Source organism: Leptodactylus fuscus, chromosome 3 (assembly GCF_031893055.1).
Source record: "Leptodactylus fuscus isolate aLepFus1 chromosome 3, aLepFus1.hap2, whole genome shotgun sequence".
Lineage (NCBI taxonomy): Eukaryota > Metazoa > Chordata > Amphibia > Anura > Leptodactylidae > Leptodactylus > Leptodactylus fuscus.
This window is the reverse complement of record NC_134267.1, coordinates 47,131,172-47,239,353: the sequence shown is the minus strand read 5'-3', so window position 1 is coordinate 47,239,353 and position 108,182 is coordinate 47,131,172. Positions and strand designations below refer to the sequence as shown.

Genomic DNA, 108,182 nt, shown 5'->3' with positions numbered 1-108,182 from the left:
TGAGTGACTATAGCTGGCCAAATTCAAAGACTAAGTTGCTAGTGATGAAATCCCACACCACACGAGAAAAGTTGGTATAAGAATTTCTTTCTTAAGGCCCCTCACGGGGCCTCCTCCGTCCCTCCCTTTCGGAATTTTACACGCTACCGGTCTCCCCCCCCCCCCCCTACCCGAGCCACAGGCCCTCCTTTCTGAGTAAATGGGAAATGGATCTCAATTTGTCCTTGTCTGACGAGGACTGTGCTGGGATCTTGGAGCTCGCTCACAAAAGCTCATTAACTTGTAAGTACCAGGAGGCGGGCTACAAGATCCTCACTAGATGGTACCATGTCCCATCCCAGTTGCACAGGTTCTTCCCATCCTCCTCTCCACTCTGTTGACGCTGTGGCTCAGAGACGGGGACGCTTCTTCATGCGTTCTGGAGCTGTTCGGCGCTGAGAGACTTTTGGGACGGTGTCCACTGCCTAATATCCCAAATCTTCCACACTACCCTTCCCAACACACCGGCCTTCTTCTTGCTTCACCTCTGGGGCATCCCCCTCTGTGCCTACCGTAAATCGGCAACAAGGTACATGGTTAATGCAGCGAGGGCTTGCATACCAGCTCTTTGGAAATCTACTAATCCTCCCTCTCTCCTCGCCACTGGCTCCACAAGGTGGAGGATATCCAATCCATGGAGGACATCACGGCGTCTCTCCGGGACACTAATGAGGCCTTCATGAAGGCCTGGACTCTCTGGATCCTGTTCCAGGGATCTCAGCAGTACAGGGACATCATGGGCTGAGGTTATACCCTGGCTCGGAGTCCGTCTGTGGTATGGACCTGGGGTTCCTCCTCCTTGCCTCTCTTCTCGTTCCCTCCCTTCCTTCTCTCTCCCCCCGCTTTCTTCCATACCTTTCTCCCCCTCTCCCTTACTTGTTCAGGGTAGTACTGGAGCCTCCCCCAGCTTGTTTTTCCACGGGAGGCTCCGTTTCAGTTCTATTTGTTTCACCTTGTTATGTATTTGACCCATTGTTGTGATTTTGGGCCCTTTTGTTCTGATTCCAAATGGAGGGTTGTTACGCTGTTTCTCTTTTTGTTTATTTTGTATTCATAAATAAAGAATTTATTAAAAAAAAAAAAAAGCATTTCTTTCTTAGCCTGAGCAGTGCACACAGAGACCTTTATTACAGAATGGGCAGGTTTTTATATCCACATGCAGGAAGTAAACAACAGCAAACTGGAGACTGCTCAAGTCAGCTGGGGGAGGACTACTGTCTCCAAAGACAATAGATTACAAGACGCGTATCTAATTATCTGGCATGTGGTACTGTGTGCAGAGGCATGTATCTAATCCTCCAAAGTGTGGTACTGTGTGAAGAGGCGCGTATCTAATCCTATGGCGTGTGGAACTGTGTGTAGACACGCGTATCTAATCCTACAGCATGTGGTACTGTATGCAGACGCATGTATCTAATCCTATAGCGTGTACAACTGTGTGAAGATGTGCGTATCTCATCGTCTGGCATGTGAAACTGTAAGCAGACGCGTGTATCTAATCCTACGGCATGTAGTACTGTGTGCAGACGTGCTTATCTAATCCTCTGGTGTGTGGAACTGTGTGCAGATGTGCGTATCTAATCCTCCCTTGTGTGGTATTGTGTGAAAAGGCGCGTATCTAACCCTACGGCGTGTGTAACTGTGTGTAGACGCGTGTATCTAATCCTACGGCATGTAGTACTGTGTGCAGATGCGCGTATCTAATCCTCTGGCGTGTGGTACTGAGTGCTGAGACGCGTATCTAATTCTCTGGCTTGTGGTACTGTGTGCAGAGGCATATATCTAATCCTCCAAAGTGTGGTACTGTGTGCAGACACACGTATCTAATCCTCCCCTGTGTGGTATTGTGTGAAGAGGCACATATCTAATCCTGAGGCATGTGGTACTGTGTGCAGACGCGCGTATCTAATCCTCCCCGTGTTGTACTGTGTGCTTAGACACGTATCTAATTCTCTGGCTTGTGGTACTGTGTGCAGACACACGTATCTAATCCTCACCTGTGTGGTATTGTGTTAAGAGGCACGTATCTAATCCTGCGGCATGTGGAACTGTGTGTAGACGCGCGTATCTAATCCTACGGCATGTGTTACTGTGTGCAGACGCGTATATCTAATCCTCTCGCGTGGGGTACTGTGTGCAGACGCACGTATCTAATCCTCCCTGTGTGGTACTGTGTGCTGAGACGCGTATCTAAATCTCTGGCTTGTGGTACTGTGTGCAGAGGCATGTACAGTCCTATGAAAAAGTTTGGGCACCCCTATTAATCTTAATCATTTTTAGTTCTAAATATTTTGGTGTTTGCAACAGCCATTTCAGTTTGATATATCTAATAACTGATGGACACAGTAATATTTCAGGATTGAAATGAGGTTTATTGTACTAACAGAAAATGTGCAATATGCATTAAACCAAAATTTGACCGGTGCAAAAGTATGGGCACCTCAACAGAAAAGTGACATTAATATTTAGTAGATCCTCCTTTTGCAAAGATAACAGCCTCTAGTCGCTTCCTGTAGCTTTTAATCAGTTCCTGGATCCTGGATAAAGGTATTTTGGACAAACAATTCAAGTTCAGTTAAGTTAGATGGTCGCCGAGCATGGACAGCCCGCTTCAAATCATCCCACAGATGTTCAATGATATCCAGGTCTTGGGACTGGGATGGCCATTCCAGAACATTGTAATTGTTCCTCTGCATGAATGCCTGAGGATTTGGAGCGGTGTTTTGGATCATTGTCTTGCTGAAATATCCATCCCCGGCGTAACTTCAACTTCGTCACTGATTCTTGAACATTATTCTCAAGAATCTGCTGATACTGAGTGGAATCCATGCGACTCTCAACTTTAACAAGATTCCCGATGCCGGCATTGGCCACACAGCCCCAAAGCATGATGGAACCTCCACCAAATTTTACAGTGGGTAGCATGTGTTTTTCTTGGAATGCTGTTTCTTTTTGGACGCCATGCATAACGCCTTTTTTTTATAACCAAACAACTCAATTTTTGTTTCCAAAATGAAGCTGCCTTGTCCAAATGTGCTTTTTCATACCTCAGGCAACTCTATTTGTGGCGTACGTGCAGAAACGGCTTCTTTCTCATCACTCTCCCATACAGCTTCTATTTGTGCAAAGTGCGCTGTATAGTTGACCGATGCACAGTGACACCATCTGCAGCAAGATGATGCTGCAGCTCTTTGGAGGTGGTCTGTGGATTGTCCTTGACTGTTCTCACCATTCTTCTTCTCTGTCTTTCTGATATTTTTCTTGGCCTGCCACTTCTGGGCTTAACAAGAACTGTCCCTGTGGTCTTCCATTTCCTTACTATGTTCCTCACAGTGGAAACTGACAGGTTAAATCTCTGAGACAACGTTTTGTATCCTTCCCCTGAACAACTATGTTGAACAATCTTTGTTTTCAGATCATTTGAGAGTTGTTTTGAGTAGCCCATGATGCCACTCTTCAGAGGAGATTCAAATAGGAGATCAACTTGCAATTGGCCACCTTAAATACCTTTTCTTATGATTGGATACATCTGGCTATGAAGTTCAAAGCTCACTGAGGTTACAAAACCAATTTTGTGCTTCAGTAAGTCAGTAAAAAGTAGTTAGGGGAATTCAAATCAATAAAATGATAAGGGTGCCCATACTTTTGCACCGGTCAAATTTTGGTTTAATGCATATTGCACATTTTCTGTTAGTACAATAAACCTCATTTCAATCCTGAAATATTACTGTGTCCATCAGTTATTAAATATATCAAACTGAAATGGCTGTTGCAAACACCAAAATATTTAGAACAAAAAATGATTAAGATTAATAGGGGTGCCCAAACTTTTTCATAGGACTGTATCTAATCCTCCAAAGTGTGGTACTGTGTGCACACACACGTATCTAATCCTCCCCTGTGTGGTATTGTGTGAAGAGGCGCGTATTTAATCCTACGGCGTGAGGAACTTTGTGTAGACACACATATCTAATCCTGCGGCATGTGGTACTGTGTGCAGATGTGCATATCTTATGCTCTGGTGTGTGGAACTGTGTGTAGACACGTGTATCTAATCCTATGGCGTGTACAACTGTCTGCAGACGCGCGTATCTAATCCTCTGGAGTGTGGAACTGTGTGTAGACTTGCGTATCTAATCCGACGACATGTGGTACTGTGTGCAGACGTGCAAATCTTATGCTCTGGTGCGTGGAACTGTGTGCAGATGCGTGTATCCAATCCTTTAGCATGTGGTACTGTGTGCAGACGCATGTATCCAATCCCCCGGGGTGTGGTACTTTGTGCAGACGCGTGTATCTAATCCTTCGGCATGTGGAACTGTGTGCAGACGCACGTATCAAATCCTTCAGTGTGTGGAACTGTGTGCAGAAGCGTGTATGTAATCCTCTGGTTTGTGGGACTGTGTGCAGACGCATGTATCCAATCCCCCGGGGTGTGGTACTTTGTGCAGGCGCGTGTATCTAATCCTTCGGCATGTGGAACTGTGTGCAGACGCACGTATCAAATCCTTCAGTGTGTGGAACTGTGTGCAGAAGTGCGTATTTAATCCTCTGGTTTGTGGGACTGTGTGCAGACGCGTGTATCTAATCTTCTGGAGTGTGATACTGTGTGCTGATCTGTGTATCTAATCCTCTGATGCGTGTATCTCAGTTTGGATATCAGTGTTGTATTGTGCATGTGGAGTGACCGTGTGTATTGCAGTTGGAATATGAGTGAAAGACTTGCAGGTTTGTATTGGCTAAGGGGGGGGGGGCACTGTGTTTGGAATGCTGTATCTCAGCAACGGTACGTCCGAGTGAGTTGGAGTCTCATCTTAAACCTTCCCGGATACCTGAAGTATCTCTGTACCAAATTTGGTGAAGATCGGTCCAGTCGATTGGTTCGCATTAGAGCACAGACAGACAGAAATTCATTTTTATAATACAGTATAGGGAGATATATATATATACTAGAGGGAGGACCCGGCTTCGCACGGGTATATTACAATTTATGTTTGTGTACTGGCCCCATAAGAATTGTCCAATTTTGCACTGGTGTATTTTGTATGTGGTTTGTGTGTATGTCCATAAGCGTCATGTGATTATGTGTATCTCATTTTGGATGTCAAAAATGTCAAAACCTGTGATCAGTTGTTATGGATACCTGGAGTAAAGCTGTATCTAATCCTTCCCCGTGTAGTACTGTGTTTAGATGCAAGTGTCTAATTCTTGTTGGTGTGGTACTTTGTGCAGATGCACATATCTAATCCTCCCCATGTGATATTGTGTGAAGAGGCGCGTATCTAATCCTCCAGTAAGTGAAACTGTGTGCAGACGCGCGTATCTAATGACTCTGGCGTGTGGTACTGTGTGCAGATGCGCATATCTAATCCTCCCCCTTGTGGAACTGTGTGCTGAGACGCGTATCTAATTCTCTGGCATGTGGTACTGTATGCAGAGGCCTGTATCTAATCCTCCCATGTGGTACTGTGTTCAGATGCACGTATCTAATCCTCCCCTGTGTGGTATTGTGTGAAGAGGCGCGTATCTAATCCTCCCCCTTGTGATACTGTGTGCTGAGACGCGTATCTAATTCTCTGGCTTGTGGTACTGTGTGCAGAGGCATGTATCTAATCCTCCAAAGTGTGATACTGTGTGCACACACGTATCTAATCCTCCCCTGTGTGGTACTGTGTGAAGAGTCGCGTATCTAATCCTACTGCATGTGCTACTGTGTGCAGACGCGTGTATCTAATCCTATGGCGTGTACAACTGTGTGAAGACACGTGTATCTAATCCTCCCCTGTGTGGTATTGTGTGAAGAGGTGCGTATCTAATCCTACAGTGTGTGGAACTGTGTGTAGAAGCATGTATCCAATCCCCCGGCATGTGGTACTGTGTGCAGACGCGTGTATCTAATCCTATGGCGTGTACAACTGTGTGAAGACACGTGTATCTAATCCTCCCCTGTGTGGTATTGTGTGAAGAGGTGCGTATCTAATCCTACAGTGTGTGGAACTGTGTGTAGAAGCATGTATCCAATCCCCCGGCATGTGGTACTGTGTGCAGACGTGCGTATATAATCCTATGGCATGTGTTACTGTGTGTAGACGCGCGTATCTAATCCTCCCCCATGTGGTACTGTGTGTTGAGACGCGTATCTAATTCTCTGGCTTGTGGTACTGTGTGCAGAGGCATGTATCTAATCCTCCAAAGTGTGGTACTGTGTACCACACACACGTATCTAATCTTTCCCTGTGTGGTATTGTGTGAAGAGGCGCGTATCTAATCCTTCGGCGTGTGGAACTGTGTGTAGACGCACGTATCTAATCCTACTGCATGTGGTACTGTGTGAAGACGCGTGTATCTAATCCTATGGCGTGTACAACTGTTTGCAGACGCGCGTATCTAATCCTCTGGAGTATGGAACTGTGTGTAGACACGTGTATCTAATCCTAAGGCATGTGGTACTCTGTGCAGATGCGTGTATCTAATCCTATGGCGTGTACAAATGTGTGCAGACGCGCGTATCTAATCCTCTGGAGTGTGGAACTGTGTGTAGACGCCTGTATCTAATCCTTCGGTATGTGGAACCGTGTGCAGATGTACGTATCAAATCCTTCAGTATGTGGAACTGTGTGCAGAAGTGCGTATTTAATTCTCTGGTTTGTGGGACTGTGTGCAGACCCGTGTATCTAATCCTCTGGTGTGTGATACTGTGTGCTGATCTGTGTATCTAATCCTCTGATGCGTGTATCTCAGTTTGGATATCAGTGTTGTATTGTGCATGTGGAGTGACCGTGTGTATTGCAGTTGGAATATGAGTGAAAGTCTTGCAGGTTTGTATTGGATAAGGGGGGGGGCACTGTGTTTGAAATGCTGTATCTCAGCAACGGTACGTCCGAGCGAGTTGGAGTCTCGTCTTAAACCTTCCCGGATATCTGAAGTATCTCTGTACCAAATTTGGTGAAGATCGGTCCAGTCGTTTGGTTCGCATTAGAGCACAGACAGACAGACAGACAGACAGACAGAAATTCATTTTTATAATATAGGGAGACTAGAGGGATGACCCAGCTTTGCACGGGTATATTACATTTTATGTTTGTGTAGTGGCCTCATAAGAATTGTCCAATTTTGTACTGATTTATTTTGTATGTGGTTTGTGTGTATGTCCATAAGCGTCATGTGATTATGTGTATCTCATTTTGGATATCAGTGAAAAACCTGTGATCAGTTGTTATGGATACCTTGAGTAAAGCTGTATCTAATCCTTCCCCATGCAGTACTGTGTTTAGACGCAAGTATCTAATCCTTGTTGGTGTGGTACTGTGTACAGATGTGTGTATCTAATCCTCCCCCGTGTGGCATTGTGTGAAGAGGCACGTATCTAATCCTCCGGTAAATGAAACTGTGTGCAGACGTGCATATCTAATCTTACAGCATGTGGTACTATGTGCAGATGCATGTATCTAATCCTCTGGCGTGTGGTACTGTGTGCAGACAGGTGTATCTAATCCCTGGCGTGAGGTACTGTGTGAAGATGCGCATATCTAATCCTCCCCGTGTGGCACTGTGTGCTGAGATGCGTATCTAATTATCTGGCATGTGGTACTGTGTGCAGATGCATGTATCTAATCCTCCAAAGTGTGGTACTGTATTCAGACGCATGTATCTAATCCTCCCCTGTGTGGTATTGTGTGAAGAGGCGCATATCTAATCCTTTGGCATGTGGAACTGTGTGTAGACGCGCGTATCTAATCCTACAGCATGTGGTACTGTGTGCAGATGTGTGTATCTAATCTTATGGCGTGTATAACTGTGTGCAGACGTGCGTATGTAATCCTCTGGGGTGTGGAACTGTATGTAGATGCGTGTATCTAATCCTACGGCATGTGGGACTCTGTGAAGACGTGTGTATCTAATCCTATGGCGTGTACAACTGTGTGAAGACACGTGTATCTAATCCTCCCCTGTGTGGTATTGTGTGAAGAGGTGCGTATCTAATTCTATGGCGTGTGGAACAGTGTGTAGACGCGCGTATCCAATCCCCCGGCATGTGGTACTGTGTGCAGACGCGCGTATCTAATCCTATGCATGTGGTACTGTGTGTAGACGCGCGTATCCAATCCCCCGGCATGTGGTACTGTGTGTAGACGTGCGTATCTAATTCTCCCCCGTGTGGTACTGTGTGCAGACACGCGTATCTAATCCTCCCCCGTATGATACTGTGTGCGGAAACGCGTATCTAATCCTCCCTTGTGTGGTATTGTGTGAAGAGGCGCATATCTAATCCTTCGGTGTGTGGAACTATGTGTAGACGCGTGTATCTAATCCTATGGCATGTGGTACTGTGTGTAGACGCGCGTATCTAATCCTCCCCCGTGTGATACTGTGTGCTGAGACGCGTATGTAATTCTCTGGCTTGTGGTACTGTGTGCAGAGGCATGCATCTAATCCTCCAAAGTGTGGTACTGTGTTCACATACACGTATCTAATCCTCCCCTGTGTGGTATTGTGTGAAGAGGCGCGTATCTAATCCTTCCGCTTGTGGAACTATGTGTAGACGCGCGTATCTAATCCTACTGCATGTGGTACTGTGTGCAGACGCGTGTATCTAATCCTATGGCGTGTACAACTGTGTGCAGACGCGCGTATCTAATCCTCTGGAGTGTGGAACTGTATGTAAACGCGTGTATCTAATCTTACGGCATGTGGTACTCTGTGCAGACGTGTGTATCTAATCCTATGGCGTGTACAAATGTGTGCAGATGCGCGTATCTAATCCTCTGGAGTGTGGAACTGTTTGTAGATGTGCGTATCTAATCCTACGGCAAGTGGTACTGTGTGCAGACACGTGTATCTAATCCTACGGCATGTGTTACTGTGTGCAGACGCGTGTATCTAATCCTATGGCGTGTACAACTGTATGAAGACACGTCTAATCCTCCCCTGTGTGGTATTGTGTGAAGAGGCGCGTATCTAATCCTATGGCGTGTGGAACTGTGTGTAGACGCGCATATCCAATCCCCCGGCATGTGGTACTGTGTGCAGACGCGCGTATCTAATCCTCCCCCGGCATGTGGTATTGTGTGCAGACGTGTGTATCTAATCCTATGGCGTGTACAAATGTGTGCAGATGCGCGTATCTAATCCTCTGGAGTGTGGAACTGTGTGTAGATGTGCGTATCTAATCCTACGGCAAGTGGTACTGTGTGCAGATGCTTGTATCTAATCCTATGGTGTGTACAACTGTGTGAAGACACGTGTATCTAATCCTCCTCTGTGTGGTATTGTGTGCAGACGCGTGTATCTAATCCTCCCCCGTGTGGTACTGTGTGCAGACGCGTGTATCTAATCTTCCCCCGTGTGATACTGTGTGCAGAGACGCGTATCTAATTCTCTGGTTTGTGGTACTGTGTGCAGAGGCATGTATCTAATCCTCCAAAGTGTGGTACTGTGTGCACACACACGTATCTAATCCTCCCTTGTGTGGTATTGTGTGAAGAGGCGCGTATCTAATCCTTCGGCGTGTGGAACTATGTGTAGACGCGTGTATTTAATCCTACTGCATGTGGTACTGTGTGCAGACACGTGTATCTAATCATATGGTGTGTACAACTGTGTGCAGATGTGCGTATCTAATCCTCTGGAGTGTGGAACTATGTGTAGATGTGTGTATCTAATCCTACGGCATGTGGTACTCTGTGCAGACGCGTGTATCTAATCCTATGGTGTGTACAAATGTGTGCAGATGCGCGTATCTAATCCTCTGGAGTGTGGAACTGTGTGTAGACGCCTGTATCTAATCCTTCGGCATGTGGAACCGTGTGCAGATGCACGTATCAAATCCTTCAGTGTGTGGAACTGTGTGCAGAAGTGCGTATTTAATCCTCTGGTGTGTGGGACTGTGTGCAGACGTGTGTATCTAATCCTCTGGAGTGTGACACCGTGTGCTGATCTGTGTATCTAATCCTCTGATGCGTGTATCTCAGTTTGGATATCAGTGTTGTATTGTGCATGTGGAGTGACCGTGTGTATTGCAGTTGGAATATGAGTGAAAGTCTTGCAGGTTTGTATTGGCTAAGGGGGGGGGGGGCACTGTGTTTGGAATGCTGTATCTCAGCAACGGTGCGTCCGAGCGAGTTGGAGTCTCGTCTTAAACCTTCCCGGATACCTGAAGTATCTCTGTACCAAATTTGGTGAAGATCGGTCCAGTCGTTTGGTTCGCATTAGAGCACAGACAGACAGACAGACAGAAATTCATTTTTATAATATAAGGAGATATATATATATATATATATATATATATATATATATATATATATATACACACGTGTATATATGACATTTTCATGTATACATAACAAACTAGTGTTAGTTTGATATACATATATATATACACAGAGGGCAAGGTGTTCTTTGTATCATATGTATATACAGTATATATAGATATAGATACATGCACAAGGGCAGCTTTACAGCACTCATTCCAAGTTTCGAGTTCCCATGGATCACGTGACTTGCACGCAGCCTTGGAAATTCCGGCATAACATTATTGCGATACTGACAGAATGTCCGCCTATTAGGAGCCATTTTCTTGACGATCATCTTTTACTAAGACTAGTCAATGCTCTTCATAAACATGGCCGCTTGCTGATCGTCTACCCGCAGAAGTGGAGACAATTTCCTTCAGCACAGCGGACGGTAACCTATGGTCAAATATTACATAGACAAAAAAAGAAACAATGAAATGACGCAGAGAAAATAGATCTGGAAAGGCTGGGCAGAGACTCTGCAATGGGCGGTTCGTGGACCTTCTACTCGTGACTGGCTGCTGCTGTACTCGGAAGCTGCGAGCACTTACCTGGCAGAAGTGACGGCTGAGGGGTCAGTATTGTGCCATGTGATCTCTGTGTCTGCTATTGTATTATGGGTAATGGGCTTCATCTGTATAGTGACTAGACTGAGTGTCATGGCTAGGTAAGTGTAAATAAAGCTGGTTCATGAATAGCTGCATACTGGTTATTGATGTGTATATGGCAGTATACAGCACTAGTACTATGACTACATTATAACATTGGGTTTGCACCTGGCCAAGGTGGTCAAAAACTAAACCAAAACATTCTAGCCCTGCTGTATTTTGAGCAGTGACCGATGTGAGAGCAGGAAGTCATTGACAGGTCTATGAATACACCAGACAGCTACTCCTCTGCTTCAGGGCTGAGGTAGGAGACTGAAGAAGGGAGAGAGTTAGAGATTCCCCCATATATATATATATATATATATATATATATATATATATGACTGTCGCAGCAGATGGGGCATGTCCGCTGCCGCTCCTAGCATTCTCTATGGGACTACTGTAGATCCGGCACGCAACTGGCTTTCTTGGTCCTCTAGAGATGAATAGAGCTGCTGTGCACACGCTCAAGCTAAAGTTACATTCATATGGGGGAAACGCTAACTTCTGACCATGTTACCTAAGTTTCCCCCTATTTTACAAACCATACGCAGATTATCTTCATGCTGATGACACCCAGCTATATACCTCCCAATGTGACATCACCATGGATCACTACAGAACACTAGTGACTGTATCTGACATCAGGTCTTTCATCTGTTTGCAACTTAATTTTTCAAAAACTGAACTCCAGCTGTTTCCATCATCTACAACCAGATCTAACCCTGGCGTTTCCATTTCAGGCTGTGGTTTTACCACAACAACAAGGCGGTATGCCCTCTGTTATGGGGTTGTGTTTGAAGATAGGGAAAGGTCTGAGTCAATTACTTGCATGATCATGCCACCAGCACCCCAAAAACATATCCAGAATCTACGCTGGTCTTACCATGGAAACATTAAAAAAAACTTCTGCATTTCCTACTATTCTGTCTTCTCCTCGCTAGATTCTTTCCTCAACAATCTATATCTATGAATGCCGCCTGAGCGCTGCACCGATGCCTCCAGTCTATGCCAGTCACTGCAATGGTTTCCTGTCCAGTATAGAATACAATATAAACGTATTACCCTCATCCAGTCCACAGTGCTGCACCTCCTTACATATCCTCCCTTATGTCTGTCTACCACAACATCTGTGCTCTGCATCCTGCCAATGGGCTGAGACTAACATCCTTGTCATGTATAGACCGTTCTAGCATGTGACATAGGTGTGGCTGTCAGGGGTAAATGCACTCCATTCACTCAATCTTGCACTCAGAATGCAAATTGAGTGTAATTCACACCCAGTCACCCCAAGTACACGCAGCGGCCAGCTATTGCATTCATAACCAATAGGAATACCAGCAGTCAGATGGAAAATGCACTTGAAAAAAGTAATAGGTTCATGGAGAGAACACAAAGTGCCGTTAAATTGGATGATTTAATAACCAAGTAGCTTTTAAATTAAAAGTGACAGAAAATCCTGATAACTTAGACTCTTTTTGTTGCCGTATCTTAGAGGATCACTCACATGGGTTGGGCACCCCCAGCTTGTTTGCTGGCTTCCAAGGTGTTACAAAGTTCCGAGGCATTCACAGTTTTTTGTAATTGAGAGCTGTTGACTGGTGCAGACACACCACCGGCCATAGTGCGCCCCTCCTACCCCTTTCCTCATCTTGGGAAGCTGGGAAATGAGTTGTCCCATCTTGGAAAGCTGTGCCTGCCATCTGTGCCCAGTGACTGAGGTCACTATTTAGTCACAGCCTTCACTCTCTTATGCCTAGCTGACTTTCAATAGTGGCAACTAGTTGTAAAGCAATAAACCTGGCTTGGCATGATTATACTTTATTGGTCTTGTGATCACAGGGATAGAAAAGTCTCACCTCTGACCCTTATAATACACATGCCAATGTAATATACAGATGTCACATTAATAATATAGTCACTGATGATACATACACAAGAGGGCTTCTTTCATCACCATCCTCTATACTGAGAACCTCCTACTCCTGTTCCCAAGTGCGCCCTAAAAACAACTCTTTATACAGACCCATCACATTTCACATTAACCTAACACTTTTACGCTTACTCGCCTCAAACTAACTCTTCTCTGTTCATTCCTCTCCTCTACATTATACTACAGGACAAGATGCTCTTATCTAGAGAGTAACCCTGCATGCAATCTGTACATACAAAAATACTTGCTTTAGATTGTAAGCTCTTGGAAGCAGGGCTCTCACTCCTGTTGGGTGACTTGATGATTTATTATGCTGTAATGTCTTGTTTTGCCTGTATATAAAACCTATGATTTGTTAAGTGCTACTGATTTATAAATCATATATATGTATTATTACGACAAGGCCTGTGTCCCATCATACATCAAGCGCATCCTCCACTGGTACAAGGCATGTCAATACGGCATTAAATAAATCTGCCCTGGTATTGTTGATAAGTGCCCATTGAATTACTCACGTCAATTATTTTGCAACCTGACAGCGGAGAAGATGTTCACTGACAGAAAACTCAAGTTCCGGTATTATATAATAGGCCCATATACAGTATGTACAAATGCATCAATTATTTTTTTTGAAACTGCCAGAAGAGAGATCGAAAATGATTCATTGGACAATTAGAATGTGCAAAGCTGTTATAATAATCTGCTTTTATTGTTTTCTATTTTATAGTTCTAATTAACAGAACGACATGTCTGACGATGGACTTCATCGGACCATATTGGATCCGGTAATGACTGCTTTGGAATCCATACAATAATACTTTCCTGTGTAACATGACCATCCCTGCAGAGCTAAAGGGGTTGTTGTGCTAGAACCTCTCCATCTGAAACCTTCGGGGATCAGCTATAGAAATGGATAGCTGAATGGGAAATGTAATATTACATGGCAGAAGTGGACTGGGATTGTCTTCATAGGAGACTCTGTGTTTACAATGTATATCTTGTAGAGGTTCAGCTCACATAGTAGGGCCGGCAATGACAGAGTTCACATAGCAGGTTTCAGACTACAAGGGTTCTTTATTTTTATGCTTCAGCACTAAGCAGCATGCAAACAAAGTAAACCTAAGCCTGTCCGGCTCTAACCATACAGCAGGATGCCTCACTATCCCAGTGCAGGCCTAATACCTGACACCAAACTCAGTAGCAAAACTGTCCACAACTGCCCCAGGGGTGCTTTCTCTCTCAAGCTACAAGCCCCACCTGAGAACACCTGGGACTAGGGAAATACCCGTAGTGGACTAGGGGTGCGGACTGGGAGACTCCCGCTACCAACCTGTCCTCCAGTCCAGGAAATCCAGCCCATGTAACTTAAACAAAGGGCTCTAAAGCAACATGTATCCTTCTGGAATTCCGCTACCCTGCCTGCCAGAGGAAACCGGGTGAGATATACACCCCATCCACAACTTTACCATACACTTCACCACAATCTGAAATGAAGTTACCCATCTGTAAGCAATAAGATTAAAAACCGCAACGGTTTTGGAAATTGCAGCCTGTCCTCGCTGCGGTTTTAAATGCAATGTGGGCATGGGATTCTCATGAATCCCATCCACTTTGCAGTTACTGTATAACACCGCATTTTTTTCCACGGCGTTTCCGGCCTGTGAGGCCCCGGCCTTATAGGGTTTTTTTTGCCTGCAATAGATATTTATGGCATATTCCTTGTAATTGCATTCTCTTAATGTTAGTGCATCTCATTGACTATTTTTTTTCTCAAATAATGTGTAATTGTAGATCATCCCATATGTTGGCTCAATCCTTGGAAGTTTGGAGCCAGGAGCCATGATAGTGATTCATGGTTCTGTAGCACATAATGCAGACAGGTATGTGCAGACATCTTTCTTTATCGTATTTGGATTTGTAAATATATAGTTCCTGACAGAAGGTTTCACGCAATGTATTTGTGCCATAATTATACATAGAGGTTTATCCTCTAAATACCTTTATGGCATATTCCTATAGTATGTAATAATTGTCTGATAGGTAGGGGTTGCACTTCTGTGACTGCAACTTATTATGAGAACTTTCTCAACTCTCAACTGTCCTGCAAAGACTATAAAGGGAGAGAGCAAAGGACATATGTGGCCATCTATCTACTCCGTCTCACCACATAGATCTTAAGCACTCAAGTCACTGATGGTTGAGCTGCATGGAGGCAATTTTTTGGCCAGAATTCTAGTTCATGCCTCTTATTTAATTTGCCCCTATTAAAGGTATCCTTTCATTCGGATAGCATTTTTTGTGCCTAACACATCGGAATAGCCTTAAGAAAAGCTATTCGTCTCCTACCTTTAGATGTTTTCTCTGCGTCGCCATACCGTAGAAATACCGGTTTTCGCCAGTATGCAAATGAGTTCTCTAGCAGCACTGGGGGTGGGCCCCAGCGCTCAAACAGCACTATGAGCGTCCCCAATGCTGCGAGAAAACTCTCCAGCGACGCCTCCATCTTCTTCTGGAACGAGGTCTTCCTGTGTCTTCTTCTGGCAGAGGCGTTGAAACTTGTAGGCCTCGGGCATAGTAAGTAAGCGGCCATTTTCTTGTGCCCTGTGGGCTAAGACCTGTGTGGTGAGATGGAGTAGATAGATGGCCACATATGTCCTTTGCTCTCTCCCGTTATAGCCTTTGCGGGACAGTTTTTTTTTTTTTTTTTTGGGGGGGGGGGGTTTGCATTAAATTTTCACACATTATTAAACTCTCATTTCTCATTTTTTCCACATCCTCCAGTTGTATTAACTTTTCACTCAAATGATAAGTGTTTTCTTTGTAGGTTTCAGATTGACTTCCAGTGCGGCAGCAGTACGAAACCCCGTTCTGATGTGGCTTTTCATTTTAACCCTCGGTTTAAAGGCTCAGGAGTCTTGGTCTGCAACACTTTACAAAATGAAAAATGGGGTTGGGAAGAGAAAACCTATGAGATGCCTTTCAAGAAAGGCAAGCCATTTGAAGTCATATTTCTTGTTTTGCCAAATAAATTCCAGGTAAGTTTCTTTTTGTGCTTATTTCAGTATAGCTAACCATGGTGTGTTCTGAAGTTATATTAGGTGTTGGTTTGTAGAACTTCACATAATTGCTCAAATGAGAATAAGTATTTACTGTAGGTGAACTGAACACTAGTAAGAACCCCACTAATCTGAACTGTGTCCTGTCTGATTGTGTCATTTGTTCTTTGTGTTTAGTTATTTGTTCTGATTTCTTCTAGGTGTCTTCAGGTGGGAAACACTTATTAACTTACAAACATAGGATCAACTTGGAAAGAATTGATACTCTCGGTATATCGGGAATGGTGCAAATAAGTACAATAGGATTTGCCTATCACGCGGTAATATTTTCATATTCACTTTAGTATATTCTGTATCTCTCTGTGTAGTGATGTTCCACTGTTATGGAAATGTATGAATAAATGGACAACTGCCTGTTGTCATTACCATTATCCGTATCAACATGCCACATTAAGGCTAAGGCCCCATGGGCTTTATCCATAGCACTAAAGCGCTGCGGGAAGAACCGCTGCATGAACGCGTTGCGTTTTTTTCCGCAGCGCTTTTCAGAGAAAGTTCACAGAGTTTTCCTCTGCGGACTTTCTCTTAACATTATATCTATGGGAAAGCCGCTGGCGTTTTCATAGAAATAATTGACATCCTGCGATTTGCAAAGCCGTTGCGGCTAACAATACTTATTTCTCCTTGCAAAAGCAGTCTGTCATCCTCCACAATTGTGTTACAAATCTGCTACAAACCTTTTTATTAATGGGATGAGGACTTCCATAATAAAAGATTCTGTAGCATTTCGCTGTGAATTATAAGGATATATGTCCAACCTTCAGAACCAAATTCTAAAGCATGTTAGACGTGGAGTTCAGTAACCATGTGTCTTCAGCTTTTATATGGTCATTGAACTCCCTGGAAACTTCAGATATTCTTATGATGTATATAGGCAGTTATCACATCTCATGGGTCTGTTTTGGGTTTTTTTGTAATAAAACATGCTTTTATTGTATATTTGAACTTATCTTTGCGTAAATGTTGATAAATAGTGTAAAAAATAAAATATATCTTCTTAATTCATCATACTTTTTTTTTTTTTTTCTCCTGGCACAGTTGGCCTCTCAATCGACATCTCTTGCACTTAGTGCGATGAATTCCTCACTTAGTTCGATGAATTCCTCTCAGGTATGTTTATTATTATTATTATTATTATTATTATTATTATTATTATTATTCTGCTCATTAAACAATGCTACAAATTATTTAGCAGATAAACTAAAGTAGTTTTTTTTTTTTTCTCCTTTTACAATACTTTATTACCAGGCTTCAAATGAGAGCTTGAACTTTGTGAGTATTCTTTATTGTAGTTTCCGTTTTGAAAACAAATATACACTGGATTGTAAATAGATGGACATGGGATGTAGTTTCATGTGCACCTGAGCTCCCCAATATGTTTTAGTTATCGGGTACCTCAATGAGTTGTTTTTGGGAGGAAATTGGTCTTGTCAAATGTGACATTCACTGAACATGTTGTATTCTCCTACAATACGCCTGGGAGCTGCCCAGTGCCACATAGTATAGATAATAGTTATTAATGTAATATGTGAACAGCAAACTGCTTTTTAATTTTGTTACCATTAATGTAAAGGACAAGTTGTCACTATCTCCGCCAAGGTTAGCTCTTTTGCAAAATAAAATAGGTGCTGTTCTACCAATTCTGGCACATTTGGAATTTTTCCTCTAGCCTCCACCCTTCCTGAGCAGTCACTTCTGCTAGTCATGGTGACATATGCTCTTTATGTCCGGTTCACACATGCTAATGTATTCCGTCCGGAAGGAGTCCGCATGAGGCACCCCCAGACGGAACACAAGCGCAACTGCAAGCACTGTGCAGTTCAAGCGCACGGACCCCTTAGACTATAATGGCGTCCGTGTGCTTGCTGCACACTGCTCACATAAATTATTCTTGTGTTCGGTCCGGGGGGGTTCTCATGTGGACTCCTTCCAGATGGAACACATCAGCATGTGTGAACTAGCCCTTAGGCTCTGTACTGTCAGAACCCCACCTCTTTGTCTGCACATGCTCGACACCACCCACCTCGGTGCGTAGCATTTCAAGCTCCAAAACTAACTGCATTGATTGGTCGGGAATGGTGGGAACTAGAGAATGAATTGCAACTGTACTGGAATCAGTAGAGCGGCGCCTATTATCTTATCCTAATGCCTGACCCAGAGAGCGCCTCTGCTGGTGTGACAGCGGCTCTCTGTGTGCCAGGGCTCCAACAACAATCAACTGTTACTGATGCTGCTTTTGTGTGTGGATCTGCACCCCTCTGCCATTTTCTTCTGGGACTCCTGTTCTGCTCAAACCCTACCCCTTCCCAGCAACACCCTAATTCTATGAATGGTGGTCAGGCTGAGACTGTTGTTGGGGGTTATGATGTGTAACAGTGTTTTGTCGGTATAAGCAAGTTTCTCTGTCTTTTTTAGGAAATTCCTTACACCAGTATCCTTCCCAAAGCTCTGAGCCCAGGAACAACAGTCGTCGTGAAGGGTGAAATATGCAAGAATGCTAAAAGGTGAATTATCAACTTATTATCTGGCCTTGTAGTTAAATTAAATTAGGGAACTGCATTCTCAGCGTTTGCATAAATGCTAAGGTTGCATTCACATGATGCATTGATAATGCGTTTTTTTGCGGCTGGTGTCTCAGTAATTGAAGCAGAGCTGCAAAATGACTGTAACATGTGAAAACACACTATGGTAGGGCTGTCACAGTTCCAAGAAAACCAGACTACATATACCAATAATGCCAACAGCATCATTATGTAATACACCATTGACCAATTACAGGCTGCTGTATTCTGCTTATGTGTCTGGTGGAAATCTGAAGTATTTATATGCAAATCTCTCTTGTTTCTCGCAGGGGGTGATTCCAGTATTGTAATTTGTTAACAACTACTGCGCTCCGTTTTCACACTGGGCATTAAGGGACTTTATTATTTGGCGCTATAAACACACTGTTCGTCAATACAATGGGTGCACAATTTTCACAGTCTAAACTTCTAGAAGAGATGTGTGTATTTTGTTTTTTCTTTCTAATATTTCTGTCTTGATCTCTATGTACACAGTGCTGAGTGAGTCATAAGTATATGCTACAGATACGGGCAGTTTGTTTCATCAATAGCACAATGTAGCTGCCATGTAACCAAGCTCCTGTGTGTAACCAGACTAAGCACTGCTCTGACTGTGCTATTTATTACCTTTCAAGACACATAAAAGTGAAGATGAGACACTTTGTAATATATTTTATGAGAGAAAAATTGGTGATTTCCCCACATATCTGACTTTTTCCTCCCCTTCTACTAAATTGACTTGCACTCTGATATCTCTGCTAAATCAATATTGCTAGAATAAGACAGATCTGCAGCTGACAGAGTTATCAGATTACAGCTCACCATAAAAATATATGAAGAGAGGAGGAGTGAGCAGATGCTGATTGAGAGAGAGGAAAGACAGGAATAGTTAGAGGCTAAGGGAGCCTTCACACGGAGTTACGCTCCATGCTTTTCGTCCATTTTACACGTGTAAAGTAAAAATACACGTGTAAAATGTAGTTAGCCATTGAGTTCAGGGGCTTTTTTTTAACGCACGTCTTTTTGCGCGCGCAAAAAGACGCGCGTTATACTAAAAAACATTGAACTCAATGGCTTACTACATTTTACACGTGTATTTTTACACGTGTAAAATGTAGCAAAGTGCACCCTAAGGGTGCATGCACACTGAGTAACGCCGGGCGTGAATGAGAGCCGTACACGCCGGCATTACAGCAGACTGCCGAACACTTCCCATTCACTTCAATGGGAGCGCTCGTAACAGCGGCGTTTACGAGCGCTCCCATTGAAGTGAATGGGAAGTGTTCGGCAGTCTGCTGTAATGCCGGCGTGTACGGCTCTCATACACGCCCGGCGTTACTCAGTGTGCATGCACCCTAAGGGTGCTCGTAAACGCCGCTGTTACGAGTGCTCCCATTGAAGTGAATGGCGTTACTCCGTGTGAATGCCCCCTAATACAGATAAATAGGAAGTCTGTCTCACTCCAATTTTCATATTCGCATCAGTAGAGGTAAGTACTTTAACCTGTAGTACTATAGTGCACTATATGATCCAGCTAAGTTAGGAAGAGTAAGTCAGATGAGACGGTCCTCCTTTTCTTTCTCTTTACAGTTTATAGTAAGCAGAAAGCAGCTTTTTCCACCCAACATTTCAGGAAGAACGTAAAATTAGGGACACAAGAACAAAACGCTAAAAATTGCCAAGGACAAGCCATATAATGGCCAGAAATGCTGATACTTGGTGTTACTCAATGCAGACAAATATATAAATGTTCAGAACCGCCGTCACTAGTCCCAGCAGATTTGACAGGCAGAATAAAGCTACGTGCAGCACTATTCTTCCCATAAAAACAAAGGATTCTAACAGATCCCAAGGTGTGTCAGTAGATCCCAGTGCATTACCTGAAGCTTTATTCTAGCTATTTCCTGGAGTCTGGAGCTCTGACACAGATGCCTACAGACTGGCCTGGTTCTGCAGTACTACACGACATTAGTGGTGTGCTTGTTACTGCATATTATTTATTAACATTTTTCTTTGTTATTATGTATTAATTCTTTGTTACCTAATTTTCATGTTACTTTGTTTCTTTTGTTGACAGCTTTGCCATTAATCTTAAACCCAGCGGCTCTAGGGACATTGCATTGCACTTGAACCCACGTATGAAGTCGAAGGTGTTTGTAAGGAACACATACTTATACGATAGTTGGGGAGAGGAAGAACGGCAACTGCGTGAATTCCCCTTCTTTTCTGATATGTATTTTGAGGTTTGTTGAGATTTCTTTTGCAATATGGATATATCTATTAATATTGCACCAAGTATCGCCATGAAATTAAAACATAAACTAAGGGCCATTTTACACTAACTACTTTTCAATGGAGCTGCTCACACATATGTGCACGGACTGAGAGGCACTGAGAGAAAACAGTGACCTGCACTATTCTTTTTTTTTTTTTTTTTCTCTCTTTTATCTACTCTTGTTGGCCATGCTTATGAGCCCATGAGAAAAACAGACTGCACACTAAAGTCATGTGCTGTTTTTTTTTCTACAGACAAAAAAGAAGAAAGAATACGTTTTCTTTTGGGGGGGGGTTGTGACTACACAGATAGCACATGGATGGCAAACTGTAATACACTAAGATGTGCAATGTCCATGGTTTTGTTGTTCGCAAAATGGATAGCTGTTCTGAAAGAAGCCTAAAATTTATAAGCTGAGTATATAATTCCATGTTAAGGATATGGAGATGGTACATGTAAATGTTAAGTATCTTCTAGTCCCAGAAGTTATATTTTAAACATTTTGATTTTCAATAGTCAGGAAACTATGTAAGTACAAGATATGTTGGTGAATGGAACTATTCTGATTGGTTGATATACAGAGATGGAAACTGCTGTGGACTTAGTCCTACTTAAAGTTAAGAGGAACACAGTGGCGGGGCCCCGTGGTGAACTTTTGACATACACCCCCCCCCCCCCCCCGACTGACACAGACGCTGAAGACCTTGACCGACCCCCTCCTACGCATTCCTGCGCGCTCTATTATGCCCAATAGTGGTCCTTGCACACAGTATTATGTCCCTTAGTGGCCCCTGCACACAGTATTATTCCCCATAGTGGCCCCTCCACACAGTATTATTCCCCATAGTGGCCCCTGTACACAGTATTATCCCCCATAGTGGCCCCTGCACACAGTATTATCCCCCATAGTGGCCCCTGTACACAATATTATGCCCCATAGTGGCCCATCCACACAGTATTGTACCCCGTAGTGGCCCTTGCACACAGTATTATGTCCCACTGTGGACACCATAAACAATTATTATACTCTGGGGTCTTTACAGATATATATATATATTTTAAATGTAGATTGTGAGCCCCATATAGGGATCACAATGTACAACCCGCCCCCCCCCCCATATCAGTATGTCTGTGTAGTATGGGAGGAAATCCATGCAAACACGGGGAGAACATATATACTCCTTGCAGATGTTGTTCCTGGCAGGATTCGAACCCAGGACTCCAGTGCTGCAATGCTGCAGTGGTCTGATATTGATTTTGATGACACCCTTAGTTGCGCTTCTTTACTGCTTCCCAAGCTCGGCAAAGTACACTGTATATCAGTTGTGCTTTTATGTTGCAGCTCCCTCCATTTGTTGAAACATGAATGAGCTGTAAACTGGCCATGTCAATAAGTTTGTTTATTTTTTTCTTTTGTAAATGGATGACTTTTCTTTTTACATTTTTATTATTTATGTATTATTTATAAATCATTTTTAACTTTCTTTTCTTTTCTGTCCCACAAGGGGTTTGAATCTGGGGTCTCTTGATCCCCTGTACTATATACTGCATTACTTCTATATTTGCAGTACATGGTACATAGCCTCCCTCGATGTAATATGGAAAAGGCATGTCAGGAGGCTCTGGATTGGCTGTCATGGCAGCCCCACAAGGGACCCAAGGGTGTGAAAGGGGCACTGTTGCCCTATAACCACCCATGCGGTATGATCAGTATTGATCGGGGCATCTGAGGAGTTATGCTGGTCCTGGGTCTCAGCTGTATAATACAGCTGGGGCCCGTAAGCCATGGAGCAGTCACAGCTCCTACGTTCAGTGTGACCTAATAGTATGGCACAGAGTGGGTAAGGGTTAAGCTTTTCACTTTCTATATACTAGGCCCAGCATGGGATTGTTTGTATACTTCCAGTCTGCAGAATGGTTTTAATACAGGTCTGAACAAGTATGTTAATAGTCATTTTTGTTCACACTATATTTTTACTTTGTAGATCCTCATCTATTGTGAAGCTCACCAGTATAAGGTTGCTGTTAATGGACAGCATCTTCTGGAGTACAAGCACCGATTCAAAGACCTGGCCAAAATCAACGAGATTTCTGTTCACGGAGACGTTCAGCTACATGATGTCAGGTCCTGGTAGACAACAATATGGGAATTGGCAACCAATGACCAATAATATCGCCATAGATTGGATATTTTCCTTGGATACACTGTATAATATGGAGGAATTATATTGATTAAAATGGTTTCCTTTACTTTTCAATGGACATAACCTAATCCTAATTTACAACAACTGTGATCGCTACATTACTTGATACAGCAGTCCCTAAAGAACTATATGAACTGGTTCCAAGACGACCATTATTGAAAGTATTGTAACTGGACAACACAACTCTATGGAAAAGAAAGCTAGTAATTGGTTCTGAACCCTACAATGTCACAAAAATCATCACATAACTTATATAGCTATGGCAAATCCTTACACACACACTAGTCATACAGAGCTGCTGCAAGCTGGAAATCACTCTCTGACGGTTACAGGTCCTGTACAGTGCAGGGTGTACTAAACAAATAGCACAGAGCTGCTCTCACCTGATGGCCAAAGGAGCAGCTCATCCAGGTACAGAGAAGTACAGGACATGTAGTACAGCATTGTCATGAAGAGAGGCGCTACTAGTCTGCTTGTCCTGCACTAATACTGGGATTTTACCCGTGAAATGACCATGTCGATTGGTTGGACCCTCCAGCCAGCAGCCATTGTATGTTGAGTCTGGTTTCATGTTACACTAGTCCGGACAAGACCATTATATGTAGAAAACATTATATCATTGTATCCTCAGGCCATTGAGGGACCACTGTACTGAAATACTTTAGGCAGAAAATTTCTTTTTCAGCAATCTGAAGCTGATTTTTTTCCGCTTGACAAAATTGACGCTAAATTTGATGCAGAATTTGGAGAAGATTGCTGCTATATTTTGCCTTTATTAGACAGGGCCAAATTCCGACGAACTGATTTTCTCTGGAAATTTTGCAAATTCCGCTTCCAATTCTGTGTCAAATTCTGTGTTGATGTAAAAGTTGATTTTCCGCCTCCTATTCATTCTGTTGGGGTTCTCAGGCGTTATCTGCCTGAAGAATGAACAGGACACTTATTTTTTTTTCCTCTAGGTGAAAAAAATCAGCTACTGCCTACCAGATTCTGCTTCAAATTCAGCAGCAAATTTCTATTGGTCTCATCTTATAGCACAATAGGGATCAAATCTGGTTGTTACATCCAAAATGTGGACAGTTAAACAAAAGGGTGTAATATACCTGTCTGAATGAAGCCTTAAAATTGTAGAGCCATTTTCGCTTACACTGGGTTCACACCAGCGCCTGAACTCTGTTTTCAGGTTTCCGTCTTCTGCATGCAGAAGACGGAAACCTGTCATGCCGAGTCCGGCCGCGAGCACCGGTGAGCGTTTTATGCGCTCTGCGGTGAAACCTTTTTTCTTAAACCAGACACAGAGTCCTGCAAGTCCGACTCTGTGTCCGGTTAAAAAAAACCAGTTTCGCCGCGAAGAGCATAAAACGCTCACCAGCGCTCACGGCCGGAGACTTTTCAAGTAAATTCAAATTAATGGGATTGAAACATGCCGGCAGGTTTCTGTCTCCTGCCCCTGTTTTGTACAGGAAACGGAAACCTGCAGAACGGAGTGCGGGCGCAGATGTGAACGAGCCCTTAGTCACAGGATATCCTATAAATTTCCGATAGATGATCTGAGAGATAAGTGGTTGTCCATACTGGCTAACTGCTTTAAACGCATTCAGTGGGGACAAAATTTGAAGAAATGTGATGTTACCATTGCTGTTTTCCTAAAATTTTTGTTTTTATGTAAAAGTTGTGCCAAATAGCACACAATAATGCTATATAGTACTATAACATAGTCATGTTATAACTTATATAGTCAGTGTGACAAATTTACTACTCCTAATACTTAGTCAGTCTAATCATAGAGTCAGAATTCTGCTGCATTTAGCATTGGAGATCTTCCCTAGTCTGTTGATATTAAATGATGAATGTCTGTAAAAACTATATACTGATTGATATTATATCCTGAAAGATTGAGCACTTCAGATCACTTTTATTGTACATAATGTTTCTAATATTTCTTTAACACGTTTACATTATATTAACGTTTTGTCTTTTTCATGTATTTACTTGTGTTTGGCCTGTAAATCTTCTAGAAAGACTCTATGTATACCAAAAATTGCACAGTTGATAATGCAGTAGTGAACATAACTTCATTTTAGGTTAATATAACCTAGTGGATGCAGTATACCCAAGTCCAGCAGCAGATATTCTATAAGGCTAAAGTCCCATGTTGCTTTTTTTTTTGTTGCAGAATTTGTTGTTTTTTTGAGCCAAAGACAGGAGTGGATTGAGAAGAAGGGAGAAGTATAAGAACTTCCTGTATACTTCCCATTCCATTTATAGCCATGCTTGGCTTTGGCTCAAAAAACTGCAACAAAATCTGCAACAAAAAGGCTGCATGTCTGCAATGTGGTGCCTCAGCCTAAGGTAGGTGCAGACTACTGTTAATTCATGTCAGTTACTCTAATCCATTATAAGACATTAAAGGGATTGTTTTGGGCGGGGCTAACTATGGCTGCTCTGTTTTTTGGGGGTTTTGGGTTTTGCTTTTTTAATAGGCCATTACCTGCTGGAATAACCCAAGCAGGTAACTGGCCCTATTTACTTACCATCCCCACTTCTGCCATGGCCGCCTTCACTTCCACGGGGCCCCAGCCTTCCAATATTACATCGCTAACAGTGACATGATATGGCACGCATGAGTCCCCCTGAAGGGCTGAAATGGAAGCGAAGGTGGCTGTGGCCAGGAGCGGGGATTGGTAAGTAGGGCCCGTGGCAAGGTTATTCGTTGGGTGAACTCTGCGAGATTCACATGGTAGTTCCATTCGGACCACATACATCAGTACCGAAACTGCTATAATTATTTATACTCGTGGGTAGGGGAGGGTCTCTTTAGATCCTAGACTATAATGATCGGTGGTTCCAGGGAGGTGAGAAAACATAAAAATCAGTGTTACTTACCTTTCCTGGGTTCCAATGGGGCTCCCTGCTGCCTTTGGTCCTCTTTAGTGACAGTCACAGATGTCTCGTTGGTAAGGCTGGCATCAAGACGCATAATAACGGTGATTAATCGACATCAGTGATGTCATTGAAGAGGGTTGAAGGGTGAGCAGGGAGTTGCGAAATTGTAAGTAGCACTGGTTTATATGTTTGATCACCTCCCCTGGGCCTCCAATCTTGGAGCATGGACTGGGGATGTGTATTGCGATAAGGCAGTGCTTCGCAGATCCCTGTGAGTGTTTTATATTTCTCACAAAGCAGGGGCTCTAAAGCAGAATATGCATGTATAATGACCAGCTTGGCGCTATCAGTGCAGCCCCACTAGCTGGAAAGGACCTATGATGACATCATCACCAAAAGTCATCACGTTATTTGCCCAGGGGCAGTTCAGCCGAAACCTTCAGACACTAATCTGGAGGAAGAGGCATCGTACACTGCTACTGAGGGCGGAAGGCTCTTTCCTTATCTCTGCTCTCTGTTGTGGGAATTCAGGAAAGATTTCCTGCAAATATGGAAGGTTTTTTTGGAGGGAGACTGCTTCTGTGATTTGGTGAGAGGAAGGTTGGGGGCAGTGCTGTCACCAGTATTGTGCAGTAGCGTGCAAATGTTGTCTAGGGACACCTACCCCATCCCTACAGCATATTCTTGATGGTGTTTATAGATGCAACAGCAGAAACTTTAAAGGGATACAACTGTAGTGTAGTTTGTTATTTTTACTCACCTCCTCTGGGACTCCACTTATATATACTCTGGGACAGAGATTCCCAAGCAGGGTTCTGCCAAGACCCCCTAGGACAACTGTGACAACCCAGAAGGAGAATGGCCACATGTCCTTTCTTAACTACTGGGGAGCTTTAATACTTGATTGGGGGCCATTGAAGAACATTACTGCTTGTCCAGGGACACTGGGGAGCATTACTACTTATCTGGGGGCCACTGGGGGGCATTGTAATTGTTTGAGGAACACTGTGTTGGGACTCAATGGAGCATGGTACTATGTGGGGGCCACTTTGGGATGTTCTAGGTGGGAAGTATAGGATGGTGTTCTCTGTATGTGTTAGTATATGATAAAGATTTATCCCATCCTTGTACATATTGTATGCATTTGCTAAGCACAGCTTTTATGTAGTTAACATTGTATGTTATGAGGGGATACACAATGCAATTGGTTTGATAGACTACAACCTCTGCACCTTTCTTACTATGTGCCCTTTAACCATTTCACTTCTTCTTATCTATATATTTTACGACGAATGTTAAATAAAGATCTACATTTTTATAATGGATTTTGTGTGTCATTTTTTGTTTACACAGAAATATTATTTGACACGTTCACAAATTCCTAAAATATCACCAACCTTTTTTTTCCGCTAGCTGATTTTTTCCTAGACCATGCCTATAATTGTTTCTCTCTTTGGGTCCTGGCTCTTGCCTTGAACTAGAAGCCTCTTAGCCCTGTAATTCAGAGATATGTGCTCACATAGCAGCAGACCTCAGAAAGCAGCAAGATGATTGTGGCCCCTGTGATGTGACTGAGAAGATGGTGCCCATGAAGGAAGGATACTGGTTGGTTCTAATATGTACCTAGATGTCATCTGAGCCTCCCAATGTGTCCACAATGTGTCTTTTAGAATTTAGCTATATTTTTAAAAAGGGGGAACAGTGGTACATATGTCATCGTCGATATAAAATAAAAAATAGGATCTGCCCTTTGTATGCTGCTTTGGTTATCTATTCATAGGATGATCCAATGATGGCCCATCGGTGCCCTCCGTCTGCTTGGTCTTAAACCAGCAAGGCTCTGCTATGCATCCTGTAAATTAAGATAAGATAAAATGAACCATAAATAATCCCACCATGGGGAAATTCATTGTGTTACAGCAGAATAGATAATACAATAATAGTACAAGAAACAAAAACACATACAAAGCTCAGAATAGAAGATAAAAAAAAATACTAGGAGTCATTAAAAAAAAAAGAAAAAAACTTCAGTTCTCTGTACGGAGTGATCTTCGCTTAGTCTGATGTTGATTATACAGCCTGACTGCGGTTGGGAAGAAGGATCTCCGATAGCGCTCCTTCTCACACTTGGGATGAAGCAGTCGGTCGCTGACAGTACTGCCCAGTGCTATCACAGTCTCATGCATGGAATGCAAGTTGTTCTCCAGCATGGAACTCACCATGGACAGTATCCTTCTGTCACCTACCACCGGTACTGGGTCCAGGGGGATCCCCAGGACAGAGCTGGTCCTTCTGATCAACCTGTCAAGTCTATTTCTGTCCCTGGTTGATATACTGCTCCCCCAGTGGGCCACACCGAAAAAGATAGCTGAAGCAACCACAGAGTTGAAAAGGCCCTAAGAAGTGGCCCTTGGACTCCAAAGGCCCTCAGCCTCCTGAGCAGGTAGAACCTGCTGTGACCCTTTCTGTGCAGCGTATTCAGGTGATCAGCCCAGTCCAGCTTATTATTGAGGAGCACACCCAGATACTTATAGGTCTTGACTATCTTAATGACTGTCCCCTGGATCTCCACCAGATTCGGAGCACTTCTCCGCTTACTAAAGTCCACCACCATCTCCTTGGTCTTCACAGCATTAATCCTGAGGTGGTTCTGCTGGCACCATTCAACAAAATCCCGGTTTAAATCCCTGTACTCCTTGTCGTCTTTGTCTGTGATGAGACCTACTATTGCAGAGTCATCGGAGTACTTCTGTAAGTAACAGTTGGATGAGTTGCACCTAAAGTCAGCAGTGTACAGTGTGCAGAGAAATGGGGCAAGAACTGTACCTTGTGGTGCCCCCGTATAAAGATCACAGTGTCAGACACACAGCCCCGGGCTCTCACATACTGAGGTCGGTTTGTTAGGTAGTCTAGAATCCAGTTGGAGAGGTGATGGTCCACTCCAACAAGGTCCAGCTTCTCCCTCAGTAGCCCTGGCTGTATGGTGTTAAAGGAACTTAAGAAATCAAAGAACATTATTTACACAGTGTTCTCTGGTTTCTACAGGTGAGAAAGAGCTCTGTGAAGAAGGTGGATGATGGCATCATCAACCCCAATGCCCAGCCGATAGGCAAACTGGAGAGGGCCCATAGCAGAGGTCACTAGAGGTTGGAAATGTGTCAGAACCAGTCTCCCCAGAACCTTCATCATGTGGGATGTCAGTGCTACAGGTCTGTAACTGTTAAGGTCCATCAGAAGAGGTGTCTTTGGAATTGGTACCACACAATATGTTTTCCACAGTTGTATTACCACTCCCAGCTTCAGGTCTATATGGTACATACACTACCGTTCAAAAGTTCAGGGTCACTTAGAAATGTCCTTATTTTTTAAAGAAAAGCACAGTTTTTTTTAAAACCACTACTCGGTCATAAATATCTATATGAGAAATATAATTACTCAAGCCGCAAAGTCGCCCCTTAGATGAATTGCAGATCATGGATACGTATTAAGGCATGTGCATCGGGGCGACTTAGGGGGTACATAAAGCTACTTACTGACCACGTGGCTGCAGAACTCTTATTTTGTATTTTTATAATTCATTGGATCTGATGAAGGGGTACGTTCTAAGGAGTGTGTAATTGCCCGAAACACGTTATCCTATATCAATAAATTCTACGTTGTATAAAGTACCGTGAGCGTATCTACAATTGTGTTTTTGTGTGAGAAGCGCAAATCCTGGTGTTTTTGGGGAATTGTTCCCACCACGTATCCATAGTAATATAGCGCACTGCTTTTTTAGACATGCCCCAGACACGTCTGTGTGACTTTATAGCTGGATAGGCACATGCTCCTAATACGTGATATGAGAGATGTATCATGTACATGTTCGTTCTAAGCGCCGCGCCACACCTAACTATACAGTCCTACGCTACGATGTCATACTGTATAGTCCGCGCCACCTAGCTCAAAAGTGGAAAGTTAGTGTTTTTGCAATAAGCACCGTATAATAGAATGGAATGCTAGTTTTGATTTGGGGTGGGGAATTAAACCTAATTATATGATATGATCAAACTGAGCCTTGGCTACTGAGGGGGGAGGAATGGCTTATGCAGCACCACATTCTAAAGACAATCACATTCTTGAGCCTTTGGTATGTCTGTGTGGAGGGGGGTTAGTGTGAGGGGACATCAGATTCTTGAGTCTTCAGTATATGTGCGTGGACGGGTATGTGGGGGGTGTGAGAGGGGACTTGTCCAGACATGCCTGGGACATCTGCTAGGGGTGGATGGGGGTGTTGGAGGGGCACGTGAGAGGTTTGGAGGAGGGCGGGGAACTGTCACAATACAAAGGGAAAGGGCGTGTTGAGGTGTGTTGACAAAAAGTGTTTTGGCAGCTAAGGGGTGGGGTTTCAACAAGGGGGAATTGTACCTGTTACTTTAACTAAAAGATATAGTTAATTTTTTATTGTATTTATGTATTAAGCTTATGGTTCATATTCTATGTTTATAGAAGTAACATATAACACTTGTATACTATTTCTTGCTTGCCATTGTTGGCAAGGATTGAAAGATAAGGTTCTTAGTCATCTTAAAAGTCTCACTGCATAACATCTGTTGGTAACTTGTCCATTGCTGTACTTTGTTGTATTTACCGGTTGTCATGTTCTCCTTTCTTGTCATTCAATAAATACCTTTGAAACTAAAGATTAAAAACAGGAGAAAATGTGACAAATGTACATTCCATTACATGAGTGAGCAAAAGTAAATAATATAACACAACCAGATATATGGGTGCCCCAGTGTGGACATAACACCACCCTAAGACGCTCACATCGAGGGCTCCAGACAGCCAAGGACAACTGGACAATTTCTTATGTAACCTACCCAGTATCAAACTAAGACATATTCTGGTTGAGGTGTTGTATGATGAGTATCTGGATGAAGTACACTGAGTTTATTGCGCCATGTCAGGGTGAGTTGGGGGCCCATCTGGTTCAGGGGCCAAGCGGGGGATTCCCTGTTCACTTGTGGACAAGTCCAAACTTGTCTGTGATGGAGGTTCCTGTTTCCATAGACCATTAATACATCTTGGGAGACAGATTTGCATATTCTTCCCATGTTCCCTTGCAGTGGAGCAACTATGGCTGTATAAGTCTCCACACCCATGAAAAGGTGGTCTCTCCTTAAGGATGGACGTTATCCCCATAATCTGGTCTCTCAGCCTCTCACTTCTACCAAATCAATTCTCTCTAGGCTGCGCTGATGAAGTCCAAAGAGACAGAAACGGTGCCGTCCGTAGCTGAGAAATTGATTTGGTTATAACCCCACATCATGCAGTAAAGACTTCTGGGAAAGTCGGGCATAATATTCAGAGTGCTTCCCATATAGGGCAGCATAACAGAGACACTGTCTCCCTATTTACATCTTAGTATAAGGAAAATGTGTGTTTATTTACATCTTGGGAGACAGATTTGCATATTCCTCCCATAGACCATTAATAAGCATTAAATCTGTCCGGACATTTACTGTATGTATTACGCAGTGCTGCTCCTATATGTCAGGCATTTCGTATCTTCAATATCAAAGCTGTTGTCTTCTGTTACTATGTTATTCAGTAAAACATGATCTGCTTCTGGCTCTTTCCACAGTCTGAATAGGAGAAACGAAACTGAATCCTCATTTCAAGGGGCAAGTCAGTGAACAGATGACATATGAGGCTAGTCTCACCCAACTCACGCCCTATAAGTGGGCGTCACACTCCGAATTAACCCATACAGGACTGAAAACTATACTTAGACTGCTGATTCACTCTTACAGACAGGCAAGGAAAGAGTGCGAGGGGATGTGTCCTTCTTTCCCTCATTAGAAAGCTCTTGTCCTGAAACTTAAACAGTCTGCGGAGAGCACAGGAAGCAGGTAAGACTGTACTGGGGCTGCTTATGGGTATAATATATATTATAACTATAACAATAACTATGTATCGTGCAGACGTATGCTATGATACAACATAAAGATCAGTATCAATAGAAAATAATATAGAAGGTAAAAGTCCACAGCTGTCCTTCTTGTAACATATTATAGATATTCAATAGAAAGGAAAAATTTTCTATGACCTGAGTACTGGAACGGACAGCAACGTCGTCTGACTACATGGACAGAGACGGACACCGCTGCTGTCTGTCCTCTTACATCCTGCATTCATTATTCCAAAGAAACATAGTGTTGTCAGAACAGAGCGACAGTGCAGTGGTGACATTCAGTACTGCACAAAAGTTTTAGGCAGGTTTAAAAAAAATGTTGCCTAAAATAGAGGGGCTCAATTATTTTTGTCAATTAAAAAAATTAAGCGAATGAAGAAAAAAAGAAATCTAATACTTGTTGTGACCACCAATTGCCTTCATAACAGTATCAATTCTTCTAGGTAGGAACATCTGCAGACAGTTCTTGAGGGAACTCTGTAAAGACAAACTCCTTCCAGATATCTTGGAGGACTGTGCACAGATCTTCTGTGGATGGAGACTTACTCAAATCCTTCTATCTCTTCATATAAGCCCAGGCAGACTGGATGATGATGAGATCAGGGCTCTGTGGAGGCCTTATCATCACTTCCAGGACTCCAAAGGGTGGTCACATTACATATAGATATGATGTAGATTTTTCTTTTGTTCATTCACTTAATTTAGTTAATTGATAAACTATTAACATTAATTAGGTTCACACGAGCACCCTTCCCTCATAGATTGTAAGCCCTCGCGGGCAGGGCCCTCTACCTCACTGTGCCAGACGGTCATTGTTAGTATTGTATCCACCTGTATATTTTGTGTATCGCATGTAAACCCCAAATGTAAAGCACCATGGAATTAATGATGCTATATAAATAAAGGACTTGGGAGCTGATGAATTGTTTAGTTGTATAACCAATAACCTTCTTCCCCTCTTCCCCCCTCCCTCCCAGAATCCTAACCCTGTGTGTCCCTCTGTACATAAATATGCATCCTTCAGAAATTGTTATTAGATATACCTGAAGAAGAAGCCGAGAACTTCGAAACGTTGTAATCTGTCATCATTATGAGTTAGCCATTAAAAAAGGTATCAACTACTGAAGACTCTCAAGTAGGGTTGAGCGATCGTGTTCGGAAAAAATTGGATTCCGATCGGCGATCGAGAAAATTTCACGATCGCGATCGGAATTCCGAACACGATCTTTTTAGGTGGGATCGAGATCGGTAGTATTTTTCACAATGCCTTCACACTGAGTATATAGTGTATACTCAGTGTGAAGGCTCCGCTGCAGTTCCATAGGAATGAATGGAAGCAGCCGTCACACAGCCTTAACCCCCTGCACGCCGGCTGCCTCCATTCATTGGAATGGGAGGCTAAACTAACATCTCTAGCAGCTACTTACCTCTAGAGATGGCTGCTCCGGTGCCCTCCTTCTTCTTGCCTCACTGCCGCCGCCTCCCAGGTTAGTGGTTAAAGCGCTAGGTAGGCAGGGCTTGTGGCTTAGGAGAGTGTGGGCGGGTACAGGGCGGGGAGACGTGACGTCTCCCCTCCCAGTACCCGCCCACACTCTCCTAACCCGCCCACACTCTCCTAACCTGGCAGGGAGCAGCAGTGAAGCAAAGAAGAAGGAAGGACCGGGCACCGGACCAGCCATCTCTGGAGGTAAGTGGACACCAGGGGGGGACAAAGTAGCTAGAGGATTAAAAAAAAAATCCTTTGGCTACTTAGTAATTCACTACACAGCGTGGATTCTAACAATTCTTAGATTCCATGCTGTATAGTGAATAGGATTGCTTTTAAAATCCGATCTCCGATTAATTAAAAAATCCCATTGACTTGTATTGGGATCGGAATTGGGATCGAGATCAGGTTCGAATGAAAAATGATCGGAAATCGGATTTTAAAATCGATCCTGAAAAGTCAAGATCGGCTCAACCCTAGTCTCAAGTTTTTTATTTTTATATTTCCTACGCACTGGCTAACACGGTACAAAAACAAACATTTTCCTTATCCCCCTATTAGTCATATTTTATATTTTGTGCTTATACAAAACATTTCTTCTTTTTTCTAAATTGCTGATTGTGAAATGTTTTTTTTCAGACTTTTCATAAACTTACCATAGCAATGGAGGAGAAGAACTGCAAAGGCCTCCTAATAGAGTTCTGTCTAAAAAATAACAGATCACTACCTAGGTTTGACATACCTGAAGCAACAGGACCACCGCATGACCGTGTGTAAGGTTTAGTCCAAATTCTCTTCTAAATGCTATTACTTAAGGGAATATCCACATGATCAATGGTGGGCGAGGGTGTACATAATATTTAACATGTAACTGAAGGGGTGGAGATTTTTTAGAAGGTGAGATCAGACAGAGAGTTTTTGTGTCCCCTTTATTATTGGGATTATATAGGATGATTATAGTTCGAGCATCTCCTTATGTAACTTTGGATGTTGTCTTCCCTCTTTTAGTACGATTTATTAATTATTTATAAGCATTTGTGGTTTTAAATCAAGTATGAACTTTTATGATTATATTGTGTTCTGTGTGAGTTTTGGTATTTCATTCTGAAAGGAAATCAAAAGACATCAAATATGTAAAAGCAAATTTTTAAAATTGCATCAATTGGTGTATTGTTAGGTTTTGTGTATGATAACAAAGAAATCAATCAATATTAGACCTGTGGGGGTCCTGGGTATCTCCAATGCTGAGAGCGTTGTCCCATTGAAGTCAATAGGATAGGCCATCAATTGTAGAAAATAGATAACCCCTTTAAGGTTTTATGTCAGATTAAATGAACACATATTTTGTACATTTTTCTCCTCAAGCTTTCATTGCCAAGTTTTTATTGATGATGTGATGGTTGGAGAAGCCAAAGATAAAAAGAAGAAAGCTGCAGAAAACAATGCGGCCAAAATAGCGTTGCAAGCCCTTGAAAATCGAGAAATTACAGTGAGTATTCAGTTTTTCTTCTATTATTTGCATAAAATTATGACAAAAGACAATGGACTCAATGGAAGGGGAAAAGTAACCCTCATCTAGATAATAAGCTGTGCAAGTAGTATATGGTATAAATGTTACCAAGTTCTATGATAGCTTCAAGTATTAGATATACGTAAGTTTGTCATTTATGGAAACTATACAACTGTAAAATGACTTTCACAATACTGTTTTACAGTCCATTGTATTAATCCTTCAAAGGATCAGAACAATGGCCTGTAAGGTAAAGTTGACACAGAGGAATTTGCTGTGGTTTTGGGGTCGGATTCCACACCTAAATTCGTGGCAGATTCTGCCTCCCATTGTTTTCAACGAGATTCATCTGAGCCTAATTAATCAGCAATGAAAAGCTGTGATGGAATGTCGATGCCCGGGATTAGTCTTCATTTTCTGCCATGTGAACTTACCCTAAGGGGGCATTCACACGATGTAATGCGGCACTGATTCTTGCACAATAACTCGAGTAAGAATCAGCGCTGCAAAACAGAATCATTGACTTCAATGGGTTCCGTTTAACGCGCATAACACATTGAAATCAAAGGGAGGCTTTTAAACCCCTTGATTTCAATGTGTTATGCACGTTAAACAAAACCCATTGAAGTCAATGGGATTCTGTTTTGCAGCGCTGATTGTTATACGAGTTATCGGGCAAGAATCAGCGCCGCGTTACATCGTGTGAATGCCCCCTAAGGCTCCATTCCCACGGAGTAACGCGCTGCTCATTCTGACACGTAAACACGTGTCAGAGTGTGGCACTTCAATGGGTGCCGGCTTACGCGAGCTACCCATTGAACTCAATGGGAGGCTTTTTTACCTATTGCTTTCAATGTGATATGCGCGTATCACATTGTTTACGTGTTTATGTGTCGAAATGAGTGGTTACAGTATCCTGTCTGTCAGAAGGTGAACAAACCATACATCAGCCCCATTATTTCTACCACCACTGCACTTCTGTACTTTACTATTTGGAGGGATGATGGGGGGATTGTTTTTGCTTTGGGTCCAATGATTTCTATGAATGTAGAATTGCACCATAGCTACATCTGAATTATTGTATGGTTTATTCTATGTGTTTACGAGCAATCTTTTTACTACTTTATTTTTTTTTTGTGCAGGGTCAACTGGATTATATTGCACTACTGAATCAATTGTCCCAGAAGAAGAAGCAAGATTTTCGCTTTGACCTAGTGTCTTCTAGCGGACCTGCTCATAATCTGGAGTAAGTATGTATGTAACTATTCAGACCACTAGGCGTTTTATAAAATATAGTGTCCCATATGGATGCATTATATTCTCAGTACAATGGCTGTAGTATCATCTGTTTTATCTATAACATAGCAAATTAATGTAAAGAACTAATACTCACAATAAGCAAGTCTGACCCTTGCTCAATATTACATTGTCATGAGTCTGGGCTATAGTAATTCACTTTTAGCTGAAAGATAGAAAATTATACATAGAAGAGCAAGAAACGTGAAAGATGAAAGCGTTAGGTGGCATAAAGCCTTTGTCTGAGAAGATAACACTTTTATCACCCTCTGATGCTGGACATTAGATCTTTGTCTTCTCCAATGTAAATGGGTAAATGGCACCAGAAGATCATCTTGTAGATGTTTATGCCCTATACTTCTCTTATTGAAACAGGAAAAAGTTTGAAGTCAAGGCAAGGAATTCTAACATGTTGTACATTGTATGTAGTTTGGTGAAAGAGAGCACATTCTCAGGCTTTTAATTAAAATCTGTAAATGAGTTGTGTACACACGTTCTAACAGTGACTGTTGTCTGTAGGTTTATTTACAGTGCCCGGTTTGGTGATACAGTCTTTCGTCCATCAAGTGCTAAAAGAAGTAAAAAACTAGCCCAAAAGGAGGCAGCTTATCTTGCTCTACAAGGTCTCCGACAACAGTTTCCAAATGAGATTCCGGTAACATATTTTAATATTTACTTCTAAAATATTGGGGTTTTTTATTGCTAGAGACCTGGGCAAGGAATGATTAAAGGGGTGAGTACAGGGGCTTTTGTATAATACAGATCCGCTGTTTGAAGAGGCCGACGGGTTCAGATGATCACTGTGGTCTCTTCATTGAATACCAAGCACAGCAACCAACATTGCATAGAAACTGTACTTGGTATTCCAGCTCAACCCCATTCTCTCGATTCGGACTGACTGGATAGGTCACCAACAATTAATCCTAGAAAACCCCTTCAAGGATTAAAATATATTTTTATACTAATCTTTAGAAAATGTCTACTTTCTATATAGATATAAATATACATTTTAAAAGCAAAGGTTAAAAGCTATGGGGTATTGTAAAGAAATCTTCAGGTGAGGTGTAAGCAAAAACCACCGACTAGTGTCCCATACTCACAGCATCATTTTAGTACAGGACAGTAGACCCACGACTGGGCACAAATCACTATGATGCCGCGAGTTCAGTCATTGTTGGCCCAGGAAATATGGTTGTCTCTTGGACTCTGTTCCCAAATTGAACATAGCCGTCTCCATTGACCCTTACTGTGCTAAATTTTACTTTGTGGGTATCAGGTGTTATACTGCATGGGAACTTATATTATACTACCGTGTTTCCCCGAAAATAAGACAGTCTTATATTAAATTGTCACTCTAAATATAGGACCTGTCTTATTTTCGGGGGGTGCCTTATTACAACTGGCAGTCATGCCGGCACTTCCTTAGTGGAGCGTCAGCATGACTGCCAGTTGTAGGTAGTGTAGGGGAGGGGGGAAGTTATCATACTTACCTTTCCCTTCTTCCTAGCAGCGCTGGTGCTGCTGTTCGTCCTGGAAGTGGTGAGCGGGGCTTAGCTAGGCTTCAGGGGGCGGGGCTTAGCAAGGTTTCAGGGGCAGGGCTTAGCGGAGCTTTGCAAGCTCCACTTCACTGACACAGCAGCCGTGCTCTGTGCTCCGTGTGCACAGGAAAGCCGGCTGCTGCCTCTTCTGTATGGCAGCTGCTGTCTCTGCCTCTGGGATGAGCTGGGAGAGCTCATCCTACAACAGCAGAGGCAGCAGCCGGCTTTGCTGTGCACACGGAGCACAGAGCACGGCTGCTGTGTCAGTGAAGTGGAGCTCGCTAAGCCCCGCCACTAAAGCTCCGCTAAGCCCCGCCCCCCGAAACCCCGCACACCACTGCCGGGCATGCCTTTTTTTCGGGGGATGCCTTATATTAGGCAATTCAACAGAAACCCCCGCATGCCTTACTTTCAGGGGGCGTCTTACTTTCGGGGAAACACGGTATGTAGGTGCTGGGGGAATAATAATAATAATACATTTTATTTATATAGCGCCAACATATTCCACAGCACTGTACAATTTGTAGAGTTGAAGAACAGACCAAACAAGATACATTACAAAGAAATAGTCACTTCACACAATGGAACTGAGGGTCCAATCTACGAGGTAGAGGGGGTGACACAAGAGGTAGCAGGAGCAGCATCGGAGGTAGCATTGCTTATACAGGAGTCAGAGAATTTTGTAATAGAGGTTACTGTCATTACACAAACATAAAACTGTATGAGCCGTCACCAGTCATGTCCTTCAATGTGCAGATGGTAACTGGACATATAATGTTAGCCTGAAACGACATCATATCCTGTGGAGTATGGTGGGAGCCTGAACAGAGGAGAGTTCATTTTAGGGATTCTAATTACAGTATGGAAGGGTTTACATTAGGAATTGTGATAGGCCTGTCTGAAAAGATGTGTCTAGTTTGCGCTTGAAGCTGTAGAAATTGGGTGTTAATCTGATTGTCTGGGGTAGAGTATTCCAGAGAAGTGGTGCAACTCAGGAGGAGTAGGGGAATGATATTATGTGGGGGTTGGGCCATTATACTGTATGGCAGCCACTGATACATTATAATATGTAGGAACACTTAAGGGACAGTATATACTTTGAGGGGCATTATACTGTGCTTGGTCACTAATAGGGCATTATACTGTGTTTGGTCACTAATAGGGCATTATACTGTGTGTGGGGAGCTCCGCAACTGAATTCCTTCCCCAAGTGAATATTCCCCTCTGCAAAATCCAATGGACGTCCCTGAATATGCTGAGTATGTCAGCAAAGACTGTAAATTATAATGCTGTGTACTATATGGGTTTACCACATGAAGTCATTATTTTTTATAGGAGTTGCCAGAAATTTTCATTGATGAATCTGGTTCACATAATTCTTCTCTATCTGGAAGGTATGATATTGTGTAATTGTTCAGCTATGCTATGTTCACAAGGCATTTCCTTCACTTCTATTTCGATGAAAAATAATGTCTCCTGCTACATCTCTGTTTTAAGCTTCACCTTCTGTGTTGCAATTTCAGTGCCCAAACCATGGCATGGGGCCACACGTAGATTTGTCCCATTGAATGAGGCTCATCAGTATGCAGACTCTTGCCAGGTCAAACCTGCAAAACAAGGCAAAACCCAAGGCTCAGCTTTTCCTATTTGTTGTTGGCTCCACGGTTAAAATACACCATGGAGCCAACAAATTGGATTTCTTAGATATATATTTTCACTGTGTAAACATATCCTTATTAGGGTTGAGCCGATCTTGACTTTTCAGGATCGATTTTAAAATCCAATTTCCGATCATTTTTCATTCGAACCCAATCTCGATCCCAATTCCGATCCCAATGCAAGTCAATGGGATTTTTTATTAATCGGAGATCGGATTTTAAAAGCAATCCTATTCACTATACAGCATGGAATCTAACAATTGTAAGAATCCACACTGTGTAGTGAATCACTAAGTAGCCAGAGGATTTTTTTTAATCCTCTGGCTACTTAGTCCCCCCTGGTGTCCACTTACCTCCAGAGATGGCTGGTCTGCTGCTCCGCTGCTGTTCGCCTTGCTGCCGCTCCAGCTGCAGTCTTCTTCTCCCTTCGCTCCCTTCTTCCCACGTCTCCCCGCCCTGTACCCTCCCACACTCTCCTAAGCCACAAGCCCTCCCTTCCTAGCTCTTTAAACACTAAGGAGGCGGGGCAGCGAGAAGACCAGCGTGGAGCGGCAGCAAGAGGCAGAAGGAGAACACACCGGGCACCGGAGCAGCCATCTCTAGAGGTAAGTAGCTACTACAGATGTTTAGTTTAGTCTCCCATTAGAATGAATGGAGGCAGCCGGCATGCAGGGGGTTAAGGCTGTGTGTCGGCTGCTTCCATTCATTCCTATGGACCTGCAGCGGAGCCTTCACACTGAGTATACAGCGTATACTCAGTGTGAAGGCTAAGCAAAGAATTGTGGGAAAAGATCACCGATCTCGATCCCACCTAAAAAGATCACGATCGCTCAACCCTAATCCTTATACATTGCACTGAAAAGAACCTAATTACCACATGGAGAAGCTAAAGGGACTAAATGAAAGGCTTAAGGGTAAGTTCACACAGAGTTTTTTGGTCAGGGTTTTGAGGCCGTATCCACCTAAAAACCATGACCAAAAAGACGGCTCCCATTGAAATCAATTGCAGCCACTCAGGTCTTTTTTCCGGGAGCCGTTTCTTCTGGCTCCCGGAAAAAAGAATCGAGGTGTTCATCCTTCAGGCCAAGTTGCCTCGCAATTCGGCTTGAAGTAACACAGAGTGTGCGACTGGATACCGGCTTTCAGTTGCAGCTACCCGGTTTTTGGATCGGAATCTGAGGCGGCCTCCGCCTCAGGTTCCGTTCCAAAAAACCCCGTGTGAACTTACCCTAAGGGGACTTACAGTCCTATGAAAAAGTTTGGGCACCCCTATTAATCTTAATCATTTTTTGTTCTAAATATTTTGGTGTTTGCAACAGCCATTTCAGTTTGATATATCTAATAACTGATGGACACAGTAATATTTCAGGATTGAAATGAGGTTTATTGTACTAACAGAAAATGTGCAATATGAATTAAACCAAAATTTGACCGGTGCAAAAGTATGGGCACCCTTATCATTTTATTGATTTGAATTCCCCTAACTACTTTTTACTGACTTACTGAAGCACAAAATTGGTTTTGTAACCTCAGTGAGCTTTGAACTTCATAGCCAGATGTATCCAATCATAAGAAAAGGTATTTAAGGTGGCCAATTGCAAGTTGATCTCCTATTTGAATCTCCTCTGAAGAGTGGCATCATGGGCTACTCAAAACAACTCTCAAATGATCTGAAAACAAAGATTGTTCAACATAGTTGTTCAGGGGAAGGATACAAAAAGTTGTCTCAGAGATTTAACCTGTCAGTTTCCACTGTGAGGAACATAGTAAGGAAATGGAAGAGCACAGGGACAGTTCTTGTTAAGCCCAGAAGTGGCAGGCCAAGAAAAATATCAGAAAGGCAGAGAAGAAGAATGGTGAGAACAGTCAAGGACAATCCACAGACCACCTCCAAAGAGCTGCAGCATCATCTTGCTGCAGATGGTGTCACTGTGCATCGGTCAACTATACAGCGCACTTTGCACAAATAGAAGCTGTATGGGAGAGTGATGAGAAAGAAGCCGTTTCTGCACGTACGCCACAAATAGAGTTGCCTGAGGTATGAAAAAGCACATTTGGACAAGGCAGCTTCATTTTGGAAACAAAAATTGAGTTGTTTGGTTATAAAAAAAGGCGTTATGCATGGCGTCCAAAAAGAAACAGCATTCCAAGAAAAACACATGCTACCCACTGTAAAATTTGGTGGAGGTTCCATCATGCTTTGGGGTTGTGTGGCCAATGCCGGCATCGGGAATCTTGTTAAAGTTGAGGGTCGCATGGATTCCACTCAGTATCAGCAGATTCTTGAGAATAATGTTCAAGAATCAGTGACGAAGTTGAAGTTACGCCGGGGATGGATATTTCAGCAAGACAATGATCCAAAACACCGCTCCAAATCCTCAGGCATTCATGCAGAGGAACAATTACAATGTTCTGGAATGGCCATCCCAGTCCCCAGACCTGAATATCATTGAACATCTGTGGGATGATTTGAAGCGGGCTGTCCATGCTCGGCGACCATCTAACTTAACTGAACTTGAATTGTTTGTCCAAAATACCTTTATCCAGGATCCAGGAACTGATTAAAAGCTACAGGAAGCGACTAGAGGCTGTTATCTTTGCAAAAGGAGGATGTACTAAATATTAATGTCACTTTTCTGTTGAGGTGCCCATACTTTTGCACCGGTCAAATTTTGGTTTAATGCATATTGCACATTTTCTGTTAGTACAATAAACCTCATTTCAATCCTGAAATATTACTGTGTCCATCAGTTATTAGATATATCAAACTGAAATGGCTGTTGCAAATACCAAAATATTTAGAACTAAAAATGATTAAGATTAATAGGGGTGCCCAAACTTTTTCATAGGACTGTACATATAGGAAGTAAATATTTATACTGTGTTTGCAGTATACATTTGGCATTTCCATTGGGGACGGTCCCAACCCATTAAAGGTATCCTATCAAAGAAATTAATATGGGGTCATATGATTTTTTTTTTAACAGTAGAGCCAGTAGACAGCATATACATGTGAATGGACTATTTTCTCTGCCAGTGCAGGGGTTATCAAGACTGGTGTAAAAACCGACGCACCAACTTATGGGCACGCTGGCTGGAGCTAACTGAGACTGCTACCTGATTGGTCTTGCTCTTGGGATCCAGGATGGGGGGAAAGCAGTGTGTATGAATTGCGGATGACTGGTAGTGTGTGTGACTCAGTGGCGTGAATGGCTTCTATCTACATTTCTGACGTCTTGTGTTAATGCATTGCGCTGTAGCTAGAACCTTTCTGATGTCTACTCTTGGCTTTGGCTTCAAAAACTGCATTTGATACCATGAACGTGTAAACAAACTCTTAGTAATATACATTAATATTTCTTTTTTAGTACTGGAGGTGACATAATATGTAACAGAAGTCTTCCCGAAAATGAGTTCTCTGATTCAGCATCCACAACTCCTGAGGTATGTCTGAGCTAATGAACAAAAAAACTTAGTCATATCTGTAGTAATGTGATCTCCCTTGCAAAGCCTCCCTTGAATTTACCAATACCTCTTCATTGTCAGAAGGGTGTTTCTGACAGTCTAGCTCGGAACGCCCTTCCTGACAGTACTGGGTGTAGCGCTATACTGTCAGAGGGGTCGTTCCTTACTGCCCAGCCATGACGCTGAGTGGTAAGGAACGCCTCCCAGTACTCCCGTCTATGGATGAGTACTGTCAGGAGGGGGGGTGTTCCTTACAGCTTAGCGTCATGGCTAGGCAGTAAGGAATGACCCCTCTGACAGAACAGTGCTACAGACACTACTGTCAGTGAGGTTCCTCACAGCTCAGCTAGACGCACTTCTGACAGTAAAGAGGTATCGGTAAATGCACAGATATCTCTTGCTCTGGGGCACATAAAAGGAAAGACGACAGTGCGCTGAATTCAGCGCACTGTCAGCTTTCTAGCGGTTTATAAAACCGCATGTACCCCACGACATGAAAGGTTTTATAACCATTATTTGTCCTAAAATCAGGGCTGCTTTAACCATAGGTGGCTGCACCAGGCCCTATGGTGGCAGGGGCCCCTGAGCCACCTCGGACTCCCACATTTCAGGTGATGTCCCGCTTTTCCAGGTGGCAGGCAGTGATTTCACCTCTCCGTGTCTGTAGGGTACAGATAGAGGTTATATACTATAGTGGATCATGCAACTATTAGCTCCATGCTCCATTATTCAGCCTTCGGTTGATAATGTCTGCAGCAGGAAAGCGCAATGAGCTCCGAGCCGCAGACATTACTGTCACAGCCTGGGGGGGGGGGGGGGTAATTGGGGAGACCCACTTTCAAAAAGTTTGCACAGGGTGTCCCAATACATTAAAATGGCACTGCCTAAAATATTAGGGTATTTTTGCAATTGCATGTAAAATAAGGGAACGTCTTTTTAGTTAGGGGGCATTGTTCTGGTCTGCTATATAAAAGATTATAATTGAGACTTTGATATTGTTACTAGTGTTTTCAGGATCCTGTCGCATTACTTAATGGCTTCTGCCAGAAGCAAAAATGGACGGTTATATATATGGATTGTAAACAAGATGGACCAGCACATAATTGTCAGTAAGTTAATCACTCAATAATACTAATCATTTAGAATAAAAACTGAGACCTCTTTGGTGTCTCAAGCTGCAGCTCTGTTTCTACGGATAGACTGTTGTGTGTGAATAGAAGTGTGAATGTTATACCCCAAACCACCCACCCCACCCCCTCATATAGTGGTCACCAACTAAGAGGAAGATGAGACTCCACGGACTGTTATACCCCAAACCACCCGCCCCACCCCCTCATATAGTGGTCACCAACTAAGAGGAAGATGAGACTCCATGGACTGTTATACCCCAAATCAACCCCCCCCCCATACCCACCACTCACCCCCCAACTCCAATTCCCCCCCCCTTTACTAGCTTTTGCAATGCCAAATATCTATTCAGACGTGCCATTTAAGCTTATTTGATTTGATTTGATTTGATTTGAAGCCCGGCAGAAGCTTACCAGGAAGTTAGTGTATGTAATGATGGTTTTCACTACAGCAGGTATAGGATCATTCTAAACACAACATATATACTACAGATAGTCATACACCTGTTCATAGATGCTCATTCAGCCAGTAACCATTACTCGCAACTCTACTCATACCCATGCATGCGTGGTTTGGCTGAGTGTTCTCAGTGGGATAAGATGGTGGTAGCTAATCTCCACAAAGGATCAGGCATGTAAAAACTCAACATGCTCAATCTTTTTCACAGATATTGAATAAACATCTAATACATGTTAGTTGGTCAGCCAGTCCCCTCTTACTTTAGTCTAATGTGTAACATTGACGGCTCATCCTTAGCGGCAGGTACTGCAGCGTTGTCCCATTAAAATCTATAGGGCAAAGCTGCAGTTCCTAAACTCACTACTACACTTTGTATGACAAGTGAGCGGGGCAGCTCCCTGCATGTAGACATTAGTGGGAGCCACATTGCCTTGCTACAGTTGGTCTACGGGACCACTGCAGATCTAATCCTATCCTATCAGTATTAGAACCTGGATAACCCATTTAAGGTAAATAAGTTAATAATAATATAAAAAGACAAATTTAGCCACAACGTTACGTTAAAAGCAGACGTTCTGTACAGACAAACTAGCAAAATAAAAGCACATGACTTTCCAGCTAGGAGCAAAGGTTTTCTTTTTGTGGATTTAGATGAACCACAGACAGATTTCACATGATATGGAAGTCTTCGAGTTTTTGATATGGAACCAGTATCTTCAACCCCAGAGAACAGTACAATGTAGTAAAATTTGCAGAAATCCTGACCCCCTTAACAAAATGGCATAATAAACGGGACTGGTGTTTTCAGCAGAAGATCCCGAGATTACATGCTAATGTTTTTCTAATGTCATGGAGGCTACTGTATAATATAAAATCTGCACATAGTGATAATCCTGGAGATATAACAACCCTTTTCTTTAATTCCTTAAACAATATGAATATTTAGGTTTTCTTGCATAGCCAAGATTGGATCCAGAAGCTTTCCAGAAAGTAATATGAAAAACACAAAGAAACTAGCAAAAAAGGAGGCTGCTTTTCTTGCTCTGAAGGACCTTAAAAACGAGTACCCACATGATATCCCGGTATGATGCTTCTTTATATACAGTATTTTGAGTATTTTAGAGCAATACCTACTGGACCAAAGCGGAAAAAAGCAACACACTTGCAAGGGCACTGCAGACCCCATGAAACAGAGGCATAGAGGAAAAGTGCAAGAGTTAGCTCCATCCTATTCCGCAGCGCTTTGCAGACATTGTCAGTCTCTGTCCCATATAGGGCTCACAATCTACATTCCCTATCAGTATGTCTTTGGAATGTGGGAGGAAATCCAAGAATTGAGTTTTTGCTTTGTTTTCTTCTTCCCCTATTTCAATATATTGGGAAATTGTTCACAATTCTGCAGCTAAAATTAACACAAGCGTTTTTGAAAACATGGCATTTCTGCAGCTTTTTTTTTTTTACTCTGTGTATACATGAGATAAAAGTTTTTATTTTTTGCTGTGTTTCTGCTACATGGTGCTTTACGGGGTTAACTGTATATGTAAACCTACCATTTTGTAGTGCTTTTGCTATACTATACCATATAAGTTCCACTGCATTAGTAGGCCATGAAGGTTTGTTAAAGGGGTTATGCAGGGAAATTACTAGGACATTCACTGAACTGGATATGCTTACATACTAATATATATGCAGGTCACTTGTCACCCTCATTCTTAGTTTCCATCTAGTCCAGCTGCTTGTACAAAAGGTAGAGCTGGGTCGGTCACATGACTAAGCGTGGGAGCATGGGTAGAGGCTGTAGTGGAATTAGACTTCCAGGTCCCCTCTTTGGTTTGCAATCTGCAATTGGTTTATCGGCTGCAACATGAAATCTTAAATCAACAAGAACGTGGTACAAATGGGAACTAGGAAAAAACCTCAAAGACAAGTGTATTCCACAAGGGTAAAGGCTCCATTATCAAGCCATGCTTCAAAAACCAAAATAAGACAAAAACAGACAAAGAAATTGGGAGAAGCAGTCAATATAAGCAAATAAGGTAAAAAAAAAGTAACGAAATGTATTAGTAATATAAAAAAAGACACAAAGTAGATAAAACGTCAAGGACAAAGACATGGACAAAATACAAATATGCTCCCCATAGGTATGAGTCAATCTATATATGAACATGTATACACGTACAAATTACAGTGGATCAGATGCCTGTTAGTATACGGATGACAAGATGTGTGCAAAAGCAAATCTTATACCCCATTGTGTTCAATAACAAACATAAGAGACATTGCCATCAAGCACAGCATCAACCATAAAAGCCAACAAGGACTTCTAACATACAATATAGCACAACAGTTAACTCACATACCATACCACAAGAGAAACATATAGATAAGAGAAGGGAACATACCCATCTATGCTCATATAAGAGTTCACGGCTCTGTCCCCTGACGCCCCCCTAGACGTGAAATCTTATCACAGAAGAGAACAAACTGAAAAAAATTCAATGGAGAAATATGTTTCAATAACTTTGCATTGGTTTTTGTTGTGTTATGTGATATGGTTTTATTATGCGGCAGTTTAACCAATTGCAGAAGTTCAGATTAACCCTGCTATATCAAAAAGGAAGAGAAGAATCGGCGACCCTGCTATATGTATACATTATTACCCAGTGCAGGAAATGCACTGATAAGATTTTCTTTCCCTGTATAACTCCATTAGGTTAAGGCCCCAAGTAGCGTGACGCAGTAAAAAAAAAAAAAAAAAGCTACATAAAAAAAACAAAAGTTTTCCTCTACCTGCAGACATTCTGCCCCTATTGTATCTATACGGAAAACGCCAGCACGCACACACTTTGATTTTCAAAAACGCTTGCAGATTTTTTTCCTGCAAACTGAGGATGGGATTAGCTAGAATCTTTTCAGCTACTAGAAAATGAAGCATTTTTTGGAATGTAGTCCAGTCATAGTGTAAAATCTATAAATAAGACTTGAGATGTAGACTATGGGGTTTACAGTATGTCCAAATACATTTTAGGACATTCATTTGAAATTGCAATTGGAACGGTTCATACCTTCAAGATTAATAGAGATGAGCGAACACTAAAATGTTCGAGGTTCGAAATTCGATTCGAACAGCCGCTCAATGTTCGTGTGTTCGAACGGGTTTCGAACCCCATTATAGTCTATGGGGAACAGATACTCGTTAAGGGGGAAACCCAAATCCGTGTCTGGAGGGTCACCAAGTCCACTATGACACCCCAGGAAATGATGCCAACACCTCTGGAATGACACTGGGACAGCAGGGGAAGCATGTCTGGGGGCATCTAACACACCAAAGACCCTCTATTACCCCAACATCACAGCCTAACAACTACACACTTTACACACTCAATACCACCTCTCTGACAGTAGGAAAACACCTTGAAACATGTGTATTTGGCACTTGCAGTGAGGAGAGCTTGTCACCAGCAGTGAATTTGGCCCTTGTAGTAAGTTGAGGTTGGCACCAACATTTGTTTTGAAAATCAGGGTGGATTGAGCCTCTAACCAGCAGAGTTTGGGCAAATTCATGGTGGAGGGAGCCTCTAAAAACCCCAGTTTGGACCAATTCATGGTGGAGGGAGCCTCTAACCAGCCCAGTTTGGGCAAATTCATGGTGGAGGGAGCCTCTAAAAAACCCAGTTTGGACCAATTCATGGTGGAGGGAGCCTCTAACCAGCCCAGTTTGGGCAAATTCATGGTGGAGGGAGCCTCTAACCAGCCCAGTTTGGACCAATTAATGGTGGAGGGAGCCTCTAACCAGCCCAGTTTGGACCAATTAATGGTGGAGGGAGCCTCTAACCACCCCAGTTTGGACCAATTCATGGTGGAGGGAGCCTCTAAACAGCCCAGTTTGGGCAAATTCATGGTGGAGGGAGCCTCTAAAAAACCCAGTTTGGACCAATTCATGGTGGAGGGAGCCTCTAACCAGCCCAGTTTGGACCAATTAATGGTGGAGGGAGCCTCTAAACAGCCAAGTTTGGACCAATTCATGGTGGAGGGAGCCTCTAAAAACCCCAGTTTGGACCAATTCATGGTGGAGGGAGCCTCTAACCAGCCCAGTTTGGGCAAATTCATGGTGGAGGGAGCCTCTAAACAGCCCAGTTTGGGCAAATTCATGGTGGAGGGAGCCTCTAACCAGCCCAGTTTGGACCAATTAATGGTGGAGGGAGCCTCTAACCAGCCCAGTTTGGACCAATTAATGGTGGAGGGAGCCTCTAACCAGCCCAGTTTGGACCAATTAATGGTGGAGGGAGCCTCTAACCACCCCAGTTTGGACCAATTCATGGTGGAGGGAGCCTCTAACCAGCCCAGTTTGGACCAATTCATGGTGGAGGGAGCCTCTAAAAAACCCAGTTTGGACCAATTCATGGTGGAGGGAGCCTCTAAACAGCCCAGTTTGGGCAAATTCATGGTGGAGGGAGCCTCTAAACAGCCCAGTTTGGGCAAATTCATGGTGGAGGGAGCCTCTAACCAGCCCAGTTTGGACCAATTAATGGTGGAGGGAGCCTCTAACCAGCCCAGTTTGGACCAATTAATGGTGGAGGGAGCCTCTAACCACCCCAGTTTGGACCAATTCATGGTGGAGGGAGCCTCTAAACAGCCAAGTTTGGACCAATTCATGGTGGAGGGAGCCTCTAAAAACCCCAGTTTGGACCAATTCATGGTGGAGGGAGCCTCTAACCAGCCCAGTGTGGGCAAATTCATGGTGGAGGGAGCCTCTAAACAGCCCAGTTTGGGCAAATTCATGGTGGAGGGAGCCTCTAAAAAACCCAGTTTGGACCAATTCATGGTGGAGGGAGCCTCTAAACAGCCAAGTTTGGACCAATTCATGGTGGAGGGAGCCTCTAAACAGCCAAGTTTGGACCAATTCATGGTGAAGGGAGCCTCTAAAAACCCGTTTGGACCAATTCATGGTGGAGGGAGCCTCTAACCAGCCCAGTTTGGGCAAATTCATGGTGGAGGGAGCCTCTAAACAGCCCAGTTTGGGCAAATTCATGGTGGAGGGAGCCTCTAACCAGCCCAGTTTGGACCAATTAATGGTGGAGGGAGCCTCTAACCAGCCCAGTTTGGACCAATTAATGGTGGAGGGAGCCTCTAACCAGCCCAGTTTGGACCAATTAATGGTGGAGGGAGCCTCTAACCACCCCAGTTTGGACCAATTCATGGTGGAGGGAGCCTCTAACCAGCCCAGTTTGGACCAATTCATGGTGGAGGGAGCCTCTAAAAAACCCAGTTTGGACCAATTCATGGTGGAGGGAGCCTCTAAACAGCCCAGTTTGGGCAAATTCATGGTGGAGGGAGCCTCTAAACAGCCCAGTTTGGGCAAATTCATGGTGGAGGGAGCCTCTAACCAGCCCAGTTTGGACCAATTAATGGTGGAGGGAGCCTCTAACCAGCCCAGTTTGGACCAATTAATGGTGGAGGGAGCCTCTAACCACCCCAGTTTGGACCAATTCATGGTGGAGGGAGCCTCTAAACAGCCAAGTTTGGACCAATTCATGGTGGAGGGAGCCTCTAAAAACCCCAGTTTGGACCAATTCATGGTGGAGGGAGCCTCTAACCAGCCCAGTTTGGGCAAATTCATGGTGGAGGGAGCCTCTAAACAGCCCAGTTTGGGCAAATTCATGGTGGAGGGAGCCTCTAAAAAACCCAGTTTGGACCAATTCATGGTGGAGGGAGCCTCTAAACAGCCAAGTTTGGACCAATTCATGGTGGAGGGAGCCTCTAAACAGCCAAGTTTGGACCAATTCATGGTGAAGGGAGCCTCTAAAAACCCGTTTGGACCAATTCATGGTGGAGGGAGCCTCTAACCAGCCCAGTTTGGGCAAATTCATGGTGGAGGGAGCCTCTAAACAGCCCAGTTTGGGCAAATTCATGGTGGAGGGAGCCTCTAACCAGCCCAGTTTGGACCAATTAATGGTGGAGGGAGCCTCTAACCACCCCAGTTTGGACCAATTCATGGTGGAGGGAGCCTCTAAACAGCCAAGTTTGGACCAATTCATGGTGGAGGGAGCCTCTAAAAACCCCAGTTTGGACCAATTCATGGTGGAGGGAGCCTCTAACCAGCCCAGTTTGGGCAAATTCATGGTGGAGGGAGCCTCTAAACAGCCCAGTTTGGGCAAATTCATGGTGGAGGGAGCCTCTAAAAAACCCAGTTTGGACCAATTCATGGTGGAGGGAGCCTCTAAACAGCCAAGTTTGGACCAATTCATGGTGGAGGGAGCCTCTAAACAGCCAAGTTTGGACCAATTCATGGTGAAGGGAGCCTCTAAAAACCCGTTTGGACCAATTCATGGTGGAGGGAGCCTCTAACCAGCCCAGTTTGGGCAAATTCATGGTGGAGGGAGCCTCTAAACAGCCCAGTTTGGGCAAATTCATGGTGGAGGGAGCCTCTAACCAGCCCAGTTTGGACCAATTAATGGTGGAGGGAGCCTCTAACCAGCCCAGTTTGGACCAATTAATGGTGGAGGGAGCCTCTAACCAGCCCAGTTTGGACCAATTAATGGTGGAGGGAGCCTCTAACCACCCCAGTTTGGACCAATTCATGGTGGAGGGAGCCTCTAAACAGCCAAGTTTGGACCAATTCATGGTGGAGGGAGCCTCTAAAAACCCCAGTTTGGACCAATTCATGGTGGAGGGAGCCTCTAACCAGCCCAGTTTGGGCAAATTCATGGTGGAGGGAGCCTCTAAACAGCCCAGTTTGGGCAAATTCATGGTGGAGGGAGCCTCTAACCAGCCCAGTTTGGACCAATTAATGGTGGAGGGAGCCTCTAACCAGCCCAGTTTGGACCAATTAATGGTGGAGGGAGCCTCTAACCACCCCAGTTTGGACCAATTCATGGTGGAGGGAGCCTCTAACCAGCCCAGTTTGGACCAATTCATGGTGGAGGGAGCCTCTAAAAAACCCAGTTTGGACCAATTCATGGTGGAGGGAGCCTCTAAACAGCCCAGTTTGGGCAAATTCATGGTGGAGGGAGCCTCTAAACAGCCCAGTTTGGGCAAATTCATGGTGGAGGGAGCCTCTAACCAGCCCAGTTTGGACCAATTAATGGTGGAGGGAGCCTCTAACCAGCCCAGTTTGGACCAATTAATGGTGGAGGGAGCCTCTAACCACCCCAGTTTGGACCAATTCATGGTGGAGGGAGCCTCTAAACAGCCAAGTTTGGACCAATTCATGGTGAAGGGAGCCTCTAAAAACCCGTTTGGACCAATTCATGGTGGAGGGAGCCTCTAACCAGCCCAGTTTGGACCAATTAATGGTGGAGGGAGCCTCTAACCACCCCAGTTTGGACCAATTCATGGTGGAGGGAGCCTCTAACCAGCCCAGTTTGGACCAATTCATGGTGGAGGGAGCCTCTAAAAAACCCAGTTTGGACCAATTCATGGTGGAGGGAGCCTCTAAACAGCCCAGTTTGGGCAAATTCATGGTGGAGGGAGCCTCTAAACAGCCCAGTTTGGGCAAATTCATGGTGGAGGGAGCCTCTAACCAGCCCAGTTTGGACCAATTAATGGTGGAGGGAGCCTCTAACCAGCCCAGTTTGGACCAATTAATGGTGGAGGGAGCCTCTAACCAGCCCAGTTTGGACCAATTAATGGTGGAGGGAGCCTCTAAACAGCCAAGTTTGGACCAATTCATGGTGGAGGGAGCCTCTAAAAACCCCAGTTTGGACCAATTCATGGTGGAGGGAGCCTCTAACCAGCCCAGTTTGGACCAATTAATGGTGGAGGGAGCCTCTAACCAGCCAAGTTTGGACCAATTCATGGTGAAGGGAGCCTCTAAAAACCCGTTTGGACCAATTCATGGTGGAGGGAGCCTCTAACCAGCCCAGTTTGGGCAAATTCATGGTGGAGGGAGCCTCTAAACAGCCCAGTTTGGGCAAATTCATGGTGGAAGGAGCCTCTAACCAGCAGAGTTGTGGGAAAGCAGGGTGGAGGGAGCCTCTAACCAGCAGAGTTGGTGGAAATCAGGGTGGAGGGAGCCTCTAACCAGCAGAGTTGGGGGAAATCATGTTGGAGGGAGCCTAGTATTAGCAGAATTGTGCAACGCTTATGGTGGATGAGTATGAGGATGCGGAGGAATTGGAGAGGTTGAGTACAGACATGGAGTTTCATGTTGGGGTGCTTTACACAGGTGGGCACAAAAATGACGGCTCTACCCAGTGGTGGTTCATTTTTATCAAAGTGAGCCGGTCGGCACTCTCAGCTGACAGACGGGTGCGCTTGTCAGTGATGATGCCACCGGCTGCACTGAACACCCTCTCAGATAGGACGCTGGCGGCAGGACAGGACAGCACCTCCAAGGCATATAGGGCAAGTTCAAGCCACAGGTCCAACTTCGACACCCAATACGTGTAGGGCGCAGAGGGGTCGGAGAGGACAGGGCTGTGGTCGGAAAGGTATTCCCGCAACATGCGCCTATACTTCTCACGCCTGGTGACACTAGGACCCTCCGTGGCGGCACTTTGGCGAGGGGGTGCCATCAAGGTGTCCCAGACCTTAGACAGTGTGCCCCTCGTTTGTGTGGACCGGTGAGAACTTGGTTGCCTACTGGAGGAACTGCCCTCCCTGCCGCCAACGTCACATGCTGGAAACATCTCCATCATATTCTGCACCAATTGCCTGTGGCAAGCATTGATGCGATTGGCCCTCCCCTCTACCGGAATAAAAGACGAGATGTTGTTTTTATACCGGGGGTCAAGGATAGCAAAGATCCAGTACTGGTTGTCCTCCATGATTTTGACAATACGCTTGTCGGTTGTAAAGCACCCCAACATGAACTCAGCCATGTCTGCCACAGTGTTAGTTGGCATGACTCCTCTGGCCCCACCGGAAAGTTCAATCTCCATTTCCTCCTCATCCTCCATGTCTACCCATCCGCGCTGCAACAATGGGACGATTCGAAGTTGCCCGGAAGCCTCCTGTATCACCATCACATCATCGGACAACTCTTCTTCCTCCTCCTCCTCCTCCTCCTCCTCCATTAAACGCAGTGAAGCGGACAGATGTGTGGACCTACTCTCCAGCTGTGACGGATCGGATGCTATCCCTAACTCCTCTGTGTGATCTGAGTTATCCCTGATGTCAATCAGGGATTCTCTCAGAACACACAAGAGCGGGATTGTAAGGCTCACCATCGCATCCTCAGAGCTCACCCTCCTTGTGGACTCCTCAAAGACCCGTAGGATGTCACAAAGGTCTCTCATCCATGGCCACTCATGGATGTGAAACTGAGGCAGCTGACTTTGTGGCACCCTAGGGTTTTGTAGCTGGTATTCCATCAAAGGTCTCTGCTGCTCAACCACTCTATTCAACATCTGAAACGTTGAGTTCCAGCGTGTGGGGACGTCGCACAAAAGCCGGTGTTGTGGCACATGCAGGCGTTGCTGGAGAGATTTTAAGCTAGCAGCGGCTACTGTCGACTTGCGAAAGTGGGCGCACATGCGCCGCACTTTCACCAGTAGCTCTGGAACATTGGGGTAGCTCTTTAGGAAACGTTGCACCACTAGGTTGAAGACGTGGGCCAGGCATGGAACATGTTGGAGTCCGGCAAGCTCCAGAGCTGCTACCAGGTTCCGGCCGTTATCACAAACGACCATGCCTGGGCCCAGGTGCAGCGGCTCAAACCATATTGCCGTCTCATCGAGGAGGGCATCCCTCACCTCGGAGGCAGTGTGCTGTCTGTCCCCCAAGCTGATCAGCTTCAGCACAGCCTGCTGACGTCTACCAACGCCAGTGCTGCAACGTTTCCAACTCGTAGCTGGGGTCAATCTAACAGCGGAGGAGGAGGCGGTGGCGGAGGAGGAGGCGGTGGCGGAGGAGGAGGCGGTAGAGGAGGAGGAGGAGGGGGGTGTTCTTCTCGTGTCCCTGCCAGGAATGTTAGGCGGGGAGACGAGGTACACCGGGCCAGTTTGGGAAGCAGTCCCAGCCTCAACTACATTCACCCAGTGTGCCGTCAGTGAAATGTAGCATCCCTGTCCGCATGCACTTGTCCACGCATCGGTGGTCAAGTGGACCTTTGTGCAAAGCGCGGAACTAAGGGCCCGCCTGATGTTGAGTGACACGTGCTGGTGCAAGGCGGGGACGGCACACCGGGAGAAGTAGTGACGGCTAGGGACGGCATAGCGAGGTGCCGCAGTTGCCATCAGGTCCAGGAAGGCGGGAGTTTCAACAAGCCGGAACGCCAACATCTCCTGGGCCAGCAGTTTAGCGATGTTGGCGTTCAAGGCTTGCGCGTGTGGGTGGTTAGCAGTGTATTTCTGCCGCCGCTCCAATGTCTGAGAGATGGTGGGTTGTTGTAAAGAAACGCCTGATGGTGCCTTTGATGGTGCAGGAGAAGGAGATAAGACAGGACCAGGGGAGGATGAGGTAGAAGTCAACAAAGTGGCGGAGGCAGATGAAGTGGTGTCCTGGCTCGTCCTCTGGAGTGCATCGCCAGCACAGTCAGCAGTGGCAGTGGCAGAGGCAGTGGCAGAGGCAGTGGCAGTGGCGTGAACGGCAGGCGGCCTTTGTCCTGCCGTTGCTGCCTGCCACTGATTCCAGTGCTTGGATTCCAAATGACGGCGCATTGAAGTGGTGGACAGGTTGCTCTTCTCAGAGCCCCTAATCAATTTCGAGAGGCAAATTGTGCAGACAACACTATATCTGTCCTCGGCGCATTCCTTGAAAAAACTCCACACCTTCGAGAAACGTGCCCTCGAGGTGGGAGTTTTTCGGGGCTGGGTACGAACTGGAACATCTTGGGAGATTCCGGGTGTGGCCTGGCTTCGCCTAAGCTGCTGACCTCTGCCTCTGCCTCTAGCTACCCTTTTTGGTGCTGCACCTGCCTCAACATCCACACTACTTTCCCCGCTTGACATCCCCCCTGTCCAGGTCGGGTCAGTGTCCTCATCATCCACCACTTCCTCTTCCAACTCCTGTCTCATCTCCTCCTCCCGCACAATGCGCCGGTCAACTGGATGCCCTGACGGCAACTGCGTCACATCATCGTCGATGAGGGTGGGTTGCTGGTCATCCACCACCAAATCGAACGGAGATGGAGGAGACTCTAGTGTTTGAGCATCTGGACACAGATGCTCCTCTGTTAGGTTCGTGGAATCGTGACGTGGAGAGGCAGGTTGAGGGACAATGAAAGGAGCGGAGAACAGCTCTGGGGAGCAGGGACAGTTTGGGTTATTGTTCTGTAAAGCTTCGGAATTTTGGGAGGAAGGAAGACAAGACTGTTGGGTAATAGGAGGAGAGGAGGCAGAGTCTGACTGGCTGCTGGACAATGTGCTGTAAGCGTTCTCTGACAGCCATTGCAAGACCTGTTCCTGGTTCTCGGGCCTACTAAGGTTTGTACCCTGCAGTTTAGTTAATGTGGCAAGCAACCCTGGCACTGTGGAGTGGCGCAATGCTTGCTGCCCCACAGGAGTAGGCACGGGACGCCCTGTGGCTTCACTGCTACCTTGCTCCCCAGAACCATTCCCCCGACCTCGCCCACGGCCTCGTCCACGTCCCTTTCCGGGAGCCTTGCGCATTTTGAATTCCTAGTTAGAAATTGGCACTGTATACCAGTAGTAAAAATTGTGGGTGCACGTAACCCCAATATATTCTTTGAATTCCCAGTCAGACACTGGCACTATATGGCAGTAGCAAGAAATGAGGGTATTTGTATTCCCAATATACTCTTTGAATTCCCAGTCAGACAATGGCACTGTATACCAGTAGTAAAAATTGTGGGTGCACGTAACCCCAATATATTCTTTGAATTACCAGTCAGAAACTGGCACTATATGGCAGTAGCAAGAAATGAGGGTATTTATAACCCCAATATATTCTTTGAATTCCCAGTCAGACAATGGCACTGTATACCAGTAGTAAAAATTGTGGGTGCACGTAACCCCAATATATTCTTTGAATTACCAGTCAGAAACTGGCACTATATGGCAGTAGCAAGAAATGAGGGTATTTGTATTCCCAATATACTCTTTGAATTCCCAGTCAGACAATGGCACTGTATACCAGTAGTAAAAATTGTGGGTGCACGTAACCCCAATATATTCTTTGAATTACCAGTCAGAAACTGGCACTATATGGCAGTAGCAAGAAATGAGGGTATTTATAACCCCAATATATTCTTTGAATTCCCAGTCAGACAATGGCACTGTATACCAGTAGTAAAAATTGTGGGTGCACGTAACCCCAATATATTCTTTGAATTCCCAGTCAGAAACTGGCACTATATGGCAGTAGCAAGAAATGAGGGTATTTGTATTCCCAATATACTCTTTGAATTCCCAGTCAGACAATGGCACTGTATACCAGTAGTAAAAATTGTGGGTGCACGTAACCCCAATATATTCTTTGAATTACCAGTCAGAAACTGGCACTATATGGCAGTAGCAAGAAATGAGGGTATTTGTATTCCCAATATACTCTTTGAATTCCCAGTCAGACAATGGCACTGTATACCAGTAGTAAAAATTGTGGGTGCACGTAACCCCAATATATTCTTTGAATTACCAGTCAGAAACTGGCACTATATGGCAGTAGCAAGAAATGAGGGTATTTATAACCCCAATATATTCTTTGAATTCCCAGTCAGACAATGGCACTGTATACCAGTAGTAAAAATTGTGGGTGCACGTAACCCCAATATATTCTTTGAATTCCCAGTCAGAAACTGGCACTATATGGCAGTAGCAAGAAATGAGGGTATTTGTATTCCCAATATACTCTTTGAATTCCCAGTCAGACAATGGCACTGTATACCAGTAGTAAAAATTGTGGGTGCACGTAACCCCAATATATTCTTTGAATTACCAGTCAGAAACTGGCACTATATGGCAGTAGCAAGAAATGAGGGTATTTGTATTCCCAATATACTCTTTGAATTCCCAGTCAGACAATGGCACTGTATACCAGTAGTAAAAATTGTGGGTGCACGTAACCCCAATATATTCTTTGAATTCCCAGTCAGACACTGGCACTATATGGCAGTAGCAAGAAATGAGGGTATTTGTATTCCCAATATATTCTTTGAATTCCCAGTCAGACAATGGCACTGTATACCAGTAGTAAAAATTGTGGGTGCACGTAACCCCAATATATTCTTTGAATTACCAGTCAGAAACTGGCACTATATGGCAGTAGCAAGAAATGAGGGTATTTATAACCCCAATATATTCTTTGAATTCCCAGTCAGACAATGGCACTGTATACCAATAGTAAAAATTGTGGGTGCACGTAACCCCAATATATTCTTTGAATTCCCAGTCAGAAACTGGCACTATATGGCAGTAGCAAGAAATGAGGGTATTTGTATTCCCAATATACTCTTTGAATTCCCAGTCAGACAATGGCACTGTATACCAGTAGTAAAAATTGTGGGTGCACGTAACCCCAATATATTCTTTGAATTACCAGTCAGAAACTGGCACTATATGGCAGTAGCAAGAAATGAGGGTATTTGTATTCCCAATATACTCTTTGAATTCCCAGTCAGACAATGGCACTGTATACCAGTAGTAAAAATTGTGGGTGCACGTAACCCCAATATATTCTTTGAATTCCCAGTCAGACACTGGCACTATATGGCAGTAGCAAGAAATGAGGGTATTTGTATTCCCAATATATTCTTTGAATTCCCAGTCAGACAATGGCACTGTATACCAGTAGTAAAAATTGTGGGTGCACGTAACCCCAATATATTCTTTGAATTACCAGTCAGACACTGGCACTATATGGCAGTAGCAAGAAATGAGGGTATTTGTATTCCCAATATATTCTTTGAATTCCCAGTCAGACAATGGCACTGTATACCAGTAGTAAAAATTGTGGGTGCACGTAACCCCAATATATTCTTTGAATTCCCAGTCAGACACTGGCACTATATGGCAGTAGCAAAAAATGAGGGTATTTGTATTCCCAATATATTCTTTGAATTCCCAGTCAGACAATGGCACTGTATACCAGTAGTAAAAATTGTGGGTGCACGTAACCCCAATATATTCTTTGAATTCCCAGTCAGACACTGGCACTATATGGCAGTAGCAAGAAATGAGGGTATTTGTATTCCCAATATATTCTTTGAATTCCCAGTCAGACAATGGCACTGTATACCAGTAGTAAAAATTGTGGGTGCACGTAACCCCAATATATTCTTTGAATTACCAGTCAGAAACTGGCACTATATGGCAGTAGCAAGAAATGAGGGTATTTGTATTCCCAATATATTCTTTGAATTCCCAGTCAGACAATGGCACTGTATACCAGTAGTAAAAATTGTGGGTGTATATAGCCCCAATTCTATTGCTAGGGGACTTGCAGGGTATTTCTGGGGTGAAGGTGGGGGGGCACACCGTTGGAACGGGTATCGGGGTATATATCGGGTATACGGGAATACACTGACAGTGTATTCCATTCAGGATCCTGGGAAAGCTGGGTTGCGGCGATTGAGCCCGTCAGTGCCACGTTACACTGACAAGCTTCTCCCTGGAATTTAGCTCTTACAAGAGCTGTTGGTTGTCTTCTCCTTCCTATCCTAGCCTGTCCCTGCCTACCCAGAATCTAAGACCTAGCTAACTGGACGGAAACCTCCGTCCTCGGTGAATTGCAAGCTCAGAATGACGCGAACCTGGGCGGCGCTGTTCTTTTAAATTAGAGGTCACATGTTTTCGGCAGCCAATGGGTTTTGCCTACTTTTTTCAACGTCACCGGTGTCGTAGTTCCTGTCCCACCTACCCTGCGCTGTTATTGGAGCAAAAAAGGCGCCAGGGAAGGTGGGAGGGGAATCGAGTAATGGCGCACTTTACCACGCGGTGTTCGATTCGATTCGAACATGCCGAACAGCCTAATATCCGATCGAACATGAGTTCGATAGAACACTGTTCGCTCATCTCTAAAGATTAATAATCATTTCTGTGCAGAATCCACACTGACATTTACATCAAATCTGCTATAAATTCATCACATCTGAACATATCCTAACAGCAGAACAGAGCTGCATTGTCTTCTGTTTTGTCATTAGTTACTTGTACTAAAACATACAATGGAATTGAGTTCTTTAACGGTATTGAATTCATTTTAGAACTTGCCAAAAGATTTGCCGGACGATTCAGTAACAGGACAGTCTTCTGTCTCAAGGTAAAAAGCATCAAATAGAAGTTGTGGTTGGGCAAAAAAACATTTTATTAAGTTCATATTATATACAGTGAAGGAAATAATTTTTGATCCCTTGATGATTTTGTAAGTTTGCCCACTGACAAAGACTATAATTTTAAGGGTAGGTTAAGTTTAACAGTGAGAGATAGAATATTAAAAATAAAATCCAGAAAATCACATTGTATCAATTTTATAAAATTATTTGCATTTTTTCAAGGATATCAACTGTGATTTTTTTTTTTTTTTTCACAGTCCTGCTGTCACCAATGGCCACATTAAACCATCGTCAGAAAGCGGATTTCCAAGCACAGGAACCTCTAATTCTGAGGTAACAAGCTTTTCTGATACAGATCTTTATTGCTTTATATTTAGCAGATTGCCTTTGGCTAGCCTTTTTGGAATATATGTATCTCTAGGTTTTTGGTTTTTTTTAAATGTACATGTACAAATATTACTGGAGAATCCATCCTAGTTCTCAATGAAGAGATGGCTTTACGTAGGCGATTTTAGAACTCACTGGAAATGACAAGAACGGAATACCGAATGCAACTGTAAGCGCTGTGCAGTGAAAGCACACAGACCCCATAGATTATAATGGGGTCCATGTGCTGGCTGTGCACTGTCCGCACGAATCATGCAGGCAGGAAAGTAGATTGCGAGCTACTTTTCTGTCCGCATGATCCCTGCGGAGATCTGGCGGCAAGCACACAGTCCCCATTATAGTCTATGGGGTCTGTGTGCTTTCACTGCGCAGCGCTTACAGTTGCGTTTGGTATTCCGTCCAGGAGGGTCCTCATGCGGACTCCCCTGGACAGAATACGACTGCTGATGTGAACGAGGCCTTAACTCCTGTAATGCCACTGACAAGCTGTGGAAAAAACTAAACAGAACAACTTGTTCTAAAAAATTTTTTTTTAAAAAAGCTGAAAATTTTGTAAAAACAGGTATCTATACATACTTACACATGGTTAGTAAGAAAGTAACAGCAATCCTAAATCAATTTATCTACTTGTTCTTAGAGAGATTTTTTTTCATCTTCAACTACATCAAGTGGTGATTCAAGCAAAATAAAAAGGTATTGTTGCAATTGTTTTCTATCTAATATAGTCAAAGATATTTTATGAGTTATGATAACAATTACAATGCACAGTGTGTAAGTCCTGCTTTGTCTTTTAATATGAATTCTCTTATTGGAAGGAGAGAGATAGGCCCATATTAGTACCATTCACATTTAGGCTAAGGCTAAGGACCCACATTGCAGAAACGCAGCTCTTTTTGATGCAGATTTTGCTGCGGTTTGTTTTAGCCAAACCCAGGAGTGAATTGAGCAGAAGGGAGAAGTATAAGAACTCCCCCATTCCTTTTGTAACCATTCGTGTTGCAACAAAATCTGCAACAAAAAAAGCTGCATTTCCACAACGAGGGGCCTCAGTCTAAGGGTCCATTCACACAGAGGAAAGTGGCGCGGATTCTGGCACGATATCTCACGTAAGAATCAGCGTTGAAAATAAGACTCCCAATTACTTCAATGGGTTCCGGTTTCCATGCAGAACCCATTGAAATCAATGGGAGGCTTTTGTCCCATTGATTTCAATGGGTTCTGCATGGAAAACGGAACCCATTGAAGTCAATGGGAGTCTTTTTTTTAGCGCTGATTCTTACGTGAGTTATCGTGCCAGAATCAGCGCCACTTTCCTCCTTGTGAATGGACCCTAAAAGTGATCTTGTCCCATGACTTTGGCAACTTTGCTGTTCAATGTCATTCTATTATTGAGTCTGTCAATCAGCTTGTTGTTGTTTTTTTAAGTTTAATAGGTATCAAAACACAATAAGACAATGGGCTATAATAAGTACAGCACTCGGCTATAGTCAATGGTTCTGTTGAATTGTATGGAGCAGTGTGTGGGCTGTCCCAACTACCGCTGCACTGGATAGGGGGATAACTTTTTAAGATAGGAATACCCCTTTAAGAACATTTTCAAAATGGAATCCATTGTGACCATTTGTAACCAAGAAGTATTTGATGCTTATATTTTTAGTAGCTCTGGTCCGATGGCAGGTTTTGACAACATTTCCAAACTTGGTAAAGGATCCTATGGTCATGTGGTACAAGCAAGGAAAATACTCGAGGACAAGTTCTATGCTGTGAAAAAAGTGAATTTGCGGAACAGGTAAATATCTTACGATATAATAAATATCAACTTGAAATCTTAAGTGAAAATATGTATAGATGGGAATAACGTGAATCCACCTCTACAAGAAAGCCTCCCCTTTATCTAGTCCAGACAGATTTTCAGTTCCCTTAAAGGGGCTCTATCAGCAAAATCATGCTGACAGAGCCGCACATATGTGTGAATAGCCTTTAAAAAGGCTATTCAGGCACCGTAAATGTTATATTAAACTACCCCCCCCCCCCCATTTTAAAATAAAACCCTAAAACAGAATGTGATAAACTTACCGAACGTGCACGCTGGGCGGGCATTCAGGGTGCGCCGTCTTCTTCATCCACGCCTCCTCTTCCTCCGATGTCCTCGGGTCCCGTCCTCCTCCGGCGCTTGCGAACTGACATTGCTTAAAAAAATGGCCTGGGCGCATGCGCAGTAGCCGTAGTAGAAGCCGCGTGCTACTGTGCATGCGCCCAGGCCATTTTTTTTAAGCAATGTCAGTTCGCGAGCGCCAGAGGAGGACGGGACCCGAGGACATCGCAGGAAGAAGAGGCGTGGATGAAGAAGACGGCGAACCCTGAATGCCCGCCCAGATTGCACGTTCGGTAAGTAGATAACATTCTTTTTTAGGGTTTTATTTTAAAACGGGGGGGGGGGGGGGGGGGGTAGTTTAATATAACATTTACGGTGCCTGAATAGCCTTTTTAAAGGCTATTCATGCATATGTGGGACTCTATCAGCATGATTTTGCTGATAGAGCCCCTTTAAATTATATATACATACTCATTTAACATTGTTCCATATGCATTTTGTTGTACAATAACACGATAAATCTGTATTTATTTTAATAAAGTAAGGACCAAGAAGAAGTAAAAGCCTTAGCGCGCCTTGAAAATCAACATATTGTACGTTACTTCTATTCCTGGTTGGGACAGGATGAGTTTCCTGACAGCAGTGACAGCAGTAGTAGTTCAAGGTAATTATTTGGTAAAAGATGTTTGGTTTGTTTGTTTTTTCTGCCAGAAAAGTAATTTTTTACTTTATTTACTCCAATATTTATATGCCATACAATAGTATTCCAGTACACAGGGGAGAAGTTACAGGGTCTGAGAGCTGCGGCCTCTATCACTAACAAGAATGAGGGTCTCTTAAACTCGTGTATTAATGTATAGGTCCATTCATTTCCAATGCATTTCCCATAATCCCAAAGAGAAGAATGCATGCTTGACCTGCCGCTTCATTCGGATTGGGTAATGGACCTGTTATCATAATTGGTGAGGGTCCTGTGGATCATATTTATCATGATGTTTCCCTGTGATTTGTGATAAACTCACATTATTACTATAACTTGCATACAAATGCAAAGTTGTGCATGATTTTACCACAACTTGTTGTCATTATTCCTTCACCTTTAGTATCTGGAACCAAAGTTTCAGCAAAAACATAAAATATAAATTATACACAGAGCCGGAGAGATGCCAGTACGGAGCACCAGAGGGTCAGGCAAAAGAGCGGTCAGGTACAGGTATAAGGTCTGGGACTGGCAGCAAGTGTGCAAGGTCATCAACAGGCAAAGGTCAGGATAGGCAGTGCATCTTTCAAGGTCAGAGACAGGCCAGGATCATACAAAGAAGGTCAGCAGAACAAGGTCAGGATTGGCAAGGTCTAGTCATGTGGTGAATCAGTCAGGATGCAGTAACAGAATAGATTACCAGGAACGAGCATGCTTGGTATATATATATTACTCAGGCACTATGTCAGGGGCTGAGCAGACTTATTTAGAAAAAGACAGGCACAGATCAACCTGGGATTCTTTCGAGAGCACCTTTCACCACCTCCAGTTCTTAGCCTCTGTTAATAGGTTCTACACCATTGATCCCAGTGCAGTTGGAATCTTTTCTCTGGACCCTTTCACTGGACTTGTTGTAGGTGATGAAAGGTCCTCTTTAAGTGCACCCTTAAAGGGGTATTCCCACCTCACATACTCAGCAGTCTTCACTCTTGTAAAATCTTCTTTCTTCCTGGTTTCTTGCATCATTTGGTGGAGGGGGTTTCACAGGCAACCTGCTGTTTAGCTCCGCCCACCCACATTGGACTATGAAGTACAGGCAGCAGCAACTCCATTCTGTGTTACATACAGAGACTGCCTGTCTCTGCCATAATGAGCACAATTGTATTAGCTAGCCTGATAACTGGGAGAACAGAAGAAATGAAAGCAGCTCCTCTCCCCTATCTGATAGCAGGAACCTAGGTCACGTGGTGTAGACACAGGAATAGCTAGATACACAGGCTCGCTCCCTGCACTTAGCCCCTCCTCCCTCCCCCTGAGAGCAGCAGATACATCATTTGACTCAGGAGCAGCTAGGTCAGGGCTGTGGCCACAAAGAATTGAATAAAGTAAGATAGTGGACAAACAAAGCAGTTTTGCTGAAGCAGTGTATTTAGGAAAAGTCTTACATTCACATTAACCAGCAGTATAGATAGGATCCTTGAGATGGGACAACCCCTTTAAGTCTGGCCCTAACAAAGAAGCTATACAGAGGGACCAGAACGACCAGAACGAGACGGGATGCCTATGCTAACGGGTGGTTTGAACCACAAATGACTGTTGCAAACAGTAATGTGTTGAGCTATAGGGAAACCACGAGCACTGTACTATGTACTATGACTGTTTACCTGCTTCCTGATCTTGGATCTGTTTCTCATACCTGATCCTGTGCCGCCTGCCCTGAACTCTGCATGTTTATCACAGTTTCTGACTTCTGCTTAGATTACTGTTACAAAAGAGCTATGTCCTTCCTGACCTTGGTTTATCCCATTGAAAACTCTCTTGCCTGATCCTTCAGGGCTATACACCGGCCTGGGGCAGCTTCACCTGTACCACGACTATCCCTAGAGGTAGCAGCCTGGTGGTTCTAAGTAGCAAAGACAAGATCCTTGTACAGGGGTTAAAGGGTTAAAACTAGTGGATCACTTAGGCTATGCCCTCAATAGCCCAAAGACAAACAGGTTTGTGAGACAGTGGGTCCACACCAGCTGCATGTCCCATAGTCTAAAGACTAGTAACATATACTTACAATATACTCTCATATGGAAAACAAAAGCTCGCGTTCCACCTTCATCTACACAAACAGAATTCTTTATGGTGTGTTGCAGTGGCTTTAGTAGAAGAACTGGGATTTACCTTTATATTCTAATGGAACTGTGCGAAAAAGGGAGCTTGAAAAAATGGATCACAGAGAGGAACTTTGGAAAAAACCCTAAAGTTAACAAACCAGAGAGTTTGGAGATCTTTCGGCAGATTATTGAAGGAGTAAGATACCTCCATTCCCAAAGATTTATCCACAGAGATTTGAAGGTAAATCAGATTAATTTAGCCATATTACAATGTATTTTTCATACATATTGTTATAATTATATGAAAATACAAGCATGATATTAAAATAAGGACGTTCTACAGTGAACATCACGTCAAGGTTGTCAGAAAGGGTTTTTTTTTTTTTGTTAACATGTCTGCTGTTTTGTTACCATGTAGATCCATAGCTCTGCAAAGAACCTGTAAAAACAGTGGCATACTTCTAATGTGGGTAGACCACGTGGTAACTATGGGTCCTATGCAGAAGGAGGGCATGGCCATAGCTGAATCATCCCGCCAACAATCATATGGGGCATGCTATCCAGGACTGCAGGACTTACATCAGCACCTGGAATTAACTGATTTCCTCCAATGTATACAGGAGTCTTCTGCACTGAGTGTTCACTTTCCTGTTAGTTAAGATCCTTTCTGTACCGGGCCAATTTCCCTGATTCAGGGCGGACAGCATTTCGTCTTTTTTTTTGTAATTGCAGTTTTGCACTGTCCTTGCCTTCTCTGTAGGAGCTCCGGCTGTAGTTACAGTTGGCTCCCCCATTCTGCAGCATGTCCTTGCAGAGAGTGGACCGTCCTAGATGTGTATAGTCTATGGGTCCAGAACGTAACCAGAGGTTATTTGTCAAGACCTTGATCCGTTTTATGTCTTTGATTTTATACTCTACAATTTTGAGTATGTGCAAAAAGATGCTGTGTAAGTGCTTCTCTGACTCTCTATATGACACTATATGACAATGTTTATGTACAAACATTGCACAGTAGGACTTCTTTTATATGGACACAGTATTATGCCCCCTTATTGTAGCCTCTACATTATAATATCCTCCTTAGTATGACCTCTACTCCATAATGTTCCCTCATTTTGGGCCCCAGAGTAAAATTCCCCCCCCCCCTCCTTATGGTCCTTACACCATAATGCCCCCCTTATTGTCACCCCCACAGCATACTGCCCCCTTATTGTGGCTTGTATACTGTAATGTTTCCCTCCATGTTGCCCCTACAGTATAATGTTCCCCTTATTGCAACCTCTACAGTATAATGTGCCCCTCATAGGGCCTCTCACAGTTTAATGTGTAGGGGCTCCTCATTGGAGCCCCTACAGTATAATATCACCACAGATCTAATATCCTAAGGATAGGCCATCGACTGTAGAAAGTGGATAGCCCCTTTCATTTTAGATGTTTTGAGACAATAGAAAAATTGTTGAATATGTGGGCATATCCTTTAAATATGTTTAACATTCTAAGTCACTAAATACATTGGTGAGGTGTGATGAACATGGGCATGATATATGGGTATATATATATATGATATATGGGTCAGATCCATTTCCCTAGTACCTAAACCCATTAGCTCCCGCTCAGAGACTTGAATATATCTTTCACAACATATCATATATAATATACTAGAGAGGATTATATTTCCAAAAATACTAATAAGTACAAATAATAAAAATATGAATGATTTTCAGTTTGGCTTCTTTTTGATCTTGATTAGAGATAAGCGGGTACTGTTCGGATCAGCCGATCCGAACAGCACGCTCGCATAGAAATGAATGGACGTAGCCGGCACGCGGGGGGTTAAGCGGCCGGCTGCCGTCAAAGCGGAAGTACCAGGTGCATCCACTCATTTCTATGGATCGTGCTGTTCGGATCGGCTGATCCGAACAGTACTCGCTCATCTCTAATCTTGATCCATAGCCTTAGAAATGTGTCCATTGTGCTAGTACATGCCAGTTACACTCACTCACAAGACAACCTGCATGGATTGCATGAGGATCTCACTTCAATCCAGTGCTATTACCGAGTTATTGTTCCATGTATAACTGGTGTCATTGAGCACGGAGCAGGTACATCTGTTGTGTTATGATCTTAGCATTGTTTAACACATGTAAGACATGATAAGGTCCCTTCCAAAGTAATAAATATCCTTATGTTACAGCCTGCAAATATATTATTTACTAAAGACATGGTAGTGAAAATAGGAGATTTTGGCCTGGTGACTCATATAACTAGTGAAGAAGAGAGTCAAGCAGTTGAGCGAACCCGTGGAACTGGTACACCGTCCTACATGGCTCCAGAACAGGTGATTATTCTCTATGTACCATCAAATGATCGTTCTGCTTATTTGGGATTCACTTGTACGTCAGTGTTATTCTAATTTTTTTAATATACTAGAGAGGGTGAGTTTAGCCATATTATTAATTTATGGTTTTATTATCCATTGTCATAATCTGTCCTTTGTTATAGGGCCCACATACTCACAGTCCTGTGTAGTAGAATTAGGCTGGGTTCACACTACCGTTGATGTCCGCCCCAGAGTTTTCAGCATAAACCCCGGGGAAACTGGACAGGGGACGGCTTGCCGATGGTCATCTCTAAAACCTAATCATTTGAATAGGTTTTTAAAGGTGACCGCTGGGGTCCATATGTGACCTCTCTGTTTTTTTTGCATGGACACAAGGACTGGGCGGACAGCAACGGAAGTGTGAACCCAGCCTTACAGTAATTGAAGGGAACCCTAAACCTCATGCTACTGGAGTTTAAGATCCCAGTCCTGTCCGTGGCTCTGTTCAGGAGTATTTTACGTTTACTATGCATGTGAGGTGAAGTATAGGTGTATTGTCTTTGGCTTTAGCTGCACACCTTGTTAATATGTAGGAAGCTGAGAACATTGGTAATTTCCAGTAGAAATGGTTGTAAAACGACAAGATTGAAAGCTTATTCACACGACCACAAAAAATGGCCATGTAATGGTCGTCTTATCAATGTCCGTCACACATCCATTTTGAGAACACATTGTATTTATTATCTTTATTCACATTGTTCATGGCAGTCAAAAAAACTGATATGTACTATCTTTGTCTATGTAAACGGACATAGTCGCATGTGAATAGACCCATTGAAATTCATGTGTTCGATGGACATTATTTAGTGCCATAGGAATAATGGCTGTCCATTCTCTTGCACCGACACACACAGCCATTTGTGACAGACATTATGTCCATGAAAAACGGCACTGCTGTGTGCAAGAGGCCTAAGAAAATTAGGATGTGGTGAGAAACTATAAAACATGACCTGTAGATCTTCATACGTTTACCATTCAGGCACAGAATACGTTTGTATATCTGGTCACATTGTTAATTACTATTTGATGTTTTGTTTTTCCACAGGAATATAACAAGTATGAGAATGAAGTTGACATTTACGCATTAGGATTAATACTATTTGAACTTTTATGGATATTTTACTCGGAACATGAGAAAGATAAAGTAGGTGTTGATTTGTTATTCCAAGTGTTGGGATCTTTGTCCTAATATAAGTCTTAGTGCTTGGTTGAAAGCACCTGCCCTTCCTTCAGGTGGATTCTGCAGCTGATTCAGCCACGGACGTCCGCCTCGCGACACCTCCCTCCCAACTAGGCCCATTCATTTGGGCCTAATCCGGAGCGGAATCCCGCGACTGGATGCCGGTGCACTGCTAGCCGTTTTTTGGACCGGAATCTGAGGCAATCTCTGCATCAAATTCCAGTCCAAAAAACTCCTGTGTGAACTTACCCTAAAAAGACAGATTCGGTATCCGCTGTGTAACCGCTTGGAATCCTTTTTGTACCAAACCATTTTTTATTTTGAAACGGTTTGCAAATGGAAAGATACCAGACGCGAGTGTGAACGAAGCATAAGGCAGCTTTATTCCAAAAGAGACCTTGAATTACCACTATTAAATTATGTTTTATTGGTTCTATGAGAAGTTTATTCAGTTAGTTCTGACAATGTTTTTCTTCCTTTTCTGTTCTTAAGCATTGGAAATCTGTTCGGAAATGTGAATTTCCCAGTGGGTTTGAAGAGCTGCATCCATTGGAGGTAAATAGTTATTAGACTATAGTCACACATGGAAATCTACAAGACACTGTATGTGAATATTGAAATCAACAGCACTTTCTATCTAATGCAGATTTCACTCTGCAGTGCGTTTCACCTCTATACCTTTGTATCTTTATTTTTTGTCATTTCTCACCTTTTTTTTGGTCAATTTTGTTTTTTTTCACAGAAATATGAGATCTGCAAAATGTTGTCACGAGATCCTAAGAAACGGCCAACCGCTGAAGACTTATCCAAATCTTTTCAGAAGATTGAAACACTTGATTCTCAAACCCACTAAGCATACTGTTACATCAAAGCATTCATCGGAACTGTATTGTATATCAGCTTAGTATGTTACCATATGTAATGGCAACATATTTCAGCTACACGTCTGTACTCCTACAGTAGTGCTCCATGTGGCCAATAAGAGCAATGAACCATACGTCAGACTCATGTACACATCTCACATTTATGTAAATAGCAAAACACAAGCTGGGGGACATTGCTCTGATATCCAGTTAATAAAGTATTTTTAAATGTAAATTTTTATTTCAATGGGTGCTTCAATTGTGAATGCATTGGTGATGGGCAGGAATGCTCCTAATCGGCAGGGACTCCCAAGCCATGGAACCCGCTGCAAATTCCTACATGTGAACGTAACCTCACAGTTTCATCCCATCCACATGCTACGTAAGAAATTGCAGCTCTCTTTGCACTGCAGGCTTTAAATCCTTAGCATGTCAATTATTACTACAGGTTTCACCTATGGATTTCAATGCAATGCAAAGATTGAAAGCAACAGACGGACAGCAGGGGAAGTGTCCAAACAGTGTTCACACTGTGCGTGTATTCTGACCTCAACGCGGTCTCATGTGGCTCACCCTAAACTGTTAATACTATCTGTAATACAACCTAAGTAACGTGTAGAGCGACGCTGGACGGGGCTGGAAGAGGTAGACGCTCAGCCCATGCTTCCCCCTGGGCCCAAGGGGTAGAGCGTCGCCAGACAGGGCTGGAGAAATCAAGCGCCCTTCCCCAGCACTCCCTTTGCCCAAGTGGTAGAGCGACGCCGGACGGTGCTGTAGGAGGCATGCGCCCGGCCCTGGCTCACCCCTGGGTCCAAGGGGTAGAGCGACTCTGGACGGGGCTGGAGGAGGAAACCGCTCGGCCCCAGTTCACCCATAGACCCGAGGGGTAGAGTGATTCTGGATGGGGCTAGAGATGGCAGGCACCCGGCCACGACTCCCCACCTGGCCCAAGGGGTAGAGAGACTCTGGATGGGGCTGGAGAAGGCAGGCACCTGGCTTCCCCTTGGGCCAAGGGGTAGAGCGACGCCAGATGGGGCTGATGTCGGCACTGCCTAAATGCTTCGATCAGGAACTGTATCTTGTCAATTCCTATGCCCCCAATGAGCCCCTGCTTGCCTTTTTGCATGAGTTGAGTGATTTGCTAGAATGGTTAGCTTCTTCTACGATAATTTAGGGTGGAGATTTTAATTTCACTTTTAATGCAGTACTGGACCGCTCTTGCCCCTTTGTTGATAAACTCTTCTCTATGGCCAAGGCCTATATGGAGATCCCTTTGGTTCCTCAATATTGCAGATGCTTGTGGTGAATTTAACCCTTTCATGTCTCTGTCAATTTTTGCATTTCCATTTTTCTCTCTCCCCATTCGAAGAGACATAATTTTTCTTTTTTCGGTTCACATGACGGCTTATTGTTTGCAGGAGAAATACTTTGTAATGACACCATTCAATATCCTGTACAATGCATCTGCGCCAATCTCTTAGGGGTTTAATTTGCATGGCATTCACTATGTGGTAAAAATGATGTTACTTGTTTTCTGTAGGTCAGTGCGATCACGGCAATACCAAAATGTAATATACCTGTGCAAAGCCGGGCCCTCCTGCTAGTAAAGATAGATAGATAGATAGATAGATAGATAGATAGATAGATAGATAGATAGATAGATAGATAGATAGATTTATTTTATTCTTTTAAAAATTTTGTTTTATTTTTTACTTTACACCCCCTAGGCGGTCTGATCGCTCACACTGTTCACTGCAATACTAATATATTGCAGTGAATAGTAAAATACATTGCCTTCTATTACTCACTGCCTCTGTAACACATGTAATATAAGGGATATAATGACAAGCCTAGGAGCTATTAGCTGCAGGTCCTGGCTGTATTGGAGCTGATTGTGAGGTGGATTCCACCACAAAATCCACTCATTGAGCACAGTTCTGACAAGTGAGTTGATACTTCTGGTGCGGATCTTTAAATGACAAAATTCTTGGACTACATGTTCATGTATTACTGACTTCAGTTATAAACGTGAGGTTCTTAGCGCACAATTTGGGTATTGTGCGAGCCCATCTGCCACGTCACGGCGACCTCATTCAGATGGGTCCCTACACTAAGACTTTATTTGTAAAATAAATGCTACCACCCAATCTATAGACTAGACCCCAGAGATCAAATTCTTAAAAACTACACTGTAACAGTGAATCTTTAAGACGTTTATCTCTTGCCCTATATGTAAAGTGTTAGTGTAGGGACCCATCCTAATAAGACCACTAAGGTGGTTGATGGGCTGAAACATGTCATGCAAAAAATTTACTATTACATGACAATGGCTAATACATAATAATATACTATAGTATACTAGTAATATAACATGCTATGATGGATATATATTTTAATATATTGAAATAAAAGTGTTTAAATGGCTAAATTGATACATAATTGGCACAACTTAAAGATAAAAGCTCTAAATATACAGTATTTCATGATATTAAATGTATAAATAAGGTACACACCTTACTGAATCTGAATATGGACAAACAATATGGAACGGGAAGCAGCACTCCAAGGAATTATTAATAATAGAGATGAGCGAGTACTGTTAAGATCAGCCGATCCAAACAGCACGCACGCATTGAAATGAGTGGACGTAGCCGGCACGCGGGAGGTTAAGTGGCCGGCGTCAAAGCGGAAGTACCAGGTAATTCCATTCATTTCTATGGTGCGTGCTGTTCGGATCGGCTGATCCAAACAGTACTCGCTCATCTCTAATTAATAAGTCTATAGTAGGTTCATTTTCCCATTATCTGTTGCCACTTTTTTTCATCTATAGATATTCATATATATATATATATATATATATATATATATATATACACATCATTGTAAAGATTTTATTTTGTCTATATATACTACTTTTCTGTAAATATATATGCCTATTACAGAAGTGGACAATATATATATAGAGAACAAATACCTGACACATATTGTATATTAATATAAATGAAATAAGTTTAACTATGGACATGTTATATATAGTTAGCTCAAAAAACTATATATACCATTTACATGGATATTACTAGGTATTATAGTATTAAAGTCATATTACCCCATCTCTCCTTTTGCACCTCCTTTCCTGTCTTTTTACCATTACTCTTCTCTCCAATTACCACTCCTCTCTTGCTCCTTTACTCTTCTCTCATCTCCTCCTATCTCTCTTCTCCACTCCTCCCCTATTCCTACATCTCCTCTCCTCTTCCCCTCCTCTCCTCCTACACCTCTTACCCCTCCTCTGCTCCTGTTATCTTTTCCTATCTCTGCTGCCTTCCTTAGCTCCTCTCCGCCTACTCATCTTTTATCCTCCTTCCCCTCACCTCTCCAGACCTTTCTCTGATCTACCTCTCCTACTGCTTCTTCTCCTCATACTACACCTTGTCAACTAGCCCTCCTCTGCACCACATTTTCCTCTTTTCCTACCACTGCTCTCTACTCCTCCTACCTATCGTCTCTGAATACTTATCTCCTCTCGCACATCCTATCCTCACACCTCCTCTCCTTACCTATGCTTACTGTCCTTAAACCTCTCTTTTCCTCATTCCACTCCTCTCGTTTTTTTTCCATTGCTCCTTATCCTGCTCTTCTCCTTCTGCTCTTCTCCTCTCATCTCTTCCTACTTCTCCATTTCTCCTATACCTCCTCTTCTCCTACCCCTACTTTCCTCCAACTTCTTATTTTCTATCCTTTTACCCTTTCTCTCCTACTATAGCTACTTTCCTTTTCTGATACCCCAACTATCCTCTCTTTTTTCTCATCCCTCCTCTCTTTTACTACCCCTTTTTCTCCTCTCCTTTTCTCTAAAACATCAACTCCTTTCTTCCTACGCCTCCTCTCCTCTTACCCCTCCATGACACTTCTCTTTCCCCCCTCTCTCCTTACCTCTCATCTAAACCCACTCCTCCAACTTCTTTTCTTCACCCATTTTCTAGAATAGCTTTTCTCCGATCCTCACCACACTGCTCCTCACAGCTTCTTCCCCTCTCCTTTTCTCTCTATTCATCCTTCCCCATCTCACTTCTGTTCTCCCATCCATCCTTTTCTTTCCATTCCTAACCTCCTACCCCTCCTCTTCTCTTTCCATTGACTTCTCCATGCCTTTCTCCACTCTTGTCCTTCCACTTCCTCTCCTGATACCACACCTATTAAACTAGCTCTCCTCTCCTCCTACTCCTTCTCTCCTCTCCTCATACCTCTCCTCCAGAATTACCAACCATCTATCTAAGCAAACACTATACTCATAAATACTATCTGTATAGATACAAAGTTTAACTATAGACATGTTATGTAAAGTTAACTCAAAAACCTGTATATACTGTTTACATGGATATTACTAGGTATTATAGTATTAAAGTCATATTACCCCATCTCTCCTTTTGCACCTCCTTTCCTGTCTTTTTACCATTACTCTTCTCTCCAATCACCACTCCTCTCTTGCACCATTACTTTTACTCTCATCTCCTCCTATCTCTCCTCTTCACTCCTCCCCTATTCCTACATTTCCTCTTCTCTTCCCCTCCTCTCCTCCTACACCTCTTACCCCTCCTCTGCTCCTGTCATCTTTTCCTCTCTGCTCGCCTTCCTTAGCTCCTCTCCGCCTACCCATCTTTTATCCTGCTTCCCCTCACCTCTCCAGACCTTTCTCTGATCTACCTCTCCTACTGCTTCTTCTCCTCATACTACACCTTGTCAACTAGCTCTCCTCCACACCACATTTTCCTCTTTTCCTACCACTGTTCTCCACTCCTCCTACCTATCTTCTCTGAATACTTATCTCCTCTCACACATCCAATCCTCACACCTCCTCTCCTTACCTATGCTTACTCTCCTTAAACTTCTCTTTTCCTCATTCCACTCCTCTCGTTTTTTTCCATTGCTACTTATCCTGCTCTTCTCCTCTCATCTCTTCCTACTTCTCCATTTCTCATATACCTCCTCTTCTCCTACCTCTACTTTCCTCCAACTTCTCATTTTCTATCCTTTTACCCTTTCTCTCCTACTATAGCTACTTTCCTTTTCTGCTACCCCAACTATCCTCTCTTTTTTCTCATCCCTCCTCTCTTTTACTACCCCTTTTTTCTCCTCTCCTTTTCTCTAAAACATCAACTCCTTTCTTCCTACGCCTCCTCTCCTCTTACCCCTCCATGACACTTCTCTCCCCCCCTCTCTCGTTACCTCTCATCAAAACCCACTCCTCCAACTTCTTTTCTTCACCCATTTTCTAGAATAGCTTCTCTCCGATCCTCACCACACTGCTCCTTACAGCTTCTTCCCCTCTCCTTTTCTCTCTATTCATCCTTCCCCACCTCACTTCTGTTCTCCCATCCATCCTTTTCTTTCCATTCCTGACCTCCTACCCCTCCTCTTCTCTTTCCATTGACGTCTCTATGCCTTTCTCCACTCTTCTTGTCCTACCACTTCCTTTCCTGATACCACACCTCTTAAACTAGCTCTCCTCTCCTCCTGCTCCTTCTCTCCTCACACCTCTCCTCCAGAATTACTAACCATCTATCTAAGCAAACATTATACTCATAAATACTATCTGTATAGATACAAAGTTAACTTTTCTAAGATCCAAACAACTAAACCAAACAAAACTATCAGTGTCTGACATATAGTGACAATATTGCAAAATCTGATAGCTACCTAAATTGGTTTGCTACGTCCCTAAGTCTGAACTTGAGGATAGTCTGCAGTACCATACAGGGCAAATATGTCAATTCTCCAATAACTGAATTAAAATACAAATTATATACACATATGCATGCTGCTGTTTATAGAGAGAATCATAGTTGGCACTTTGTCAATTCTGCAATATAAGTATAAATATATGCAATCACAGGTGGCTTGCACTAGCACAATCCACCTGCAGTGCTGTACCTCACTACTCTGTTCCCTCCTGCCCTACTACTGCTCCCTCTGGTGCCAAATTCAAATGGGCAAAATCACAGAATTATTCACGGCTTGAACAGGGCCAATTATATAGTGATATATTATTCCTCCTCTGTGGCACCAAGATTTTTTTGTCTTTTTGCCTATAGGCAGAAGAAAATGAGTCGTAGTGCAGGAGAGAGGCAGACACAGCCTGGCAATTCATTTGCATTGAGAGGCAGCTTATGCTAAGGTTTCTGGCATATTGCTGGCGAAATATTGTGCCAGACTTAATTTTAAAAACTGAATCTATAACTACATTTACACTTACACATACTGACAACAGAGATACTTAAGTGATACAACATGAAAATATTTATAAATATATATATAGCTTACATTAGTACTAAATTTATCTTGCGATTATTTGCCAGGTTCACCAAGCAGTTTCAGTCGATAGCACAGCTGCAGTTATTATACTCTGGGGTCTGAAGAGACCCCAGAATATAAAAAGGTAAGGTCCAGAGGAGGTGCATAAACATAGCAAACAGTGTGACTCACCTTTCCTGGGCTTAGAGGAGATGTATAAACTTATTACTCACCTCTCTTGGTCTCTCACTGTGCTCCGGACACCGTCATGGAGCCCACAAGAGATTGAATGAGACTGTTAGTTATATTTACACACCTCACCTGGACCTTTGCCTATTATTCTCTGAGGACAGAATAGACCACAGAGTATAATAATAGTATGTGGGTGAAGATCTCCCAAAATTAAAATTTTTGGAAGCTCAACAATGAACTCATGCCATTTCAAATAGCTTGGTAATCCCTAATGTGTGTATATATATATATATATATATATATATATATATGTATTCAAATATAACATATACACCTTACACATGATATAGATAGACATACCTGCTATGATCACGGACATCATCCACACAGACATACATGGTACCTTAAATTCCTCCAACAAATTCGTTTTCCTTTGTCGTGCAGAGAAACAAGGATAAAACCATGTCAGCTACAAACAAGGTATGATAGGAGTAATATATAACATACATACATTGTGTATCGACAGAGGTTGAACATTCACAATAATTTCCTCTGCTAGACTCAGGGACCTCACCCCTTCACTATACTTCATTATTGGCAAAATAAAAAGTAATATAATAAGTTATTTATAAAATGACCATTTATATTAGGGACAGGTGTATCAGGTACCAGGTATGATCAATTATTTGTACCAAACAGAAGATTTTCTGCACAATATAAGTCACTAGCCCAATAGCTATATACATTGCTGCTTTTGTATTAGATCAGAAGGGTATTAACCAAGTGTACACAGTGCTAATAGTGGTAAGCGCCTGTTCACATTACTCATGTGGCATCTGTATCACTTACATGTCTGTAAATACTGCTGCCATGTTTCTCCAAAAATAAGATCTACCCCAAAAATAAGCCCTAGTATGATTGTTCAGGAGTGTTGGAGCAATCCTGAAATATAAGCCCTACTCCGAAAATAAGCCCTAGCTTCAGTTCATTAAAAAAAAACATACAGTAGACCCTTCATCAATGGAAGCAGACACACCAAAAATAATTGCACCCCCAATAGAATCAAACATTAACTTAAGGGAGCTATCTGCACAAGCTGGCACTAGTGAGACAGTTCTCCACCACAATAAGGGCTAGTTCACACATAGGCAAAGCGGCGGATTTTGACAGCGGATTTCGCTTCAAAATCCGCCCCTTTACAATGGTGGTCTATGTAGACCACCGGGCGTTTTTTTTTCCGCTAGCGGCGGGCTGCCGCTAGCGGAGAAAAGAAACGACATGCCCTTTCTTCAGGCAGAAGCCGCGCGGCTTCCGCCCCCGGCAGCTCCCTCCTATGTCGGCTCATTCATTTGAGCCGACAGCGGAGGGGAAAGCCGCGACCGCGATGGTCGCGGCAGGCGGGTTTTGACAAGAGAGAGACGCGGCTCGCCGCGTCTCTCTCGGTGTCAAAACCCGCGCGGGCAGTTCACGTGTGAACTGACCCTAAGGGTTGATCTAGGTAGTGCTCGTTTCTGACACACAGATTGGGCATGACTACATTGTGGCTGCCTCCTGTCACTAGGGGGAGCCAGCTGCTACACTTGGTTGCAGTAGAACACTGCTGCAATGGCAAAGGAGCTGAGACAGGAGTGACACAGATCTGTGTGTGAGAGCCCATCCACCATTAGCACTTGCCAACTCTAAATTGTTTTGGGTCTAAGGGGTCTGGTGATTGTTGTTCATGGAAAAAATAACACATCCCCTGAAATTAAGCTTTAACCCACCTCTCAGAGAAAAAAATTAATAATATAAGACCCTGTGTTATTTTCGGAGAAACATGGTAATATATACATCTAGCAGCTAGTGCATGTAACTTCATGCCTGACACGTGCATATATCACCCATAGGCCACCGTGGTAGAAATAAACATTACACAGTGTACATATTACCTGCACTTCCCACACAGTGAAAATAATCCTAGTGTCTGTAAACTGACTACAAGTATACGGCAGCCATGCTCTTGGTATCTGTCAGCCTGCAGATCTATTTTGCTTATGTGCTGGGAATGATTTTTACTCTGTGTATTCAATGGAGAGAAATGGATGAGAATAGACAACAGGACGGACGTCGTTGGTTTCTCACTGTTATAACTATGTAGTATAGCAGAGCTGACTGCGCTCTTCTGTCTGCCCCATAACACCCCAACCCTGACTGAGCGGAGAGAACTGAGGACAACTGAAGCCATCGGACACAGGAAGAAATCTTATTATAAATGATTAGAGACATTAATGGAAATGTTTCCTATTTGTTATATAAATGATGGGGCAGAATAGAGAGAAGCTCATGTGAACAGAGACTAATACTGGTCCTTTACATAACAGTCGCCCCCTAGCTGTTACCTGTAATACAGTCCGTGTAATGATCGGTCTTAAGATCTTCAGTATTAGGATTAGATCCCGGTCACTTACCAAACACATCGCCACAAAGTCCATGGCGGCTGCAGAGAGGAATCATAGACCGGCGTCTTCTCTCATCCGCCAACTGACTGCAGCCAACTGATTTTTCAAATTCCTATCCAGCAATCCTATTGGTTGTAAGAGGATGCAGTTGCCATGGCGACAAATACAGCTAATTTAACCCCTTAAGTACCAATACTGTTTTAGCATTAAGGCCTGTTTTTCTATAGCATTGCTGTGTATGGACTTATTGTTATTGGTCTCACTGCTTTGGTAACATAATAGCACATCTCATAAAAAATTGTTTTTTAGATCAGTAAATTCTAAGAGCCATATGTTTTTTTTTCTTTGCCATTGATGTAGCCATATCAAGGCTTGTTATGGTCAGACAAGTTATATTATTTAAGATAACTATTTAGAGGTAGATGTAAAATATATCATTAATTAGCTTTTATTTAGGGGGGTGAAGAGAGGGGGAGTTTAGCAATTTCTCTATTTTCTGAAAATGTGCATATAACATATTAACTTTCTTATTTTGTTCGTGATGAGGATAGATTTATTTTTTACCAAAGCCGCTACCTCTCCATTTACATTGGACATAGCACCAGGCAGGATGGGTTGGGGTTGCAGGACCCTATTTGAGAGAAAATTGATTTTCTTTCCTGCTACAACATTAAAGGGGTATTCCCATGACGCTTGTTCACTAACCTGCAAGCTGTTGTGCTCTCTTCACTTCCTGCTTTTCTCAGCACATAGGTGGGCGGGGTTTCACTTGCACGGGATTGGTTGTAAATGAATTACCACAGTGTGAAGCTGATGTAGCAGAGCTGGATTTGAGTCAGTTTGCATTACATACAGAGGTAACGGACTCCCTATCTCAGCCCTTATCAGCCAAATTCAATTAAACCGACTGATAAGAGCTCAGAAATCCCAGAGCTCTCACCTCCCCTATCTGAGATGCTCTGCCACTTATCAGACACAAACAGCTCAGAGCTGCTCCCAGCCCCTCCCTCCCCCCTGAGAGCAGGCAGATACATCACTTGACAAATGAAACGGAATGTAAACAATTAAGTGAATAAATTAAGATAGCGGCCAAACAAAGCAGTTTTGATAAAGCAATGTATTTAGGAAAAGTCTTAAATCCACATAAACCAGCAGTATAGATAGGATCCTTGTGATGGGACAACTCCTTTAAGATGCCATGTCTCTTTGCAGTCCACTTTCCGGGCTTATTGTTGGGGGAGGCGTGGTCTATTCTTAAGTCGTTTTCTATTGGCTGAACTTATTTTCTATTGTTAGATGGAGTTTTCTTTCAGGTCCGCTTCTATGGGCGTGTCTATTAAGGGTTTACTTGTCTCTAATTGGTAGACATTTTTCCTTATACATCTTATGCTCGGAGATGTGTTCTTAGTTGAAGGGTATATAAAGTCATTTCAGATGCATATGTACTACCCTTTTAATCCCATTCGGCACTACATCTAAGAATTAAGATTGTCATAACGTCATATTTTTTTGTAGTCAACCTTCTAGGATGTCTTGGGGGAGACGAGGTTTATCTCCCTTGTTGCTTCCCATTGGCTGGACGTAGTTTCTGCATTGAGATTGAGTTCTCTTTCAGGTCCGCTTTTGTAGGCGTGGCTACAGAAAATCTGACTGTGTCAGATAGGCGGATAGTTCCCCCGATATGTTTTAGATAACCATATATAGAGATCTGCAGTTATTTTTCAGGTCCAGATTCAGAGCTGGCGGAGACTCGATTCATCAGAGTGTTCTTCACTGACGATAGGATTATTGCTACGTTCATCGGAAGACTCCCATCAAAATGTTTCAACAGGGCTTTGTTAGCATATAGAATGTAATTTTTGTGTAGCATTATAGTTACTATTTTTCATGCAATTAATTAGTCATAATTCTCCTTTTGTGAGTGTAAAAGAGCTACACTTTAAAAGGAACCTATCATTAAAACACATTTTTTTCTCCCTACCACGTAGGAATAGCCTTAAGAAAGGCTATTCTTCTCCTACCTTTAGATGTGTTTTCTGCGCCGCCGTTCCGTAGAAATCACAGTTTGCGTCAGTATGCAAATGGGTTCTTTCACAGCACTGAGGGTGGGCCCCAGTGCTTAAACAGCATTAGGAGCGTCCCCAATGCTGCTAGAGAACTCTCCAGCGACTCCTCCATCTTCTTCAGGAATGTCCTCTTCACGCGTCTTCTTCTTCAAACTTGTGAGAGGGGGCATTGCTTACCATCCAGTGATAACGCTGAGCAGTGAGGAACGCCCCCCCCCAGTACTCGTCTATAGACAAGCCCTATCAGAAGTGGAGGGAGGCGTTCCTCTCTGCTCTCAAAGGTGTTCCTGACTGACCGTGAGAAACGCCCTTCTGACAGTGAAGAGCTACGGTACTGGCACCGATATCTCTTCACCGGCGGCACAGAATATGAAAGCCGATAGTGCACCGAATTCAGCGCACTGTTTGCTTTCTAGCGGTGTATAAAAGCACATGTGCCCCAGGAGGTGAAAGGTCCTCTTTAAGCTCTGTAATGTCAGGTGAGCGGTTTCAGGCAGGAGGTGTGATACTGAGCTCCAATCAGAGGCAGGCAGTGTCATAGCTCAGAGTCACACCTCTTGTCTGCTCCTTTCTGATACCGCCCTTCTGACAGTGCAGAGACTAAATAGCATATCAGGCACCAAAACTAACAGCATTGTTTGCTCTGGAATGCTAGGGACTACAGAAAAAATTTCAACTGTGTCTTGGAATCAGTGGAGCAGCAGCTATTAAATAATGCAAAGAGTTGGACTTGTTGGAGATGGTGAAAGGTCCTCATGCGCTTTGTGAATGATCCGTCAGGACATTTTTTACCATTTTCAAGGATCACTGAATAGAGACAAGTTCATAAGGAATTCATAAAAACAAGTGGCTGGTGGATGAGAATCGGCTGCTTGATACTGTTTCACCCATTTATCATGGCCCATTTTAATGACTATCATCCATCAGGGTTGGAGAACACTGTATTATATTCTACTCCACTGTAGCAAAGCATTTTATTTCCTCAATAACTAAAAAATACTGTCAGTCATGACTAAGGCGATCCTTACGCCAGCCTTCATTCATTCCCCACATGGCGCATGACTCACACCAGTCATGAGAAGATTTCTCAAGAAACAGCATCATCAGCTCATAGATAGCGGTCTCTAGGCCAAGAAGGGGTGCAAGGAGTGTCTGCATATACCCTGGCCCTATGGCAATAACCAAATACACTCCAGCAGATATATAAATTTATGAGACAGAACTGCTTGGCCAACACCTATCTAAAGGGCATGAATAGTCTATAATGTGGCCATGTACATGAGACTAATGTCACCCCAAGCGACCGCCCATCTCATGTGTATCAGGACCTCCTGGGCTCTTACATTCCATCATGACCAATTCTATTATGTTCCCAGGGAAGAGAAGCCTTATATAATAATATAATAAATAAAAGGTATTAATAACTCTGGGGCCACATATTGAGTTACAGCATATCCCTGGATACGGTATAGGGGGCGCTATACCTCTCAGTAATGAAGACTAAAGGGCAGCTTACAGTAGCAGAGGGGGCAGCGGTGAGCCTCACAAATGCCAGTAGGTGATATGTGTGTCCATGTGATGACCTATTGGCACAGGTGACTGGCGGGGGCGCTGCAGTCCGCTGTATTTTTGTAAATTACATAACCTACAATATGGAGACTGTGGCAGCCAGGAATCTCAGAATGGAGGTCAGACATGATTCTTCTTTTATGTGAGTCCATGAGGTGAGATCTGCACCTATCAGACATTTACCCAATATCCTGTACGTATGCTAAAATTTTTGGGTTGGGAAGTGACAGCAAAACCAAAAACTGTTCCTAAAGACTTTGGAGGCCATTAAAGGGTAAAAATAATTGTATGTTGATGTCACAAGGCACATTGGTCATTTCTGAGAATACAGAGTTGTGATGTCACATGATGACATAAAAACATTTAGAAGTCAATCCATTGGATCTGTCACTATATTGGAAACAACTAGAAGAAGACCCAAGGAGTAGACACAGAATAGAGGTTACCATGAGATCTCATGAGACACAGCACCATGGCTGCCGGCTGTGGAAGAATTCCAGCTATGTGAGGAAACCAACTATCGTAACAACGAGATGTTACAGAGTGTCCATATAGGTGATAGAATCCAGTATATACATGTACACTATATAAAAGTCATACAATATCCATATAAATAACATCATGCAGTCAGGATTATGAGTCATACAGCACAGCGCCATAAATGGTGTCATACAGTGCTCATAATAATAGTATCATACAGTGCCCATATACATAGTGTTACACAGAGCCCATGTGATGCTACCATACAGTGCCATACTAATACTGCCATAAAGAGCCATACTAATACTGCCATACAGTACCATAAGAAAACTGTCATTCAGTGCCATACTAATACTGCCATACAGTGGCATACTAATACTGTCATCACAAAAAACCTCCCAAATCTAAAACTTAACCTTTATTAGACTGAATAAAAGATGGCATGCAGCCAACTAATAGAAAACAATGCGTTATGTTCAGGCAGAACTAGTGCAACACCCAAACATCTCCACCCTCACCCTTGACACACTGATTGAAGTGTCCCAAATACCGGGGTATCAGATGTTGGAAGCTACAAGCGGACTACATGGATAAGAAAAATATTCTCCTCACCCCTCTATTGACAGAGGCAGTATATATGAACCTACCAGCTTACACAGGAGGCTATTATTATTATTATTATTGTTTATTTATATAGCACCATTAATTCCATGGTGCTTTACATTTGGGGGTTACATACAATTCACAAAATATACAGGTACATATCATACTAACAGTGATCGGCTGGCACAGTGGGGTAGAGGGCCCTGCCCGCGAGGGTTTACAATCTATGTACAGACTATACCACAAAATGGAAGACACCACTAATTACAACGTGCTGAAGCTCCTTGCACTGGTTTAATAATTAATAATTATCTGAGGCTACAGTATATACCATAAATTGAAATCCAAGCACCATGGAATTAATGGCATACCTCCCAACCGTCCCGATTTCCGCGGGACATTCACGATTTGGGTGACATGTCCCGCAGTCCCGGTTGGAGGGAGGTATGTCCCAACTTCAACTCAGATCTGTGTCCAGAGGACGCAGATCTGAGTTGAACACATATGCGGCTGAAGCAAGGAGCTGACACAGGTCAGCTCCTTGCTTCGCCGCTGCCCGCCTCTCTCGCTGACACATGCGGCTGAAGCGAGGAGCTGACCTGTGTCAGCTCCTCGCTTCGCCGCTGCCGCTGCTACTGGCTTGTAGACGCAATGTGACACATCGATGTGGGGACAGAGGGGCAGAGATGTGGGGACATGAATCTGGGGGCAGAGATGTGGAGACATGAATCTGGGGGCAGAGATGGGGGACATGAATCTGGGGGCAGAGATGGGGGACATGAATCTGGGGGGCAGAGATGGAGAGGACATGAATCTGGGGGCAGAGATGTGGAGACATGAATCTGGGGGCAGAGATGGGGGACATGAATCTGGGGGCAGAGATGGAGGGGGGACATGAATCTGGGGGGACATGAATCCGGGGGCAGAGATGGAGGGACATGAATCTGGGGGCAGAGATGGAGGGGACATGAAACTGGGGGCAGATGAAGGGTGTATATGAAACTGGGGGAGAGATAGAGGGGGTACATATAATTTACGGGTGACTGTAGGAGGATTATATTGTGTGCGGGCACATGAAAAATTAACGAGTGGGCAGAGTCAACACAAAAGTGGGCGGGGCTGAATTTGCCGCACATTTTGTCCCTCTTTCGGTTCTTCAAAAGTTGGGAGGTATGTAATGGTGCTATATAAATAAATAATAATAATAATAAATAAGCTCCCTGCCTGGCTTCGGCTGACCCCTGGGACCAAGGGGAAAGTGCAATGCCGGACAAGGCTTGAGGAGGCAGATGCCCAGCCCATGCTCTCCCCTGGGCCCAAGGGGTAGAGAAATACCGTACAGGACTGGAGGAGGCAGGCGCCTAGCCCCAGGTCACCCCCGGGCCCAAGGGGGAGTCGGGGCTGGGCACCTGCCTCCTCCAGCACTGTCCGGCTTCGCTCTACCTTTTGGCCCTGGGGGAAGCCGGGGCTGGCCGCCTGTCTCCTTTAGTCCCATCCGTCGTCGCTATACTCTTTAGGCCAAGGAAGGGAGCTGGGGCCAAATGACTGCCTCCTTCAGTCCCTCCGTTGTCGCTCTACCCTTTAGGCCCAAGGGGGGTGCCTATCTCCACCAACCTTGTCCTGCTTCACTCTACAGAAGAGCCAGCACAGGGCACCTGCCTCCTCCAGTCCTATTGACTCGTTTCTGGTTTCATTGGAAAGTAGAGATCTAGAGCTTTCCAACGAGGGGCCACTCAACCCTGTATCCCCAAAGGCCCCGGCGTGGCAGGTAGGTGCACGCCGGTACTGTCTGCTCTGGTACTATCCGCCCTATCAAAAATCCAAGAGAAGCGTTTTAAAGCCAGAGATCTGCCCTACAAAAATGTACCAGAATTGTTCTTTTTGGACCTTATTTGGAGGAGCTGCAGCATCCCAAAATGGGCCTATTCCATCCCCATTTAAAATTCCATAGCGCTTTGAAGATACCTCTCTTCCGGGAGTCGTAGCTCTGCCTACTTACATCCCATCGACTCGCTTCTGTTTTCATTGGAAAGTAGAGATCTAGAGCTTTCCAACAAGGGGCCACTCAACCCTGTATCCCCAAAGGCCCCCGGTGTTGCAGGAAGGTGCGTGCTGATACTGTCTGCTCCGGTACTATCCGCCCTACAAAAATGTACCAGAATTGTGCTTCTCTGACCTTATTTGGAGAAGCTGCAGCCTCCTAAAGTGGGCCTATTCCGCCCCCATTTGAAATCTAATTTTTTAAGGGTCACCCCAAGGGCCAAAAAATAAAACACTGCTGCTACAAGGCTCTAGTCACCCCAAGGGCCTAAAAAAGTAAAGCACTGCTGCTGCATGGCTCTGGTCACCCCAAGGGTCAAAAAAAAAACAAAAAACACTGCTGGTGCATAGCTCAACCCACCTGAAGGTCAAAAAACACTGCTCTTTAAAGGCTCAATTCACCTCAAGGGCCAAAAACACTGCTGGTGCAAGGCTCAACTAACTTCAGGGGCCAAAAACACTACTGGTGAATTTTGTTCAGTTCCAAAGGACTCTGTGTTTAGATTTGGCTCAGTCGCAGCTCCAGAAATTGGCTTGGAAGGCAAGGTTTCCTTTAGTGGCTCCATCTCAGCAGGATGATGGTTAAATCTGGTGCTGGAAGGGAAAGTGGTTTCTGATTTACATCTAAAGTACTGGAACATGTTGTTTGGACTATTAACACCTGATCAGAACCCTGTATAGGTAATGTAGAGTCCGATATTAGAGAACCATTACCGCTAGTAGTGGTTGCAGCCAATTATGCACCTCTAAATAAAAGTTACTCCCAGGACTTGATGCCAAAATGTTATCAATTTCACAATCCAAATCAAGGTCAATGTCTGGGTTATCAGTCCAATCCACTGCATCAATTCAACACAATGAGAGTGATGGTTCTGGAACCACCGTTTTAGGGGCTAACAATTTTAAAGGGGTTAACACTCTGCCGGTGCAAGGCTCAACTCACCCAAAGGGCAAAAAACTCTGCTGGTAAGAGGCTGAAGTCACCTAAGGGGCCTCAATCTCTGCTGGTAGCTCAGCTTAAGGGCCTCTAACTTAATTTGGAACAGCTCACGTTAAGGGCCAGAAAAGTGAATTTTGGAAGGTCTTACCACATCACACACACATCCACAATGACAGTTCAGGGTGGGTACTGTTGGATTTCCCATTCCCTATTCCATGTGTGGTTGTGATGGGCAATGTGATTTAAAGGGGTGCTTGGTAATGTTTCTTTAGCTTAAAATTTGGGTTTCTGTCCATCCAATTGGGGAGGAAAGAAGGTTTCCAGGTACAGTATTTTTCCACTTTCATAGTGGGTTTTTTGAGTGTGGAAAGTGTGTAGTTCTTAGGCTGTGATGGTGGGGTAAAACAGTGACTTGGGCTTGTTAGATGCCCCCAGGCATGCTTGCCCTGCTGTCCCAGTTGTATTGCAGAGGTGTTGTCATCATTTGCCGAGGTGTCATAGTGGACTTGGTGACCCTCCTGAGTCGAATTTGGGTTTCCCCTGAAACGAATGGTTTTTCTCCATAGACTATAATGGGGTTCGATATTCGTTTGAATAATTGAATATTGAGGGGCTATTCGAAACGAATATTTCACTGTTCGCTCACCTCTAGTCCTAATGGTTGTAAGTCTACCCAGAGCATGCTTATAGTTGGAGTGCCTATAATGATCTTATAGGAATAAGACTCAGGAGACAGGGTTTTGTAGAAGAAATCGAATGAGGTAAAATAAATGGCATCCAGATTCTGGAGGTACAATTCTCATTGAGGGCAAGGGTAGAGCTGGAATGGACTTCCCATTGGCAGTCTAAACCATAATTTTTCTACAATTCCCAGCCTGGGGGACAAAGATTCTCCAGGTTGCCCAACCTGAAGAGCAACCAGGGCTCAGTCTCCTAGCTTCTCCTCCCTCTTACAACCTCCTTCTCCTGCGGAGGAAAGAAGAGACCATCTGCCTCCTCCACTTCTTTACCCAGAACTCTCAGGGTTGAATCACCAGCTCATGAATCCATTCTCCATTGGTTTGTAGGTACATATATGCGTGCAAACCCTTTGTAGTGCTTACAGCGGGACACTAGATATGCGCCACTGAATCTGGTGTACCACATATTTATGAAAAGGATAAAGAAACCCAGATTGATTGAATGGATGCTAAAAAAAAAAAAAAAAAAAAGTTAAGTTTTTTCTTTGTTTTTTTTTTTTTTTTTTACGGCAGACAGCGCTATTCCATGCAGTGGCAGCCAGTGTAAAATATAATTATATACACTCACCGGCCACTTTATTAGGTACACCATGCTAGTAACGGGTTGGACCCCCTTTTGCCTTCAGAACTGCCTCAATTCTTCGTGGCATAGATTCAACAAGGTGCTGGAAGCATTCCTCAGAGATTTTGGTCCATATTGACATGATGGCATCACACAGTTGCCGCAGATTTGTCGGCTGCACATCCATGATGCGAATCTCCCGTTCCACCACATCCCAAAGATGCTCTATTGGATTGAGATCTGTCATGTTCAAGAAACCAGTCTGAGATGATTCCAGCTTTATGACATGGCATTGCATTATCCTGCTGAAAGTAGCCATCAGATGTTGGGTACATTGTGGTCATAAAGGGATGGGCATGGTCAGCAACAATACTCAGGTAGGCTTTGGCGTTGCAACGATGCTCAATTGGTACCAAGGGGCCCAAAGAGTGCCAAGAAAATATTCCCCACACCATGACACCACCACCACCAGCCTGAACCGTTGATACAAGGCAGGATGGATCCATGCTTTCATGTTGTTGACGCCAAATTCTGACCCTACCATCCGAATGTCGCAGAAGAAATCGAGACTCATCAGACCAGGCAACGTTTTTCCAATCTTCAATTGTCCAATTTCGATGAGCTTGTGCAAATTGTAGCCTCAGTTTCCTGTTTTTAGCTGAAAGGAGTGGCACCCGGTGTGGTCTTCTGCTGCTGTAGCCCATCTGCCTCAAAGTTCGACGTACTGTGCGTTCAGAGATGCTCTTCTGGCTACCTTGGTTGTAACGGGTGGCTATTTGAGTCACTGTTGCCTTTCTATCAGCTCGAACCAGTCTGGTCATTCTCCTCTGACCTCTGGCATCAACAATGCATTTCCGCCCACAGAACTGCCGCTCACTGGATGTTTTTTCTTTTTCGGACCATTCTCTGTAAACCCTAGAGATGGTTGTGCGTGAAAATCCCAGTAGATCAGCAGTTTCTGAAATATTCAGACCAGCCCTTCTGGCACCAACAACCATGCCACGTTCAAAGGCACTCAAATCACCTTTCTTCCCCATACTGATGCTCGGTTTGAACTGCAGGAGATTGTCTTGACCATGTCTACATGCCTAAATGCACTGAGTTGCCGCCATGTGATTGGCTGATTAGAAATTAAGTGTTAACGAGCAGTTGGACAGGTGTACCTAATAAAGTGGCCGGTGAGTGTATATACATTTATTATTTATTTCCCACAGACATCTATAGAGAACAGATGCGTCTCAGTAGCATCTGCTTTATATGTCTGTTTAACAGAAGTGTATTGTGGAAATCCTGAGAACACAAGACACACAAAATGTAAACCTTACATTTATTGAAAGGCACCAGCACCCATTATATATAAAAGTACAATGTTAAAAAACAAATCTTAGTATACAAAGTAAATAATGTCATTTTTCTCTTTACAGTGGTTGGTAGAAAGACTTGCTATAGCTTTACATCTAGAACATCTCATAATATGTACACACTGTTCTTGTCCCAGAACCAAAAGCAGGGCATTAAATAATTGAGATGAAAAAATGTCGCCTTATTTCTGTAGCTTTTTTTTTAAAGTACACGTCAGTAGTTTCCTCTGGACAAATAAATTTATCTATGATAAATTCATTCTATTAAAATGTAAGAATCCCACGGCCTTATTAAAAATAATAAAATTAGCAAGAAAATATATAAAGTTCATATAACTTGTAAACATCTGTACAAAAAGTTCATGTGCCTCTCACTCCACCTCGTCCTCTGCTTTGGGGCTTCCTTGGAGCACGGAGGCAATTTTGTTTTGTAGCAGTGCTGTCAGTTTTTTTGTGGTCTTCTTCAGGAAGGCACTGCCGGGGTGGGTGTTGTAAACGTGCAAATATAAATCCTCCTGGGAGGGGCCGGTATAACCGCATTCCTCACACACAAACAGCTTGTCTCTCCTCTGCTTATATGCATAGCCTTGCTGCACCCCATGGATTTTCTTCAGATGAGATTCCAAGGAGCAGCGCTGAGTAAACGCTTTGTTGCAGATGTCGCATTTATACGGCCGGATGCCTGTAAGTAAATTGGAAATTAATGGTTAATAATTACATTCACTGAAGAAATCTCAAAGCATTTTTTAGAAAAAAAAAACAAAAAAAAACACACCAATCAAGAGTCCAACAACTATATTGAACATAGTTACCATTCAACATGGATAAGGGAATGTGTCGCCAGAAAATTACCTAATTTTTTATCTAGTTTTAGAATTTCTATATATTTTTCAAAAATGTTTTTTTTTTTCTTTATAAATTTCCATGTCATCTATATTTAAAAAAAATAATAATAATTCAGTTCAGACTCTGGCAACTAAGCCAAATAATATGGCAGACTTACTGTTTTCTGTAGGAAATTTCTTTGCAGCAGCCACCTCACCTCACAGATATCATGTATATGTACATAAGCCACAGAATCCACCAGTCACAATACAGAATTTCACAGCTTATCTATTCTCCCTCTCTGTACAGTGACCTCGGCACAAGTCACAGAGCATGCCTAGAAAACTCTCCCACAAAAGTCAATACGGTCTGCTCCAGACAACTGTGTCTAAGGCTCATGATCTAGTACCATAAGGCAGGAAATTAAACTATTTTAGGCTTAGTTGGAATTGCAATTTTTTAATTTTTTTTTTATAAATATAGATATTAACATGAAAAAGTTAAAAAAAAAATTCTTTTGAAAAATATATGTTTAAAATAAAAAGGTGATGTAAATAATAGGTAATTTGCCAGCAACACTTTCCCTTTAAGAATTCCTGTGGGCAATGTGGTAGGTTATATTAGTGGTTTTCATCCAATCTCTATCATAATCACCTTGGTGTAAAATTCTGTATATGTAGGTAGGCAGCAAACATGTTTCCTGCACTCAGTCATACATGTATGATACTGAACTCATCAGAGGCGCGTCCATTTTTTTTTTTTTTTTACTATTTTAAGGGAATATATGTCTTAAATTACAGTTATCTATTAGCCCTGGTTATTTCCAATCAGACTACGCACATGAATCATACTGTTATCTCCCGGGTGGAGAACAAACTGCACCTAGTCCACACAAAGAGTTTGTACCCAATGTCTAGGAATATATTATAGTATTTGTACCAGCTGTAGTTTACTTAGGCACAGACTTTGAGCTTTAGTGCACTCCATGAGATGTTAGATATACGTTAACTCCTAATAGAGAAATATATATAATCCAAAAATAAAAAAATATAAGGGTAAGGTGGTTAGTGATATGAGAGGCCACATAGGAAATAAAACAGGGATATGCATGTTGTAGTTTTATGCATATTCATAATTGCATAATCCCCTATTTTTCACATTTCATTTAGGGTTAGGTCACAGGGAGGTGGCCAAGATGTGACCTCAGCCTGACAGTTTTTGGCCGCATGTTGTAGAAAAGCGGCGGCATTCTTTGTTACAGAGTTTGCTGTGATATTTTGAGTCAAAGCCAGGAGAGGATTTAGCAGAAGGAAGAAGAATAAAAGCTTCCTTTAACCTTTGCCTTTTAGAAGCTGCTCTTGGCTTTGGCTCAAATATAACCGCAGCAAAATCTGCAACAAAAACCAGTCAGCATGGAGGCAACGGTTTGAAATTGCTGCTTAGTTTTGCAGGTGAGACTGCCGTATACCTGCAACATAAACCTTTAGTAGCCACACAGCATTGTAGGTTTTACTACAGCATAGAAATTACACAAAAAAATTACCGAAATTTATCGTCAACCAGAGGGCAAGGGGAGGTGAAGAGAAGAAAAAAGAAAAAAAAAAAAAAAAATCTTACCTACCTCTCTGGCGAGACTCCCTGCTATCGCTGGTGCTTCTGGCTAACATCACGTGGTGTCGCAGTGCTTGTGTCTATGTGTCACTGCTCAACGTGACAATGAGACCCAATCAGCGATCCCTAAGGGCTGCACAGGAGAGGTGAGTAACACTGTTTTTTTGTGTTTGTTCACCTGCCCTGACCCAAGACGTATTATACTCTGGGGTTCAAAGAGACTCCAAAGTATAATAATATCAGTTTCAGTTCAGCCCGAGAGTATACTGTAAAAGGGGCATGGCCTAAACAATCGCAATTAATCAGATTTGAGATAAAAAGCCTAATTAATCGCAATTTTTTTTATTTAGCTCGTAACCGCCCAACCTTAGGTTTTACCCATAAAGCCTTGCAATCGGACTTATCAGTTCTCCCAAAATGTTTCTTGTTAATAATTGTATCCTCCATGAAATTACAATTCTAATTAATATTTTCTCATAATTCTGTGTTTCGCTGCTCTTGTTATCCCTCCTAAAAAACTATGCATAATTTGACAAGTGGGTGTTACCAGTTAGGGTTGTACCTATGTACAGATTGACACTGTCCAATCAGTGCTGATAGTGTCAGACTGCGTAGGGATACACCCCTATGACAAAGGAAATGGGAAGACCCAGTTATAAGAGTAATAACAGAGGAGCGGCATAGTGCGGAGCTCAACGTCAACTCTAGCTCCAGAAGTTATTTCATGAACAATGCATCAATTTATTTTGTAGGTGGTGTTACCCTTCACACCTTATATAGTAAAGCCAAACTGACCAAGCACACAGACTTAGGGGAGAGTAGACAATTATCTTAGGTGTACGGAGGCCTCACTCTCCTGATGATGGTAAAGAAAGATCAGGCTGTAAAGTTCAACATGCCTGATCCTTCTTTACCATCATCAGGAAAGTGAGGCCTCCGTACACCTAAGGTAATTTTGACACCATAAGTGTCTGCAGCTTTCTGCCCTCTCCCTATGAAGAACACACCGATGCCTGACTGAGGAATACAGGAGAACAGGGAGGAATACCTGCTAGCTGTAGGGATAGCTTGTAGGACAACCGTTTTATCATCATAACCAAGCAAAAACAAGACAACCTGCAGAGGGCAGCAAAGTTACATATAAGCAGGAGTAAAGCGTGTATACCTGTATGAGTCCTCACGTGTCTCTTCAGATCAAACGTATCGTTGAATCCTTTACCACAGAAGGTGCACAGGTGCCTTTTAACCTGGTTATGACACTTAAGGTGACGATTGAGCATGCGCTGCAAACGGAAGCCTTTACCACAGATGTCACAGCTATAAATCTCCTCGCTGAGTGTTCCAGTGGTGACCTAAGACAAGACACATGAATCCCAACGTTAGAACACATATACCTGCAAACACAGTACGGGCCACAGACATCAGTTGTCAAGTTCTGTTTGACGCATATTTGTCACACAAAATATTTCTAAGACTGCAGAGAAGCTTTAGGCCTGGTCTGACCTGTCGTACATGTTATAAGACAAAATGTTGTCCTTCGATTTTAACAAACATAAAGTGCTCGCAGCAACAAACACCCACGTACCTGTAACACCCCTTATAAAAATTTTTTTCAAGAGTCTTAAGATAGCCATACACCTAAAATAGCTAAATTATAATATATTAATATAACATATATAAATACCTATCTATGGAGTGGCCCAGTCGTCAGCAGATTTGTTGATGGCTGACAGGAATCACTGGGAAAATGTGTAACTAGGAATTCCATAACACGCTGGATGTAAACGTCTGCCGATTGTTTATGACATGTCAGAAGATCATTACTGTCTGGATTTCCCCTTTAAATTCCCCAGAGCTTCCTTCTCAGCCTGTCCCCAGAATAGAAAGTGGTGTATAGCTTCCCAACAGAGAACCCAGACCTCATCCTCCTACTGTGATATCTTAATTTTTTTATTGCAATTTGATACAAATAATTTATTCAGGAGAAAAAGAACTAAATTATCAGATTCTCTGGATTAGGCGGCCATATAGAAATATACGGTATATCAGGACTGTGGAGTTGGGAACACTTTCTGGCGGACTCAAGAGTCGGACAGAAAAAAAAAAAAGTTGCCGACTTCAGTTTGTATGTTTTTACAGAATTTTATATACCGTATTACAGAATTAATAATAATAATAATAAATAATAATAATAATATAATTTATTCACTAGATTTTTAATAATTTAGAGAACTTTTACTGCTTCTGTCTGACCATTGCCGTCAGCCATTTATGAAGGAGTCAGAATCACAGTAGGAGTCTGTTATTTGGCCTACCAACTCCATAGCCCTGCAAAATATACTAAAAGTGACCCTCTAGGAAGCCCCAATAAAATCTACTATAAAATACACAGCTTGGTTTATGTTTATATCTTTCATTATCATTTATTCTGTTTAAAGATTGTGAAATTCCAGACAATTCAGAGACTCACACTAGATAAAAGAAACGACATAAAAGCAAGCTTAAGTATTCTGAGACATAATACAACACAAGATCTAAGATTAAAGGGAGTCTGTCACCAGGGCGAAGCATTTTAAACCAGCTGCACCCCCATGAAAATTTATTGCTTCATTACTGAAATATTGATTGATTTTACAGTCTGGAGCACCACGGGCGGCCCCTTTGCTGCAAACAACAATGTGCCATACTGTTCATATAGGCCAGTAAGAATGCAAAAACAAATCAAAACTCCCTGGCCCTGTCACTCAGCAAAGGAAGGGGACAAGGAGGACGCATTAGAGCAGCGTGGGGTAGTGGCTTGGAGAAATGGAGCCGCCCTCAGTGCTCCAGACTGCTCATGTGCATATTGTGAAATAAATGCAACAGAGACGCAGATTGTTATGTTATCCTATCCCTGTTAGCCTTACCCTGCTGACAGACTCCCTTTAATGTTAACTGTCCTCAAAGCTGGCTGAACTCCACTGAAAACTGACGGCCATAATGGGACAGGTTAAATTTCAGCCTGTCCAACCTATCCCCCTGTGATCAGCAGATCCACAGATGTCATGACAGGCGATCATCTCCATACTGAAAAATACTGCATATACAGCTGAGCTAAATAAACCTTTACTGTCACACGCCAAAGCAATATCTATCCCGTATCTACAGCCAGCTTTACACTGCTTCAGTTCACCGACTGCTGAGGAAATAGCACAAAACGTCACTGGAGAGTCACCGCACACCATGGACACTTACTATTAATTAACCCCTATTTATAATAAAACCTTGTCTGTCACTGATCAAAGGGTCTTATGCCGGGGAAATGTAGCTCTACAGTCCCGAGCATTTCCCCTGAAGAGATGTGCTAACTCAGATGTGACCAGCCACAATGCTCTGTATTATACAGCAGTTTCCTTGTGCTCGGCTTTGTTACCCTATGGGTATGTTCACATGTAGTGGTTAAAAGATAAAATCAAATTAAAAAAAAAAGGAAAAACTGCCTATGATTTTGGAGCGGTTTCCAAAGCAATTGCGGCGTTTACAGGCAAAACGTGATAAATATACATTTCACCCGTTTTACATTGAAAACCACGAGCCAAAGTGTTATTTTCTGATGGTGATCGTCACGTGTGAATACATCTGTAAAGTTATCTCCCTGATAGACAGCCAGATTCCCATCTCACAACTGCAGTGAGGTTCGGCTAATCTTGGAAGTGTCATAGAAGTGAAATGAGAGGGAGACGCACACATCATACTCCACTCCCTGCATGATACCAATGCATTCCCTATAATGGATAAGCTGTAGCCCCAATTATTACCCCAGCGGAGCACAACAGAGCCAGAAGTCATAGCAGCATATCCATACAGTACAGCAGAGTCTGCCATGTGACAGAGTTGGTGCATCAGATGAATGAGACTTCACTGCTAGGGTTTGCAAAGGAAATCATTGGGAATCTAGGGTACCCGATCTGTAGCAGAAATATAAGCACCAAATCCGCCTCGTGTGAATTCACTCTAACTGTATGTTCACACAAAGGAATTTGGTGCTGATTTTGAAGCAGATTCTGTCTCCTATTAAATATAAGAGACCGAGAATGAAGACGCTGAAAAAATAAGCACCCACAGCACAGGACCAACGCTGCTTAGACCCATTATCTAAACTTAATTGCAAAGTAAGAGCTGCGGTGGAAAGCCGGAGGGGTGAAAAGTAGACAGGAATTTAAATGGGAAGTCTTATAGGATAGGTTTACCCCGCAGTGTTCTACCCAGTTTTTTTCTATAGCAAAACCAGGTTCAGAACCTATAGAGAGAAAGTATAATGGGAAGATTTGCCCCTCACTGGGTTTTAGACCCACACCTGTTATTGGCTTACAATTACTTTTTCTGAAAGATGTTGCCACTACAAAAAATACCCACAATTGGGTGGTTTTTGGGGTGGCAGATCTGTACAGGTCTCCCACCGCTGTACCTTTGCATTGCAAGTAGGTGGGTAAACCAGAAGCATAAACTGACATACTGCTGGCTGGTTGGTACAGTCGCAGAACATGAATGAGATTTTTTTCTAAATACGCTGTGTGTGCCACATGTGACCGCCAACCATACAGTGCTCTGCAATCTGCCAAGTTGGCCCCAATTTTTTTTTTTACCAGCACTGCAACAAAGACAGTAGGGGAAATTTATTAACCCATCTATCACTTTTTCTGGCATAGATGGGCGTTATGTTGCACATGGCTCTTACTTGTGACATAACATTCATTCATTCATTCATTCTTGTGCTTTTTTTTTCTTTTAAATGTAGATTGTGAGCCCCACATAGAGATCACAATGTACATTTTTTTTCCCTATCAGTATGTCTTTGGAATATGGGATGGAAATCCACGCAAACACGGGGAGAACATACAAACTCCTTGCAGATGGTTTTTAGCCCTTGGCGGCATGAACACCAGGACTCCAGCGCTGCAAGGCTGCAGTGCTAACCACTGAGCCACCGTGTGGCCCCTCATTCTTGTGCTTTGCACCCCAGTTATTGCAAAAGTGGGCAGAGTGGGGCAGCCTCGGCCTGACACAAACCAAAAAACTGGTGCAAGTTATACTGGATATCTATGACAGTTCCTGATGGATGTAAATTTCAATTCTGGTCCTCAGGACTGTGTTGGCTTTATAAAAGACCGGAGCCTCTCAATAATTCAGGCGCTTCTCTCACCAGACAGGGACTTTATTAAGAACAATGCAGAAAAGCCCAATGCTTTTTAGGCTCCCCCTCCCCCATATTCTCTGTACTATTTACATATAAAGTATATCCTATTAAAGTTTATGCAATCTATTGTCATCTGCCATCAGTCACTACAGGCTAAAGAAGTGCTAATTGTAGTGTTTTTCTATAGGATTCAGAGACCATTGCCCCATAGGATTAGTATGATACTTTGTCACATACATAAAAACTCCAGAACTATTTTCTAGCAAAGTTATCTGATAATTCTTAATAGATGGCATCCATTTATTTCTTGCTCCTGTCTACAGAAGGAAGGTAAGTCTTACATAGCACAATACCTTAATTTTGGATCTGACAGATGACTTCTTAAGATCCAGAGCTTGTTCCTCAGCGTTCTCTTCACTGCTTACTTTTGCTTCAGGGGACAAGTCATCTTCACACTGGTCAGCGTTGTTGGGGGTGGTCAGACTCCCATTGCAGAGGCTGGAGTCGCTACTGCCCCTCTCAGGACTGTCCCCTACAGGGTCGCCATTGCTGCTGCTGTTACTTAGGCTGTCTTCAGTCACATACTTAAAGATGCAGTCTATACTGTCTGGAGACAAAATACAAGGGAGGAGGTAAGCATCACCTGCAGGGTACTGTTAGGTAAAGTGTGGCTTTTTTTCTAGAGTTAAATGAAAGGCAAATATGTAAAGCTGATCCCTTTTCCCCAGAGCAACAGTCATTAGAATGGGAGGTGGAGGGGGAGGAGGAGGCAGGTGAGGGCTGCGCTGTTTGAACTAAGGGTGTAGTCACCATGTAAGGCTCTCATTAACAAGTCAATGGCAGAAAGCAAACACATATAGCAGCAGTGATGGCGTGGACTTTCCGTTAGATTGTGAGAAAAGAAAGGCAAACAAAGTAGATAAGAGCCTGCCTCACACCAGGACACCCCCCAATATGAACCAGGGCTCCCCTCAGCTCCTTACAAGGCAATCCCTGCAGCCCTGATCTAAACTGATCTCATTGTTCCAAAGACAAATACTAGATCACCCAGCATGGCACCTGCACCACTTGTGCAAACACCACAGGTCCTGGAAATTTAACAATGGAGCTCCCACAGGTTCTGCACTGACAGTCACAGTCTCATAAACCTCAGGGAGACCGTAATGAGATCAGTGCAGAATATAAAGACTCCAAAGACTGTTATACAGAATATATATATATATATATATATATATATATATATATATATATATATATATATATATATAGTCAATGAGGAGTTTATCTAAAAATACTTAATGAATTATAGGAGGTATGCGTTTGTGTGTTTATAGGATATATACATTAGAGTGGTATATAAAAGCATGGGTTAAGAGTTGTGTACAAAAATAAATGTGTGTATATTTATAAATGCTGTATTGTATGGATTGGAATGATAATATAGATGTAGGACACATAAAGGTCGAGATACACACAAATATATATATGATTTCATAGATCAGAGATTATGTGTGTATATATATATATAGGGAGAGAGAGAGAGTTTTATTTCTAATGTCTATATGGATTAGAGGGATTTATGTATAAGAGTGTATGTATATATGAGAAGTGACCTCTAAAGACTGGACAAATGACTGGAGGTTCACACCTGCGCTTGGGTTTCTGTTCTTCGGGTCCATTTGGGGATCCAAAAAACAGAAACCCAATCCACTTAAAAAGTGGTTACCTGCAGAAACCATACACTATAATGGAGAGAAAAGTCCTGCTTGCGGAATAGGGGACAGAACCCCCAAATAGAGACCGGGCTGAGGTGTGAATCCAGGCTTAGGCACATCTGAAATATTCAGTCCGTTTTTTGTTCCTTCAAACAGACTAAACGCTAAAGAGGGATCTGTCCAATGCGGCGTACCAACGGAGCCCACTGACTATAATGGTGTCCGATGGGTATCCTCTATTGGGGCCATCACTTTGCCAGATGAATAATTCTTTATTGTCTAGGATTTGGGCTGGAATCTGCACCTGAGGCTTTTGATGGAACTTAATGGCAGATGTGAACATGGTCTTACAGAGGTGTATGTGAGTATTATGTAGATATAGAGAGAGATATGGATTACAGAGAATGTGTGTGTGTGTGTATATATATATATATATATATATATATATATATATATATATATATATATATACACACACACACACATACAAACTTCATTGTAGTCATATTTTATATAGGTCAAGTAATAAAGCTTAGTATAAGAAGAGGATGTATGTATGAGGGGGTTAGTGGAGTATATATGGCGGTATATATACAGTATGTATATACGGGGTGTATACCTGGGATGTAGGTGTCGGCTCTCTCCTCGTCGGGCAGCTCGTCCCAGCTGCGGACCACAGGCGGGGGGGTTCTTCTCTTCACCAGGAAGGCTCTGGGCATGGTGATCTGATGGATTCCGGAGATCAGAGGAGCAGGACACGTCTCACCTCCACCTGGAAGGTCCCGCCACAAGTGCGCACTCCTGCCCTGCTAGTGAGGGTCCGTCCCGTGTGCTCCGCGGCCGGCTCCGGGCCAGATCTCAGCCCCCCGGTGTCCTCCGCTACCTGGACCCGCACTCCAAAAACTTCCGAGAAAAGGAGCAAAAGAAAACCGCACCAGGAACTGCGGCAGTGCGCATGCGTCTTACAAATATAACGGTGTCAACAAGCTCCTTACCTGTCCGACCGGTTGGAGCAGCTCAGTCCCTCCCTTGTCCTCCTCATGGAGTGTCTGCACAGGAATGTAACAAAGCCCCACAGCCAGTCACAGCAGCCCAGGGGCAGACACTGAGCCCACCCTGACTAGTGGGACCACCTGCTGCTGCTGCTGGGGGCTTCACTGGGGCTAGGAATAAGGGGAGGGGGCAGGTAAGGAAGTGCCAGGTCACAGGTGACCACTGACTAGTCCTGGAGCCCAAACTCCCTGCAAAGACAAAGTCTATTCTAGCAATACCACAATGTGGATCTATCTATCTATCTATCTATCTATCTATCTATCTATCTATCATCTGTCTATCTATCTACACTCTTAACAATTATTCTAAAAAATTTTTTCCCATGGATGCCACTTGTGTGTTTGTGCCATATATATGGGCATAAAGTCAAAATCACATGTAGCTGTGTATTATACAGTAATAAATGACCCTTAGGATCCTGTAGTATATATATATGGTGTACATATAAATGAATGTATACCAACACACACCAAATGCTTGCCATCAGGACGTACTTCGGCATACATTGGGTAAATGGGGCTCTAGGGTTGCATTTGAGATACATACTGGGAGCATTATCTTCATGTATGCCTTAAGGGACGTTCACACTACCGCCGCTGTCCACCCTGGGTTACTGTCCTAAACCCCGGGGAAACTAGATAGAAGACGGCTTGCCGACGGTCAGCTTTAAAACCTATTCCTTTTTAACGGCTTTTTAAAGAGAGGCTGCATATGGACACCAGCAGTCACCTTTAAAGAGGACCTTTCATCAGATTGGGCACAGGCAGTTCTATATACTGCTGGAAAGCTGACAATGCGCTGAATTCATTGTACTGTCGACTTTCCCGATCTGTGCCCGGTGTAAAGCGCTATCGGTCCCGGTACCGTAGGGCTTTACAGTCAGAAGGGCGTTTCTGACAGTTAGCCAGGGACGCCCTTCTGCCTCGCGGCGCCTATCGCGCTGTACTGCGGAGCGGGGAGGAACTCCCCCCTTCCTCTCCTGATAATACTCATCTATGGACCAGCACTGTGAGCAGAGGGAGGGGGTGTTCCTCCCCGCTCACACAGCACAGCGCGATAGGCGCTGCTGGGCAGAAGGGCGTCCCTGGTTAACTGTCAGAAACGCCCTTCTGACTGTAAAGCGCTACGGTACCAGGACCGACATCGCTTTACCCAGGGCACAGATCGGGAAAACTGCCTGTGCCCAATCTGATGAAAGGTCCTCTTTAAAAACCGATTTCAAATGAATGGGTTTTAAAGCTGAAAACCAGAGAGCCGTCCCCTGTCCAGTTTCCCCAGGGTTTAGGTTGGAAACCCCTGAGTGGATAGCGTCAGTAGTGTGAACGCCCCCTCAGATAGAGTGAAACTTCACAATAGCATTGGCATCGGAGAATCAGAACAACAGATAAACGGGTTGCTAAAATATCCATTATATATGGATGGATCCCACTCTGGAGCAAATGTGAATATAGCCTTAGTCTGCCATGTTATTTTACCCTCCCACTAAAAATTTTAGAAACCTTACAAATCCCATTACAGTCAATGAGATACTGTATGTTATCCTTCCATTTGTAACCACTCAGAATGGATCCTTCAAGTCTTGACCTCAGTGTGATAGCTAGAATATTCTGGAAAGTATATTATCATAGAAGATCATATCAAGTCCTTTAACCATTCGTGGTCGCTGTCTAGTTCACTTTCCTCTCAGTGTCAGCCTGGGCATTGTCCATAAGCTTTTGGTTAGCTTCACTGAGATTGTGCTATTATTAGTGACTGAGAATACCTAACCAGCCACATGGTATTCTCTTATGTAGATGTTTTGTTAAAGAGGACCTTTCACCATATCTGGGCACATGCAGTGTTATATACTGCCAGAAAGCTGACAGTGCACTGAATTCAGCGCACTGTCGGCTTTCCCGATCCGTGCCCGGTGTGAAGAGCTTACGGCCCGGTACCGTAGCTCTTCTATGGTCAGAAGGGCGTTTCTGACCATTAGCCAGAGACGTCCTTCTGCCTCGCGGCGCCTATCGCGCTGTACTGTGGAGCGGGGAGGAACGCCCCCTCTCTCTCTGCTCACACAGCTTGTCCGTAGACTAGCATTATCAGGAGAGGGAGGGGGCGTTCCTCCCGGCTCCACAGCACAGCGTGATTGGCGCCGCGAGGCAGAAGGACGTCTCTGGCTAATGGTCAGAAACGCCCTTCTGACTGTAAAGCGCTACGGTACCGGGACCGATAGCGCTTTACACCGGGCACAGATCGGGAAAGCCGACAGTGCGCTGAATTCAGCGCACTGTCAGCTTTCTGGCAGTATATAACACTGCCTGTGCCCAGATATGGTGAAAGGTCCTCTTTAAGTACGATGACTTGTTTCTGACTAATCTGGAGTCTGCTGAAACACGAATGGTGGTTTCACTTGTTTTTGTTTAGTGTAAAAAAAAGTTCAATAAAAACACCTTTTTTAAAAATAAAAAAAAATAGATATGACATGTAGAGTTACAGAGACTAAAAGTATAGGTGGATTAATAGATATGTAATCTACAGCGGCGGTTTGATAGATAGAGGCTTCATGCTCTAGGACTTTACATAGTTTGCTGTGGGCAGAGTGATTTTTTTTTTATCACGTACAGTATATGACACTATATAGAGAGAGAGTCTACAAAGTGTTTGCTTCATCTAATAATAATTTTTAGAATGGACTATTACTGTAAATTTCAATCATACCAATAATCAAGTGTCAAAAAAAGAGATAGATGTGAGAGATATAGATAGATAAAACAAAAAACATCAATCTAGACACAGGATATGGATGAGAGGAATAAATGGAAGGTTACATAGCAAGTGTATAAATAATAATTACATGAATCTAAGTAGATACCTTATTATGACAGAGCGATAGATATAAAAATAGAGACCAAAATACTGTACATATAAGGTTACAGATAAAGTAAGATAAAGAAGGAAGATGTGAAAATTAGATGATGGGTGGATGGATGGATGGATGGATAGATAGATAGATAGATAGATAGATAGATAGATAGATAGATAGACGAGAACATAGATACAAAAGAAGAAGACAGATGATAGATAGGAAATCAATAAAAAATGGCAAGATACACAGATGGAAAGAAAGAGAGAGGGAAAAAAGAAAAAGATAGAAAAAAAGGGAAAGGAAAAGAGAAAGAAACAGGAAGAGAGAGAAAGACAGACAGACAAGGGTGGATAGATATAAAAAAAATATATATATAATAATTTTTTTTATATTTCTATAGCACCTATATATATATATATATATATATATATATATATATATATATATATATCCTATTAATATTATAAATGTGAAAGTTTGTGGGTTTGTGAGTTTGGATGTTCGGATGTTTGTTCCTCAATCACGCAAAACCCGCTCGACCGATTTGGCTGAAAGTTTCCACAAACATAGTTAATACACCCGATTGCGCAATAGGCTACTTTTCGTCACAATAGCGCACATACGTTTGTGCCAGGACCCCCACAAAACCCAAACTCACATCACCATCTCTGCAATCTCACACACTTTGGACCATAGCAAGCCACAAAATTCATATTGCCCTCTACAGCCTCGCCCCTAACCCCACACAATCACATATACATATACTTTACCACTCTGCCCCTCACCTTAACGATACTCCAGGAGGCGCTCTATAACGCTCCGGAGCAGCCATGTTTGCCGACCCCCACCGCTCTGACAATCCGCGACACCGCCCACCCATGTCAATACCCCTAGGCAGTCTAATAAATGCAAAAAAAAAAGTTTAAAAAAAGTAAAAAAAATATAAAAACAAATAAAAAGGATTAAAAATTCAAATCACCCCCCTTTCCCTAGAACATATATAAAAGTAGTTAAAAACTGTGAAACACATACATGTTAGGTATCCCCGCATCCGAAATTGCCCACTCTACAAGCTATACAAATATTTTTCCTGTTCGGTAAACGCCGTAGCGGGAAAAATGGTCAAAAGTGCCAAACCGCCGTTTTTTCACTGTTTTGATTCTGATAAAAATTTGAATAAAAAGTGAACAAAGCAATAACATTTCCCAAAAATGGTAGAACTACAAAGTACACCTGGTCCCGCAAAAAAAGACGCCCTATGCATCCCCGTACACGGACGTATAAAAAAGTTACGGCTGTCGGAATATGACGACTTTTCAAAAAAAATTTTTTAACATAGTTTTGGATTTTTTTAAGGGGTCAAAATGTAAATAAAACCATATCAATTTGGTATCCCCGGAATCGTAACGAAACACAGAATACAGGGGACATGTCATTGTGGCTGCACAGTGAACGCCGTAAAACCAAAGCCCGTAAGAAAGTCGCAGAAATGCATTTTTTCTTCAAATCCACCCCATTCTGAATTTTTTTCCCTGCTTCCCAGTACATTATATAGAATAAATAATGGTGGCATCATGAAGAAAAATTTGTCCCAGAAAAATTAAGACCTCATATGGCTCTGGGAGCGGAGAAATAAAAACGTTATGGGGTTTAGAAGGAGGGGAGTCAAAAACTAAAAACCAAAATCACAAAAATGCCATCGGCGGGAAAGGGTTAACTTCAAATACCTCTGTCCCAAAGTCACTCACAACAGTTTCTCACAACACCGTATATATATATATATATATATATAGCAGCTCAAATACAAATTAACTTCAACACAAAAGTCTCACGTATTCTATGAGTTACAGCAAAAACAAGATACAAACTTACATTTCATATCCCATCCCTTATACACAGTACGAAAACCTTACCCACGCCTGTATATACCCACTTCTACAATCACCGCAGACGAAGTCATGGGTACCAGCTAGTATATATATATATATATATACCACAAATAAATAGAAAGATGAATATAACGGAGCGATATACAGACTATATAAATAATAATATAAATGGTTTCTAAGTTCTGATGGGAAGATATATAATGGGGATTCACACCTGAGCTTCTGTGTATAAGTTTAGTATTTCTGACAGTAATATGCCTGGCTGGGCCCCTGATCTAATTCAGTCTCTTGCATAAGCTGTATTATCTCACACTGGGGGTTTCCACACACTGTACAGTTAGATGGGTTAGGGTCTTTTAGGCTATTGTTATAGCATCTCTCTATAAGGGGAAGATAATGTTAGTGTTATTCCACCCTTCTACCATAGCAGGGACAAAGGGGTACTTACTGCTGAGTACTCTTGTTTTTAGCCTATTGTATTAACATGAGGAGTCAGTGATCTATCTACACAATAGCAGTCCCTGTGTACACGACTTGTATGCGATTGGTTTGTCCTCATTGTTTGGAGTATGAGCAGTAAATGTCGCCGTAAACACTAAAATTCAGGAATACAATATGAAAATGAAACGCTCAACTTAATCCATATACCATGCAGAGATGTATTTCTGTTGTGTTTTTGGAAATCACGGCATGTCAATTATACCGTCAGAAACACCAATGGTTTATCTATAGGTATAATTGAAGCAGAAAGTTCGCAAAGGTTTTTCCGGAAGTGCTTTTTTGCTGCGGGCCACCATGTGGGCCCTTAGCCTAGTGCAAATTTTGCAGCAGTTTTGTTTGAGCCAAAGCCAAGAGTGGATCCAGCAGGAAGAAGCGGTATAAGACTCAGGTCACCTTGACATTTTTACAATACAGCTTCTGCCTCTGTTTTAAAATAAAAAAAAAAAAACATGACAAAAAAAACATACAAACAGATGTCATAGAAAGGGCAATCCATTTGCATCCATTCTATATAGACTTGTCTGTTATACATATGTTGCATATTTGGCCGTTTGTATGAAGTCTTAGGGTGGAGGAAAATGGTGCTTAATTTGGTGTGGAATCCGCGTCAGATTCAGCGCTGAAAAAAAAGCCTTCCATTGACTTCAATGGGTTCCTTTTTCCACACCAAATACAGCACCATTTTCCTCCGTGTGAATGCACCCCTAGGCTAGATGCACACGGCTGAGGTATAAAATGGCTGTCAAAAACATCAATTTTTCACAACTGTCATGCACCCAAGTGCATACCTCCCAACTTTTGGAGAACTGAAAGAGGGACAAAATGTGCGACACGCGTAGCGTGCCGCAGTAAATTTAGCTCCACCCACTTTTATGCTGACTCCACCCATTCTCATTCATTTTTCATGTGCCCCCACACGGTATAATCCTCCTACAGTCACCTGTAAATTATATGTCCCCGCTCTATCACTCCCCCAGTTTCATATACACCCTTCATCTGCCCCCAGTTTCATGTCCCCTCCATCTCTGCCCCCAGATTCATGTCCCCCCATCTCTGCCCCCAGATTCATGTCCCCCCATCTCTGCCCCCAGATTAATGCCCCCCCATCTCTGCCCCCAGTTTCATGTTACATTTTGACGATCTGTTGTCACAAACCACTAAAACATAGGTCACGTCCTATTTTTGGCCGTTTTCACAAATCCCTCCATACATAAGAAGCCAGGTGCCACTTGCATACCTCCCAACCGTCCTGATTTCCGCAGGACATTCACGATTTCGGTGACGTGTCCCACGGTCCCGGTTGGAGGGAGGTATGTCCCGATTTCAACTGGAGAGGGGCCATGAATCTGGGGGCAGAGATGGGGATCTCTGTGATGACACATGGAGTACATCTGTGTGCAGTCTGTGTTTTTTTTAGTCTCCCATAGGCTTCTATGGACAGGTCTGTGCCACAAACACTGAACAGAATAGGACCTGCTCTATATTTGGTGGCGCAGACTCATGGCCCGCCCACTGATCCATGGAAATCACGGTCATATGCATAAGCCCATAGAAATGAATGGGTCAGTGTGCTCTCCAGGAAAAACACACTAATCTCACCCACAGCCATCTGCAAGGGGCTCTAGGCTGGGGCCTGACGTTGCAGAAATGCAGCTTATTTTGATGTAAATTTGCTACAATTTTTTTTTTTAAGCCAAAGCCAGGAGTGGATTTAGCAGAAGATAAAAGTATCAGAGCTTCCAATATAGTTTCCATTCCTTTGTAGCCATTCATGGCTTTGGCTGAACCCTTTGGGTGCAAGACAGCCGTGAGAAATTGACTTATTTCACAGCCAGAAATAGTACGAGAAATCATCCAGCAACGAAACGAAAGTTCCTCCAATAAAAAACTTTGCTTTATTTCATGTCCACAGGATAAAATATAAACACGCAGTCACAGGAAAAGACAAAAAGGCTAACGTCAGACGACGCGTTTCGGATCTTATATCCTTCTTCAAGGTCTGTCGGACGCCTGAGCAGTACGCTCTGTTCGGCGAACATTGCCGAACGTACTGCGCATGCGCGAAATTGCGGTCCCAGCCATAGTGCGGGCACCGCACTTTCGCGCATGCGCAGTACGTTCGGCAATCTTCGCCGAACAGAGAGCATACTGCGCAGGCGTCCGACAGACGCTGAAGAGGCAAGGGGAGGATACAGAAGACCAGAGAGGCGGCGCTGCGGTCGGTTTTCGAGCTGCAATGGGGACGCCCCCATCGCTGCGAGAGAACTCATTAGCATACCGGTACAAACCGGTATTTTGAACGAACGGCGCGGCGGAGAGCACTTCCACAGGTAAGAGACGAATAGCCTTTTTAAAGGCTATTCCGACTTGGTAACTAGAAAAAAAAGTGTTTTAGTGGTAGAATCCCTTTAAGTTTTGGTGACTGTAAAATACCGCATTTTATTCCACATAGATTCTGCCGCAACCAAACCGCGGTGTTTACGCCATGTGGGACCCAGCCTTAAAAGTTGCAAGAATTGAAGATGGAGGGGGTGGTGAAAGGTCCTCTGTAATGTTCAGGACTTGTAAAGCTCAGACCTTTGTTTTGAAAACAGCCTCTGCTCTAGATTTGACATAGCGCGCTATCCTTCTGGTCAAATTAACAAAAATTAATTTAGGCTGAGGCCACATGTTGCAGAAAAGCTACTTTTTTGCTGCAATTTTTTTAAAACAAAGACCATTTGTGTTTCAAAAAAATGCAGCAGGATCTTAAAAAAAAAAAAGTCCTAGTCCGTGTCGTCAACCTTAAAGTCAATGTAGTCTATGGACTCTGGCGGTGTCCATCCGTCATATACTGGATGTGGTATTATGCTATGGTTTTCATATATGAACAATGCTTACAACTTTCATCAATAGTAGAAAACATTCTCTCTGTTATGTCTTTGAATCTTACTGGGAACAATGAACATAAGAAGTGGTGTTCCAGGTGTTGGGGTACTACAAGTCTCAGCAGGTTGGTACTTGCCTCTCCATAGAGGCTGCAGAACCACATGTTTTCTAAGCCTGGTGCTTGCCACATACATCCTTGTAGTCTCTTTCAGGCATACCTCTATCTTCTGAACATGCCTCCAGCATTGGGAGGGAACCGCTTACTAACCTGACACCTCACCTGCCTAGTAATGAAATGTGAGCAGTCACAGACATCCAGAGGCCCAGTAATCACGCAAGGCAAGAGCTATCCACCTCCAGGCTGACCTTTGGAAGCTGAGTGCTTAACGGAACGCTCCTTCTCCACTTAGACAACACTACTGATTTTCTGGTGATAGTGAAGACTCTGCACAATGCTGCTATTCTTCCACAACCTGCACTGTTCACTTGTGACCTACATCTCTCAGTAAACGCCAGACCTATTGTACATTTGTATTCAGATGCTCCCATACGTTATTTGGCTGTTTAGGTCATATCCGATATAACTTTATCCAACTAGCACATTTTACCATATACAGATATAGCAGAGTTAATCCGAACTTCTGCATATGGTTAAACTGCTGCAGCGTGACATATTTTAAAAAAAACAACCTAAAGTTATTGGAAAAACTATTTTATTATATGTGACATGGGCACTTTATGGGCTGTTGACATGACAAAAAGGACATTTTGTGTCCATTATTGCAAAAGAGAATGTGTCATATCCAAAAAGTGGCATGGCACGCCCCTAAAAGAGACAGGGATTTAAAAAAGGGAGTGTAGCACATACAAGACATTTTTGTGGCATGCTATGTACGCTGTGGTTACCAGTTATATACCTCAAAAAGATGGCAATTTGCTAGGATGTAGAGACGAGTTGGGACCCGATAAGTATCATAATGGGATTGTTTGTGGAGTAAGGGTCAGTTCACATGTGAACCGTCCGCACGGGTTTTGACACAGAGAGAGACGTGGCGAGCCGCGGTCGCGGCCGCGGCTTTCCCC

At 43.3% G+C, this 108,182-nt stretch overlaps 3 protein-coding genes across 3 annotated transcripts; 2 read left to right on the top strand and 1 right to left on the bottom strand.

Annotated features, from left to right (window-relative positions):
- Positions 1 to 10,730: 10,730 nt before the first annotated feature.
- Positions 10,731 to 24,244, top strand: LGALS8 (galectin 8). Its single transcript, XM_075267517.1, has 10 exons — positions 10,731 to 10,905; positions 13,639 to 13,696; positions 14,703 to 14,791; positions 15,736 to 15,946; positions 16,168 to 16,287; positions 17,066 to 17,137; positions 17,276 to 17,299; positions 18,443 to 18,531; positions 20,666 to 20,831; positions 22,849 to 24,244. Exons 2-10 carry the CDS (start codon positions 13,658 to 13,660, stop codon positions 22,996 to 22,998), a joined length of 960 nt encoding a protein of 319 aa, XP_075123618.1. The 5' UTR covers positions 10,731 to 10,905; positions 13,639 to 13,657; the 3' UTR covers positions 22,999 to 24,244.
- Positions 24,245 to 31,763: 7,519 nt separating this feature from the next.
- LOC142196594 (interferon-induced, double-stranded RNA-activated protein kinase-like) lies at positions 31,764 to 69,533 on the top strand. Its single transcript, XM_075266565.1, has 19 exons — positions 31,764 to 31,847; positions 34,035 to 34,168; positions 34,761 to 34,884; positions 36,048 to 36,151; positions 36,721 to 36,856; positions 39,075 to 39,133; positions 42,766 to 42,841; positions 43,868 to 43,971; positions 45,396 to 45,531; positions 59,553 to 59,608; positions 59,879 to 59,954; positions 60,646 to 60,701; positions 61,666 to 61,797; positions 62,645 to 62,767; positions 64,948 to 65,149; positions 67,103 to 67,246; positions 68,334 to 68,432; positions 68,961 to 69,023; positions 69,211 to 69,533. The coding sequence occupies exons 2-19, from the start codon at positions 34,059 to 34,061 to the stop codon at positions 69,319 to 69,321; spliced, it is 1,911 nt and encodes a 636-aa protein (XP_075122666.1). The 5' UTR covers positions 31,764 to 31,847; positions 34,035 to 34,058; the 3' UTR covers positions 69,322 to 69,533.
- A 19,067-nt stretch (positions 69,534 to 88,600) lies between these two features.
- Positions 88,601 to 98,850, bottom strand: OVOL2 (ovo like zinc finger 2). The gene is made up of 4 exons (XM_075266564.1): positions 98,560 to 98,850; positions 96,579 to 96,832; positions 92,215 to 92,401; positions 88,601 to 89,295 (listed from the first exon to the last, which is right to left on the bottom strand). Exons 1-4 carry the CDS (start codon positions 98,657 to 98,659, stop codon positions 88,985 to 88,987), a joined length of 852 nt encoding a protein of 283 aa, XP_075122665.1. The 5' UTR covers positions 98,660 to 98,850; the 3' UTR covers positions 88,601 to 88,984.
- Positions 98,851 to 108,182: the final 9,332 nt, after the last annotated feature.

Excerpts from the sequence above, each read along its gene's own strand:
- LGALS8 (XM_075267517.1), top strand. The coding sequence starts at position 13,658 with ATGTCTGACGATGGACTTCATCGGACCATATTGGATCCG. Across the intron at positions 17,138-17,275 it reads GTTCGATGAATTCCTCTCAG|GCTTCAAATGAGAGCTTGAA; the intron begins GTATGTTTATTA and ends CTTTATTACCAG. Across the intron at positions 17,300-18,442 it reads CAAATGAGAGCTTGAACTTT|GAAATTCCTTACACCAGTAT; the intron begins GTGAGTATTCTT and ends TGTCTTTTTTAG.
- LOC142196594 (XM_075266565.1), top strand. The coding sequence starts at position 34,059 with ATGGAGGAGAAGAACTGCAAAGGCCTCCTAATAGAGTTCTGTCTAAAA. Across the intron at positions 45,532-59,552 it reads AGTACCCACATGATATCCCG|AACTTGCCAAAAGATTTGCC; the intron begins GTATGATGCTTC and ends AATTCATTTTAG. Across the intron at positions 59,955-60,645 it reads CAGGAACCTCTAATTCTGAG|AGAGATTTTTTTTCATCTTC; the intron begins GTAACAAGCTTT and ends ACTTGTTCTTAG.
- OVOL2 (XM_075266564.1), bottom strand. The coding sequence starts at position 98,659 with ATGCCCAGAGCCTTCCTGGTGAAGAGAAGAACCCCCCCGCCTGTGGTC. Across the intron at positions 96,833-98,559 it reads AGCCGACACCTACATCCCAG|ACAGTATAGACTGCATCTTT; the intron begins GTATACACCCCG and ends TTTTGTCTCCAG. Across the intron at positions 92,402-96,578 it reads CTGTCAGATCCAAAATTAAG|GTCACCACTGGAACACTCAG; the intron begins GTATTGTGCTAT and ends GTCTTGTCTTAG.